Source organism: Rhopalosiphum maidis, chromosome 1, assembly GCF_003676215.2.
Source record: "Rhopalosiphum maidis isolate BTI-1 chromosome 1, ASM367621v3, whole genome shotgun sequence".
In the NCBI taxonomy this organism is placed as follows: domain Eukaryota; kingdom Metazoa; phylum Arthropoda; class Insecta; order Hemiptera; family Aphididae; genus Rhopalosiphum; species Rhopalosiphum maidis.
In genome coordinates, this window is record NC_040877.1 from 69,753,409 (window position 1) to 69,897,587 (window position 144,179).

The following is a 144,179-nucleotide window of genomic DNA, read 5'->3' on the forward strand; positions in this document are numbered from 1 at the left end:
TATAAAATTCTCATTATAGGGTTTCAGCCGATTAAATAATTGTACATAGAATATATAAATTGTGTACCCACGGAAATATTTGATAATTTCAGACTAAAATGGCATTTAATATGTTTTATCTTCTAGATAAATTCTTTTACAAGACCAAAATAATATACGAAATTTTAGTCTAATTATTTTTATATTCTAATTAAAATATAAAATTATTCTTTTTAATTAAATTGAATCACAGAAAATCACTAAAAATTACATTTTTAATTTTATTAAATTATGACACAAATTATTTGATTTGTATTCTCGCGTAAAAGAATAAAATTTTTATTATTCGGGATATAAATATCTAAGTAAAAAAAAAAATGATGTTCAAATGTTTTTTTTTTTTTTTTAAAGGAATATTTAATTCATATTAGATGTGTATTCTTTTAGTCCTTACGTACAAATTAATATAATAATTTTTTTGGCAGAAAATAATAAATATCTATTCAAATTATTAGGAGGGTGGCAGTTTATTGTTTTGATAGTGGACGAAAATGGCTATGGGAATATATTCAATACCACGCCTGTAATTATATTAAACAATATAGGTACGTCCCAAAAGTCCTGTATCAACCAAATATATTATGTCTACGAAGCTGTGACATAGCAATCAATCAATCTATTCACATGCGGTTACCACAACGGTAATCTGTAAGAAAATTCCAATTTAATGGTTTACATATTATCTCTATTTTGGACAATTGTTGTAAACTCATATTTAGATAAATCAATTTTTCGTGGAAATAATATTAGGTATTAGGGCCGTATTACGGAACTTTAAGGCACATTGACTACAGTCGTATTTTAACATCATACTACTATAACGCTAAGTATACATTGTACACACATTAACCGTGTACCGTACACGCGTCGACACTCGATACTGCATTATCCGCGTCCATTAGGTAATTGTGCGCGCCGGTCGGAAGGAAGACCTTTACGCGAAATTATATGAACATCGGCCGGAACATACTACGCGTATTTATACCTATGTTATAAGTAAATCGTATAATCGCTGATCGACCGATTTTCCGCACGCCCCGGTAATGACGTCGTTTGAGCGGATATAAAAACGCATTTCTAACATACACATGCTTTTTTTTTGTCTTCCACTTTTAGGTGGCGTCCAATCGGCTAGCTCGATAAAGCGCTTCATCCACCAACCTATTAAGTGTATTATTATTATAATCATCATCACCATTACTATGCTGTTGTACGAGTTTAAATCCATTTAACATCGAACGCTGACCGTATACTATATTATTATTATTACGATCCCGCGGTGATCTGACTTAGTTTTGAACACGTGTATTATTATAATTAATTGATTTTATTTTCGATCTGATAAAATGTCCCGACCATTATAATGTTTTGATATCGGCAAAAAAATTTAATATTTTGTACCCGACGCTCGTACAAGGACATATTGTATCCCACGAAATGATCTTACTACACACTTCATTTAAGCTACTGAATATAATGTTCGTGAATATAATAAAATAATGTTCACTGTATACATATAATATAGGCAATCAAAAGAAAAAAAAGATTTTAAGCATTGGGTAGATACTATTTTTAACATTCCAAACAAAACATGGTTTGCTCAGGTGTTTTCATATATTTTTTTAAATAATATGATTTAACTAAGCACATAATATGCAGTGGCATGAAGACCAAAATTATATCAAAAGAAAATAAGTCGTATTTTATAAAAGTACAAAATACCGGGTACCTGTATATTTCATTACAGTCAGATATCAAAGGTACGTATCAAATATATAACTGAATGGATCTAAAGTTTTGGCACTCGACAAACTAAATGTGCAATTAATAAAGTTAACGTTTGATGATGAAAGCGTTTTAGAAATTAATAGATTAAAGCTATTCGTGCTACAATTTTAACACCACTTTATTTCTACGAAATGTAAACCGAAATGAAGATACATTTTATAAAATCGACTGTCAATAAAATCATTTTGAGCATTTTATTTAATAAATAAAAAAAATCAGATTTCTACGAAGAACGTAAAATTTATTGTATTCGGTATATAATATATTATATGTTATTGGATGTACGACAAAAAAAAATATTCTGCTAAAATAGAAATAGGTAAATCTACAACGTAATTCATACTTAAGGTGAAATAAATATATTGGTATATTATTTATTTATTATATTATACCACTTTTTACCTTGTATTGTACGTGTATCATACCGTAAAACCGTATTACACAATGGATTATAAACATTTTATACAGTACCTATTTATTACATATTATGACTAATCAAAATTAATAATTTTAAAAATAACACAAGTTAGGTACATAAACATGTCTTACACAGTTATACTAATTGAAAATTAATAAAACTTAAAAATGATTAAAATACAAAATAACCCATTTAAATAAAAATAAAAGTATCTATATGCACGACGATTAATAGTGACCGAGAAAGGAACTAAGTAAGACAAAATCTATGATTTTTATTTGAATGTAGAAGCCAAAATACCTATTATGTGCACAAAATTGAAATTACTTAAATTCTTTGTTCAATTTTACTTCTAGTTTTTGATAACTTTTATCGACATCATTAATTATTCAAATATTTGAAATTAAAAATATATTATAAACGATTTCATATAATAAAATTCCCGATCAACTAAATCTTAGATAATATAGTGACTACTATACACAAATAATAAATTTTCAAACATGCGTAAGTATAAATATTTATTTGATACAGTTGATTCTTATTATACCGAATATTAATATTTCGAATTTTTCGTTAAATTTTAGTCCCCGTAGAATTAGAATTGCAATAAAAACTCACCATCTCAAATTTTTCAATTACTCCAACTTTTTCCTTTTTCTTTTCAGATCAACAAAAGTTTACATTATTTTCCATAAGTAGAATACTTTTATAATTTTTAGGATAATTACACTATATATTATACAGTTATTTTCGTTTTTACCGCGGAGCAATTATCTATTTGACAACAGAGGTGGTAATATATATAAGTCGATAAGGATATTTTTTCTTAAGCCATTTACGGTATATATTGATTATTAATTTTCTTTCAGCCAACCATTCTTTAAACGGAAACTTAGTGTTTCTTTTATTTAATGTTTGGCATCGACTCGGTGCGATGTGGTACATTACTTGAAAACTGTAATGATGTCGAAAAACTCGAAAAATCGTTGAACGCTTTACACGGCATACGATTTCGCAAAAGTAACTTTTTAAATTATTTATAAAACCTTATTTACAACATAATATATCCCGTACGCGACATTTAAATGTCACATGTTTACAACACACGTGCGACCGACTAACGATCACAGTAATACATATTGTACGTTAGGGCAGAAACGTTATTCAAAAATAAATTTACATATATTGTGTTGGCAATAATCTCATATTAATTTACGGTAGCATAAAAATATATACATAAAAAAAAATTCAGCTACCGATATAAAAAATATTGTGTAAAAAAATCGCAATCGTTGGTGTCTATATTAAGATAGTGTATACCTATATGTATTCTATACATTTAGACTTTCGAATAATCTACACCGACACTATGTCAAAGTCCAAATTATAACTAGTCTGTATAATACGTATACATGCGAGTTATTATAAAATGATTCAACAGTTTACCTACATAGTTGAATTACGTGATCCGAGGACGACGACAACCGCGGATGCGATAATAATAATATTCCAGATTTTGTCATTCGTGACGAGCAACTTGTTTAATATAATATTTATACACGGGCACAATATTACTATAGATTCTCGTTACCGTGTAATATATAGCTAATATTATTATATAGAATATGTGACACAATAAACCAGTACGGGTTCGACTGACTGGATTCATCAATTTGTACACAAATAACGTGGTGGGGAGGATGGTACGCATGTCTGCAGACTTGTATATATAGTCCACCGACCGTATCCAATAATCATCATTCAACGGGATCACTTCCAATAATCAACACTAAACATGAAATTCGTAAGTACAACGCTTAAAATTCGTGATGGCGATTAACTAATAATATTATTCTCTAATCATTTTGAATGTGATTTTAAACGTATGCGACTTGTGGTGTTTACAGGCAACAGCTCTAGTCACATTGGCGGTCGTAGCCCTCGTCCGGGCCGACGCGTCCACTAACGAAAAGAAATCGGCGAAACACGAAAAGAGAAGTTTAGGAGAATTCGGATTAGGACTTTCCGGTCTCGGCTACAGCTCTGGCCTCAGCTACGGATCTGGTTTGGGCTACAGCTCCGGTTTGAAATACGGTTCCGGGCTGGGCTATAGCTCCGGTCTTGGCTACGGCTCTGGTCTCAGCTACGGATCTGGTTTGGGCTACAGCTCCGGTTTGAAATACGGTTCCGGGCTGGGCTATAGCTCCGGTCTTGGCTACGGCTCTGGTCTCAGCTACGGATCTGGTTTGGGCTACGGTTCCGGTCTAGGCTACGGTTCCGGTCTGGGCTACGGTTCCAGTCTAGGATACTCCGCTGCCGCTGCCGCTCCATTACCAACAACCGGCCCCATTGTACCAATCTCCAAGGAAGTGCACATCATCAACAAACACGCACAACCGGTGTCCGCCCCATACCCAGTGCCAGTAACCCATGACGTACCCGTCCCCGTACCACATGCAGTGCCCTACCCGGTTGACAAACCATACCCAGTACATGTGCCAGCCCCATATCCAGTCCCAGTCGAAAGGCCCGTTCCATACGCAGTCGACAGGCCCGTTCCTCACCCAGTGCCATCGCCTTACCCAGTCCCAGTAGTTCGTGACGTTCCAGTTCCAGTGTCCAAGCCGTACGCAGTTCCAGTAGTCAAACAAATTCCCGTACCAGTAGCTTCTCCAGTCATCGTGCCCGCCGTCCACCACGCAGCACCATTAGTCGCTTCCAGCTATAGCACCGGACTTGCATCTTCCGCAATTGGTTACGGTTCCGGTTATGGAATCGGTCACGTCAGCCCATCAATCGGTTACGGACTCGGATCTTCTGCCATCAGTTACGGTGCATCTTCATACGGTGCAGGTAGCCTGTACAGTGGTTCTTTGGGACACAGTAGCCTAGGTTTATCATCGTACGGACATGGTGCCCATGGTTTCGATTACAAGAAATAAAACACTCGAATGATTCGCCTATCCTGCAGAAATACACTGCACTGACGACGGATATGCTTAGATTTATATTTTACCGTGTATATTGTGTATACACATATTTGTATGTTCTTAGATAATTATTTGAAATTTTGTTTTTATATTTTCAATATTGTTAATAACCGATAGTTATTGACTGACATTAAACACATAATAAATGTTTTTAATATATTATATTATCGTATATGTGTTCATATTTTCAAAAAAAAAAAAAATTCTTATCATAATACGCTTTAGTCTAAAGTCTTTGGAATAATCTAATATATATATATATAATCACTTAGTTCCAGAAGAATATATGCAGAAATTATGTATATCACAGTATTTACACAACTTTAACTCGTAAAATTTAATTGATTGTGTATCAACAATTATATTCGAGATTTATTTCCGATAATATTTTGTTAACCATATAAAAAAATAATATTGTATTAACTATAGCAATAAATTAAGAAAACATTGCGAAAAAATCAAACTTAAATATTTTAAAACTAAACAATAAAAATTCAATAAAATCAATAATTTAAATATAACATCATCGGAAGAAATTAAAAAAAAACTATCAAAATTATCCAACCCTATGTTTAAAATAATCTGATAGTATTTTGCAAGTCTTATAGCAACCTTGTATACTATTTTAAAATACGCGGCTTAACTTATAAATTATTATAAAAATTATATTATTAATTATATTTGCATGTTTTGCCATATTATATCGTATACATTTTTACTATAATTTCAAATATACTCGTATTCTACAATATCTCAACTAAAAATTAGATAAAACACAAGACATTATCGCAGGCACACAGACTTGTAATTAAAATATAAATATTATAAATGTACGTTATTATCAAAATTATTAATCTAAAGACGTTTTAAAATTATAGATACCATATGGAACTTTATTTTAAATGTGAAAATACGTATGTTACAAGTGCGTGCTATGCATTATATATTTTATATTTCATATAAATTATTTTACAGATTTATATTGTTTTAAGCGGTTTAACATACGAAAGTATTCTTAACAATATGAATTACTAAAATAACACTGAAAATAATAGCAATTAACATAAACCGTATAATTTACGAGTACGTGCAATAGATATTCTTACAGAAATAAATCAGATTATGTTATATAGTTAATTATATGTAAACAATATATATAATTATTTTTATTATAATTTACCAGATATAATAAGCACTGTTTATAACTTTAATAAGTCACTGAACTCTCCTTTACATTACAGATTATGTGAGTGCATTTCGTGTCACACACGCGTCATTATAGTGAGCTTTAAAATTATTATAATGTCTTATTTCTTCGTACAGTTTTTTTTCTAGTTCGATTTCCTGAAATAAAAAATCAATAAGCATTATTCATAAGATTTAATCTGTATTTTTTTTCAAAACAATAATACGATTCGTACTACTATTTAATAGAGCGGTAATTATTATTACCTATTATAATTGTATAACGAAAATATTCAATAATAATAATTATTATTATTATTATTATTATTTAGGTAATTGTCAGCAACCATGAGCCAAGCATCTTAAATAACAATTATTATTTTAATATAATTAAAATTACGAGGTTACAATATGTACAATTAAGTATTATATTATATTGTTATAACGTTAAATATTCTTATAAATGAAATTAACGATTAAAATAGCGTGTAGGAAATCTTTTCTTCTACGTATCACATATACGTTTGGCATTCAGTTTGTTTAACGATATGGTGTATAAATATTGCAACGGAAGTAGCTTCTTCATTGACATAAATAGGTAGAAACTTAGAATGACGAAATTCCCTCTAATTTAAAGTGTAATACTAAGTACTAAGCATAAGTTATCTGAATAGAAAATGACATAGAAAATGTCAAGTCCAAAATTGTTAAAAAAAAACGCCATCATCCCTTATTGTGGTTATCTATCGAAGTATAAGTCGAACATGAAAAGTATAATATTGCAAAAGGTAAAAAAATAAATAAAATAACACAAAACTCTAAGATTAGGAAAGTTAATGATATTTTTTAACTGACTTTTAGTTGATATAAAAATATTAAAATTTTTATTGTTAGTAGCTTACTTTTTTTAACTCACTCAGTAATATAATTTATATAATCAGACGATAAACTTATTGACTTGATTTAAGTATTATTATTATTTTTTTTTTTTAATATTAAATAGCTAACAGATTGTTTAAAATAAATTATGTTTACAAAATGTATTATTTTTACTAAAAAATTCTAGCTAGTTGAAACAAGTAAATTTAAGAATCACATATTTGATTTCATATTCTATATTATGAATGGAAAAAAATAATTGTATTATATTAATTATTGTTTAATTATTTATAAATAAATATAACTTTGAATTTATTGGAAGTGACTCATTATTGGTTAAGTAAATATTAGAAAAAAACATTTTTGTTAAAAAAGTTTAATAAAAAATAAATAGAAAATAAATAGAAAAAAGTTAAGCTGCTGCTTACCTTAACCATAACTTTTAAATTATTGAGTCACAAACAACCAATTTATCGCACAAAAATATTGTAACATTTAAGAATTACCGACTTGCCCACGTGCAGTTCAGTGACACGGCTTTTGATCATTGTGATCAACGCGATTAAGTACGCGTGCCGGACGGCCATGGCATCGGCTGACTGCGATATGGCGGGTGACAACTCCACGCCGTCGGCGTTACCGGTGGTCGCGACGATATAGTTTTCATTCCAGACCTCTCCGACTTTCAACGAATAATAGTGATAAATGTGCGCCACGGTGGCTTTATCCTGGAGACCGGACACCAGACCGCAAGCCCGAATCGTGCTTTCCTCGATATCGTTGTCGGGCTCGTCCCAGGACCTTTCGTGCAGCCGAGCATTTGCCAACCCGGCGAACTCGACTAGCTGCACAAGCAAATAAATCTTCGGCTGGGCACACAGGAACATGGACTCCACCGTCGGACTGCAAAGGCTGGCTATGTTTGTCGCTGTGGTCGCGTCCCGTTGCTCCTCGAATATAAATTCGTCATCTGGAACAACAGTCGTGATAATGTTATTGGTATTTTAGTTTATCTATCGATTTTTAATGTGTTTTTTGTATTAAGTGTAATAACTGTATTAAGTGTGAGAGTAGAAGATAATCAATAATAATAAAACAAGTTGAGAAACAAGAATACCAGGTGAAATAATGTTTTAATGGTTGTAGAGACAGGTTCGCAGTTATACATAGTTTGTTTTGTAGTGTCGTGACCAAACTCTGCAAATTTTTCGGTATATCATGGTTACCTAGTGAATGATATCACACTTGCATTCGGAATACGATAACAGGCGTACGACATGACAGACGAAATCACGACAGTAGTAAACCCGACTTAATAAACGCCGATACGGTTTTCCGATGACAACAAAATATCGAAGTACTTATAAAAAGTCATCGGTGTTAGAGGTCGAAAGTGATTAGTGATATTATTAATGTGATTGTTTTATGTACTGATGAAAGTAAAAATAAAATTGAATTTATTAGTATCGTTTCCTAACATAGTTTTCGTGTAAGAATGAACATTATTATACAGTCTACATGATCATATTATGTATACTTAGCCTCGACCTATGAAGTTAAACCGGACTAATTCTCGTCTCCAAATCTCGCACACCAATTCCAAATAACCTTTTCCTGTCTTGGTGGATTTCCACTTCTTAATACGACATTTGGCTGATTTGAATACGACTAAATCCACGAGTGTCGACAGCATTACTAGCTGCATGGGATATTTTGAAATCTAAAAATCAAGCGAGTACTGTACATTATTTTTCTTTGTGCACATTGAGTATAATGTGATTTTATCGCCTTCATATAAATTAAAATTAAAACATTTTTTTCTGCGTATAACATACATATATTATTAATTAAACTGTTTATATATTTCTATTTAATTTTTATTTATTTTCAATATTAAAAAAAAAACCGTCCATCTTGTTAAATAAATAATAATATTATAAATATCTGCCTGACAAATTGTAGAAAGATCAACAGTTACCTACCCTCCACCCCACTTTAAACACGACGTTTTAATTCTGATATGTAAATTTAATATATTATATGATACAGACACCAATTCATAACGATGCAGATGAGTAAGTACTCACGGTTAAGGCGTTCAATATGTGTTCTATTCCTCTAGCTTTGATAAACAGTTCAACTTGGTCATTGTAACAAATTATAGCGTTTTTAATAAAATGCAACAAATCCAACAAAATACTGAAAATACCGTTTTATGCCATGCGTGACTCAGTCGGTTTATAATATTACATACATGCGAAAAACCAAATATTAAATATTAAATAAATACAATGATAATCATACTTTTGATTAATGTTTCTGACAGAATTTTCGTCAAAGTACATTTTGAGCATACTCGATACCATATTAAAAACCATCGGTTGAGCTTCGGGATTTTGCTGATTCTCTCGGAAAAACACGTTCAATGTATTTAATCCGTACTGGCAAACGTCTTGAAAATTAAAACTTTGGGTTTTCAACGTATCCAATATTACAGCTGCAAGAATAAAACAACATGCGTGACTTAATTTCTCCATATTTATATATGCACAAAACCACTACGATTACAATTGATCAATAAGTCAGCTTTGAGAGCCTTAAACTTCCTAAGGATATCGTAATCGTCATTTGAAACGATTCCTATGCAAATTATAGCATTGACCATCGTGCAGGAAAAATTGTTTTGATACTTCAATGACTTAATCAAAGCTAATAATCTGAATGTAATGAAAATAATATTTTTATTATAATATTTCCATGGCCAAGTGTTATTCTTACAACAGTAAACACTCATAAATATTACAAAAAATATTAGAAACATTTATTAAAAATAAACTATATTTTCATTATTATATGTTAATATTAATTTTTAAGTTTTTAAGAAAAATGTTTTCCTTTTGGAATATAATATACTATAGTTTATTTCAGATTTATATTTATTTTTAGAAATGTATAAGGACTTCAAATATTAAAAATGATAATTATTGTTAAATAAATTAATATTAATTATAATGTGTTAATAAGATCACCGAGTAATATTATAATATGTTCGTAATGTTATACTAATAAAAAAAAAAACCAAAAAAATACTTAACTCATTGCAGCATTTAGTTTTTATCAAACTATCGACAGAGTTCAATAATAAATATGGTAAATTTAACAACGACCGATTTAAAATGGTATGCAAATTATCGCCATAAATATTTTTCGAATACTTAAAATCCACGAGCGTTATAAATTGTTTTATCAAAAACGTGTTGAGTTGTTGAAACTAAAATATGGATTCCAAATCAAGAAATAAAATACATAACCGTACGATTATTATAAAATATAAATAATTACAATATTCCTAAGTTATATAATAATTATAAGTCACCTTGATTTTTGAAGATAAATTTATAAACATTTTATTTATAATATCTAACATGATACTTTTGAATATAAAATTTTCACGGACTGGGTAAAATTCGACATCTTCTAACCAATGTGAAATGTGTATGATTTCCGGCCAAACGCATAACATGACTATGTCTTTAAAAAATTAAAACCAAATTTATTTTACGCTGTTCAATTATTATAACTCAATACTTAGGTATTAGTTTCATTTAATATAGTATGCACGAGTACCCGTAACAATATCGAGGGAATATTCATTTTCATCGATAGAACAATTATCTACAATCTCGCCGAGTATGTAGCAAAAATCATTTCTGAATTTCATACTATTCTCGTCGTTTCTCTCAGTTTCGATTTTTATATTGCAAAGTACGGTTCTGTATGGAATACAAACGATCTATAAGCTATGAACAATATCATCGTGGCCATCAAGTAGTCGAATAAAAAAAAAAAAAAAACCCACTCCAGTGTGTTGCGAGTAACTAGTGCCGGTTGAATACAAGTACTACTTGTACTCGATTGCAAGCTCCAGACAGAAAACATCCGGTTCAACAGCATAATCACAAATTCACATACATTAAAACGTTCGAATGACACCAATGGCATCCAAAGAAAATTTGGTTTTAAAGTATTGATCAGTATCCGTACACCGTCGGATTGTATCATGTGTAGCGCTAGATGAAGAAAACCATATAATTTAATAATGTTAAGCTAAATAAAATGTTCTAATAAACGATATGAACCTTTGAATTAAGATAAATTTAAAAATTAATCTTTAATGAAGTGATTTTGTTTACAATGCTTATTTTTTTTTAAAGAGATTATCAGTGCACTGTTTGCAGAAAAACTATCTGACCCCCGCGCAACATAAACAAAACGTATTCACGCAAAATATTTGTTTTTTTGTGTATTTCAGTAATCAGCTTTTATTAATATCTAAAGTTACAGAGAATAATATTTTTTAGTATATGAAATATCGATTTGTATCAATATTGTCTTAAAACATTTTAATGTTTGTTTACATTTAAGAAATCGTGTTTTTATTTTTAAAGTCAAATAATAATAATATATAAAACCGATATGTCAAACCCATAAAAATGTTATCGTCTGTAGTTTTTTTATATAGAAAAGTCATAAATAAAACGATTTTATATGAGTGCGTTTATTGTATGGATGGGTCTGAGAACAAAAACAAATATTACGCTAAAATAATCTTAATAATATTGAAAAACCTTGAAATGATATAATCATTATTAATTTGTAAAAATAACCAAATTTTAGAAATTAATACAAAAGTATAATTGAATTACTTAATTTTTAAAATTGTATTCAAGGATTTTCATACCTAAATTGTGCTTACTGAATTTATTTAAAATATTTATTATAATAATTGTAAAATATTTATAAACCAACGATATGAATATATTCACACTATTATATAGACTACGTTATAAATTAAGGCAATTTACTAAATTAAAAAAATTACTAATAAAAATATAAATCTTATGAAATATAAATTATCCTGTAATGATATCGAGAGTACTCTTGAAACGCGATTTTTGGAAAATACCGTGTATTTTTGTCTTTATCTAATACCAGCAAATTATTTATCGTCCCAAGAAAAAGTACGACCCCATTTGTTATAAATTATAATATTTTTTTTTTCTATAAAAAATCACCGCATTTCAATAATATTCAAAATAAATAGCTTATAATATGTATATACAGTTGTCTCGGAAAAATTATTAGTTTTTCAATCGATGACTATAATATTGTATCGCTATTTACCAGATTGATCGGACAAAGTCGCGATGTTATATGAAAGTTTCAATAAATCGTCAAGAAATGTTTGGCTCGTGACATTTCCGATGAGTTCCATCAATGTTTTCGGTAAATCACTCATTCCTACGGCTTCGTGACAGCAATGCAAACCGACAGAGTTTTCCGGCACAATTTGGCGCCTGAGTACAGACGATTGGATTACGCCGAACAAAAGAATATTGAGTTCGTCATGCGCGTGGACCAGCCAAATACATTTGGCTTCAGTTTAATACCCAACAGAATCATAATTTTTATTATTTTTTTTTTATTAAATTTATTTATTTCATATTAGGTATACGTAGAATTTAAAAGTATATGCACGGGCGCCCATCGGGCTTAAAGTTAACCAATGCTAATATATTTGACATTCCCCGTGCATATAATTCATCTATAGTAATTTAATTAGACATACGGATTTAAATACAAAAATAAATAAATATAAATAACTAAAAAATTAATTGAAAATTAAATTTTATTTACTTATTAATATTAACTTTTAATTAATAAATAACTTATTTATTAATCAATAAAAATTGTGATAATAAATTACTATAATACAATATTATGATAACATAAATGTATTATAGATAAAAAATTGTTGGAATTGTGATTTTTTTTATAAATATGTAGATTTTAAAAGCAAGTCAGTCAATATGAATATAGAAAAAAAATGAAATACAAATTTAAAATGCATACTAAGAATGATTATTTATTTGATATGTGGGTGCTCTAATCGTCTACCCCTACCCTTGTGTGCACCTATGAATATAATTCATACACATTTACGTCACCGTATATCGGATTTTTAATTTTAATTTAGGTCGATAATATTTTTATATCGACTTCAAAAACAAAAAAAAAAAAAAAATTATATAGTAATATTATATTTTATCACCCATTACGTTGTAGAACCGTATTAATATCGGTAAGTTATTCGAACATTCCATCACAAAGTTCAGAGTTGGTGGCATCAAGCACAATGTCAACATCCCTTCGAGATAATGCGTATATTTCGGTTCGGTCGAAAAGTTTTCAGCCAAATACTGGATTATGTCGTTCGCATAAAATAAATGGTCGAGCGACTACATATATAATATATACACACAAAATAAAATTATACCCATAACGCTATATTATTATTATATATTAGGGCTTAATTCTTAAAAAAATATTATTACAACTAACAAACTTTAATATTAAATACGCGCACGCGTCCGTGCGTGTGCGTGTGTGTATGTGTGTGGTTACGATACCTATACTGGTCTTAATTTCTAAAAAAAAAAAAACTTCGTACAGTAATATAACTAGGTAGTTAGACACATAATATTTTTATTCTAGATACGGTATACGGTCGTTAGTCAGGTATTAAAACTTTCTATGAATTAATCGTCTCGCGGATAATGCCGCACCGCATTGGTCGTCTTATGCAACATTAACACACGAAAACAATCGGTCTGCAACTGTAAACTAACAATAATATTATTACTATTGGTATTCTTTCGCTTTACCCGCCGTCGATCATTGCTCGCAGGTTGAAAACTCGCAACATCGGCTTTTCGTTGATTAGGGTTATGTACGTATACACTGTAGGTTGGAGGACTTAACGTAATTTATCGTTCCTATAATAACTTGTAATTTTATTGCCTTATATACTACCATATCTGACAGCCGTAATAACTTATTGCGACTAGGATTTGATCGAGTATAAACCATAAAAATGCATTTTTATTATATAGTAGATAAACATTGATATTTATACAAATAATTATTAAAACTCAATTTTAAATATAATATTTTGAGAAGTTTTATGTACATATACAGTTCGATTCCAAAGCAAAGGTATTACATGTCATTAGAAAGTATATCATTTAAAACTACTGTGAATAAGTAAATATTTAAGTAGAACTAAATAAAAATCAATTGATCGCAGACACATGGCTCAAATTGTGTATAATTTATTTAAATCGGACAGGATTTTAAAATTTAATTTCCTGGTTAAACTAGTTAATAAAATATTTTTTTTAATGTATGTGGTCCCTTACATAAAAAAACCGTGATTGAGTCAAATATTTATATCATTAGTTATTCCTTTTAAAAGTGTTAAAGTTGTGTATTCGTTTCACGGCAAATGTTTTATATTTTATTTTATTGATTTGAAAATATGATTGTTAATTATGCACTATATAGTTACGATGACAAATTCCAATAGCGTATTTGTGTACAGTATATAAATATGTACAACTCTATGACAATATTAAACTAACAGAAACACGACTTACTAAACTGCAGTGGGTGGATAATTGTATTATCTGTTCGATGTACTTGCACAGCCTTTCGCAATCGTGGTAAGCGTTTTTCACGCACTGTAAACATTTTGGAAACAAATAATCGAGGTTAAAGATATTTACTATCGGGAAAGGGTCAACACAGATATCCATTTTATTGAGTTTTATTTATATTTTAATGCAACAAAATCGTTGTTATTGTAAAAGAATATTGAAAAGAAATAATAATTATTTACATAGAAACAAATATAATAAACATGCGTTACTAAATATTTATGATAATATTTGCTCGAATTAGACATACTATACATTTAAAAAAAAATGTATAATACAAGACAATGATTTTAAAGAACAGCACTCATTATTTCAAAATCAATTAACATTTTTGGAAATATTTTTTTTTTATACAATTTTCAGTCAGAATAAAACAACATTTTTTATTTAGTTAAAAGTTATTTATTTTTTATTTTTTAGAATGATTGCATATATTTTTAATTTAATATTCTGAAGCAGAATGTTTGTCAGAATATTTCGATGTATAAAAATTGAAAATCGAACGTGTAGTTAATAGATTTTATTGATTTTAATGTATAGAAATACTCTAAAAAATATTGTGCTTCAAAATATAAAATTAAAAATGTATGTTCAAAAAAGTTAAATATAGTGAAATAATGAGTGTTGTTTGATAAAATAATCACCCAATATATTATTATTTGTTTTTTCTAGTATATTATATTATTATGATTTCTTGCTTTATTCTATAAAGTAGATAGTATACTTTCACTATTTTAATAACAAAGCGTTACATTAATTGTTGTAGGTACTGTTGTTGATTTTAATCTAAAATATTTATTGAGTAATTTTAATAATGATTATTATTTTAAGACACTGTACACAGATAACAGGAAGGTCGGGAGATCTTTCTACTATTTCATATTTATACTAATATAGTATTGATTTATTGTGCATCTAATGATATTTAACTAATAGATAACTATAATAATAGTATACATAAAAAAAAAAAAAATAGAAAACGAATGATTAACGGAAGAGTCTGTTTTATTTAGCAATGTCAATACATATGATTTATCAATTACACATATTGTTTGGATTATGGCATTTTTGAGTTTGTGATGGATAAACTACATTAATTAACAGATCTGAAACAAAAATAATTTATACAGTTAATTAATTTTCATTGTTTTTATAATACAATTATTCATTATAATTAAATATTTCACAGCTATAAATTAAAACATTATACAATTTGTTTTACTAACTTTTATATGATTTAATAAATAAAATATAATAGTTAAAATCATTTATAATGACTAATGACTAATGAGTAATGGATATTATACATATAAATTCGTTTTTAGTATTTTATTCATTTATATATATTTCAGTATAACTACTGTTTGGGGATTAGATAATTAATCTAAGACTACTCATATCGATTATTTTTAATATTTATCACTATTTTTTATTTTATTATTTTAAAACAAAACAGCATAATATAAATATTATATGTCACTAATCATACTCCCAAATGGCCTTCTTGCTGATAATGTATTAATAAGTATTAATAAAGAAAATATTATATACATAATATACGTATATCAAATTCGATGTTCATTCAATTTTGGATTTATTAATTAAAGGATTATTAATTTAATTAGAATACTAATGCTAAATTATTCAATAGACGACGAGTTATACTAAGTCGTTTACACATTTCTTTTATTAAAAGTGTTTAAAAAATGTATATATATTTCAGTTTAAGGCTCCTCATAAGCTGGTATTTTTTTATGTCAAAACATCTATCCGACTATAATTAATATTATAATGATTTAAGCTTGAAAGTAGACTTACGTTATTAAAAAAACTTTTACTTTGTAGTGACTATAGTTTATAGCTTACAGACTAAAAGAACCGTATTTTTATTTTAAAACTGACTTATATTTGATAACACTTATTAAAAAAACATAATTATAAGTGAGAACATTTCTTTAAAACATTTGATAAAATAGGTCTATTATTAATTATTTTTATCGAAGTAATTTTAATCTTATCTTGATAATGGAACTCATCTATAATAGGCGTAAGAAGTGGGTAGTAGCTATTGATTTTTATGTTTTATTATACATGCTTCAATAGGAAAAATATTCGATGATATTGTTTGTCATATTAACTTATATTTTCTATCTCTGATTATTGAATCGGTATTTAAGACTTAACGTTATTACGTGGATATATAGTTAATATATCATTTATGTGTATTAATAATAGAATCAGTAAAATAAATATATAGATCACTACCTCAATTATTAAAAACAAAATTTATCATAGATAGGTAGCTCATATAATTAAGTAAGTACTCACCATCGATTGGCTGGTGGCTGGGGCGGCCTTGGCGACGATTTTGACGGCCTTGGCAGATTGGACTTGTCCAACGACAACGATGTTCATGGATACTTTTTCAGCGCCCATTTTGGATTTTGGTTGGTTTTCGTGAAGAAAAATAGAGTGAAGACTGAAAGTAAAAAATAAAAATTAATAGTCATTCGGACGATTCGGCTGAAACCATTATTATTCATAAATCACATTATACTCACCAAAGAATAGATTTGCACAAAAAATGCGTTATGCCGAAATCGAAATCTCGAACGCCTTTTTATACGCTAATCTCGCGAGGATTGATAGAAGTGGGACAGACGTGGCGTGATTATAGTATTATGAGTCGGACGTGGCGTGATTTAGATATTATATTATTATGGACTGATATTTTATACCTTATACCTTACACAAATAAAATTATTTATAAAATACATTTTAAAAGAATACAAACCAATTAGTAAAATAAAATTACACAATTCAAGAAAATAATTTCGTCAAAAAAATGTTCTTTCATTTTACTTATTTCATATAATAATTAATTTTTAATATACGTTCAAAACACAATATTATTAATATTGCATCAAAAGTAATAAATTACGAATAATAAAAAACGTAGCAAATAATGTTAAATGCATAATATTATACAACTTAATAATAATTAATAAGCAATAATTGTCATGAACCATTCAAATAATTTTTTTTTATAATTGTTTAAGTGAAATACCTATATTATAAAATTATGTATTTTAGATTTTAATAATAAGTTTATTTTTTGGTACTATATTCATTCATAATATGTCTGACATAACTAATTGAATGTTATTTAATTATCAAACATTTAAGTATTTTGAAATTTTGAAATTTTGAAGTTTGCATTATTTATAGTATAAGTTATTATTACTTCGAGTTTTTTTTTTTTTTGAAATAACATAATTTTTTTTCTTAGTAATTCACAATTTTTGTAAACATTTGTATTTTTGGTGAATTATCGTTTCAATAGCAATAGTCAAATTTTTTTTATTTTTAACTCAGAAATATAATTTACAACGAATACGAATACAGTAAATATATATATATATATACATTTATAAGTAGATATATTGTTATTTAACACTGACCAATAACCAATATTCCTTTTCCATATTTTTAGATTATTACTTAGAGCTTACTTTGAAAATTTTTAATATTATAGATTTCTAATGCGTTGTATAAATCAATTTTGTAATTTAGATTTAATAAAACTATGTACACTATTAATATAATGTATTGTCTATAACTTCTATAATTTTTCTTTTTTTACCTATGCATTTAGACATAATATAGTACTTTGATAACAATAAAAATATAATAATATACAATTAGGGTTCTAAATTTGAAATATTGAAAAATATTTTTTCCTTCTTTTAAACGTGTTTGGTTATAAACATACAATACTTGTATCTGCACAAATAATTATTATACTGGGTGCTTATTTTAAGTTTTGACAATAATATTTATCTTATTATCATAATAATAAACATATAAATAAATACAAATAAACTTGTAAATAATAGTGTATTTGTGCTATAAAATAGACAGCTATTGAATTATTTTTAAGATCCTTTTCTGTTTTTAGTTTGCAAGTTTGTCTGTTTTACATCTCATTGACTCAATATTTCTTATACCACAGAGCAGTTCAGTTAAAACAACTGCCAACAAAATGTATTTATTTACGATACTTGTTAAGTATTTATATGATATGTTATGTATTAAATTTAAAATGTATTGAATTAATTATAATAAACAATAATTATATAATTTAAATTTCTTAAACCAAAGAGAAAAATTGATTGTAAAAAAAAAATTATACACAAAATGTATTTTAAATATTTTTAAAACTAAAAGAATAACATATAATATGGGATCTCGTATTACATTTTCAACCATTTTTACCTAGAATATAAGTAGCATAAATTCAGACTGAGAATTTTGAAATTGTAATTTAATTTAGTTTTAAATAAATTTAAATAACATTGGAATTTGGAATGTTTGAAGTTTTTAAGATTAATATTTTTTTAATTAAAAAATGAAAACTAAAATTTTATGATGAGTATTATATGTTATTTTACACATATATATTTATAAAATATCGTCAACATATAAACCCAGATACACATAAAATATTTATCACACTTAACCTTATTCTAAAATTGTTTAGGTAAAATTTAAATGGGGTTTTTTTTTGAGCCGTTTTATATTATCACATTTGCCTTAATTTTAAGAAAATACATAAAACGGTCAGAGTAAAATAAATATACAATGTCTTCTTTTCTCCTTAAAAATTCTACAATAAACATTCTGAAAACAGATTCGAATTCACCATTCAACTATTTTACACACCTATCTCCGAATTTGTTCCAAATGCTCTTAAGACATGTTTAAAAATTATTTAGTGAATTGTAATATATATATATATATATACGAATATATATATAATTATAATAGTATAATAGCTTAAGTAAAAATTAAGAAGGTAGCAATTTGCTTAGTACCCTTTAAATCCATGCTGTTTTTTTTTTGTTTATTAATTAATATTTTATTTTAATAATTGTATACTTATGAATTAAGTCATTTTTAAATGTGTGAAATATTGAATGAAGGGTCGTGGGAATAAGATTTTTTTATCGTGATCATACGATTAACTGGAAAAATAGCGAGTTTCTGTAGCTCTTAGTCTCTAGTATTTCATGTGATTCTATATTAAACAAATGACGTATAATTTAATCACATGCGAAACTGTATGTCAGATAGCTGCGCGTGTCAACTCTAGCGCGCATATATATTATATACATTTCATAATTCGCATAATGCCGAGTACCTACGTCTTTCACAGACACTATTCTCGCAGAAGACACGCGCATTTGTCTCAATAGACAGTAAACATCATTTGTTTGAAAATTACCATTTCCGACTCATTATTATAACGTCGAACTTATCCGACACGTGTGTGACAATATATATGTTATATAAAAGGTATCTCTCATATGGATACCGATCAAATTATTCTATATAATATAAGCTCTAAATCAATGTCAGTACACTGATGTGATTTCGATATTGTATAGAAATACAAAGTAAACGCTACTTTTTGGAAATCTCATAATAAAATCGTCCATCTCCTATTCCGATATGTTTCTGTAATCGTATTTTGTTTTATCGACGTTTTAACGACCAAAGTCTAACAAATATACGTTAATTATTAATGATAAACAACACAATATTATATTTATCATTCATTTCATCGGACCACTTTTTGACTGAAAACAAAAACCTCATTTAATTTGTATTTAATTGTCAAGATTCTCAGTAGATAAACATAAATATTGATAAGTGAAAAAATGTTTGTCTTTAAAATTCATTGTTTTTTTTTTTTTTTTGATTAAAAAAAAAATATCCTATTAACTAGCTAAAAACATACTTTTTTGAATTGCAGCTAGTTACAGAAATATGTCATACTTAAGTAGTATGAATTTGGAGCATCTGGCTCCATTTTTACAGGGAGATTATATACACTGTAAGGAGGACATTCCGGCGTAAACTTTTTTTATCTCCCTGTAAAAATGGAGCCAGCAGTCCCAAATTCATACTACTTACTTAATTTTACTTTATAAGAATATTATTATATTTACTACCTACTATCACTCAATAGGGGTCTATATAATAAATTAGTAAAATGAAACAAAATAGTTCCAATTATGATGTGAACTCAATAATATACATTACACATAATAATAATTACGCATAATACGAGTATTATAAATTATAATTGAGTGTTTACAAGGGTAGAATAAAGCCATATACCAAGTATCTGCAGTGTTAATGTGAGTAAGACGCCATATTTAGTTAAAATATTGTTTATTCCATGATATAAAAACATCATTAATTATAATATTTGTTTGATATTTATGGTTCATTTAATTGCCCATCACAAAATATGTTTTGATGAGATAAATCAACAATCGATTATTGGTTATTTGTATTTTATAATAAACATTGAATTGCCTGTAAAATTTATTTAGCATGTTTGTTGAACTAAAAAAAAATTATTGTTTTTTTTTTTTTTACTTTGTCTAAATAAAACAGAAACTAATATGAACATCAATCGAACCTTATATGTAAAAATGGCTTCTATACCTTTTGTTGTTTTGAAAATTTACTAGTACCTACTAATAACAAATACACAATCATAATTTCTATATTATACATAGATAATATAATAATATAGGTATAAGTAGAAATATAAATAAATGCTGGGAAACTCGGCTAACTCAACGATTCGCTCGCCAAACCCTACGCTCTCGCAGACCCAGAGGATTGTCCCCATTGAATCTTAAAATTTGAATGAAAAAATTATTGTATGAAGTGTTAAATTAATGAAAGTTACTATAGATATTGTAATTATGACAACTTCTTCTTTTTATTATTTTTTTTTTTTATATGTGGAAGATATAAAATATATGCATAACTTTTTTGTATAATAGATAATTATATTATACTATGGAAAAATTATACCGTACAAAACGTAAATACAGTATAATATTATTACTATACGGAAAGCGTATATAATAATATGATCGTATTTATATAAATATAATAATAAATAAATAATGCTGATTAGTTATTAAGTTAAGTTAAAAATTAAAATTAAATATTAGCTTTATTTTCTCTGGAGTAATTTTTATAAATAAAATATGATTCATTTTGAACAAAACTATTTGGAGCAAAATCACACCATGTTTTATCAGGTGATAATTTTAATCTTAATAAATATATATTATATTATATACTCGTATTGGACAATTTAATATATTTATTATATAAGATACCAAATACATTTAAAATACATAATATTACAAAATCCATTGAAATAATTAAATAATATTTGTTTATAATTATAATAGCTAAATATTATCAAATGTTAAACATGGATAATGGTTCAAAGATGAATTTCGGAGCACTGTTTGCGCCAAAATGCACCTCCGGTAGTCAGCTGTATTCACAATAACTACACACTATCATTATGATTGTACGTTATCGTCTTATCGTTATTAGTACCAATATTAAGATTATCAATACGTTATATGAAGAATATATTATACAATATATCATTGTTACTCTTAGATCATATACATTTGTGTATAATAATTATTTATAATTGTATTACTAGTTTGTATACAGATTGTATTCAATCTGTTAGTTACTGTATACCATAGTTATCACATTATTATGATAATAAACTATAAAAGACCTTTTTAGTAATAGTTTTCAATTACGTTACATATTTCATCTTAAAATTAAATATAATGAGGTAACAAAAAATAACAGTGTAAATAACGGAAATGATTGATTTATTTTGTAATGTTAATTACAATTGGTTAAATAAAAGTATTGTTTGGGCTATGGCATTTTTGGATTTGCGATGGATGAATTACATGTTGAATTAACAGTTCTGAAACAAAATAAATAAGCATAGTGTAAAATATACGAATAGATACAAACACTTATAATTAAAAAGTGTAAATATAATTATAGATTATAAGTTTATATCATATCAATTATATAAATGAAAAATCAATACCCAAATAAAACAATGTGAAAATTAGAAGTAGAAACAATAATATTATACAAATTAAAAAAACCTTAAATTTTCATATTTCTTAATTTGCATTGATCGTTTACAATAATAACTATTGTAATATTATTCTATGCAAATAAAAATGTATTACTATTAACGATATTTTGTGATTTTATAGTTGATTTTAATTAATTTTAGGACGCAGACATTCATCAAATTTACGAGTTTAAACAATTTTTAATTTTCATATGGACAACTATGGAACCATTCAAAAGTTGAATGAATATTATAAATTGACCTATACGTAGAACGGGTACTCACCATCAATTGGCTGGTGGCTGGGGCGGCCTTGGCGACGATTTTGACGGCCTTGGCAGATTGGACTTGTCCAACGACAACGATGTTCATGGATACTTTTTCAGCGCCCATTTTGGATTTTGGTTGGTTTTCGTGAAGAAAAATAGAGTGAAGACTATAATAGAAATAAAAATAAAACAAACGAATAAGTTGAAAAACGTATATTATGTATATGAATAATGATTATTGTTAGGTATGTATTACTGTTTTGTACTCACCAAAGAATATATTTGCACAAAAAATGTGTTATGCCGAAATAGAGAAGCAGAACGACTATTTATACCTCTGATAAGCGTTGGGCGGCATGGCGTGATCGTACAACGGTGTACGTCCGTTGGTCATAGCCAGAGTGGTGCCATTTACTCGCGCGACGTTATATTGTTATTGTTATTGTGTTTACGCCGTTGTTGATATTAATATTTTAATACTCAAATACGTTCAAATAACGATACGCTTGCGCCATATAATATTATTATAACTCAACACGACCAATGTATACATCATAATATTCAATTACCTACAATAACCTAATACGGCGATTTGTCGATTTGTTTAGGAAGTTGATAAATAATAATTTATTTTGAGCATATTTAGGTCACAGTCCATACGATAATGCCTTTTCGAAACAGTTGACAATAATATTAATAATATTATGTATATATTCGGTTATTACATGACAGTATTTATTGGGCATTTTAAACGAAATTGTTTACGCACGTTGCGGTATAGAACTAATAAAAAATAACAAAAATGCCAACCGCAAGAATTAGAAAGTGTATTAGCCATTAGGTAACTATAGGTATATAATAATGAGTTCTTAGCTGTGATTAAAGGCGTTGCATTAATACGCAATACTACGTTCAATATGGTATATTTTTACCGAGTAAAAATTAAATAATATTCTCAAAACGCAGCTTTAGCAACTCCGTTTGGACATGACAATAGATGTTCCAGACAAAAGCAATGATAGATGAAGGATTAAGATTGAAGTTGGCCAACATAACTAATCAACCACATTTATTTTTTGTTAACATAAAATTTGTCGTTATTTTGAAAATATATATTTATTATCTAATAGGTACCTAATATAATGATATATTATAATGCATAAAAAATAAAAATGTAGCCCCCACAGTCAAAATTTAAAACGTCTCGATTAGCATCAGATACAACGCAACGGTTAATTTAATATAACGAAGGATAATAGAAGTACAACAGTAAACGATAATATTATAATTTTCATTATCTTAAGTCATGTTTCCGTTTCTGAATTTTTACTATTATTATTAAATATTTCAGCGTTAGAGTTCGTTTCAAAAAAGGATTCAACTGAAAGGTTAGGTAGTGCATAATACAAATTCGTTTTCTATCGATATATTTTAATATTTTAAAATTGTGTGATTGAACAGCAGAAAATTATTATTATAGATAAATAATCAATATACATGAACATCTGTTATTATTAAATGATCATTCTGAATATATTCTATAATTGTATTATTATATTATTTGTTTTCTAATAATAAATATTTACATTATTTAAATACCTAAACCGTGTTCGTGTGTAAATTTAATCAATGACATTATTTAAACAAAATTAAATAAAAAAACTTTATTCTTCAAACAATACAAGTGTTCAAAAAAAAAAATTGTAAATTAATAATTAATTCACAAAAAAAAACTTAAAGATAGTTGATCAAAATTTACCGATAGAAAATAATATTATAATTTATAAAATGTAGAATGTAAACTGTTTTATTTTAGATAATTATTCATATTTTACAAGTACAACGTAAATTATTAATATTATTATTTGAAAATTACACTTTGCATTCAAGTTACGGTTTTGGGTACACTATATTAATCAGGTACCTACTCAATATGTAGCACGATTTAAAATAGTACTATCTTACATCGTGATATGTAGTGAAATTATGTGAATTAACAAAAACAATGAGTTTTAAAATTGGGTAAATAGTTGATCACATATTACCAAATTTAGGTAAGTTAAAGTTATCAACATTAAAGACGTTTATTTATAAGCAAATAACTAAAAAAATTAAATTTTTTTGTGACTAACACAAAAATTTAAATTTAACATAGAAAAAAATACAAACTAAATTGTATTTAAAAATATTGAACCTAGGTTTCTATGCTGAGCCATACCTATTTTTCTTTTTTGAATCATCATTTCTATAATCCTAGTTATATAGGTATATATAGCGTCATTTCCTCATTAACACGAGAAAGCGCTAATTCCAATAAGCGTTCTCGACCCATTCTTGAACTCAATCACGTTTTCTATCTATAACAGGGTTAAATAAACAAGAGTGATGTGTAGGTTGGACCCTCTCCCTAATTTCCAATATTCTTATGACATTTTATAAAATAATTTGTTTTATAAAAAGCTTATAGTATTATTGTTTATGTTAACACAATTATGTAGTTATTTTAGTAAAATATCTATTTCACTTCTCGTAAACCATAAAGTGTGCAATATAATAGATATTGACTATTTCAAGAAAAAGTACTTATTATGTATTTTTGTTAAAATGCACAATCTAGATGAATATTTCACTATTTGGACATCCGAAATCCACTTCATGCAAATACTGAATCCATAAAGTGGATGTTACATTTTATATACATATATGTACTCATATACATGTACCTATACTAATTTAATATAGTTCAACTTACTACAACATACAATATCATATCTACAACTTTACACTAATGAATATAGGTAGTACCTATAATATATTTTATAGACAATAAGTCTAATTTTCGATCTTAAACTACCACCACCTGACTATATAGTTATAGTATAATATTATAACTAATTATAAAATAATACAAATTACTAATAACAAAATTAACTTTACTATTTAATCGTTTCAGTAACCATTTCGTAATAATGTGTATTTAATGTGCATACATTTTATTGCAACCTATATTTAGACGTGACTATCGAATTTCAATTAAAATTAATTTTTATGTACTAGTGACTTATTTTTAAGACATTTTTTAATCCCCCTTTCAAATTGTATCCCGCTAGTTTCTGTATTAGATATAAATAATATATTTTTTAGTGTCAGACTTAAAATTATAATATTATAAGGATACAATAATACATAATAGTTTGTCGTATTATACACTCTTCATTATTCACAATACACGTAATTTAAACTTTTTCAATTTATCTCTTTCGTTTAAATTATACGTGTACAATTCATACAAACACGCGTGTTATCTTACCACAATGATAATATTAATATCACGCCACTATCCCCACCTCCATCGCGCATCTCGAATGTATGTATAAAAAGACGGACGTCTCCTCGATTTCGGCATAACACATTTTTTGTGCAAATCTATTCTTTGGTGAGTACAAAACAGTAATACATACCTAACAATAATCATTATTCATATACATAATATACGTTTTTCAACTTATTCGTTTGTTTTATTTTTATTTCTATTATAGTCTTCACTCTATTTTTCTTCACGAAAACCAACCAAAATCCAAAATGGGCGCTGAAAAAGTATCCATGAACATCGTTGTCGTTGGACAAGTCCAATCTGCCAAGGCCGTCAAAATTGTCGCCAAAGCCGCCCCAGCCACCAACCAATTGGTAAGTATCTATACCTAAGCATACTCATTTTTAAACGTATAATATAATATTTTATACATTTTCGGTGGTTAGATAATTATTATAAAGGTATTATTATTTGATTCATTCTAAATTTTTTCAATATAATATACAATTATTAAGTTTTTTACCATTCAATTTTTTTTTTGCTATCTAGTTTGTTTAAATTTAAACAAATTTTTTATCCAACATCTATCAATTATTTTATACAACTATTCCAGTATAATATATCTGTATAGATAAATACAATATTTAAGTTTATTATCTAATTTTCGATATTATTATACCCTCCTAATAATATCTGAAAATGTATTTTTAATGAACAAATTAATAATCAGTTAAATTAGTATGAACCAAGAAATTATAAAATATATTTTTTTCTCTCAGTTTTGCGTACAAAAAAAATATTTGATTAGTCGACAATAACCAATTACCAAAATAAGCAATTATTTTTAATTGAGATATTGTAAGAACCTGTAAAAGATTATAAAGATGTTTAAGCGTGATAGTAATAATAAAGTATATGCGGTAGAAATCTTGAAATTTATTTCCTAATTAATGTTTACTTTTTATTACAAGTTAAAAATTAATATTTATTACATTACTTTTGTTTATTTTTTTCAGAACTGTTAATTTGTCATGTAGTTCACATGAACTACTTCACAAACTCAAAAATGCCATAGCCCAAATATTACAATAATATGTAATTATACTAACATGTTTGTAAATTAATATATGCATTACAAAATAAATCAGTCTTTTCCGCTATTTGACTTTTTTTCTTTGTGCTTATTATGATATTTTATAATACCCCTCTTTTCATAAAATAAAATCTTTAGGTAGTACGTTATAGTTTATAATATGCATTATTAGGTACATATTTTTGTTTTAAATCGTATGTAAAGTAATATTACGTGTGGTAATTAATATAATATAATATTAACTTTACAGATTATAAAATAATGTCTAATCAAAATAACATAATATTATCAAATCATAATATTGATTACGGACGTAAACTTTTATCGTGAGTTTATAAGAAGTATTATAAACTATAACATGCTTATCAGAGTGTATAATTTCATAAAATATTTTTATTTAGTCTAATAAATAGGTGCTACGTAAATTATCAAATAATATTTGACATTTTTAAAATGAGTAAAATGCGTATTTTTGCTTGTTTGTCGAAAATCTGCATACAATTTTAATTTACAGTGTCAATACTTAAAATGTGTTTTGAATAGTAAGAAAAATTATATAGTATAAATAATAATAATACTATTCATTATTGTTGCAAATCAGTTACAGATATATCTATATATTTATAAAATATTAGTAGAGATATAACATTTCCTCGAAAATCTATAACTGTGCTTCAGAAGAGAGTATCTAATTAGAATAAATAAAATAATTAGTTTAACTACAAAATGATAGCTTATACCCATATTATAAATATATAATAATAGATAATATAAAAATAATTTTAATAAAATCTACGTAAAAAGAATTATTGTAGCAAAACCTAAATAATATATTTTTAAAACATTTTTAAACTTTTGAAATTATTGGTATTCATTTTTTTTTTAATGCAAAATTGAATGAACTAATATTTAAGGATTTGTTACAATGTTGCCCAAATACTGTATTAATTGTAAGGATGACAATAATAGTATAAAAATTATGGCAAGTATTGTAGTTGTAAATGGAATATCAAAAAATATTTTCATATTATATAATACTAAACAAATATTTTTCACATATAATAATTTAAAATTTAATATCACTATAGTTCATTGTATAAATCAACTTTAAGAAAGAAAATCGGTTTATTGAAATTTATTTGAATAGCGAGTTTAAAGTGATTTAAACTTCCAAGATTCCGATAGTGAATAGCTGTGCTTCTCCCCAAAGAGAAATCCTATAAGAAAGAATAGATTGAATTAGTACAATAAGTAAATTAGTTTTTATAATTGATAATTTAAAATATATTTAAAAGATTTAAAAATATAATTCATTTTTTTATTTTTTTATGATATTTACAATAGGTAGTTATTACTTCTTTTACAATTATTAGATCGTTTTAAATGTTTAATTCACATTACCGACTTTCTTTATTATAATAGTAGTGTTATCCTCTTACAATAAATGGATATACCCAACAGTGTTTATTTTATTATTATAATACCAACCGCAACATTCTTTTTGAATAAATATTAATAGTTTATTTGTAATTAATTAATGTTGTTTATTATAGTAAGAGCGTTTTTATTTAAATATATTATTGTTATTATTAAAATCATGGAAACGAAAATAATTTAAACCAATTATATTTTACTATAAGTAATACGTATATATGTATAAGATATCCGAGTCAACCTATTAACTAATTAATGATCTACGGGTCAATAAAATTATGTAAGTAATATTTATTACAGCTGATTTCTTTATTGTTATTTAGTTATGATATTATTTTTTTATAGATAATAACTGCCTCGGCAACTGAGGCCATTGTCTACAATAAATTTAATTTACATTTTTATATTAACTCGAGATAAGCTATCATTTTTTTTCTACTGAACGTTGAATGAACTTTACAATAATTTATTATTTCATATTTGACCTTGATTTCCAATTCAAATATTTTTTTTTCGATTGTTATAAACTTATAGTTACCAAAAATATCACTTTTCTATAAATAATAATAAACAGCAATAGGTACGTTATTTATTATTATCTCAGAATAACTATAATTATTATAACAAACGTAACTTTAACAAAGATTTATTTAAATATTTGAAATTTATTTTTATTAGGTTATTGTATTCTAAAACTATATATTTATTCTTAGTGTATTGAAATTAACTCTGGCAGTAATAACAATTATAGTGACGATTAAAAGGCATTAAAATAATATGTATTATTCAATGAAGTATATGGAATAGGCAATTTGAAATGATTTGTAAGTTTTTTTAAATCTTGATGGATGGTAAACGATAATACCCCTATGTACCTAAATTAATTTCGTTGGAGATGCAACTATGCAATACGTCAAATCTACAGTTACTAAAAAAAAAATATTAAAAACGTAAAAATGAATTGAATTGTTTTAATCTAAATGTTTGAAATAAGCAGGCTGTAGGCACAACCGTTTTAAAAGCCAAATTTAAATCAATACTAATTTCCTCGAACAATGTACCCTGTAAATATTTAACAACAAACAATATACATGCGATCGTAAATTATATACACGCACACCGATCGATTACTTTAATATAAATATACAAACATCTTTCCAATTCAAGTATAGCGAATTACTACGCAATATAATATTTTATACGGAAATGCATATATTGATATAATATTATAGATATATTACCTATACGGTACAGTGTGGACATCACAGGTACGCCCCCACATCACTATAATGTAATACCTGTGCAAAGGCTTTCGAAAAAATTATTGCCTAACGATTTCGATGGCTTTAAAGGTAGCTTTAAAAAAAAAACATCATTATCGTAAATCCATTTGACGGGGCACGAAATGGTATACCTCCACAGAATCGTGCCGGCGTCTGACCAACCATAATTTATTTATAACACACTGCTGCTGTAGCGATTGTTGCAGTGATCTTCGGAACATGTAATCGTGCTGCAGACCGAATACTACCCCGAATACAATATTATTATCGTCGACCCGTTTGAGTTTTTTCGGCCGTAAAATGAAAATCGATAAGCGCACTGACGATGTCGACGACGACGGCTGTTACAGGTACATGCGTCTGACACACACATTGGCAGTATGCTGTGGACTACCCATCACTCGCAGACGAACCGGCGGCGTCGGCGAACGCTGCGATAGAGACTCGGATGAAGTTGGAGGTATAAAATATGACGTACAGCCTAGCAGAAATTATTACCCAATCGGTTTTAGTATTTTTACGACATTTAAGAATATACAATCGCTGCACGACCGAGATCGACGAGCGGGGTCGCAATGCACGTCTTTACGGTTCCCGAATTATACGGTAGATAAGATTATCAGGGGTGGGCAAGATCTTTGAAAATGAGAATCGCTACACCAGATACTATGTATTGTATACTTGTCTTTGCAAGAGTAGGTAGCGAGTATTGTGAATTATTTGTAATACTATAGATCAGAAGTTTTCAACCGCTGTCCGCTAGCTTTTTAATGTTTTTTTTATAATAATTATAATTGATAAAAATATAATAAAACATTAATTAATTATTATAAATATATAATAAAGTACAATTGTTTAATATTTAATTTTTCTAAACAATTTAAATTAAAAAAAAGTTCTTCGTTAAAACAAAAATTGAAACTGAGGAATGTGTCATGAACATTTTTTAAAGAGTAGCGAGCCGTGTTTAATTAAATGTTAAAAATCACTTAGATAAATAAGATAAATAATACTCGGTAGTTGATACATTAAAATAAAATGAATGTTAACAATTCAATAAATTTTACTATATAATATTTACCTAATATATTCTATATATCATTTGAAATATGTAAAATAATATTGTATTGATAAGAAAAACTGGTTTATAATAATTTAAGTAGGTAGTAAGGCATTCGAACATTGAAACCTACAAATCGCTAATAAGTGGTAAGTAATAATAAATAATATTTTATTTTATTATTTTAACAAATATAATTTAATAATGTTATTATATAAATATAATAATAATAGTCAGTGATTTTTTTTTAATTTTAAAATATGTTCCAACAAAAATGTATAGGATAAACAACTATTTTGTATTTCAGATGTGTTGTAGGTATACCTACGGGTACTACACATTTTCGTTATACACTATAACGTAAAAATAAAAATTGAGACGCTATATTATAAGTCCTAATCTGGCGTATGTGTCCAATATCCATGTGTGTAAAAAGTAAGGGTCGGGTAATAAATATTTCTATACATTATATGTCCAGTAAAGCACAACGATTGACCAATTCACCGAGTACAGAAGTCGTGAAGGACATATTTAAGATATTAAAACTATTTACTTAAACAATATAATGAAGATAAAACTATGTCTAAACTAAATGTAAATACTTATACCATACTTATTGATATTAATAAAAAATATTTACCTTTAGAAAAAAAAAATTAATATTTTGAAGCATTTTCGAGAAACTTGGACTAAAAATATACCACAATACAAAATACTCGTTCTTCATGGCTGTATCGAAATACTAGAATACTAGATACTGCAAGATACAATATTATTTTTAAGATATATATATTTAAGTTATTTATATAAAAGATACTACCCAACTCGACAACCATGATAATGTTATAGATTTCCACGGTTTTCTTTTCTTTTTAAAAAAAAAAAATAATTTTTATATTTATATATATATATATATATATATTTCGGAATCAACACCACCGCTTACGCGCTAGTCGACTGTTCTCGCCACACTTGTAATGTAATATAGGATTGACGGTTTCCCAAGATTCTATTATGCTCGATAATTTTTACTTCCTCTGGTAAATATGTCCTAGGTTATAGTCACGATGGTAAATATATACTATAGGATATTTTGACATCCCCTGGGAGGTAAATATATCCTAGTATATATTTACCCGGCGGCTAAAAATATCACAGTATATTTATACCTCCCTGAAACGACATTTTTACCGGAGGGGTAAATATATCTCAGTATATTTTTATCGGATAAAAATATCTTAGAATACAATTATCCCCAGTAGATGTCAAAATATCCTAGTAAATATTGCTCTCCGTTTAACTATAAACTAGGATATATTACCAGGGGTTAATATCGCCTGAACACCGGCCGATCGATTGATTCAGGATAGATCCATATAGCTTGAAAAAATTATAATATTTTTTTATCTATATCATATATTTTTTTTTATTAAAGCTTTCTACAAAATACGACAGATATTATTTCACATTCCTTTACGTACAAACTTTGTATTATATATGTATACATATCGCTATATATTATACGCGTATAACGAAGATTATAAACTGTTCAAACGTCACAGAGTCATTATATTCAAAAAAAAAAGAAAAGAAAAATTAATACTAGTTGGAAAAAAAATGGTTAAAAACTTATAACCGCCCTGACCCAGCGCGTACTTGGCAAATGGCAATGTAAAAAAAAAAAGTTATATGTTAAATCTTCATCTAAACGACGACAGGTGTGCACGAATTACGACCCATGTCAGATAAATATACCATTTTAGATGAATTGCATCTCAGACGTAACTTGTGTAATTTTTTTCACGTGCAGGATGATTGTAAGAAGTTTTAGATAATTAATATTATTTGTTAGTATTTGATTATTTAAGTAAAACGTTTAATTAACTACGTATTTTCAAGTAAATTATTAACTATGACTCATAATAACATTATTATTTGTATTGACGTGCATCTTATTTCATATTAATTTACAATATAAAGTTAACAATAATTAAACTTGAAATTATTTTTTGCACATGAAAACTTTCTTAATAAAAAACTGGGATACGATTTATCAAAATAATTAAATTTAGCATAACGGTCATAAACAATTTACGAGCCTTACACTGAATGAAAATAACCCAAATTCAATTAAAAAAAACTACAATAAACACTTCGACAGGGATCAGAACGAAAACAATAAACTGTAACAGTATAGTGGTAGTATAATTTATGTAAAACACACGCAACGGGTAATAATAAATAAGGTACGTGAACTTCGTGAAGTTTGTAAATATATACATTGCGTTTAACACAATGACACATAAACCATTCGAAAACACGAACTACTTTTCGGAAATCGTTGGACACTTGTTGAAAACTGTCGGAGTCCTATTTTGCGTTTTTACTTTGAATATTTTCTTGTGCTTTGTGTCTACGGCTACCGATGGTATTAGCATATCGTTACAGCTAAGCCGGAATTCGGGTCATTACCAAAACTGTCCAATATCGGTGAAGCCCATAACGTGATGTTTATGTATAACTGATTAGTAATTTATTGTCGTCGTTTTTCGAGCCCGCAGGACACAAGTACGCGTTCGACTGGCGCATCGTGCCCTTGTGTCTGGCGTTCGCGGCGCTGGACGTGTCCATCATATACTACAACTACTTGGAAGCTTCCAGTTACGTGGGCGCGTCGTTCCGGAAGTGTTTCGAGGAGTCGTACTGCTTCGCCGTCATCGAGCTGGCCAACCGGAACCTGGGCCCGTTCTCTGCGTTGGTCTGCGCCATGTTCTACGGGCGCCGGCACAAAGCGGCCGCGCTCGCCGGCACAGAGCGCGTGCTGGCGTTCATCCGGGACACGGATCGGGACACGGGCCGGGACAAGGCCGTGCCGCTATCGCGGGCTGCCAAGTACTATTCGGCCGCCATGATGTTCGCGTACACTGTGTTCATATGGATGTACACGGCGGCCGTACCGGCGATCGTCATATTATTTTACAGCATAAACGCGGTGGGCCAGACAGCCATCTACAACCTGGCCACGTTCCAGTACCACGTGCTGGGCTGCGGTTACGCGCGCATCGATCACCTGCTGGAGGCGGACGCGGTGGGCCGCCGGGCACGCCGGTCGCTGGCCGCGCGCGTGGCCCGCCTTGCCCGGGTGGCCGACGACTTTGGCCGACAGGTGAGCCACCTCAATCGAGCGTACACGATGATCCTGTTTATCAAGTGGCCGTACAGCGTGGTCCGCATCACCATGGTCGTGTTCCGCATCATCGAATTGTCGGCCGCCGTGCAAGGCAACGGACCGTTCGCTCGCATAGCCGTCGTACTCATCGTCGAACACGTGGGCGAGATATTCTTGTTCCTGGTGCAACTGTCGTATTTCTGCTACACGGGCGCCCGTTTGTCCAGTCAGGCACGTGTGTATACGCCCGACGATGACAATAATATTATGCCTAACGTTATAGTTATAGTTTTGTTCTTTGTCATATTATGACCTCATGATTTTGGAGCTTTACAATGGAGGGAAACACTATCGGCCAGATCGTACCTTGTTTTATATGCGCGATAGTTTTGAGAAGATCGATACGTTTTTTAGATATCAATACCGTTTGAAATAGACGTGTATACGCGATAAACAGTCAACTGATTGCATGCGTTGGGCCGCGGTACAGTGTAATACAAAATATAAAATAACAACCAGCGTTAGTAGGTATCAGTTAATATTTTGGAAAAATACGTATATAAGTAATACACTCATAAAAAGTTTCATCATTTTTATTTTAATATTACGCCTTATTTATCATTTTTGATTATACACGGTACGACGTTGCGTGTCTTAAACCACGAATAAGAGAAATTTTTATCTGCTTAATATCTATAGACTATAATAATTAGTCCTCGCTTGACACGTGTCATAAATCATAATATAGTATTCATAATAATATTATTATCAATATACTATTAAGTTATATTAAAAATCATAAAGGAAATTGTATTTTGGTGCATGAAAGTAACCAGGGGTGTTCGCATAGGGTATACTAATACATTAGTTAATTTAATAGCAGTCATGTGGGGTTATTATGTTTAAAATAGTTTTTTTTATTATAATGTTCAAAAATGTATCGTACTAGTAAGCTTAGTATAATAATACTAATTATATAATTGTATTATGGTCTGCAGGCCAACAGGACTGCAGCGAGCTTACAAAAATTTAAACTCCATTATGAATCCCATCTGGACTTGGATGTTAAAAAAACGGTAAAATGTTTAAATTATTTTTTTTGTTTTTAATACAGAATACAGAGGTAATAATAATTGTAACTTTAGATCAACATTTTTTGGATTAAATTAAATGCTAGAAAAATAAATTCAACAGTTGGAGGATTTGTTTTTGTTAATATGGACCTAATGAAAGCCGTAAGCCTACGAAAATACTTCGAATTGAACGTTAATAATTACATATTAATAGTTAATAACTAGTTTAAATAGTCATATTTTAATATAATTACATTTATCTTATAGATATGTGGTGTCATTGCAACATATTTCTTAGTACTAATTCAATTCAAAAGTCAAAAAGGCAAATCCAAACCTTTGTACTACATTTGGAATTAAGTTTTAATAAAAACCGCTAAAAACAAAAACAATATCAACACCGAAATTTAAATCAAAAAATCAATACCTGTAGGTATTTAAAACTGAAGTTTATATGAAAAATGAATACAGGTATTCAAAATTGAAAAAAATGAAAACCAGTTATAGAAACCGAAATCGAAAAAAATATTTTTGGTTTCAAACCCAGCTCTATGTTAATTTTATGTATTACAATAATTATGTATGACAACTAAATAATATTAGTCTATATTTGTTAGTCATATATGGCGGCATGTTTAAATATATATTTATAAATATTTTTTACAAGAAAAACTAACATTTTCTGTTATACGTATGATATTAAACTTAGAATTTTTAAAATATGTATGTATATTTTACATAGAACTATAAAATAAACATGTACAATATTAATAATAATTTAATAAGTTTTCAGATGTATTTGAAAAATATAAGTTGGCCTAAAATAAAATATTAATGAACGTTAAGTGAGTCAATCATAAACATATTTTAATAATAAATTGCATTTTGTTACTATTACTGCTTCATTTATATTTTTTAACGGGATTCGTTATTTATTAATTGATTTATTTATTCTGTTTAGCTATATTGCTATAACAAACAAAAAAAATTCTTATAAAAATGTTTAGTGAATTCATTTTTTTCAATCCTTAATCCATGATAGTTTATCAAAATTTTACTTTTTTGTTAGTCTTATTTAATATTATATCACTTAAATTAATTTTCGATTCATAAAATGAAATGAAAAAATTATTAATTCCTACTGTAACTTTTTCATAGAGTCAAAATAATTTTTTAGGCTGTCTATAAATATGCATAATATCAATATTGTCAAACTACTTTCGATAATAAAATCAGTCGTAATAAAATATATTGAACAGAGACAATAACGAAACCCATAATAAACCAATCAATTAGGCGTATACCGATAGTTTGTCAAACTACATATTATTATAACACATTTATCGAATTTTTGTCCCTGCGCAAATAACGCATCTATCTACAATAATAGAGTATAGTAGATGTAGAGTGGAAGACAACAATGCAGTAGATACGTCACTGTATATATAAGTTATTTGACTTCACACTTGTAATAAGTATCCTTCATAGACATTGACTTAAAATTTATTACTCGAATACTCGAATGCAACAGCGGTCGTGAAATGCAATCCAATAGTGATTGTTACGGATAGCTGCGTTTGACCCACGTATTGGCCGATGTTGGGGTATGCCTATAACTCGAAGACGAACAGCCGACGTCAAACGTGACAGAGACTCTACTGATGTACACGATGGTAATGTGCATAGAGTTAATTGATTATATTAAAATATTAAATACTTGAATTAACTTGTGGAAAAAAATGTAGTAATCGTTCAGTTGTACTTGGCGCTCTTAAGCTTTAGCTAGTGTTAACCTTAGGTGTCAATAATATAATATTACCTAAATTAAAAATTAAAATTTTTCTCATACCAACCATAACCTAAGTATAAAAAATTAAAGATTTTTATTTTTATAGTTTTATCGAATACGTAGATACGTAAAAAATCAATTTATTATTGTTTATTTATTTTAGGATCACAATTTAAATGTTTGTAAAAAATCAAGCACATTGGTGCAAACGAGGTTGGCAATTATTATTTAATTAAACTTGAAATTTTTCATAAAGACGACGACGCACGAATAGAGACTAGTTTTTATCTGAACGGCCAAAACGAGACGATGGTACAATAATTATTTAGTTTTAGTTTTTTGATTACCACAGAATTTTTAAAATATTTTAATGCATATAAGTAGGTAATACACATTATTTTCAAACGCATAAACGTTGATGATTTTTTAGCGTACTAAACTATTTAAGCCATCGCTCTACTTGTTACACTTATTTCGCAACAGAATACGAAATGCATCGATGCTGTGCTGAGAAATCATTGAAATATAATTATGAAACGTATTTGCCATATTATGTTTGAGCCACGCAGGATACAGGCACTCGTTCGACACGCGCATAGTGCCGGTGTGGTTGGCGTATGTGGCACTGGACGCGTTCATCATATACTTCAATTACACGGAAGCATCCGGATACGAGGGGAAAACGTTCCGGAAGCGTTTCGAGGACTCGTACTGCTTCGCCGTCATCGAGCTGGCGTGCACCATGTTCTACGGGCGCCGGCACAAAGCGGCCGCGCTAACCGGCAGCGAGCGTACGCTGGCGTTCATCCGGGACGCGGCGCGCGGCGGTACGGTACGGCCGCCCGACTCCCAGCACTACTCGGCCGCCGTGATGGCCGCGTGCACGGCTCGCATATGGCTATACGTGGCATCTGCCGTACCCGCGGCCATCATACTGGCCAGACCTGGCCAGAGCCTGGCCACATTCCAGTATCACGTGCTGGGCCGCGGTTACGCGCGCGTTAACCGTCTGCTTGAAGCGGCCGCGGACGCGGTGAGCTACCGCAGCCACTTGTCACCAGATTTCCGGTCACTGGCCACTCTCGTGGACCGGCTGGCCGACACGTGCGACGATTTCGGTCGGCAGGTTGGCCACCTTAACCTGGCGTACACCCCGGGCCTGCTGCTCAGGTGGCCGTACAGTTTGGTCCGGCTAACGACGGCCGTGTTCCGCATCAGTGAGCTGTCGGTCGCCGCGCAAGATGGCCGGCCGTACGCCCACATGGCAACTGTGCTCATCGTGGAGCACGCGGGCGAGATACTTCTGTTCCTGGTGCAGCTGTCCAGTTTCTGTTACGCGGGCGCCTGTTTGTCTTACCAGGCACGTGCATAGCTTCCACGATATCGCCCAAACTATAACCTAATAGTATTATGTGATAAATAATTAATTATTAATATAATGTAACGAATAATTTTGAATTGCACTTGGGACAAAAAAGGGTGATTTAAAAATGTTTAAATTGAACTATAGTTCTAATCGTCACATAAAACCTATTTACTAAAAAATGTCAATCGACCGTTTAGAAAATAATGTGTATTTTTAATCTGTCGTTTACACTTTAATGATTACTGAAGTGTAATTACATTTCAATTTAATATAATAATATTTATTTAAGTCTATTTCTAAACTGATTACGTCATGTAATACATTTTAATAATGTTAAAATTTTAAAAAATATTCATATTTGATTGTTTTTCTCGGTTATTTTAAAAAGTTCTTATGGTTATAACCTCCCTCTTTTATATTATTGTAATAGGTATCGACTAGATCAAATTTTCAATCAGAGACCTTCCTTGAATTTGATGACCAGATATGCTACCTGAAAAAGAGTCTTTATATAGAGTTTAGACACAAAAAAAAATAAAATAAGCGTCATTTTAAAATTAATACATTCTTCGATCCATTCAGAATACAAAATAAAATTATAGTGATTAAAACACACACAAATTTTAAGATAGAATTGCAGCTTATTTAATATGTAATTATAATATAAAACAACTTTTTAGAGAGCTTTTGGTAGTATTAATTTATTACTGATAAGATAATTGGTATATCAACAATGAACAAGACATTTTTACTACGTTATATTATCATAAGATTATAACGATCCTAGGTATATATCCAATTTTTAAAATTGTATATTTAATTTATATTTCCAGTTTAAGACATTAATACTAAAATGTCCTCGTTTTGCCAAATTAACCCATTCTGTTCGACGTTCTCTTATATCTAAAAAAGTCAAAACTATATAATCTACTTTCCTAGTAAATTTATGTATAATAACACAGTATAGTAAAAAATATTATTTCAATTTATCAATATCATATTATTGTATTAGAATTTTATATAAAGTACTGGAAATTGTACAACACAATTTTTTAAAATTGATAACTAATTAGTAATTTATATTATCTAGGCCCAAAATACTACGGCAAACTTTCAAAAGTTAAAACTTTGTCGGGGACAAAGTCTTTATCTAAACTCGGATGTGAAAAAGAAGATAAATTTTATGATTTATTTGATGATGGATTATAGTAACTTTCCTGAGTAAACCATGTGATAATGATTTCAGGTCAATATTTTTTTGATACAGCTGAATGCTAGAAAAATAAACGCAACATTTGGAGGTTTCGTCATTATTAATATGAACTTAATGAAAGCAGTAAGTTGTACTATAACGTGGTCGGTGGTATTTTAACTATTTAGTGATGTATTTTTATTAAATGGGTAATAGTGTAAGCTTTTCACTGGTCAGGCTGAATTATTGTTTTATTGAGTGCCTTTAAATATTTAATAAATATTTGTATTAGGTAAATGTGTTCTTGAATGGTTATGTATTGATATCATATTTTATATCACTATACACAAAATTCACATTTTAAAATAAATTCAATTTCATTACATAAGATTTTCTTAAAATAAATATTTTAAAATTACTTTATAATAGATAACATTATAATATTAAAATTGAGTTGAAAATTATATTAATATCGTCGAAAATTAAAATATAAAAGTGTTAAAAACTCTTCTTTGTTGTTTGAGATGCAAAATAAAACAATATATTGAGGGTAAATATTTTATAGATATTCAAATAATTTAAAACGAAAATATGTTTAAATTAAAATATGTAATAACGCAAAAATAAAAGAAATATAAAATAAAATAAATAAAAATAAAAGTTGAGATAAATAACTCTAAAGTGACAAATACAGGAGACCCAAGCCTTGAATAAATATCGGATCTGTGGAACCTTCTTCCCTACACTTATAAGTGCTGGAGAATAAAATCACCTATCAGATATAAATATTAAAATTATTTAAAATTACGCTATTACCTTCCTTTTGATAGTCGGTGGGCTCTCGAGATCGTGATTCGAGAATATGATCAAATACACTGTAGTAATTAAATGTAGAAAAGCAGATTTACACAAATTAACGCAAATAAAATGATGCTCATGCACCTTACCTTATTCGCTGTTAAACTCGTTAACCTGTAGTTGTCTCAACAAAACTAGAATGGGTCAATCACACGGATCCAAATAAAAAACAACACTGAAATATTTCGTTAGAGTGAAAATGGTCCAGTTGTCGCTCTCAGTCAGTCTCGGGTGTGGTGGGTGTATATGGTGCTCGTGCACTCTTGAAGAGTATATTATTAAAGTGTTTGGTGTTCATGCACTCTTAAGAGATGTTACTAATTCTAGCGGTGCGCCTGCACTTATAAAAGAAATATTACTAGAATTACTGGTGCTCCTGCACTCAAGAGAGAGACGTTACCCAAAAGGGCAATGCGTCTGCACTGATAAGAGAAGACGACGTGGTCAAGCCTGCCAGTGTCGCAGGCGGCTCTATCAAAGGCCTCCACGTCCTTAGAGAAATCGGCTTTCTCCCCGACGACGGAGAGCCTCATTGGACCATCCCTTGTCTCTGGCGACAAACGAAATAGATCACACGCTTTGCACCATATTTTCGCAATAATGTGCGAGTTTTTACGTGACCAAACAATGTAAATCGTCTCTTTCATCAATGATCAATAGGGATTATTGGTTTTTATTGAAGGCTATCTGCGTGCAACAACTTTACGATTATTTATTTAATAAAATAATAAAATATACAATAAATTATGATGTGTGAGCATATCATTACAAATATTTGCATCCAGCTAGTTTTAATAGCATAATATATATCAAAATTATTACAAATCAGCTCCTATTCATTTTCAAGTAATAAAAATAAAAATTCAAATTCAACTAAACTGTCTAAACTGATACAACTATCAGATTTTCTAATTACTATTTTTCACTAAAACCTATTTTAAAACTTCACTTCATTTTTATAAATACAAAAATTGTATAAAATACAATTTTTTGTAACAATAATATTTTTTTAAGCACAATTAAATGATAGTTTATATGTGTGATATGCCGGTATTAATTAAATTTTTGAATAGTTAATTATCTAGATACAAATAACGAAGTAGTCGTCTTACAAGCGGACTGAATTGACTTAACGTCAGTAGAAGCTGTGAGTGACTCGATTATCCTCTTTAATTTTCTTCTAAATAATAGTTATAAACTTGAATACAATTAATATTATTTTTAAACTCTGAACATTAATCATGGAACTTAATAACAAATATAAATTTTTCTTTTTTATTAACACTGTGTACATACAATTTGTGTTTAACACTAATGTTTTATTTTTCAATATTTTAATAGGTAATTTAGATTATTCGATTTATAGAACACCTATACAGATTTGAATTGTAATCAATTCAAATTTTTAAATGTCAATATTTGTAAGCTAATATGAAATCATGTTTGTTTTAGATTTGTGATATCATCGTAACATATTTCCTTGCATTAATCCAATTCAAAATTCAAAAAGGAAAATCAAATTCTTCACAGTATTTTTGGAATTAAGTTATTTTTACCATAATATTTGTTAGTTTCAAGCACCTGTAAGATTGTTATGTTAATAAACTACTAAAAGATGACCTTAAATTCGTTATATTCTATTTAAAAATGAATATGTTTATTATAATATGTATTATTATTGCATAATATTTTGTTTTAATATTATTCAAGAATTTTTACACAAAATAAAATAATTTAGAAAGGAATTAAATTGATGATATTCCAATATCTATTTTTAGGAACAAATGGCCAATATTGGAATCATTATATAAATATTAAATTGCTTCGTTTTTCGATAATGAAGTTATCCTTAGTGAAAATCTTAACCTCGATCCAGGCTAAATGAATCTAATAAAAAATACTTCCGTATAATATTAATGTATACCTATTTAGTATTTATAATCATATATGAAATATAATTTATAGATAAATAATCAATTCGTAAAAAAAATACACAATATTTAAAAATATAATTCTTAGTTTATGTTAAATAATTAAAATTAGTATTTATAAATAAAAATAAAAATATTAATAATAGTTCTTAACGTATATATTATAATAGTAACATTTTAAAATAATATTAAATGTAAGACGATATTACCTTATTGCGCAATAAGCATCCCACCATTAATAATTTAAAGATAAAAAATAGTTAAGTGTTAACAATGTTTTATGTATATCGGATGATTTCATATATCGTTATCCAATTATCGAATATAATATAGCTATCATAATATTTTTGAATGTAATAGTTTTTCAATTCTCGTGTTATAATTATGAATAACTACAATTTTTGTATAATTATTTTTGAAATATATTACTATATAATTTGGTTTAGCTATCGATTTCTGAAAATTTTTGAATGTCACCTGTAGTGATCCAAGCTCTAAGGTATATGAACGTAACGTTATATACATAATAGATGTATTGTCTTTATATTCTAAAAAAAAATAATTTTCCTTCTAATCATATTATAATGCTAATAATACTAATTATTATATTTCTATGACTTAATACGTTCAAAGTTTTAGAAGAATTATACACAGTCCTACAATATTAATTATATATCATAGTATTAGGTAAATTGACCGACTCTTTATTAATAATATACTAGCCGGCAGCCCTAAATTATATAGCAAAAAACATTTGGAGCCCGTATCGATTATCATACCCATTACTATAATAACACATTTAACAAAATTATATTGACCATTCGTGTAGACTATATTATATCGAATCATAAGACACTTAAGGAATTATTTGACTTTGCTTGTATATAGTACCAACCTTCACTACTGTTTACTAATACACATCGGTGTCGGTATATTACACCATATTTATATGTATTCGAACAAGAAAAATGAAAAATAAAAGCGTTGACGATTGTTATGGGTACATGCGACTTACACATTTAATATCTATATGCTGGGGGCTTCCAATCACTCGGAAGAAAACTAACAATGGCTTCAAACAAGAGGGTGACACGGACGTACAAGGTAACGCTATGACTGTATACCATACTCATAATTAATAAAACAATTAATATTATACATATTATTTGTATAAATATTTTAATTAAATCAACTCCTAAATTGGATTTGAAATCTTCCTTATGCTATTTTCAATTTTATATAAAAGATAATATAATGTTATACATATATATATTACTATATTCAGCGTAATCTGTCAGAAATCAGAATAAATCTACAAATATCTAAAACGTATTATGTTTGATAAATGATGTTCTTGGACGTCCCCTAGCTGGTTTACGTGCAATCAATTCATAAACCTCGATTATCCTATAAATTAGTTCGATTTCGTGTCTATGTGTCCAATTATGCTTTATCGTCTCCCTCAGATTGAGTGAGATAGATAGTGATACCATCTAGCATATTTACATTGGAAATAAAAAAATTAAATAATAGATGCATTAACAAAGTAATGACTAAATTATCTTTAATACGATTATGTCGCGTTTAAATCGTTTAGATTTAATGCAAGGGTTTACACCTGTTGATAGATAGTATTTTTGCACGATTTACATACTAAAAATATTGATAGCATTTTAGTGTAATCTAGTAAATTTTTTTCCTAGTCTTTAGTGTCGTTGTACATCATATGAATACCAATATAATATATTATAACCTTCTACGCTTGATATAGCACGTACTCATATTTCGGTGAGCGTTATATTAAAATTTATACTAAATTTTAATCCTTTATACAATACTATACTTGTAGACCGTGCTATATTATACAATATACATATTATTAAACCAGTACTCATAAGAGACTACCCATAGGTATTATATGATTATTAAACTACCAGCGGAATTGCGGTCATGCCGTACCCAAAGTGATGTATACAGGGCGATAGACTCCCAGACTCCGGTCGGACCACGAACACTGCCAGGAAGAAACGTTAAAATAATAATCGCAATAAATAAAATTGTGAATGGTGTAAGGCCGAACCTGTCGCGTTTCACCCCAATGCGTGGCCTATTGCCAATCGTTAATAATGTGCGTGTATTATTCGATTATTGATTTCGTATAAATAAATAAAACAAACAATTTGTGATTTCAAAAAAAAATTCAAAAATCTTATTCGCTTCATATCATAAACAGGCCACCGGTATTCGTTTGACTTGCGCGTCACGCCCATCTGGCTGGCGTACGCAGCCCTGGACACATACGTGCTGTACTACAACTACGTGATTGCCTCCGGTTACATGGGCGAGTCGTTCAAAAAATGTTTCGAAGAGTCATACTGCTTTGCGGTCATCGAGCTGGTCAACAGGAACCTGGGCCCGTTCACGGCGCTGCTCTGCGCCATGTTCTACGGGCGCCGGTACAAGGTGGCCGCACTAGCCGGCACGGAGCGCGTGCTGGCCTTCATCCGGGAAACGGACCAGGACGCAGCCGCGCTGCTGTCGCCGGCCGCCAAGTACTACTCGGCCGCGGTGATCGTCGCGTACTGCGGGTGCCTATGGCTGTACACGGTCGTCCAGCCGGCCTTGGTGATGGCCATGTTCTGCGTCAACGCCCTGGGCCAGACAGCCCTGTACAACCTGGCCATGTTCCAATACTACGTGCTGGGTTGCGGTTACGCTCGCGTCAACCGGCTGCTCGAGGCGTCCGCGGCCCGTCCGCTGGCCGACCGCGTGGCCCGGTTGGCTGACACTTTCAACGAACTCGGCCGGCAGGTCGACAACGTGAACCGTGGGTACGCGCTGGGTCTGCTGTTTCGGTTGCCGTACAGCATCGTTCGAATCGTCATGCTCGTGTTCCGGATCATCGAGTACGCGGCGGTCGCTCGCGCCGACCGCGGACACCCGATGTCCCGCATAGCCATCACGCTGATAGTCGAGCACGTGTGCGAGATACTCATGTTCCTCCAGCAGCTCGTCATATTCTGCGTCACTGGAACCCGCTTGTCCGACGAGGTATGTTACGTGGGACTAGAGATGGGTTTTCGTGCGTATGCAATTATAAAATTGGAAAAGGTTTTCCAAACAACCATCGAGTGACGAGTACGAGGAAATGATTTTATAATTTTAAAACAAATTATGTAAAGTGTCGATTCGTATGTGAAAAATCTAAAATATTAATAAAAGTATTATACTTTTAAATCGTTCATAGTATTTTTGATGCATTTTTACGTTTTTTTCGTGCGAGGAAAAATACGGATATTGAGATTTGAGAGACTAAAACTAGGAACTTTAGATTACAACACGAAAATATATAATCTTCTACACTATTTTTGTTTAAATACGCCTATCATAAATTCATAAACATGGCGCATTATTCGTTTATTTCGCCAAATCATAATTTAATTTAAAAATGTTTATTGCACCACTAATCAATAAAAATATATACGTTGTGTGTATAGCGCACACGCATTATTATTAATTTACACTTACACACGTTAACAATATTAACATTGCCCGGATATACCTGCCACATAATTTGCCTAATTCGTACTCCTTAGAAAATTACCAAATGGAACCCCATTGTACTGCATATAATTTTGGCCATAAAACCATGTTAATGATCACATTCCAAAAAATTATAGGCTATAAGATATATAGCTTTAGTATTGTATTAGTAAAATATAATTTTATAATAACAATTTATTATACTAGACGCATAATAAATAATTTAGAATAACTTACAAATTTGTATAATATAATATTAAAAATGTATCACTATTTTTTAACAAATAGGCCAACAAAACTCTAGCAAGTTTACAAAAATTAAAACTCTATCATGGATTCCAGAAGGATTTGAACATAAAAAAAAATGTAACCATTCAAGAATATTTATTATATCGAAATTTTATATTTGAAACTCGTGTAATTTATGCGTTTTTAGATAAATATTTTTTGGATACAAGCGTGTGCGAGAAAAATAAATGCAACAATAGGAGGATTTGTTTTCATTAACATGGACTTAATGAAAGCCGTAAGTTGTATTTTAAAGATTTATGTTGTTTGATATAAACATAATATGCGTAAAATACTGTATTGGACAATGATAAAAACTAAAAGAACTAAAGTGTTCTAGTAGTTTGAAAGCTATCATAGTAGTCGAAACACTAGGAACTATAAATATTTCATGACTAACATAATTATCTCAAATAGTCAAATTTAAATCTCAGCAGTCAACAGAAATATTATATATGTATAATTATTGCTTATAGTAAATACTAAAAACAAACTATGGTTTTCATCAATTTTATAGAAATGTATATTATAATTTATTAATCTATTCAGATAATAATATAAAAATGATTCCTTAATCTAACATAATCCCGTGTATGGCTGTATTTAACAGATTGTATTTATTATTTTTGATGCATTTATACACACCAAATAAATTATCAATATAATATTAATTTAATTAGGTAGTAAATTATTTACCTACTGATAATTAACTTTTTATGATAAAGTTTGTTATTTCATATTTAAAAAAATATGAGAATTAAATTAGATATCATGTGTTTTTTAACTACCTATAGTCTATACTATATAAATTATTTAATAAAAATATTTACTAATATTAACAGTTGCGTTAAATTAAATTCTCCGTCAAAATATAGTCGAATAAATGTATAATCGTCTAATATAAATTATAAAAATAAATTATTGTGATCAAAAAATAAATAATTATTTAAAATTAAGTTTATAACCTTTAATGGGTAAAATGCTTTCATTAAATTACATCATATTATACATGGTATGGTTAACAAGTACAATTTTACTTAGTGAAAAAAGTAATAACATCATATTTTATCTACGTTTTAACTTTATTAATTATTTATAATATATTAATATCATTTATATTAATAATTGAAATTATAAATTATATTATGTAATATTATATTTTGATTTTAACGCTATTTATATGTGAAACAGATATTAGTTATTATTATGTATTAACAATACATTTTTTGTTTTAGATTTGTGGTATCATTGCAACATATTTTTTAGTACTTATACAGTTTAAAACTCAAAAAGGTATCTCCAAGCCTTTACATCTGTCCGATTAACTTAATTGTATTTCTTTTCATATGAATAAATGTATCTAACAACTAATAAAAAGTGTATTAATTATTTACCTTAGCTATGTTATATTTAATGATTTTTATTTACAAAAAAATAAAATATGTGTAGGTAAACTCATATTTTATGGAATTTGCTTTAAGAGTGAAATGTAATTATTGACATAGTTACCTATGCCTGTTGATACACTAAAACATGTAATAAAAAATATGAAATTGAAAAAAAATCTATACGACTAAAGATTTAATTAAATTTTTTACCTACATGTAGCTAAAATAAAAATATCAGGATGAATAAATTATATTTAGTTATAAAAAAACAAACTAATTTACAAAATAAACACTAATTTTATTTAAATATTAAAAATATAAATTATTATTATGTTGATTTTATGAACTAATTTTCAAGAACTTTCAAGAAGAAAAAATAATATTACTATATTCTTAAAATATTAGTAAAGCAAAACTATTAATTACAAAAACATTATATTTTATATACTTACAACACCATTTTAAGGACATTAAAATAATTAATTCATGTTCTTTTCAAATTTTTAGTACCTACTTATAAAACTATAATAATTTATATATTCTGTGTCAGTGGCGTTTAATTAGGAATTTTCTTTAAAGTGGACGGATTAAAATTTTTTCAACTTTAGACAATTGTGGACTGTATATCTCATTTTTAAAAAAAAAATGAAAAACCTTAGGCTATAAAAAATACAATTATAGCTGGATTACTGTTAAATTATAAATATTTAAAAATATTAGTAAAATAAGGCTCTGGAGGATCTATTGCTCTCATCACCCCTTAATTAAGTGCCTTGTGGTATATCAAATATAATAGTGTTCAAACATGATTTATAATAAATATCACTTTCAATTAATGAACAATTACAAATTCTAGTTGGTATATAGATAAATATGATATTCTGTTCAAAAAAACAAGCAATAGTTAATAAAAGATTTAAATTTTTTATCGAAAAAATGTGTCCGAAGAGAAATTGAATAAAGTATAATAATATATTAAAAAATACCATTTAAAAGTTTAAAACGGATATATAATATTAATCGAAATATTTGAAATCTTCGTTAAATTATTGTGATACTACTAAATCATATTATAGGTATAATAATAGGTATATATCAGTGATAATGACAATAGTGTTAGGAAAAAGAAACGGGCCCGCGAAATAAATTATTCTGAAATGTAATATATATTTTTCTGCGTGAGTCAATAAGCCACATTTTTTTATGTATTAAGATTGTTAATAAAATTTTTCTGTGAATACAAAAAATTCTTGTCTTTTTTTTTATATTTTCAAGGATATAATACAGAAATAACGTTACCTAATTAACAAAATAATGATCAATAATATCGTTAATATATAATATTTATATATACCTTAACAGAAGATAAATTTGTACATGAACATGCTACATGCTCATGGTCAATGCATCGACCTACATACGCTATAAATAGTAGATACTAAATACGTTTTGTATAATGTTTCAAGAAATAGTTGAAATAGGTATCGTATATACATTAAACGCGGTGAATTGTAAAAATGTAAATACAACATAAACGGATACTGCAAGAGTAGAGGATAGATAATATTATATAAACTACTAGATATAACGGTATAAGGTATAAAGATTATAAATATATGTAGGTATTTTGTGGAACATAAATGTCATTAGTCAGATCTTGCACTATATAATTGGATTTTACATAGTTATGTCTAAAAATATATACTTTTTGAAAACATTTAGGAGGAGGATTAACCATCAAATCCCTTGTAGGTATATCGTACACGTGCCTGTACTAGCTGATGCCACATTATTTTCTAAAATTGTCTTCAGCTATATTCTGTTCTAAACTTGTTATAACAAGTACTGTACTTGGTAATCACTTTTTACCGAGATGTGAATTTCAACAGTACTACGATTGTAATAAATTTATGTAGCGTACCATCACATAGTGTCTACGGACAACACGTAGACATGAGTCAAGAATATAATTTTATGTGTAAGTACTAAGTATAATACAACGTTTAAACTATACTTCATAAATCACTTAAAATATTTACTATTTGAGCTGTATTTTCCATGAACACTGTGAAAATAATTTAAAATTCACAATTATTATTATAAAAGTCTATGTAAATTAAAATGATCAATGTCAGCCATAAATAAAACTAATAGTTTGATTTCCACACGAAATAAATCATAATAAGTATTTTAGTATTGATAATCAAACGATATCAAAATAAGGTTATAATCGAACATAATCAAACATATTTTTAATATAGATAAATAAGTATTTTTTGAAATTCATCAACAAAAAATAGTTTTGATAAATACTTATATATAATACGCATTACGCATATTAGGTATAAGATCAAAGTCATGACGGTTTTGAGAATAACGAAAAATGGTCAAAAAGGGAGGCTAAAGCCCCTTATCCACTCTGGGCACGTAACAGTTTGTACCCTCTTTATAAAATATCTGGATACGCCTATTGGTTAGAACAACCAAAACCATAAAAATCAAAAATATAATTTGTGATATCCCAAAAAATGGTATTTCGCGTATACATATAATATAGTGTTTATGAGTAAATAACCTACTCGGCTGCAGTATTCAAAAATAACGATACCTAACATAACTTACTAATCAGTAATTATTCAATCATTGTACCTATATATATATATGAATAAATAAACATTATAAACTTATACGTTTATTGCAGTTCTGAATTATATTTGTAATCAGCGATTTGCATTTAAACAAAGAATGTGTATTATTCTTAAAATCTTTCAAGAGAGAAAAAACAAACTAAACTCATATGCCTATAATATCAGATGATAAAAAATTAAATGTGTATATTATATCATTATCTGCATAATCGATTATAACAACTTATAAAAATATAGTAGGAATGGAGTAAACTGAGCCCCACTGCCCCAGTTTAATGAGATTATAGATATAGGAACAAAAAGTTTAAATAAAATAAAGGGACTTTAAATCTTATCGCAGAAACTTTGATATGGCTAAAACAAATTCTAAAGTTTCTAGTACTTTTTAAAGACCCTTTTTGAATACACCCAAATATATCTCAAATATACAGTTTATAGTATTATTTGACCTAAAATATACTTTATTTGATTATTACTTAAAATTGTGAACATTTTTATGATTTATAATGTACGTATAGGTAGGTATATTGTCAAATGCATATATTATGTTCGTGACGTACTAAAAATATAACCATATACCAGAATTATTTTTTTATAATGTTTAAAAATCCAATAAATTGTTATTTAGACTATACATATGACAGCTGTAGCTCCACTTATAATGTATATTAGTGTATTAATATACTATAATGCGATTTGTCCAATATCTACTCGTTATATTGTGTAATATTAAGTTTAGTAAAATTTATTATTTATAATAAAACATTTTTGAACACAACTCTTTGTTATTATATGAAATTCCAATGATTAGTAATTGCTACGTCACCACTATAATACCTACTATCTATATTAATTTCAAATATGGGTTAATATTTTTTACAATCACAAGTATGATGTATTGTTATTTAGTAATAATAAAATTATAAGCATGGTATCCTTTTTTTATTATTATTAAAAAGCGTAATTACAATCTATACAATAATGTTCGTACAATAAGTAATTTTTAAAATATAGTTTAAAATAACGGTAAAATACAAAGTGGGAAGGAACTCAAAAGCACTACCTGTCAAATCAAATATAATAGACAATAGTAGTTCTCTAGGCCAAGACCGTTTTAATCTCCTATGCGGATTATCAGGAATTACACGGGAAGATAGTCGATTTATCAGTCGATTTTTATGGTAGATTAGCTTTAAATGGAATAAGAGGAAGTGAGATTTAGTCTATTAAGATAGTGTTGGGATTTTAAAGTCGTCATAAAGATTGTCATTTTTGATGTACCATGGATCAGAGACGATTTGACGAAGGCATATAAACTAATAAGCTTGCTGGATAGTTCTCAGATTTGAGGGTTTTGCGGAGCCCCATATCTGGATACAATAAACCCACACCGGCCACACTAATCTTATAAAAGCCTTATAAATTAACAATTTATTGTAGTTTATTACTATTTTTAAATTGTCAATGTATAATCAACTAATAAATTAAATCAACGAATGTTAATCTTACATTAGTGACTGTGCAAGTAGTACTTTCCAAATATTATAATACCATTTTGTTTATGATTAGTTTACAAAGGTTCTAATCATCAAAGTACTTATATACCTACAACTTACAAGGTTAAATTCTTATACTCGTTGAAAAAAATATTATTAAAACAAACTACACGCGAATGCACGATTAATATATTAATATAAAAATAATCGAATTAAATGAAATGTGCAAAACCTATATTATAATAAACAGATTTTATTTGAATGAATTTGATATCCGTTTTATTTTATTATTTTTTTGTCACAGTAGTCTCGTTGCAATGTAATAATACACTTAAAAAAATTGCTTTGTACATAATATAATAAAATACCTGACTACTTAATATCTTTACAGCACATTTAGTCGTGATGAATGACAAAACGTTTAGCCATAATTATATATTATAAACTACGAATATAAGAATAGCTTAGGTACAATATACACATATCTACTTATTCCGTATTCGACTTATTGTAGAAGCACTACAACAATATTATTGTAATATATAATTTAAAATATATCGTTTTTCCTTATATATGATTTTTTATTATTATTTTCATTAAGTCTTAATGTCGAAAATGAAAATTAATAACTACGACAGTTACAGATACTTAAGGGTGGCCCACGTGACCGCCATATGTTTTGGATTTCCATACACTCGCAGAAAAATAAAAGAAGGTTTCGATCTCGATGGAAACATTGGACATTTAGCCGGTATTCAATAACATTAATCATATTAATTATGTATTAATATTTTATTATGAATTAGTTATCTTCGGTACGATTATACATTAGTAACTGATGGACAGATATACTATAGCTATATAATAACGCTGCTAATTTTAGAATAGAATAAATAATGATAAAAAAAATAATAGGTAGGTATAGTTCGAGCTTAAAAAACTCTAGATCAGCTGAAACAAAGCACAATATTCAAACTATTTTATTCAATTGTATTAGTAGATACCTAATTTATTATGGGGAATTGACTATAATTTACTATTATATATTGTTTATATAATTATATGATATCCGTGTAGTTATAATTTGATATATTTTATACGATTAATTCAATGTATTAGCAAGAGCGATATCTATATAAGCTAACAGTTGACAACAAGCCAACCGATCAATAATAAAAATGTTTTACTGTAAAATGTATAGTTTTAGTTACCCGTCTAAGTACATTTTTCACAAAACTACACGCCTATTATACTATGCGGTTGTCGTGTGCAGGCGGATACCGGTATTCGTTCGACAAGCGGCTGATACCGGTGTGGACGCTGTACGCGTGTCTGAACGCATACGTGATGCATTACAACTACGTGGAGGGCGTGCGGTATGTGGCCGGCTCGTTCCGGAAGTGCTTCGAGGAGTCGTACTGTTTCGCGCTGATCGAGTTGCTCAACCGGAACGTAGGCCCATCGTCTAACGTAATGTGTTCCATGTTCTACGGGCGGTGGTACAAGATCGCCGGGCTGGCGGGCGCCGAGCGAACGCTCCGGTTCCTGGACGACACCCGGGACGCGCCGTTGGCCGACCACCGGGGCCTGTCCCGGGCGGTCTGGTACGCCGCGCCCGCGTCTCTAGCCGCGTACGCCTCGCTATCGCAGTTCTACATGCACATGGTGCCGCCGGCCGTGGTGACCGCGTACTGGTTCAACGGCATGGGCCAGATGGTCGTCTACGTGTTGGTGTTCGTGCAGTACTACGTGCTGGCCCGCGGGTTCGGCCGCGTCAACGACATGGTCGAGGCGCTGGACGTGGCCCGCGACCCGGCGTCCGCGGGCCGGTCGCTGACCCGGTTGGCCAGCGTCTACGACGAGCTGTGCACCCTGGCCGGCCACGTGAACAGGGCCTACGCGCCCGAGATGCTCTTGCAGTGGGCCTACAACATCGTCCGCGTCATCATGGTCATGTTCCGGCTGCTGGAGATAGTGTACTCGCTGGACGGCCCGATGGCCTCGGTCACGCCCTATCTGCTGGTCCAGCACTTCGGCGAGCTGTTCATATTCGTGGTGCACACGTCGTGGGTGTGCACGGTTGGCGACCACCTGTCCGGCGAGGTAAGTACCTGTATTATATATTACACTGGCAGACTGCCGTCCGGGTCCATTCGCGTATAATTTTGTTCACAGTTTTGGTGTTGCTAATTCTTGTTGTGTTACAGTGAACATTAAATCCCCTTTACCTGTTCTACAAATGTCTCTAATACAACGATGTGTTGTGTGTGTAAAAGAGTCACCAACATTTTAAAATAAATTGTATCGAAAAATTATTGTTCAATTAAAAGCTAAGACTATAATTATTCTGAACTGAATATAAAATATAACATTAAACGGGTTTACTTATATCTACCTATCATCAATTAATTATGAATTTATAACAAGATAAATAACAGCATAACTAATGTTTAAAAACATGCAAACTTAAATGTTTCTACTGTTTACAATTAAAATATACGAAAATAATGTTTAGGTGTTATATCCGTGGTTATCTATATAATTATAATCAGGGCTCGGGACTTAAAGCATTTGCTTATTTTTATGAATTGACTTAAAATGTAGCAGAGTGCTATGGAAGTGTATGTCATGTTAAAACACGTTCAATTTTAAAATTTGAAAGTGCTTTTTTTGCTTTTTTCGACGATTTTTTAAAAATATGCTTCTTCCCAGTTTTTTTTTTTTGATTATCTTTGCTTTTTTGACCAGTTTTTCTACTTTTCGTGTTTTTTTTTTCAGAAAATCGCTCGGAAAATCTATAAATAATAAGGCAAAATATCTCGAAAGTGAAGTTAAATTTTTTTATAATATAAAGATTTTGATTTTTTAGTTAGAAACTTTTCCTAGTTATTTTGTTTCAATATTTTTTGTAGTCTAATTACATTATTTTTAGCGCAGTTACAAGTTATGTCTAGTACCTACTTTATCATGTAAAAAGAATGTTTTTTTGCTCAAATTTAAGTTTGTAAATGCTTATTTGATTGAGTGTTTATAATGATGTTTTTAAGCGCTTATTTTAAAGATTTTAAGTGCTATAAGTCCCGAGCCCTGATTATAATACTCCATTTGCAACATTTCAATTAAATCACTGCATCTGACGTCTGCCAGTGTAGCTTTTTTAAAAGCAAAGTGTACATAACTAAATAAAAATGGGTCTTAATCAGTAGAACTAAGTCTTCAATGTTTAATTTATCTATATTAATTTTATGAATATTGTGTTAATAAAATTCTTAGAAAATGTAGAAATATATTCAACTGCATTATTGCATTAATAAATTACAGTAAGTAGGTAATAGCAATAGGTACATACAAGCTAGGTACAATAAAGTCGTATGTATTTCGAAATTATAATATACCTATTGTACCTATGAGTTTCCAGGTTTTCAAATACTTATCAATGTTCTCAAATTCACAAATTATAGTAAAATAATAATATATATATTTATATATATCTATACGTAAGACAAAAGAGTTAGATCTGTGAACTTTTTTTTCTTGGTTGTAGATATAATTTAAAGTCTAGTTGAATGTCGTTTTTCAACCAAAATACCACCTACAATACCTATGCATAAAAATTTGTCTAGAATAAACAATAGATTAAATTATATAATAATAATTATTACCTACTAACCAATTGGTTATAATAACTGTAGCGTTTATATCAATTTATCAGTTACCTACCTACTAATATACAGTAATTTATTAAATTTGTTCAATTAAATAGAGCACATCATAAACGTAGAAACAATCTACCGATGTATAATATAATATTAGTATTAATAGCTATACAATACTAGGTAAGTCAGTCAAATTTCACCAGTAAGGTACTAGAAAAGAAATCGTATTTTCATTGTTGATTTACTATTATAGTATAATTAATAGTTAAGTAATATTATCATATTATATTGGCTACATAAGAATAATTGCGTCCCGGTTTTTCTATACGAATACGACTATACTAATTGTGTCCCGATCAGTTGCGAATTTAAGGGAGGGGCCTAAGGTCCTCGTTTCCCTCACCATTAGCATAAGTTAAATACACATTTAAAATTATTGTATATTTGTATATATAACAAATCTATGATTACTGAAAAAATTTAAGATTTGCGTTTTGGACTATCCCCCCCAAAAAAAAAAATTAAATCCTGGATCCAACACTGGTCCCGATTATTTGCGTCCTTGAATTCAGAATTGAATTTATAAAAAATAATATTAATGACGTAAAAAATAACAAGTTTTGATTATATCAACACTATCATACAAATTTCTATCAATCCATAAATAATATAATAACCTAATCTTACTTATAATTTTTTAATTAGTTTAACGTAATAATTAACGATAAAAAAACAATATTTTTAACCTACCTTTAGCAATATAATCATGTAATGTTTCTATTGACAGTCCTGTTTGAACTCAAATCATACATATTTTTAATCAGTTAAATATAACTTACTAACTTTTTTTAAATTAGTCCAAAATATATTCTTCATTACTTTAACACTAACACGACTGAGATTTGGAGCGAAATCATTTTTTAGTATGTTTTTTAATATCTTCATATTTTTTTTTATTAGCCATTAGTTCAAAACTATTACTGCTCGACAATTTATGTACATAAGCAAGATAAGAAGATACAAATAATATACATGTACTAAATATGTAGAATGCATTAGCATAATAATATAGAGAGTATATAAAGTTATATGTTCATATTAAAATATTATAATTTTCTAAAAGCATAATTGTTACCTATTAAAATTATTCAATAAACTCAAACACCTATGATTCGCCAAAAATTTCACTAAATGTGTTTTCAGGTTTCAGCAAAACTAAAATTATAAATTTGAATTGATAATTTGAAGAATAAATTATAATTTATAATTTAACAATTTAAAACTGAATATCAAAAAAGTGAAATAATTGTTATTATTTGTTTTTTAGTCTAAAAGAATATTTGCAAGTCTAGAAAAATTAAAGCTTCGCAATAGATATAACAATAACATGGAAATTAGAAAAGCGGTTAGTTTTTTTTATCTACTTTATTCTGTGCCTATATAGGTACCTACTAATTACCCGTTTATAAAACAGTTTTAAAACTATACATTTTTATTTATTTAGGTAAAAATTTTTTATGTCCGAGCAAATGCTAGAAATGTGTATGCGTCAATTGGAGATTTTATTATATTCAATATGAGTCTCATAAGATGTGTAAGTTAAATGAATATTAATAAATTACATATTAAACGTAATTGTCATCAATAACTCAGCATAAGTTACATTTGCATGTATTTAATAAAAATATTTATATTTTTTTATAGGTCTGTTCTGTTTTAGCTACATATGTATTAGTATTAATACAATTTAGAGATCAAAAAGGAAATTCAAAGCCTTTATATTACAATTGGAATTAATACAATACAATAAAATAATACCTATGTAATGTCTAATTTTTCTATTTGTCTAACATCAATAACTCAATAGTGATATTGAATTACATATTATGTTAGTTACTCTACAATTGGAAAATTAAATAGCATTACATTTTTTTTTATAAATAACATTTTCTTAAAATGTTTGTCTACAGTTATGAGAATATCATACTTATAGGAAGTTTTCATAATTATGCTAATTAAAACTTCAATATCCAATATTACATTATATCTTGAGTTATTTAAATTTTTTAAAAAGATGCCACACTCCAAAATAACGTCTTCATCTTATAATTTACATACATACATCATAACAAATTGTATTAGATAAGTTCTAACTATTACTTATAACTTATAAGATATAAAATAGAAAAATGTATAGCATTCATTATTATACTTTTATTTGTAATAACTTCTGAAATAATTAACAGAATACATATTGAAGAATATTGTTATTTATTATAAAATTTAATTTACCATTCACCATAGCCTTTGATATCATTTATATTACTACCAAAGAATAACACATCCCCGTGATTAGCAATAAACATAGATTTTTCATTTACATATTTTGCCAATTGTTGACGTTTAGCTATAATCTCAAGAGTTTTGGATTTCTGTTCTTCAAAATCTTTAATAAAATTTTCAGCATCTGGATTCAAAGTTATTGGATGAAGAGTCGTTTCTTTTTTTGAAGATTTTATTTCAGTAGAACCAACTGTGGTTGAGCATTGATGTGCAACACTATCAGCAAACTTTTTCATTTTTTTTTGGAACAAAGGATTTGGTGAATCTTTACAAAATTTAGTACCAGCAGAACTGTTCTCTATTAAGAGATCAACTAAATTTTGATATTTATGCGTCAAAACCAATTCCGAGTCTTGTTTATCAACATCATTTTTTACTAATATTTTGTTGTCATCTTCTTTTAATATTTCATCTAAATTCTCATTGATAGTTAATTTATTTTTCTTGGTTTTTTTTTTTGACACTTCAATGTCATCATTTTTTTCACTGATGAGTTCTTTCTCTTTCTTTTTCTTTTTTTTTAACCGAATTTCATCTGCATTCAGAGGTACAAGCTCAGTATCTTTAAGCTGTTTGGCTCTGCGTTTATTTTTTTTTGGTAGCATGGTATTTACTTCTTGTTCTTCAGTTTGAGTTTCCACTTTGTCTTTGATAGAAATTGCTTCTTCCATAGTATTATTATCTTCATTACTTGATGATGTATCATGTTTATCTATTTGTAATTTTTTACGTTCTTTTTTGGATTCAAAATATTCTTTCATATTTAAACCATTTAAACTTTCATCATCATCTTTAACACCTTTTCCTAATATGCATGCCAATTCTTCTTTTTTATATTGTGTTAAATCTTTTCCCTTGGTAAATTTGTGGTAACTGAAAACATAATCAATAAATTAATAATATATTTCATGCAAAAATATCAATATGCATATAAAACTTATTTTTAATTAGAATAAATAAATACAAACTCCCCTATAAACAAAAATGTTTATAATGGGAAAGAAAAGTTTGAGTTCATTACAGTCAAAGTTTTTACACATAGTAGTAAAGTTTTATAAGTATACATTATAAAATGAAATAAAAAAAGCATTCCTTAAGAATCAATTATATAATTACAGTTTACAATAAGTAAATCTTTGAAAAGTTTAGTATTTTTAGAAATAGCTTAAATAAATATTAATATTTAAATTTAAAAAAAATCATGATTTCATGAATATTAATTTTAAGTAATCTACATATTTAAATAGCAACCAATATACAACATTCTTTAAAATATTTGGCGGATATATTAATGTTTTCTTTAGAATGTATGTTATGTGAATGTGGATGAGTTACCTTGGCAATATTATGTCTGAATTTAAATAAGCTAAGTTAAGTATTACTAAAATATAACTTATATTTGAGCACATTAAGTTCAAAATATGCAGGACAATTTAAGATACCAGTACAACAACCAGACAAGTTCAGATTTTTCAAAAACTTACTATTAATATAAAAATATTCAGAAAAAAATTCTGTATCAAATGGCGCAACAATCAGATAAGTCTGATCATAATTATAAGAAATATTGTAATTAAACTATTTTTAATTTTTTGTTTCAATACTTACTGAACTCTTGATCTTGAATTTAATGAATTTTCAACAAGTGATTTTTTAGAAGTAGTATCATTATTTAATTCTGATAGTGCTTGGTATTGGTCAAACTTTTCTGTTAACTGTGATAATAAGCGTGAATAATCTTCACCTGCTTTGAACCAATCGTCTGCATTATTTGCTATAAATCCTAGTCCTATAAAAATACAGTCATCAGTAAAAATATTTTACATATACATATAACTGAAAAAATAGAAAATTATATTCTCTAATACACTAAATTTTTAAATTTAGTGAAATATTTTTGAAATTTGCTAGTATAATATAATAAATTAATTAATATTAAGTATACCCTATGTTTACCATATTTTTAAAAAAACAGAAATACCTATTACTACTACTTTTTACGTATTATACTATATTATAGACTGGTAATTTCAATCAAGTAATGAAATAATTTATTATTTAGTAGAATATGTTAAATTAGGACTTAATTAAAATTATTGTTTAGAAAACATACAATCTGTACCTTCATGCACAATAGGCATAATATTATTATGTAGTGACATACACAAAACATTTTTTTTTTTAAGGGAAAGGATTCGTACAATTAAAACTTGAACGATATACACTAGTACACTTAAAAAAAAGGTCATTAGTGTACATAAAAAATATTTTTTTATTTTTCATAATGGTAAACACAATCTAGAATTTTTGGTGAATTAAGAGTATGTGATGATAGAAGAAAATTTATTCATGCATTATTTGAGTGAAGTCATTCATTAATGACACTGACCTGGAATTTATGCGGTTATGTATTTTCTATTTTTTTGTTATCTTGTAACAAGCCAAGACACCAGTTATTTTTTAGGTGACTTTTGGAGTTACCAGACATAATTTAGGTGGAGAGGTTCTATATAAGCGAGTACTTTAATGAATTACCTGTAGGGTGCACTTTGTGTTCAACTCTTATGTTTTCTGATATTCCTTGCTTATTTTTTCCAAGACCAGATCCTTTAGACCAACCAAATTTTTCAAGCATCCGCTGTCCAAACTTTGAATCATCTGATTAAAAAAACACAAATCGAATTATGTAGGTAATAAAAATGCGGGGGTTCATAAAATCTTAGAATAAAAGCAACGGGAAAATGTAATATCAAATAAGGTTTGTAATAATCGCATTTAAAAAGAAAAGCGTTTAACAACAGTTACCATTTGTCCAGTGATTTGGGGCCGACAAATTAATACTTTGTATAGCGTTCTTTCGTCGTTTTCTGGGTTCTGCTAAAGACATGACTAACGAAAGAAAACTATTATATAATTATATTTATTTTTTCTAAGAAACCAGGGTGTATTACCCAAATTTCTGTTATGCACAATACCCCACGAACTATGTCCTAACTCCTAAGATATGACAAACATCAATTCATGAATCAAATTCACAAATTACGAAGTGCATTGAGCACGACCGCACGGCACACGAGAATACGAGATATCGATAATCATGATAAAGAATATTTAATCTGTTATCTGTTATATTTATTCTTTATCTCGATGCAGCATGTAAAGCACTACAACTATCTAAATTATCTTTGGTTATTGCTGATCTATTGGCGATACTGCGAACATGATGTATCCATTCACAGTGTTGCCAATACGGCGTCATCGCGATATCGCCTCGTCGCCGTGTTTCGTCGCCGTCTTCCCGACCGCTCTCTTTCGTTTGGAATTATTGTTTAGCTCGTCCGCGTTTCGACGTTCCGGATTCGGAAAATTTTCAATTTGATCAGCAAGGAAAACACAAGTAAGAAATTTTTTATAAATATGTCTCAGTAAACAATATAGATGTCGGCTCCGCCGGTCTGCCAAATTTTCTATCGAATCGGTAACTACGAAAAAAGTTCTACTATAATTACACATGGCTAACCTCAAAACTTGACTTGTAATATAAATCTGTTGAATCCGAACTTACCAATTTTTCGTAACTTACTTATTATTGCTTTAGTTAAAATCTTGTACTTTGTTAATTACGAATAAGTTTCACCAATTTTTGAACTGTCTCTAGGAGGTAACTTGTTTGATTTTTCACTACTAATTAGTACCCATCCCCTAGATTTAAGATATTAGTTGATTTAATAATCTTGTTTACGGTTAATTATCCATGTCCAGCTGAGTGATTGAACTTATATTCTATTATGATTTCTGCTCCAGAAGTTATTTTTTTGATCAACTTTTAGTCTAAACACTAATCGAGTGTTTAGTATCTTCTCTGAGATAAATATATGATCTTTGACAATCGTTTTATTTATAAAAGCGTTTATTTAATTTTTGTCGTCCTAATTTACCCATACTTTCATTAACAAGATAATTTTGTTACTTTGACAGTTTGTCACTTAGTTTTAACTTTCTAGATTGTTTTTAATTTTAGAATCATCATGGCTGACGAAGACTGGGGAGATGTTGGCGTATCAAATGTAGATTCAGCCCCCGTACAAATTGCAGCTGATTTACCAGAAGTGAAGTTATTCGGCAGATGGAGTTGTGATGATGTTGAAGTTTCTGATATGTCTTTACAAGTATAATAAAATTTAATTTAACTACCTATCTACTTCAATTTAATGTATTGTAATTTGTTATTATTAGTATAGATATGATTCACATTAAAGTTATTATTAAGTAGACATTAGTAATTGGAACATTTAAATTTTATAGGATTACATTGCCGTCAAAGAAAAGTATGCCAAATATGTTCCTCACTCTGCTGGTCGTTATGCTGCTAAACGTTTCCGTAAGGCTCAATGCCCTATCGTTGAACGTTTAACTAATTCTTTAATGATGCACGGACGTAACAATGGAAAGAAACTGATGGCTGTCCGCATTGTTAAACACGCTTTTGAAATCATCTATCTGTTATCTGGTGAAAATCCGTTACAAGTTCTTGTTAAAGCCATCATTAACAGTGGACCAAGAGAAGATTCCACACGTATTGGTAGAGCTGGTACAGTCAGGCGTCAAGCTGTTGACGTTTCCCCATTGAGACGTGTTAACCAAGCCATTTGGTTGTTGTGCACGGGATCCCGAGAAGCTGCATTTAGAAATATCAAGACGATTGCTGAATGTTTAGCTGACGAATTGATCAATGCTGCTAAGGTTAGTTATAAATTACTTTATTGAATTTGATTGTTTGAACAATTGGTTAATTATTTTTGTTTTTACAGGGATCTTCGAATTCTTATGCTATCAAGAAAAAAGATGAACTCGAGCGTGTGGCCAAGTCTAATCGTTAATTTCCATCTATTATTTCATTTATTTTAAATATACATTGTATATTTGAACTAAAACAAAATAAGTTTTTAATTTTTTTATTAAAAAATGTTGTTTATTATACATTTCCTTAAATCCTTAAACATTACTCTAAACAATTGTATCAGATATCTTAGGTTAGGTTAGGATGTTGTGATGCATTTTTTGTGGTTGTAAGTATTTTGTTACTTAAAAAAAAATTAGTAATTTCTTAGTACAGTCTTAAAATTAGATTTTGAATATTCTTAAATACATTACCAAATCTTGGCTGAATTATGAACTCTATACATACTAAACCATTATTTGCATTGCAAATACATTACTACAAAATTTAGATACTACAAATGAGTAGATATTGTGTCTTATACTCCTAATAATAAATAATTTATATAAAACTATTAGTTAGAAGAGTTACATTCTTAAGATTTAGTATTGATGTAGTAATACTTAAATAACAGAACATTGTCTTATTTCGAATAAAATGTTGAATAATTAGGGTGCACAATTTGCATGGGCACAACTATACTTTTCCAAAAGTTATAGAGGGATTAGGTATTGTAAATTAGAGTTTTGGATAGAGCATTTAGGTGCATCTCATTTCATCTACTTTTTATTTTATTTATTTTTTCACAAAGTTAATAAAATGTTCACATATTGAGATTATTAATTTTAATTTAGATTTCATTAATTAATTGTGTCAAACATTAAATCACTTTCAATAAGATTGTTAAAATTTGGTTGTCACCTTATTATAAAAGACCTCAATAATTTTATTATAAAATACTTAATTTTAATATCTACTTCATTTTATAATTCAGCACTTCAATTTTCAATTAACTATAATGTAATTCTGTCATCTAAATTAATAAAATATCTCTTAACTTGTTTTCGTGGATTATGGTAGAAATAGATTACAACATTTTGAACAATGTTACTAAATATGTATAGTATGACGTGTAACAATGTCATATCAACTATACATTTAATATATTAAATTAAAACTATATAATGGTAGTATTCAGAGCACTAGCTAATATTGTTTTGATGAAACCATGCTTTTAATGTCTAATAAGGTAAAAAAGGAGTTCGTTATAAATAAAATGTTTCATATTTTCACAAATGACAGTATATTTTTCAACTTTGAAAAAATAACAATCTTGAACACATAAAAAATATAAATATATATATTTATAATAATATATAACTATGTATAATTTTGTTCTAGACTAAAATAAAATCAGAACAATTTCTTAAGTAGTAACAAATGGTAACGCTTTGTTAAATATTTTAAGTTATAACAAATTGAAAACACTGAAGACAATTATACTGTTGTGTCTTCTGTCACCTTTTGATTTCGAGGCTGATCTGTTGTAGGAATATCAGTAGATTTTGTTTGAATTTGTTTTTCGTGAAATTCCTGAATGATAAAATAAACAAATGTTTAATTACAAATAGTGAATTTTGTTGGATTAAAAAATTTAGCAATGGTGAGATAATACAAAGAAATCGTTAGAGAAAAGACAAATATACATATTACTTAATATTTACTAAAAAGTAAATAATGAGTAATGACAATCAAAAAGTATAATTTAACAATAAAATATTTGATTTATTCAAAAATTAAATAATTAGTAGATGATGATTGCATCATATTTAATTAAATGATCACCTGAAAACAAGGAACCAAACAAAGGTTTATATTGCATTCAGGGCAGTGATATTTAGTTTTACGTCTCAAGAACCTTCCACGGGTGTCTATTGTATTCCAACAGAAACTGCATCCAAGTGCTGGTCCAGAACGCAACAATGGACAATGGTCAGATCGAGTTGATCCATTATAAGATTCATTTGTGTTTACCTATAATGCAGTTTAATATTGTCCAATAACTGTCATAGCATTCATACAATTATGCTAATACATATTACAAATAACATTAATACACAATTTATAGATTACCTGGGAAACACTAGTGGGAAGTTCGTCATTGTAGAAGGCTCTAGCTGTTGAACTGGGTTCAGAAGGCTGAGAAATTTGTTTGACTATGGTTGGTTTAGGAACAGCTAGTGTGTTGGTTGATGATGGATTTGGTTCCGAACATTGCCTCTCGAGCACCCGGATAACAGGTTCAGATTCATCACTTGTTTCGTTTTTAACCATTGATGTATCTGTACTCATGTCACTATCATTGATTTTTATATGGGGTTGACGTACTAGAGTCCTAATTCGTTTATTAACTGGAAAATTAAAATATCCATTTTTAATATTTGCTGTCAGCACTTAAAATTTAATTTATTATTATTATCATTGTTTATTAAATGCAAGGTAAATAAACACAACAAAAATACAAAATACAATAGTTATATTTCGATATACATTACATTTAAAAATAGTTTTGTTATACAAATCAAATTAAACCTAATAATATATTATAATCGTAATTTCTATACAAATAAATAATATAAGATTAACACCAGATTGCACAATCATCTGTTTCAAAGAGGTTTATTAACGAGTCATTAAATACTTAACAATCCCTTAAACGTAAAAAAAAATGAACTGTGATGGATGTGTCATTAAATATTAATGAATCGTTAAATTATTAATATTATAAACTATTTGTGCAAACCAGCATAAGTGAAATTATTAACTAAAATAAAAGGAAACAAAATAAAAATATGATTTGTTAATAAATAAATCCATAGTTTAAGTATGGTTGTCTGTTGAAAATATTGAAGGTGCAGGTGAAGAATAATAGCATGGGTTAATCACTGTCAGAGGCTGAGAATACATTTGTGAAACATAAGCAGGATGATCAACTGCCGAAGTTTGAGATGTTGAAGGTTCATATAGTGGCGCTTGATACACTTGTTCGGATGATTGACCATTGATTGATGATGCTGGCGAGGGTACTGGAATAGACGAGGAAGACTGACCTTTTCGATGAACAGGATAACCTTTTTTTTTGTACTCGAGCCATAACGTACGGTTATTTATCCCATACTCTTGTGCTGCACGACAAAATCCCATACGGCCCACACGTACAGCTTCAAGAGCTTCTTTAAAACGATCACTCTCCCGTATACCAGGTTCTCGTTTTTTGCGTACTTTATTTTCTGGTTTGGATACTGCTTGGCTTTGGGTATGGCGTAGACACTGTGAGGCGGGCAATCAGAGAGCTGCTCCAAAAACGACCAACCTGTTAGCAAATGTTGTAATTTGTAATAAAAATTTCTGGTAAATAAGATATTTAAAATGGAAAGAAAAGAAGACACAAAAATTAAATTTTCAAGAAGAAATACATTTAAAGACATATTAAATTATGCAATTAAGCAACTCTTTAAAGTGAGCATTTACAGGTTGAACGTTTTTGAAACTATTCACTCATCTAAATAGTTACTCATATTTTGGATTCACTTAGCAAAAGTAATCATTATCCTACAAAACTGTATAATAAATGAAAAAGAACATGCTTTTTTATGTACATTAATTTTAAAGATATAAATAATGCTTTCATTAAAATGTTGAACTAAATACAAAACAGAATCAAAACTTACAAAAATAAATTGCGTATTAAACTTAAACTAATCAATAAACAGTAAATAAGTACTAAACTACAAAAGTATTGTTATGTATTATGATTAACCATACCTTCAGGTTTGTGATGAACAATTGTTGTATGGTTATCTGTAGATGATTGTTTGCTTACACTAATAGGTTTTGATGTTTCTTGTCCTTGTGATGTAGGTTGAGATCTCTATAAAAAAAAAATATATATATGAATATATGTTTGTAAATTTCATTAATTTATGTATTAATAAATTCGTACAGTTGACATATTATCTTGTTCGGTCACTGAAATATCTTCAATAGAGCTATTGTGTTCAGATTTATCACTGGATGTTTTCATGAGATGCATTTTTTTTCGTTTTGCTGAAGGTGACAATAAACTATATTCAGTTTCTGCATGCCGAGTTGTAGCAAAGGGAAACATAGTTTTCTCAGTCAACCCTTTTATTTGTAAGCTTTCCGCTGCCTTAAACATATTAATGATTAATATTTCAATTAATGTAATAGAATAGAACAAAATAAAATTTACTTTTAAAATAATTGGGAGTTGATCTTGAGAAATGTTAACTTCACCATAGTACATAAACTCTATTAATGTTTTCAAATGATTATATGACATATCTTTGATGATTATTATTGGATGTTGACAAGGTGTTTCATTGAAAAGCATCTACAACAATAAATACACATTTAATTTAAAGATACAATAAAATTATTTTTAAAACAAGTTCAGATACTGATAGCTTATGTTTGAAATGAAAGACAAAGTTTTATATAGGTAATATTTAGGATAAATTCAACAATTTTTATTTCACTAAACCAATTGATCCAAATTATGCAATTTTAATATCGAAAACTGTTTTAATCTATTTTTTAGATCCCACAAACAACTTTATTAATATTTTATTTATCCAAAAAAATAAATCACTGTTAAATATTTGTAAACTTTTATATTTTGATATTTAAGTATAAGTTCAACTTTGTTATAAGTTGTCAGAAGGATATAAAGAATATGAGAAGACTAGGATCTCAATCTGTTGTTTAGGAATCTTTATTATTTAATTAGACCGGTCAGTATGTTTTTAGGTGGTTTTAGCAGAAAGTCATAATTTTAAACCTCCTTAAAATTTTCATACTTATAATAGCAAAATACTTAGGATTTTTCTTTTTGTAGACAAAGTGCTCAAATTAAAAAAAGCATAACTTTTTACAATATTTATCAAGTGTCAATCTATTACCTTACATATATCTTTCTAATATTTACTTATATGAAACTTTTTTTTTTAAACATACTAAGAAACAGATTTTATTACAATAAAAATGTACCTATTTAAATAATTATTTTTTTATTTTTACAATTTTGATATAGGTACAAAATAAAAGAACTGACATTGATAGTCAAATAAAAACAAATTTAAAATATTAGAAAAAAATTAAATTAATTTTTTTAATAAGAATAGTATATATTAATACATGCAAGTATTTAAAACTGTAAAAAAAAATGAAAAAATAAATTAGTACTAATTTAATCAGATATAAAATATATAATTTCTGTTAATTTTAATATGGATTCCCTATTTACACTAAGTTAATATAAATAGTTTCTTTAATATTTTTACCAAAAACTCTATGTGCTTCCCCCAGATTCACCTAAGAGTAATTTTACTACAAAATTAGAAAAATGACAAGCAGTTACAATACAAGGTATTTTAGTATAACATATTGAACAAAGATAAAAAATGTCAATCGGCTATCTACAAGAGATTCCATAATTAATAATAAATACGTAACGACTAATAATATAGATAAATAAATATTTAGATAATCTTAATAAACTATCTAATAGTAATAAAAATTAGTTATCATTGAAAAAAAATAATATCAAGAAACAAATATGTTATGATATAGTATATTGAATATAAATTCAATAGAATTTCTTATCAGTTATGCTTTTTACTTCAAAAATTTATCTTTAAAAGATATGTTTTATTTGTTTTGTTTGTAGGTACTAGATAATAATATATTAACACATATCTTTAATTATCAAACTAAATATGATCAATAATAAAAATAATTCATAATACCTATAATTATTAAATCATATTTTAACTAGATAAATACCAAGACACTTTTATAAGCATATCTGCTAATGTAGCAGTTACTAATGCATAGTAATAATAGTGATATTATTGTATCAAAGATTAATTGCAGTATGAAAGCTTAAAAATATGCTTGACCGTTTATCTCACTGCAGTGCGTCATTAATTAATTAATCATTAGTAGAGATTCTTATATATTTTTGTTACTATCTATTTAGAATAATAATAAATTATGTTATTTACCAACGATTTAATTCAACTATTATAGTGATTGAACTGCACAGTAGTAAATACCAAACACTCGTATAATATAGTATTGGTTCGTTTGACCTGAAGAAGTACCAATAATGTATATATTATTAACAAACGCGTTCATTTAGCATAGAAGACGATACACGCGGGCCACCCAACACGACAGAAACGTCGGTCATCAATAACACATATTCACATTAAATCTAAAAACTGGTGATCGACAACAGAGCACCAGAAACGACAACAACCAGTCACTGGTTTAGATGTAATCATTAGTGAGAAGATGAAATAACTTAATAAAAATCACCCACTACCGATGGTTAAGAACTGAATTTGAGGGTTTTGGGTCTTACTTGAAAATAGCTGCTGCACGCAGATAACACGACTTTGTGCACTTGTATTTTCCGGCCCTCGGCAGCGATAGTGGCGTCCACGAACATCTCACTGTTCAACAGGCCCGTCATGACGTTCACCAGGTTTGGCTGGTGGTTGTTCCACCGTAAACAGAACCTCTGATCAGCCATTATTTGAACCTGCAGATCCGCCGGACGCCAAACGGATCGACCGCCAAACAAACAAAACAAACGCACGCGATAATCAACATGCAGTATGATATATGGTAGTCTATGTTAAACACTAGTGGGGGACTACTGTAGTCAGGTACAACGGGAATTTCATGTTTATGATCCTTGATATACATGAATAACATCTTAGCGTGTGGCAACGAAACGCCGAGTTTGCGAGCGACAACGAGCTGTATCATAGTATAATAATATATGCAATCTTTACTCGCACTCACCTTAGGGCTTTAGGAGCACTTGTGCGTCACAATTTCAAAAACGAAAACGTTTAAACGACCGCACCGGCCAATAGGTACGTGTAAATCGACTATCAAGTCTCAGGTAGTCGTCGTTTGGGTTCGGCGTGGTGAGGAAGACTCGGAACGGAGAAGACGACGTCGGAATCGGAGACGGACAGGCCGGTAAAGACACGGTGTAACAAGAGAGCAAGCAGCGCGCGCGCGAGAAACGAGAAACGAAAAAGGGAATTAAAAAACACCGCCGTTCGTAGCACCCGCGAGAAGGTAATTTCTCTTCTCCTGGCTCGTTTCAATGTTTTCAACTTTTTTTTTCTCTCTTTTCTCTCCTAAGCTAATAAATAACTTTTATTTATAAATAAACAATTCATTATTATGATAAAATCGCGACCCATGACGTCAATCGCCGCGCAAAATCGCGTTGGTCACACCGGGCCCGCGGCCCGTCGACCGCCGGACGCACTGCCGACCGATCGACCCACCCCGCCCCGCCGGTCCGTTCGTCGACGACCACCCGCCGAAAAGGGATCGCGTTACCGTGCCATAATAATGCGACGTACATAATATCATATTATTATTATAGTCATAATACAAATAATAATAATAAAAATATTATAAATAAATTACAATATACACCGCTGTACGGTATTGAGTATACACCGTGTTTAGTCGCGTTTACCCGTTTACCGGCTGTTAATATTATTATTATTATAATCATTATTTATTACTATTATTACTATATCCGAACGCTTTCAGGCTTCGATGCCATAATTTTGCCGTCCGTACACCGCACCGCGGCCATCGTAGTCGAGTTGTTTTGGTACGCATTACGCCATTACGAGTACACGGCTACGGTACAGTGACGCCAGTGAGTGCACTGCCATATTGTCATGACGCGTACTTACGATAAAATTGTTGTTGTCGTAATCGAACGAAAACGTTTTAATGTCATGATTTTATAGCTTGTACACATTGTTGTAATGTTGTATAACGCCAATAGATGAAACAGACTCGTCCTACGACGTGCACGCGAATTTTATTTCAATTCTCTTCATTTGATTTAATCTTTCTTTTTTTGATTTTATATTAACTTCATTTTCACCTCGCCACTCGTCCGAAGAGACGTTTTTTTTTTTTAATTTTAATTTTTTTCAAATTTTCTATTACGCGCCGCGGCTGCGCTCGTTCCAACTCAGTGGTAAGTATAATATTATTATTATCGGCTACCTACTAGTTCCATGTATTGTGTTTCTAAAATTCTACCTACGATTAATGTAGATCGTCGAACGTATTACGTAAATTAATTGCGCGCACACGTGTGATAAATTATGTCGACGCGACTTTGCTTGACTGTTTGCATTCGGTAAATATTAGTTCGTGTTATTTTGTTTAACGCTTCTGCGCATTTCTCGAATAAGCTCAAGGTCAATCAAAATAACTAACTAATAGATTTATTCATTTTTTTATTTTAACTTTTCCCACCTATGACGTACCTAATATTAATATATTATTACTTAACCATTAAGTCTATACACCAGTCTTACTACAGTTTTAATTATTTTTATTTTTTTTATTTTGTGGTGTTTCAGTTTATTTAGTATTTGTTGGTCTGATTTATCATTTCATATCGAGTAAAAGTTATTACGGAAACACATGCATGAATGTATTTCTTGCCGTTGTATACCCAGCATCACCGTCAACAGATACCCGCTACTTCTACTACTGCTACTACTAAGATTACAATACTACTACTGCTACTACAACACTTCTGCAGTCTGTGAGAAAGCGATCATTAAGAAATCCTAGTTAAATTTATTTGGACATACACATTTGCCAATTGAGCATTAGTCATTGCCATTTATTGCTCAGGATACACAACGCTTGTTAAGACGACTTAGATAATAAATTATATCAATTAAGAAAAATAAGGTAATTAACAACACTATAATATCATCTACATTCATAATATGATACAATGGTTTTAAGCTTCCTCCAATTATATACTTATCATTTATAATACAGCCTCTCTATTCTTTTTTGGTTATTTCTTAAAATGCTATTGCATTTATTTTAATTGAGAAATTAAATATTTAGTTTATTAAGAGATATGTTCTCAACTAAGAAAATGATGTTTGGTAAACATTACTTTTTTAGTTTGTATTAAAATTGATTCCTATAACTAATATTATTTCATTAATCAATTTATAATTTATCTGTATTCCATGCTAAATGTTTCAAAAACAACATTAGTACCTATCTAATAACTATAAATTATACGATTATTACTATAAAGATTATATGGTTATGTATTATTAACCAACAATAATTATTATTTTAAAATTAACAAAATTAATGTTTAATATGACTTAGATTTTTATCATGATCTAATTCTATTGAGCATTAAGATTATATTTGGTACACATCAATAACCAAATCTACTATTCTACAATCACTGTATAGAAACTAATATCAAAATATAGATAAAAATTATTATTAACTATTTACAAAAAAGTGATTACTCTACATATCCAGACTATTATCTCTACAACGTTTAAGCAATTAAAAATAAAGGTAAATCAAAAAAATTATTAGGTAGCTGATGCCTGATATAAATGTAAACAAAATGGGAAAACTATGTAATCTTAGTATAACGTGTCTTTAATTATTTAAAAAATTTATACATTTTGAAATGGCAAGTGTTCGCAGTAAAATAAACTACTTTGTATACCTCTATCATTATTTAGGGTTTGTATGAATTAAAAGTCAATTTTTATCCAACAAAACTAAATTATTTTATTTAGTATTTGAAATTAAAATTTTGTAGCAGTCTATAAAATTTTTATTTTAATGAAATAAATCTCATAAATTGTATAGGATTACATATTATTTAAATTTCTTCTAGAGTAGACATTTTATACATTTTATGGTTTATTTTTTAATTTTAAATAAGTGATTAGAAAATCTTAAGTTAAAATAAAAAAATATATTAATACATCTTTATTTTCTTAATTAAAAAAAAAAAAAAAATTATTCTGCATATTTAATTGAAGAATAATTCATTCATTACCACTATATGCTATTAAATTAGTTACATTTGTAACAAACATTCTTAAGATTTTTGTACATTTATTAAACATATTTTCTACATCTTTTGAGTACATGATTACTAGTTTTTAGCTCATGCTAATTCGATTCTTAGATGCTTAAATTATTGACATTGCAATAATATAAAATCAATGATAAAGAATAATATGTATCTATATTAGATTTTTTTTTTTGCATATATTCATATACTTAACCTACCTTTATTGATTTAACTCGACAATTTAATGCACCTAAATTATTACGACACACGCTTTGGAGTTGGCCAGCAGTACAGGCGTCGAGTTCTGGAGCAGTCCGAGTAATCAATAGAAGATTAAACCATCAGACACGCTTGCATTTAGTAGTTATAGTAGAAATTGGTGGCTTTTCCGTTTATACATTTTGAATTTAATTATGTCGATTATAAAGTACGTTTCTGTAAAGTGTGAACTTTGCTCTGAAGAATATTGACATGTATTTAATACTGACTCGTCCGCCCGATAAACTAAATACTTCGATAATGTGGTAACCGGCGTACAGTCTAAACTATGACACTCATCTCCACTGAGTTCTAGTAGGGTTTCTGTTAAGAATTAAAACAGCAGGCATCGCCATATGAAAGATGTACACAATATGTTTTAACCTACCCAACCTAATTTAAGTATTTAAATCTAATATGGTAATTGTTAAAAATTAACCATATTGTACAACACATTTCTCAAAAATTCTTCAATTTGTAGGTATTATTGTCTATTTATAGACAGATTATCAGGTACTATTTATCATTAAACATAATTTTTATTTTATTGATTTATATTTTTGGATAAGTTAGCTATAGGTACATGAAATGAATATAACACGAGTAGTTATCTAAATAAAATACTCAAATACTGAGTTAATTTTATATTAAATGTAGCTCTATTATAAATGCTATTTACTTGGTATATTATACTTTCATAATAATATAGGTACTGTCGTTAACGAAAAATCGAACAAGATATTTTCGTTATATGTAAAAATAAAAGTCCTGCTAATAAATTTAACTCTAAGGATAACTGTACCAAGGTTTATAGATACTAAGGTTAGTATCCATCAACCTTGCGACTGTACAATGTATTATAATAGCTATTATAATTACAGGTAATACCGTAATATTAATAATTTTGATATAACCAAGATTTATTTTATTAATTTGGGAGTTTTGTAAACATATTTTAAAAATAGATATTACAGTTTGAAATATTCTTTACCATAATATACTATCTGAGAATAACGTAAATTGTCTTTTTGGACGAACGATATTATTTAACTTCTATGTTTTCCTATTTATTAATAATAATATGTTTTTATGGGTATTTTATTTATTATTTATATTACTTTGATACTAGACAAGTGTATCAATTATATTATAATAATGTATGAAGATAGATGAGAAAAAACATGAATACGTGATACATTTTTTTTGTACAATATGATCTTAGATCATATACTATTTATACGTAGAGCGTGTGTATTATTTTTTGCCGATATTAGCGACGAATCGCCGATTTAGGTTTTCGATGTGCGCATATGTGTTGCAATTCTTCGCATAATTACCAGATAGATACAATAGGTATAACAAATTATCTGTGGGTAAATATGCAAGAAATGGCGTCCTAATTTTGGGACTCGTCACTGATATTGCCAACATTTTTTTTATTTTGATTACGTTGATTATAAATTATACCATACGCTTTGATCACATCCATAGTATATGATTTGAGATTATGTTATACTGATACTTGTAATATTCGATCAATGAACGACTAATATTAGTTATAATTATTTCAGTGGCTGTCTTATATAAAATACTACTTTAGTTAAGATTATTTATATGTTACCATTTTATAAGGTAATGCGCATATAATTATGAATTATGCTAAACTAGTGATGGCTAAAAAAAGCCGACTGTTGATGACAGCTGAAATCTAACTAGCTTTTTTATTGAGATCAGAGAGCTCATATTAAAATTTAATCAAAATGTCCATCATTTAGTGATTCTTTTTAGAATAGTATTAAATAATAAAATAGCTAGTTTAATGTATGTACAGTTAATCATCTTAACTTAAAGCTGCTCTCTGTTTTGGTCATATTGTATATTTTCTAAACTAATTTCGTGTTATTCATCGCCCTAATGATTCTTTAAATTAATCATTTGATTTTATAGATTTATCATTTATATTTAAGTACTTTCTATTAATTTTATTGACAATTAGTGGATTTGAAAATCAGGTTACTATGGTTAACTACATATTATACAGATACTCAACTCGACTATGCTATTTGGTATTAAGTATAATAAATAACATATACGAGTGCAACACAATTTGTTAAAATTAGGGAAGTATGCACCTATTGCGCATCTGTAATAAAAATAAATTTTTATTTAATCATTTAAAATTGCTAACAAATATTCAATATATTTGTTCTGGACTCAACACTACATCTCAATGGCAATATTTATCTTTACAGCTAAACCAAATAAATCCTCGATACAATTATTTAAATAAGCACCTATTTGAATACCAAACATTGTTAGTAATAGTGCTTGATCATTATACGATAATAATAATGTGATGTATCTTTTAAATCAATAAAAATAATATATTTCTTTCCGCTATAGAAATGATTCTTTCAATATTACTTATTTAACCCAAATATATATATAGTGAATTAAATAAATAAAATGTGCTATCTTATTCCACTTTTTATAGAATATTTATGCTTGCTTTTATCTTTCAAAAACGTATCCTCAAACAAAAAGAAAATAAAAAAAACATTTTAAAACCTCGCTCCTATCAGACATGAAAATCTTAAGTACACAGCATAATATTTATATTGATTGGATTATTGATTAAAATGAAATATAGAGTATATTTATTAATATACTTAATAATTTTAAACTTGAGGCAAAACTAAGTTAAGGACCAATTTATCCAATATATGAATTCTCTTGTCCTAAATATAATTTTTTTTCTTAGGCATTAGACTAACCCATTTTAGATAATTAAACTTGAATTAATTATTTTTATTGATAATAAAACCTTTGTACTCAAACGCGTAAATCTATTTTACGTAGTACTTGTGAATCGATATAAATTCTAAATTCTCTATTATAAACATATTAAAATGCGTATAATATAGTAATAATATAATGTATTTCTATTTTTTATAAAACACAATATTATACTCAAAAACACCTATTATATTAATCTACCTAATTAGAAATCGACCATGAATGTATACATTAAAACTAACTGATAATCAGTTCAACGAGCATGATATGATGCCATCTTTTGAAAATATGACTTTTATTGTATTGTATATATCTATCTATAAAAATAAAAATATGAAAATGGAAATCTTTGTCACACATATTCTCTAAAACTACTTCACCGATTATTTCGATTTTTTTTTTTTTAATGAAAGTACATCGCGGGTCAGGTTTTAAGCCTATTTCTGATTCTATTAATAAGATATCGAGTTATCATTTTTTTTTTTTTTTTAATAATTGGCAAATATGCACATAAAAGTATATTTCTTTTATTCCGTGTTACCAATCATCATTAGTTACTAAATGAATAGTTGATGTACTATAACAGTATAATACTCAAATTATTTTTGGTTCACGCTATTGAAACTTTATGAGCTGTTGGTTCAGAATGAAATGAAATCAAATTTGGGTCGTTCAACAAAAAAAAGAAAATACTTATAAAAAAAAGCTGCTATTTAAACCTAACCTTGGCAGACCCCACTCATTTTTCACAAAAACTTGTTATTTATCTATACTTTAAAATGGAACCTATAAATACTTAATAAAAAAAAAAAAAAAAACTTAAATAATATATTCAAATACCTGAGCTTATTAAAATTGTCTTAATTCTATCAAATAAAATTCATCAATAAGTTACAGGTGATCAACTTTTTTTATAATTAAGTACATTGGGTACCTAATTTTAAAATATATGATAGTAACACTTAATAATTAAAAAAATTAACATCGTCTAACAACTTAATCTTTTAAATATAAAAGAAAATCATATGTTTGTTCTAAGTTGTGTTCATTAGTTACGACGTTTTAACTTTAATAAAAATTAATTTAATTTCCTTTACCTTAAACTACATATACTTACCTCAAAATAATAAAGAATAAAAATAAGTGACTTAAAGACTAAATTATGGAGTTTTTGTGAAGAACAGTATATTAGAATAGTAAATAACTCGAAAACGATTTTTCGTTGTTATCGTTTTTTTTTCGGTGATCTTGTAACATTAAGTCGACTTATACAATTAATGATTAAATAACTTAACTATCTTAAACACAGTTATCACATTTGATGATGTCTAGAGAGATCGTTTTCTTACTAATAATTATGCACATTAAGCGTAAGTCGCGTGCTTTTCTACAGCCATCAGCCAAGTATAATATTAGTAATGTATACCTACGTGGTGTCTTGTTACACATGCAAAATGATGAACGTAAACTTTTTTTTTGAAACCGTGGTTTTTCATTATTTTGTCCAGATTATAAAATATATTTTTCAGTACGTTAAGTTTTTATACTGAATAAAATTGCACAATACTCTCCAGTCTCCACCGCTATCCATAATAATATAAGAACTGAATGGAAGATACACACGTCGTTAGTCGATTATACATAATATCACGGCGATACGTTTAAAAAAAACCAAATTACCTACGATTAATACGGGTACATTTTGGACCATGTACCTATGTTACCGTGTCTTGCTCGTGTAAACAATTTAACGCACACAATATTATAAAAGAGTCTTGCGTGAGACGCGCCATCAACGTATGCACGAGTATACTCGTCAAGTATTTACACTTGAAACATGACGGATTACATTCCGCATACGCAGATTATACCTTATCAAGAGACTCGTCGCTAATAATTGCTTCAAGTTCAAATTATCGGGGTATGAGCATCCATAGTCATGATCTAAAAGGTACCTGCACCCCTGCTCAGATATTAGGTACTTACCAGAAAGAAGTACCGTACCACCTTAGGCATTATTATAATTCACCACTTATGAATGATATACTGCTAGTTCCATCCCGTCCTCGTTAATATAAAATATATATTGTCTTCAATCAGGTATATATATTAACAAAGATATATAATAAAAACTTAAACTATAATATTAATTTTGAATTGTCAGTAGGTATACTCAAATTGTGTTTATACATGTCTAACTGCTCTTAAACTACTTGACAAACAAATAGATTCATTTCTAGTCTTTTCAAAATGAGATCAGTACGTGGCGTCGCGCAGATGGGACGGTCCACACCAAGTCGACCACCAGTTGATTTACCCGCCGTGTCTTTCGAAACGAAACCAAGCGCATAAATTGACCGCCTGTACTGATCTAATTTTTAATAGACAAGAATATTTGTTTGATAATTAAATTTTATCTTAATTAATATCTCAGTTTCTATTATGTAGACTATTTTTTTACACACTACCTACATACCGCACCAAATCTTTTCGGTCAAATTTAAATAGAATCTTTTTCAATGATACCCAAATTTATCCATATTTATTTACTTGTATAAAACTAAGAGATACGGTTCCTACCACGAAGAAAACAAGTATTACTTAAATAAAATACTTTTTATTTGTTTTGAATGTTATATCTGAATTTTTTCTTCTTTTTTATTTTATTAATTACAATAAATATTTATTTGTTGAAAATCATAAAAATGATTAAAATATTCTCACATAATCGCCTACGTATTATACGTCGAAAAGAGATTAATATTAATATTTGACTTTTATCCAATATGAACTCAATCAATATTCACCATATACGTTTTTGTTTCTTTGGACGAAATTGGTATTCCAAAATGATACTGAAACAGAACTGAGTGATACAAATCAATTCAACTTATTTCCTGTTAAGTCTCAATTTCGATAAATTGATACATATCTACCTAGTTATTGATCGCACTAAGATAAGGTTATTTTCAAGTAAAACACAGTCGGTGGTATTAATAATTACACATTAAATACTTATATATAAATATATATTACGGTATTTTAGTAAATAGTAATTTACCTTCTACATAATATATAGCAGAACGATATTTTGTATGTATTATAATTTAAATACGACCTAGACCTGTTTTTATACCGATATATAGTTGTATACAGGCAATTGTGCTACACCGCTCACTTGGACCAGCGAATTTTTCGCTGTTTTTTACAGGCTCAAGACTGGCAACGGTTCTGCACGTCTTATACACGCGAATTATTTATTTTCGAAAACTAGTTATTTTTTTTTTTTTGCAGCATTTTGTGATCTAGACATACCTATATGTATTATGATGTAATCCGTCGTGAAAGTAAGTATATTAAATATGTGATAGGGTAAAGAAATCTATATTTTCTTTTGTTATCACGTGCAATATACTCATCATCGTAATGATTAGTCTTAATGGAGTTAAATGTTCGAATGTCTAAACTGGGGTAACACCCCGAATTCATAGTTGAAAAGGGGAGTCATGGAAAATAATATGTTATTTTAACACGCAGAATACTCATATTATATATTAAAATACAATCAGCATCGATAATAATACATGCTTTATAGTATCGTCATAATGTTATTATGACGTATTTACTTAAACAACTATATTTTATTACAAAATTTAAAATAATGTAATATTAAGTCAATACCTATTACTTAAGTCTAAGATATTAAAACATTTTAATAGTTAACCGCAAGTTTTTTTCTTTATTAAAAGTATATTATTATAAATTTGACACTCGTGAGTAATTTCGATTGGGTACAAATTTTCTTTAATTGGATTTTTATTATATTTTGATTTTTAAGCGAATTTTGAGTAAGTAAAATATTAACAGTTAGGTAATATCATAATTCACTCAAAAACCAAAATATTGTAAAACTAACCAATAATTAAGAACGCAAATATATTTTTAACTTTAATTTTGGTGTGAAAGGTATGCCTAATGGGCTTAATATATCCCTGATACATCATCTTATAATATAATAATAAATTGGTGTAATATTTATTTAATTCAATTGTTATTTGCTTATAAGTATAAGTAGGTAATGTAAATCGATTTTCTTATTGGTAACAATTTATGAGAGACTATATTTATTCAAATAGTATTATTTTAATAAAGCAGCTACAATTGTTTCCTGATATATTTTTCTTTGGTATATATATAATTTCTTGAATTAATTATGTAAGTACTTTTCATGTTGATAAATGTTTCATATTGTACATTTATAAACTGATAAATATTAAAAATTAAGATGGGTCAAAAACCAGCATTACATTTTTAGTGCAATGATTTACAACTGTTAGTGGTTCTTGTCAATGCATTTGTAAAATAAACCCACATTTTAGAAAGTTAATGACTTAACGCAAACTTTTGGATATTTAATTTTCAAAAATATAATCAGTAAACAGTGGTAAAGCATTCTACTGGTATAATCCTAGCACTTAATAAATATATTTTTCAATTCCTAATCATGGACTCAAATGGTACATTTTTCGTTTATACCCGAGACTCAATTAGTATAATTTTTTCCCGTTCAGTTATAGGGACAAAAATAATGTATTTTCCAATAACGACTTAATTTATATTTTTAAATTAAAAACTATAAACCGTTGGAACTTGAATCTTTTTTTACTATTATTTTATTATTATTTTTGTACACATGATGACATTTTGAATGTATTTATAAGTACTAACTTTAAGCTATTTATATCATAAAATTATTTACACCGATGTTTTCACCATGATAAATATTTCATACGTTAGTATTTATTTTTATAATTTTCTGAATATACTCAATACACAAATGTGAAATCTGTAAAGCATTCTAATAAGATAATAATATGTTTGTTTTATTATTGATTTTTCAACTACCTATAGTATTAATTTCATATCTCCATTTAAAAAACAATTTGCTTTAAGGTAGATTTTATATTACACTTGAAATAATCTTAAGACTTGATTAGTATATTTTTCAAATCCCAATCGCGGACTTAATTAGTACCTATACACCTCTAAAAGTAATGAAAAACGAATTTATCTACGCATTGGCTACCAATCTTTGACTGAATTGATCTTTTTGTTTTATTGTATTTCAAAAATGAATAATCGTATACATTTTTCTAGTCATTAATAAAATTTTCAATATATTTTGGATTATTTTTAGGTTTTTTTTATGATATAATATTATTTTACAATTTTTTTCTAATAGAAAAATCTTGAAAATGTATTGTATAAGTCTTTCTTACTGACTACTGTAACTATAAAATAAGGTAATATCGATTTTTGTTAAGTCGGTATTTATTTATTTTATGTAAGTAATGTGTTGATTTTGTTTTGATTCAGTGTGATAAATTATCATTGTACAATAGGTTTTACTGTTTTATTAGGAATCTTGTATATTTTTTTATATAAGTTGGTAAGTACTTACTATTGGTTTTATCTGAATTTAACAAACTTTTCGCTCTGCGCGCTGGGCAATCGCTGCTCTCGTAGATATCTAAAGAAAATGTCCAATATAATACGTATTATCCATATTCAGATGTTGTATATCAATATCTATATTAATTTTACGTGTTAGTGTTATAAAGTATTTGTGTAAACGTTTTTTAAGTATTGAATACTTTTGCGTTTTTTCCATTTAAATAATAGTTGTATTCAATGAGGACGTAGTGATCATCACAAAAAAGAACCAACATGGCGGACTTTATAACTTAAATATGCATCTAAAATGCAATAAATATATATAATAAATCAATATTTACTATATTATAACAGTATGGTACTTTAATTACAAACTTACAGAATAATTACAAAACGTATATGAAAAATAATTTTTCGAGGTAGATATTTGAGTTAACTTATAATATAAAAAGTCTGGTGTCTCATTTATAATATATGTACTCAATGCTGGGTGATTCTTTTATCAAACAACATTCATTATTTCAATATCTATTAACGTTCTTGAAAATATTTTTTTTTACATTATTTCCATAATCGGAGTTAAAGACCAACATTTGACGGGATATATCCGTATACTACTCCACTTCGCATAACTTTAAATACTGATAAGTTATAACTCTTAAACTACTCATTTGATTTTTATGTATCGAAATACACTAAAAAATATTCTTCAGCATATAAAATTAAAAATGAATGTTTTCATTCTAAAAAGTAAAAATAAATGAATTGGTTTACGAATTATGATTTATGGCCGATGCATCAACTTTCTAGTTTTTTATCTTGACCGACGGCAGAAACACGCATGGTAGTCTATTCACCATTGTTTTACAATAAAATATAAAATTATTAGAGATTATTTTGTTATGTCAGTTTAAAATATATATAGACATGTTATAATCATTAAATAATCTAAGTATAGGTATATGTATTATTAATGTTGTGTTAGGTCAGATTACAGTGTACACAGGTGATAAAATAAATTACAATCTAACCGTTGTACTAAATGCTAAATTAAATACTAAATTTTTATCTACATATGATATTGAGGTAAATTACGATTATTATAAATAGGCACCTATGTATAGATTAAAATCGAGTCAGTTAAAGAAAAAAGTGAAAGGCGTTCAGAAAATTTCGTACTTCCTTTTTTGGCAGTATATAGCGACTTGATACAGTTATGCGTGCATTTACTAGTTAAGTTGAAAAATTGCCAAGTTCATACAGGCAAGATCTAATAAATATTTAGTTTATTTAAAACACTGCAGTAAATGTATAGCGACGTAGTATGGGTATAAAAAATATAATAGGTCATCACTGTATAGGTGTAACTAAAGGGGCTTCAGTTCCCCTAAAATTTCTCAAAAGCCCTATACTTTTCTTTATGAAAACATAAAGTTACGATTTATGTTTGAAAATATCATATTAAAGAAGTATACCGTTTATTGAACCGTTTAACGAACAGTTTTTGATGTAGAATATTATTAATTATTATATTTGGTATAATTATACTTTTTATATTTTATGGAATTCAGGTAAAATGAAGAATTTTTATTCATTATTAATCATTAATCCAATTACATTTTACAATTTACATTTAACTCTAATTTTTATAGATAATTAAAATAACTGTATGCCGTGGGGGCAATTATGTTCCCTCAAATACATTATTTTGCTATAAAACATTTTTAAATTATAAAATATTGATCTACATATTATGTAATAATGTTAATTAGTTTTTACTATGTACCTATATCATTATAAAATTAGAATATATTTTTTTCCCGACTCATAAGCTAATCTAGATTTTTAAAGTAATAAAATAATAATAATACAAGATTGATTAACCCTCAAGCCCAACGACAACCTTTAAAATGTTAGTTCTGCTTTTAAATTAATTTTATTTTGTCACTTTAGTGCTACGCGAATACTGTTTAAGTAGCATATATAGATTCTAAAAATTTTAAATACAATTTTTTTTTTTCGGCAACTGTTTAAGAAATATTTTTGTAATTTATTATCTAAATTTTATTAAGAATAAGAAATTAGTATTAAGTATATTTCAGATTTCTACATAATAAATTGACTTATGAAATATATATTTTAAACGTAGATAAAGAAGTCTGCTTTAGTGTCAGATTTAAAGGTTAATCGATATAAATATTTCTCCCTGACTGATAACATAGTACCGAAGAAACAAGTACAATTATACGTGTGCCACGCTCAAAATAAAGCATATCGTGCACCCTGAGGCACAATTAGTTATAGTAGTTATACCTCTATACGTGCCGATAATTATAGTCTAATAGAAGTCGAAAAATTATAAACAAATATTCACAATTTATTTCAAGTATCATCCTATTGAGTTTTAATCTACCTACTTAATATATTATGGAAATTTTATTTATCAAATTAACATGATTATGGTTTTTTTTTACTGGCCATAAACATATTAAATTATACTTAGTTTTATAAAAAAATTGTACGTTTTACTTAATGTTCGAGCTTGGATTCTTTTTTGAAAAAAACAAATAATTATTAAGTGCTTAAGCCCTGCCAATGTTTCGTTTTTTACGATACTTAAAATTTATTATTTTATTAATCAGCTGATGGTAATCAGATAGTCTAAATGTAAATAATAAATAATATTTCAAATGTATAGTAAACAATATATATTAGGTATCTATTTAAATACATGGTGATTAATTTTGTATTAATCGTAAGTTTACGGGCTTTGTTTCCAAGTTATTTGATAAATAACTGTATAGTTGCAACTAATTATATTTATTTTTTTTTTTTGGTATTTAATTGTTAAAAATAAATTTGTAATTATTTTGTATTAAATCTTTATAAATAAAATTAATTTCACGATGACTTAATTTTTGACGGAGCGTACATTGTGTTAGCTTCAAAATTCAGCGTGAGCGACATTTTGTCGAGTCACCATCTAAGTATTACAGGTATATATTTAGGTATCAAATGTATAGTTTTTTAATTTATTTTAAAAGTAAAAATAATAATTAATCTTATTGAATCAGGGAACAAAATGTTTTTTTCTAAATAATATTGATTACACAACGTATATCTGAGTATGAACTATTAAATTTACAAAATAAACGTGATATTAAAATGTACGAACTGCTGTATTGCAATTTTCAAGTTGTTTATAATATTTCGGTAATACCTACTTTAAATAATTTATAGAATCGCAATTCCAGTTTTTCATAATTTAATGTTCTAGGCATGTTAGATCCTGAAGTACATTTGTACTGTGTATTATATAGTAAATAAGAAAAAATTCATAGAACGTACGTTAAATAAAAATTCGTTATTATTTTTTCAGTTACCATCATGAGTGTAATAATTAGATTGCAAAATCTGCCTTGGGCGGCCAACGCCGCGGATATTAGACAGTACTTCCAAGGGTTATCGATACCCGAAGGTGGAGTTCATATCGTCGGCGGTGAAAAAGGCGACGTCTTCATCTCTTTCAGGTAAACTTGCGTAATAGTAAATTTAATACTTATCAATGAATCATCATTGGTGGTGAACGAGTCTCATCACAGCGTTAATATCTATTGCGTATTCTTATTGTCATTTTTACAATTCTGCAGTACTGACGAAGACGCTAGACAGGCTATGCTTTCGGATGGCGGATGCATCAAAGACGTGCAGATCAGACTTCTGTTGAGCTCGCGTAATGAGATGCAAAAAGTAATCGATACAGCCCGACAACAAACCTTGTATAACGCATACATGCAGCAAAATTTGATGCAACAGCCTCAGATCCCCATAGTCGGGTCATTGCAGCCACCGTTGACTGCTAAGGTATATATACAGAATAATTGTGTATATTTGCGTCCGAACAATGAAGTCAATTCCGTTGTATGACGATAAATCAATTTCTCCTTTTTAAAAGCAACAAATAATGTCAATTTTTTCTCGCATAGGTCTTACCGCAACCACAACAACAGGCGAGGCCCGACCGACTCGGTGCGCAGATGTTGCGCAGACAACCCTTAATGGACAACATGTCAGTACTTATGCCCCAAGACAAACAGCAACAAATGCAACAACAGCTTTTGTCTCCAAAATCATTAGAGAACAGAGATCGTGACGATAAGGGCAACAAACGCAGTGATCGATCTCGGTCGAAATCCCGAGAACGGCGGTCCAAGTCGTCACGTAGTGGTGGTGGTGGTGGTAGACGGGAAAGGTCGAGGTCTAGAGACCGGCGGCGCCGGGACCGGAGCCGAGGGAGAGACAGGTCTAGGGATAGGTATCGCGGTGATGGCAGAAGCTCGTCGAGCCGAGGAAGTGGAGGCAAATCGCAAAGGTCACGGTCACCTGTCGCCAACAAAGGGGTAGACGGTAAGTTGATCGGCGATCAACAGGCTCAAATCAATCCTTGGTCCTGTCAATATGACAACATGCAGCAACAGCAGGCAGCGATGGCTGGGGTAGAAAATCATCAGCCAGCCACGATGATGAACAACGCAATACCCGGCGGCATTGCCGGATTCCCGCAATTTAGGTCGCCACCCCAGCCACCCATCATTCCCGTCATACTTCCTCAGAATTCTTTTCATCAACCACAACAACAACAACAACAACAACAGCAACAACAACCGCCGCCGCTAATGAATCGATGGCCATCGAGTGGCGGAAACCGCTCACATCAGCAGCAGCAACAGCCATACGTTCCCGACAATGATTTTCGCGCTAACGTATATGGAGGTGGTGGTAGTGATGACGAGGACGATCGACAAACCGAATTCGACAACAACTTTCACGGAAGGTATAACGACAACTCTGCACCGGGTATGAGGAGAGGACCGCCTGGACAAGATTTCCGAGAGCAACGAGGTTTCGGCCCGAACCGGGGAGGTCCTAGATTTCACAAACCGCAACAGGCCGTGCCGCCCGTTGTGGGACAGCATAACCGCGGTGGCGGTGCAGGTCAGCGGTCGTTCGACGAGTTTGGTAACAGCAGTGGACCCAGATTCAACCATCAGCAGCATCAACAGCCACCAAGGTATGGTGGCCACAACATCCAAGAGGGCGGTGGGAGAGGAGGCAGACCATCCAGGTTCAGCTCGATCAACGAAAATGGTAAGCCTTATTCCAGGTTTAATCAAGCACCACAGCAGCAGCAGCAGTCGCGCCGAGACAACGACGAAGGGCGGCCCGTCGACTTCGACGATTCCAAAAGAATACCACCCCGGTACAACGACCGGTACAGGTACGACGTTCGGAACGCGCAAGTTCCTCACTCTGAAGGCTTGTGTGTGGAGGTAAACAACATGTCCAATCCGTTCTCGTACGGGGACATCCGAAAACTGTTCGAGGGCATACATATCGATGGGTCGGCGATCAAGATCCAAAAACACCGTCAGGGCGTAGCGTTCGTCCGGTTTGATAACAACCACAACAAGAACTTGGCCATGAAAGTCAACGGGACCGCGTACAAGGGTAACCACGTAGTAGTCAAACACCTGGACGACGAGGCGTACGAGCGGGATAACACGGATGACCGGCCGTATCCGTCTACGGCGGGGGCCCCGAACATAGTCGATCACGTGGACTTAGTGGACGACGACGACGACGAAGAAGGCGCAACTGATCAGCCAGCGGTATCGTCTGACAAAAAGAAATCGAACAGGTCTAAAACCGAAGACGAAGGAAGCGACGACGATGACGACGACGACAACAACGACCTGGTAGTGTGTGAAAAAAGCTCTAACAAGGACGCGTTGTCGACCGAAGACGGTGGCGACGAACAACGGAAAGACCCGCCGCCGACCAAATATCTGAAACTCAAACAGCTGCCGGTCACAGTGACCGAGGAAGACGTGATGAACGAGTTCGACGGCGGCAGCGACGTGCGCCGCGTGACCTTCTATCCGGATGGCGAGTTCATGGGCGCCGCGCTCGAGTTTATTAACACGGAAGCTGCCGAATCGGCGCTCAAGCGGTACGACTGCGTCTTGTTGGGCTCTACGCCTGTGCCCGTACTGCGATGCTCCTACAAAGAGTACACGCAGATCAAGCGCAAATCCGGCGGCGGCGGCAGACGTTTTTCGAACGACAACAGCGGTGGCGGCCGTCACCATCATCACGGTCACCACCATCACCACGGAAACAACAACCATCACCAACAGGCGCCGTCATCTTCTTCGCCCGTGCCGATGGCGCCGCCGCCCCCGAACGTGTCGGGCGGTGCGCCGGTCGTCCGGTCCAACTGCTTGTACGTGTACGGCCTGCCGACGACCGTCACCAATACGGACATCACTCAGTTCTTCTCCGACTCGTCCGTGTTGCCGGACAAGATACACATCATGCTCAGCAAGTTCGGCCGTCCCACCGGCGAGTCGTACTGCGAGTTCGGGTCCGCGCAACAGGCGAGCGCGGCCATGGTCAAGAACCAAACGTACATGGGGCCGAACCTCGTATGCGTCGAGCCCATCAACCGGTCGCTCATGATCCAGGCCATTACCAAACCGATGCAGCAGCACTGCAACAACCATCACCAGGACATGTCCTGGGGTGGCGGCGGAGGACCGCCGTCCAGGCAACAGCACCACCACCAGAGGCCCCAGCAGTACGGAGGTCACAACAACAGCGGACCGCCGTACGGCGGTGGCGGTGGTCGGCCGCAGCAGCAACAGTTCAACATGAACAACGGCGGAGGCCGCGGCGGCGGCGGTGGCGGTTATACGCCCAGGATACGCGGTCCCGGACCCGGGCCGAACGCCGGTCCCGAAGGGTTTGGACAGCCCGGGTGCGTGATCGCGCTGGACAACGTGCCGTACAGGGCCGATGTCCAGCAGATAGTGGATTTCTTCGAAGGATTCGAACTGAACAGTCAGAACGTGATCCGGCGGTTCAACGACTTCGGCAAGCCGACCGGCGAAGCGCGCGTCAACCTCAGGAACCCGCAGGAAGCGTCGCGGGCCGTCCGGGCGCTGCAGAACAAGTCGATCTTCAACAGGCCGGTGCGGCTGACGCTCTTGTAAATCTCCAAACAATCGACAGACCGACTATTGCTGTTTGTTGTTGTTGTTGTTGTTGTTGTTACGACAAAGTTGTCGGTCTACTAATAATATGCACTCGGGCGCTATAATGTTTTGAAATAATATGTATTCTATGTAATATTCGTGTCAACTGTTTTCCTGAAACTTTGGCTAGATGTATATTTTTTAAACGTCGAAATAAGAGATATACTGTATTGTATCGATTTTATTTTGATTTCGATTGCTCTGATTATACACGCGGTGTGCTAAACGTATTGTAACAACTATATTATTCTTCGAGCGCTCCACGATTTAATTTAAACCTGAATACCTGATGTATAATTTGTATCTATTTTAATATCGTTATAATATTTTCATTATGTATGTTTGTATAAATATAATGAAATAAATATGTACCAAATATCTACATTAAAAATTTTAAATGTATTTTTATTGCGACTATATATAAATATTGAGTATATAATAACTAATAAGAAATAATTTATAATAAAATATTGTAATATCATTTTTAAAGACTAACATAATCAATTTTGTATTTAGATTTTTGTTGATCAACCTATGTGGGTCAACTATGTTACAGTAAACATTTTCGTAATAGAAAGGTTATTTCAAACCTTGTCTCCAATCATTTTTATGGTTAAAATGGGCGGTGGTCGTTAGGGGTGACTATCTTTTGTGCCGTTAGGGCGAGTGAAATTATTTTTACCTATATGTGAAGTAAAAACCTGGTGACAGATACAACAGATGACATTATAGCTAATCATTATTAATCACTATTATCAAACATTTAAATAATTCATTGTTGAATGTGTATTATGAGTATTTTAATACTAAGCCAATAGATTACTTTAGAATGTGATGTTAATATATTATACGTAATTTTATTTGTAATTTTTTGACTGTAGATTACTAGCTACCTATATAATAATATTATTAATAGGTAACTAATATTTTTTTCTAAGTATGACTTATTATTAATTATTTATATTTTGTATGATTTTGTTTAATTAATTGTTGAGTGTATATTATAAGTATTTCATTCCGCCCAAACGGTTTACATCCGTTAAAATAATGTTAGTCTGACTCACTCTGTGGGCAAAAAAATATGAATCTTATCATACTATTATATTAGAGATAGATACACCAAGTAGAAATATGTAATTCGCTTGCGCATCCTGTACATGTTATAATTTTATTTGAAATCTGCCGTAGGTCAGAACACAAAAATCTAACAGACAACTAATCTCCCAAATGAGAATAGTCAGTCGGCCAATTTTTCAATTTCTGCGCCTACTATTGAGCGGTCCCCAAATTAAGTATAATAATATTACTATTAGAAATGTTAGCTGTATTATGTTCGTATAATCGTATGATGTTTTTGGGAAACGTTGGCTAGCAAGGTGGGAAAAATTAGGCCTCGCCACTGCCGATCCGGTCAGTCGCTATATATATGTGCGATTATATTCTTTTGAGACAGAGTATTATAGGAAAGTACCTGTCTGGACCCTAAACATAGTATTTTGGCTATTGTTTTATAAGTTAAAAAAAAATTGTAATCGTCCATTGTGTGTGCATGAAGTAATAATAAATTATTTTTTTATAATAATACTACTATACTATACCAACTACTTGTATATTTATAATTAAATGCGTTATCCACGACAATTATCATTCGTATTATAAATGATAATATTAAACATTAATGTATGTGATATTATTTGTATGGATATATTTTATACTATCAATTAATAAATACGTTATTTAAAAAATTTGATTTCATTATAATCGCAATGTATATTATATTATTTACTTGACAAATGTCCAGTAGTGCATTGACGCATTGTTGATGTGCTGTATTGTATGTACTACCTATGTCATCTGTATGACTGTATATTATATAATTATTTTATACATCTATAGACTATTGTCTATACTTAACACTGTGAATATAATTGTATATGTAATTATAGCAATAGATAACCATAATAGTAAATAATATTTATTTAACACCAAATTACAAATAAAGATATTATTAAATAATAAAATATTAAAACAATTAAGCTTTGGTTGTTTTTTTTTTTTTAATTTAAGCTTGTGCTAAGGCGATGGTTTATTTTTTATAAAAAATATGTTAAAGAGAAATGACGTTATCAATTTCTTCACATTCAAAAAAAATTAAAAGTAATTACCTTATAATATTATTATCTCTTATTTTTGTATGTCTAAAATATCATTTTTTCATGGCCTGACCTTTTATTTGTCGGCTACCTATTATGATTTATGCGTATTATGTTATCCTAAGCAGAAAATAAATAATAATACTGGCGCCAAGTACCTACCAATACTAATTCTATAATATGTATATTCTGAGTATATAATATATGCACACTATAAATAGTATAAACTATAAAGGCTTACTATCAACGAGCACCTCGCTAGTTACATCTTACACCACAACTCATAAACTATAAAGACAAACTAATTAAATTGTTATTGGTTTATTAGGTAGGCACCTACTCTAATATAGTACTATATATATAGTTAGGTATGGTTTAGAACGCATATGTAGAGTACACAATCCAGCGGTAAATTAGGAAAAAAACGGAATACTAGGAGGATACACATTCTGTTTACTTGCGCCCCACGACTCGCCTGCCACATTAAGAATATTTGGACCAAAGAGAAATTGTAGGAAAGCGATTACGAAATACAGTCGAGCAGACAACTTATTGATCTATCCAACGATACCAATATAATGGCCAATCACGAGCGTCAATGATTAATGTAGACTGGACGTGTTTGGAGTGCAGACGGCTAATTCGTACACGGACTGTTACGAAATGGAAACCTGCTAATAAAAGCCGATGGCGAGGAAGGCCAATATAACGCAACGGTGGGAAGTCCGAGTGAAAGAAAACCCTAAGTTATTGGGAGTACTTAATGGAGAAGAACTGCGAACACAACATAGTGAAATTGTAGAAGCGACAGTGGGCCTAAATGCCTAGAATAACCTAAATAGGTATATATTTACAAATTTATACTACGAAACATTTTATTTGTTAACTCAACATCATTACATTACATCTACGATATCATAATATATTATATTGGTTATTACATGTAATTAACAATAGATATTATTAATAATAGGTATCTACCAATAATTAGTCTAATTATAATTGATATTGGTAGTTGGTACTAATGTTTAGCGAAAGTTGAAGTTAATGTATTTAAACGAAAAACATTTAAGACGGCTCAATTCGTTTATTTGATTGTTTATAGATCCGATTATAACGTCATAAAATTATTCAAATCAAACATTTTTGTAATAAGGTCGTGTTTTGTCAGGTGTATCTTTGTTGTAATGTTCTGTTAAATGTATTCAAACAGTAATATTAAATGATTTATTATTGTAAAAAATAAAAACGTCTAGACCCTTGGAAGTTTGGACTCGATTTACAAATACCTATATAATATATTTATTAGGTAGGTATCTATTAAAATCATCAAGGTCCAGTTTACTCATCAACATTTTTACTTACCTACTACTGATTTAGTCACCTATCATATCTGTAACGTCAACAAGCACAGCGTGTTTTACCAAATCCAAAGACTGAAGAATCGTTTTGATTGAAAGGGTGTAATGCCGAATTGATTCTCGGATCAAATAAAGTGTATGAATTGGTTCCCGGAAAAATTACTTATCAATAAACAAGTATTACAAAATATGTACTAACGAACTAACCGATAATCTTTTATATTTTATATTTTCTATAGTTTCACAACGTCTGGGAAAGTTTATAAATATAAATAATATAATATATGTCTAGTAAATTGATTATGGTAGTTTTTCGTCTGTCTTGTGAGCTGTGACAACTAACCTAGTACACTACGTATATTTATTGTAATATAATAAGCATGTGCGTTAAAATGTATAGTACTAATGGAAGTGAAGTTCAGTGAGAAATATAAAAAACTCTTCGTGATTAATGATTTTAAATACGAATTCCAAAAAGAACTATCGGTAAATATCGAACGTTGGATTTATACAAAAATAAAATTAAAATCAATTTTAACCATACCTAGTGTTTGAAGTACCTATGAACTATTTCATATATCCATAATAATTAATAATTCTAGACAGTCATAAGTCTGTATAAAATGGGAAGAAAATCTGAAAATTGTTGCTGATTGAATACATCATAATAATCTGAAAAGTTAATTTAACAAGATTGTATTATCACGAAAACTTGCGGGAACCAATTCGTATGTTATCTGTAGACAATCCACGGGAACTAACTCGTAGTCGTTCGATTGAAACTATTTCAACAAAAATAAAAAAAGTTGGGTAACGCTCTACGCATTATGGCCAACTCGATGTTAGATGTCGAATTGGTCACTATTATGGTTTGTTAAATATGAATTCAGCGATAAATCATCGCATTGCATACGAAAATATGGTTATATACTTATACTTTAAACATTGATTGTAGGTACTATTTAAATTCTCTAATTTCAAGCCAGTTTTTTATTTAACATTTGTACATGTACATCTAGTATAATGATAACCGGTAGGCCGTAGGAGGTAAACAATAACATTTGTGTAAAGTTAACTTATTTTACCGTGTTAAATACAATCAATTTTTCTCGCTGCACTTTCAACTATTTCCAATCGATACTAATAAAAAGAAGTGGAGGGGTCGCTCCACTTGCCTGCATAATTTACATTCGATGTTACACTATCACTGTATGAAAGCTAAACGGACAACGGTAGACGACATTTTAAATTTAAACCACTGCAGATAAAAACCACGATCTAGCACTGCTAAATAATGTATTTACCAGCTTTATGCCTCTATACTCTATAGGCATGCAAAAGTGGGTATATTCTAGTTAAAAGTTAAATATTTTTTTAATTTACTAATTAAAGTACTGATCTATGGTAATATCACATTGGCGTTATCCACTTATTTTGGAAATTAATGTTTTACTTTAAGAGGACACTACACTCGCATATGTTGCCTCCGTCTTACTAATATGAAAATTGTTGTGCGTGCGATTAGACCACTCTGCAAGCTGTAGGTAATGATAGTGTAGCATCCTGTTATAGTTATACATATGTATTATATATTTATATTAATGGAATAAAGGACATATTGTAATCTGCTATTACACAATTGCACTAGTTTTTTAAATTTAAATTAAATATTAAAATTTCTAATTTGTAAAATTAAGAACAATATGTAACTTGCCTAATTAAATGTTGTGCGGGATCGTACAACACTAGATGACTAGAAAACCCATCCAGTGAAACCATTATTAAATTTACCCATACAGTACATCCAAGGATTATTAAAATAGCTAACTTAATATTTTTTTTCCTATATTTTTCTTAACTTAAATACAAATATTTGTTTAAATTTGTGTTTTATGGTTTTAATATTTACGGTCATCCTTTAAAAAAACTAATTTATTGTTTTATAGTTTATTTACAACCAATCTATTTCACTATTTGGTAGAAAACTCAAAGTAGTATAAACAAATAATATATACAATACTGATATATATTATTCGTGTATTAATTTATTTTGGTTCTCAATAAAAAAGAAAAAAATTTATTGTGACATAAAACATGACAAAAATAAACAATTAGCTATTTATGAATTGTGTTTGTATTTTTGACTAACTACTAGAAATCTTATTTACATGGATTATAGGTAAATAATTATTTCTAAAAAAAATTAGCATTATTAGCATTCTGAAGTTTGGCATTTTGTTTATTACTGGTTCTTAACATAAATAATATTTATTTTGTATTTAACCATAAAATATTATATACATATAATCTTAATGTTTAAAATTTAATAAGAACAATATTTGTAAAAATAACATTAATTAAAAATACCAGTTCACCAATGACGATTTTATCATATTTTTGAAAAACTTTTTTATGATATCTGAAATTTACATTTTTTATAAATACAGTGAGTTAAAAAAAATAAATAAAATTAATTCAACTTGAATCTTAAAACCATAAAAAAAACTTAGATTTTTTTAAAAAATTGGCAGAATAACATTTTAACTGTGCATAACCAGTTATATATGGACATAATTTGTAAATCAAACAATCATACAAATTGTATCATGATGATATATCTTCAATTCCCAAAGATTGTTTTAATAATTGAGCCATAGTTTTCTTATCAGGCTCTTCATCATCTATGAAAATAGCATAAAATAATTTTCCTATATAAATCAAATATATAATTCAATTATGAAATAAACTATACCATTTCCTCCTCCTGTTACTTGTTGTTCAAGATTTAATTTATCTTGTGCTACTTTAAACATTGATTCTTCAACGGAATCTTTGCTAATAAATTTGATCACTTTGACAGGCCTGAAAAAGATAAATATAATAGCTATTATTTATTATATCATTCAATAATGCGTTTAACACCAGGATAAGTAAATTGAATGACCAAAGCCTAAAGTAATGAATATTTTTGGAAGAAGATATACATTTATTTTGTTTTAAATTGTTAAAAATAATATTACATATTGAACTGTAAAATGTATATAAAAAATATATTACATAATTATATAACATAAATCATTATAGTCAGGCAATTATTTAATATTTTTACTGTGCTTCGTTAAATTAATTATACATTTTTATGATGCCAAACATCTTTCAACTTTCATGCTTATAATTTTTTCTAAAAATTAGATATTTATTAATGAGTGTTTAGTAAGAGTAAGAAAATATAAAGAAGTATGTAAACGCTGTAAACAGACATTGCTAGTTTTTTCCAAATTTAGGAAAAGTATTTCGTTTACCTTGTTTCAATTATCTCAATAGCGAGTTAAAATAGTTTAATATACTAGAATTGTTTGGTTGTAATGAACCAGAAAAATGTAATAGCATCATATTTAATATTTTAACTAACACAAAAGTTAAAATTATTATAAGTTAAGTATTTTACTTATAAAAAACAAGAAACTCAATGTTAGTCAGGTGGATAATGTTAACAGATTAAATACTTAGAAATTATGGAAATTATGTGGATTTTTACTAAGTAGACTATTTACTGTTAGCAAAAACTGTAAAATATTTAAATGGATATATTCACTATTTTGGAGTTGTATTACGACTCATAAATTTAATTAATAACTAAGCAATCAGACAAAATTTGATAACTAAACTTTGAGGAACAAGTAATACATGACAGTACTTAACAATATACAAATAGCTTATCAAGAGATAAAAAGAGAACAACCCAATACAATAAAAATAAAATCAATTGAATTTTAGGATAGCATATGTGTTTTACATTTTTGGAATCTCTATTCTAGAAGGAGCGGCCAAAAAAATTAATCTGAAATGGTACTAAATATTATAATTTTAAACTTTTTCAAAAACTCACTTAGTCTGTCCTACTCTGTGGCACCGATCTTCTGCTTGTTTATCATTATATGGATTGTAATCAATATCATGTATGATGACAGTGTCGGCAGCTGTCAAGTTAATTCCTAGTCCACCAGCTTTAGTCGACAATAAAAATGCAAATAAGCTTTCATCCATGTTATATAAGTCAATCATTAGCTGTCTATTTGTCAAACATACAAGGCATTAACATCAATAATTAATAGATATATCATATAAGTGTACTTTGAAGTTTTATTTCTCATTACCTTTCTTGAACTTGGGTAGAACCATCCAGCCTTAGGTAAGAATGGCCACAATGTGACATGTATATTTCTAATAAATCTAAAATTTGTAGGAACTGACTGAATATGAGTACACGGTGGCCCCTGTCTTTGAGATCGGGCAAAATTTGATTTAATAATTGGAATTTTCCCGAATCTAAAAACACTTGAATTGGAAGGTCATATCCTAATTTGTTCAGACACTATAAGAGAAATTAAAGAATAAATATTTAACAAAGATTAATCATAAAAATTAAATACCCTATGTTCGGTACACATTTTGTGTAAATCAAAATCAGACATAAATGATAAATCCTCTGCAATGTATTGTTCATTTTTTTGTTTATACGTTGGGTCTAAAGCCAATAACTTGGCCATTTTATATAATTTGTCATCCTGAAATTATAAATAAGATTGATCTTTCATAAATAGTGAAATAAATATCATAAAGCAACTTACAACTCACCTCAAAATGATATCTTAATAAAAGTGGATGATTTGTCAACTTTCTTAACATCATTAACCACATCATATGACTGTTATCTGTTACCTCTTTGCCTATAGATGCTTCTTTAATCTCATCAACCAACGTGTTGTAGCGAGTCTTTTGATGTTCAGTCATGACAACATTATTAATAACCAAAGTTTTTACAGGCAGAGATTTCAATACATCTGCTTTCAAACGTCTCAACATGAATGGTTCGATAATTCGTTTTGCTTGTTCAATACGATGCATTTCATATTTTGAACCAGTACCTTTCTATATTTAATTTATAAATGTATATCATGACATTAGATTTAAACTGTTTTTATAGCAAATACTTACAGTTCCTTTAGAAAATAAAAATTTTATATTATCTACTTTGCCTCGGAATAATGTTGGCATAAGAAATATTAACAATGACATTAACTCTAATAAATTATTTTGTAGTGGTGTACCAGTTAATAATATCTTATAGTTTCCCTACAAAAAATTAATAATTTTAAAGATAAATATTTAAAAAACATTTAAGCTAGTTGATGTCTTACATTGAAACTAGAGAAAACTTCAAAAGTTTGTGATGTCATATTCTTTAACTTATGTGCTTCATCGTATACAATGTAATGGAATTCTTTGGTTTTAAAAAACTTTTTTTCCTCTGGTGAATTCGCAGCACAACTATAACTATAAATATAAAGTAACATTAACTAACTATATGAATTCATATTTAAAAACTTAATAATTATTAAACATACGTAGTCAATACCACATCAACATCACCAAATCCATTTCTAATCCATTTTGTTCGTAAGTATCTTCTTTCATCCATTGATCCATGATATTTTTCAACAGCCATTGTAGGACACCACCTTTTAAATTCTTGGTACCAGTTGTCTAAAAATAGAGATAAATTCAAAATAAAATTATAATTATTAGAAATTTTAATTAATATATAAACAAAAATACCTAATGTTGAAGCAGGTACAACAATCAACTGGGGCATATCAGGATGTGTGCGACCAGACTCTTTGAGATAGGCTAAGAATGCAATTACTTGCACAGTCTTTCCTAAGCCCATTTCATCAGCTAACATCATATTGAGCTTTTGTGAATTCATCAACATGAGCCAGTTGAGTCCTATCATCTGATATCCAGCAAGCTGTAACCTATTCTTTGTGTTAGCCAAACAAATTAACTATAAAAAAAAAAATTATTATCATACTCTTTATTTAAACTGTCTGGTTGCGATTTTATAAGCATGTTAGTGGTAGTAATAGAATGTCCATTTTTCAATGCTAATATCTCACATTTCTTCATTAACTGAGCAACAATTTCTTGGCAAGAGACCATATGCATCACATTTTGTAAAGTCTGCTCACCAATTAAGCGAGAATTTTTCGCTTTACATGTCTATTTCAAGAAATTATTTATTATTATAATTAATTTGTAATGATTTGCAGCATTTTATGATTTATACTTACAGCATCATACCAAGTTGAAAATGGTCGAAGAGCAACAATAGCATCAAATTTTTTAATGGTCATTCCTTTCACTGCTCTCAATTCTATTTCAGTGGATGTGTTTAACAACTCCAAAGCTTTTTGTCGCATTTCCGAGGTACTATCTTTTACAAAATTCTTTTCACTAAAAACAAGAACAACACATATTATTGTTGTATAAATGTAAAGATTATATTTAAAAATAAACATACTCTGTATATTCATCATCAATTTCAGCATCAGAATCACTGTCACCATCAGAAGTTTTTATACGTTTTCTTTCTAAAAAATATAAAAGCCAAATAATTAACTGATTATAAATAATACATTTGCAAATGGCATATTACAACATGGATTTTATTAGAAAAAAACAAATAAATTATATTTTTGAATAAATGGTTAAATTAAGTAAACTAATAGAAAATTTAAAATTATTAATTAACAAAACATTCAACGTTTATGTTATAAAACATTTATTACTATCATTATTATATTATTATGTACATTATTAAATACAAATTATAATATGTAGGTATAGTTTATGTAACCAATAAAACTTGATCACTACATTCATACTTTGATAATATAGTTTTACTTGATCTTTTGTTGCAATCGTTTTTTATTAACCATGACAATAAAAGATAATTGATTCATAATAGAAAACATGATTTTTTTACTAAAAACTAAAGACTAAGCTATATATTAAATTAAATTATACATTAACTGTGGATTAACAAGTATTTGAATTTGGGACACACAATTATTAGATATACTATGTAGTAATAGGTATCAAAATTGTGTACCTTTTGCAATTAAATAATATTTATTATTTTTTTTTTATTAATAATATAAATAAATAGGTATCAGTATTTATTAATTTGTTTCATTAAACTTTTATTTTTGATAATAACTTTGATCAATCAGCTTAATAGTACGATTGGTAACTCTTAGTGTTAACTAAAACATGAAAAACCTAAATTTACCTAGTTAATAAGTTTTATTGGTGCCGTGCACTTTATTTCTGTAAGCCATACTATTTTTACTAGCATATAGGTCCAAATAATAATTAGTATACCAATTAAGTAGTCAGGTGTTCCTAGCACAACCACTCTATTGGGCAAAATATAGGGCCGAATAACAGCTCAGATAACAAAATACACACAATTTTATTCAATTTTAAATTTTAATATTTAATGTTTATAACCAAATTATAAACATCAATAAACAAAAATTTACAATAAATTACTGCATTACTGTATGCAAATCTTCTTCTCCCAAAAAATTATAAAAAAATATCATCATTATATTTTACATTTAATAAATAAAACGACTTAGATGTATCAAAAGCACTAAATTAGAGAATTATGTTAAAATTTACTTTTGGTTTGTGGTTGTAAACGTTTTCTAGCAGGCATTGCAACAGGTGGTGGTGAAGTAGCATTAGGTTTGATTTTATTCATGGATACTCTATTACTTGTACTTTGACCAAAATTATCAAAAGATTTGATTGAACCATTGATATTATTTGGTACATGATTACTGTCATCACTAGATACATCATGAGCTCCGGCAGTATCTTCATATTCAAGCTAAATTAAAAAAATTAATAATATAAAATGATAAGCTTATAAAAGAAAAATAGTGATGTTATAGTTACTTCTTCGATGAGATGAGATCCATCTCCATTCAAGAAAGCTCCAGTGTTATCTTTATCTTCTTCATCAGATGAAAGAATAATTGTTTGAAGCTTTCTCTGTCTGACGAATACTAAAACATTGAATATAAAATACAATTCTATCTAAACAATGAGAAACATAACATTAAAAAAAAAACTACTTAATCATCAGAACAATAAATAATACTAATTTCTTTCATTATAAACAATGTTCTTATTTGATAAAATATGAAATAATTAAATTGAATATCTATCAAATCATTTTTACAGACTATAATAAAAAAAAAAAAAAAAAAACCTATGATTAATGATATTATAAATAATTACCTGGGCTCTCTTCGATGACCAGTGATGATCCAGACGCGACAGCTTCATGACTGAAGCTGGGCTTCTTGGAGAATCTAAACGAACGCAAGTCACCAAGAGCATTTGGACTGGGGCTGTCACTATCCCTGTCTACTGGGGAGCTCATCTAAAAAAACGTCCAAGTACTGTAATTCGTCGGCAAAACATAGTAAATATCGGCAAGTACGATCGCAAGTGCGTTTCGACATACTTAACTATAGAAAATCGTTAAATAAATAATAGTCAACTAACCTTAAGTGTTCAGTAGTGTACGTCAATAACCGCAGACGACTAACAGTCTACCAGAAACCGAGATCTATCAGTTGTATTCGGACGTGTCGTTTGCGGGCAGTTCGAAATTCAAACTTCGATTAGATAGTGTCGTTGAGCAAATCACACGCAAACGGTCACAGATACAACGATGCACAACTGCAGCAGTACTGCACAAGAACAACGGCGAAAATAAAATAGAAACCCTAGTGAATAATAATAATAAAAAAACGACTTGATATCACTTATCACAGCTATGGAGGAATAAATTACGTGTCGTAGTTGTTATCGTCACGGTCAACCATGAATTGCGATAGTACTATTTGATGATAATATCGCTGCCGCCGAAATGTTCTAGACTTATATAGATCATTAATATTTGAATAGTTAAACCACCTATTAGAGAAACTACGTAAGTCAATAAAAGGAAATCCGAAGAAAACCGTAAAAACTGTTTTTACGCTATCCGTTATTGTATGACGGATAAATCAAGAAGTCTAATACTATAATAGTAAAATACACAAATTCAAAAAAAAAAACATGAGTTTTTTCCGAAAACGATGGTTTTAAAGCTAAAATTAAATTTATTTAACATTTAATTTAATATATAAGTGTAAAAAATAATAATCATAATACTAATTTTTAATTAAAAAAAAAAAAAAAAAACGATGACTAATTTGTATACTAACTTGAATAAATATCAAACATTAATTAAACACATTTAAAGTGTTGTGTTCTTGTATATTAAATTATTAAACAATCATATTTTTGACAATAAAATATTATCCCATAATCCAACTACTCATTTATACAGCTAATTACATCTAACAATAATTTAAAAATATATTTTGCATAAATTTTATTTTGACGTTGAAAAAAATAGAAATGATCAATTTGGGGCCCAAAAATTGTAAACTGTATTGGACCCATGAATTGGAAAATTTATGTAAATTAAATCAATAAAATAAATAGTTTAATTTCCATACAAAATAAATCATATCAGGCATTTTTATATTAACAAACGAACGAAATAAAAATAAGGTTAAATTATTGGTTGTAATCCAACATTTAATATAAGTAGGTATAAATGATTTTTTGAAATTGTTCAAATACAAACAATTTTTTACCGCAACAATCCTTCGCTTAGAATTAATTTTTTTGTACAACGATTAATGATATAATATAGTATTGAATTTATATTTAGTATATTACAGTGAGACATCTATTCAGTACTCCATGACAAGTGACAATATAGTACTTACCTACCTTTAGTATTCATTTATTTATTTAAACAGAATAATGGACCGTACTTAGCATGTTCTTTGCAGTTGTGCAGAGGCTCACAAAGACTTATCTAACAAATATTTTTCTTAATATAAATTTGATATTTACATAGATCTTGATAAAGAAAAATTAAAAACTATATTCTATATTTCTATGACTTATGTATTAAATTTTTTTAAGTCAAAAACTATACATTTTATGACAAATAAAACAATCTTAAACTCTATTAAAAACAATAAAAATTCTATTTTTAATAATATTACAGTTGGATTAATAGTAAATTATAAATATTGCAAAATATTAATAAAATAAGGCTCTGGAGAGAATCTATCCCCCCTCAACACCTCTTAATTTTGCTCTGGTTATGAAATGTAATCAAATGTCAAACTGTATGACGTATGTTATCATATTACGAGTACCTAAACCATATTAAGTTAATAATAATAATAATTTAAACTTCTGTACCAGATGTATAGACCAATCATAGAGCCGGAATCATTCATAGGTTTTATTTCATGTGCATTGTGCAGAATGGTAATATGCGATTATCGGAAATACACGTCTCAAATAAATAACAATAAATTGGTTAGTTGAAGATACATCACAATTACATTTATTTTTAGTACTGTTTATTTATTGTCAAGTTTGGTATTTTGTTTTTTTATTATAAAAAAAAATTGAATTCCTATACAAAGCGTTGAAAAGGCATTTTTTGATATTTTTTTAGAACATTTTAGATAATTTTTTGAGCATATAAATTCAGATTTTACTTGTGTATAAAAACTAAGTAGTATAATCACGATTATTATTACTATATTACGATATTATTGCTTAGTAGTAGGTTATTATTTTATTTTAGAGTTATTTATGTAGTGGATTATTTATGTTGTTGACTGCAGTAGTTGACCGCAATAATCGTTTGGCTTATTGATCGTCGACGGTCGGTATCGGATGTCGGGATGTATAATATTATGTACTATTTAGCCATGCACATTAGAGTTACTCTATGTTCATGTATATAGCATTGATTATATTATATTATTAGTATTTATAATTTTAAACAATGATTATAGTTATCAGGTTTGTCTTTATTAATAATTAATAATAATAATAATGATAATATTATTACAATTTTACAAAAAATAATGTTATGTTGAAATGTTTAATTGTTTAAAATATTCACTTGTTTTTTTTTCGTTCATTATGTTTGTATAAGAATTTAATAAAAACATTAAATATTATTTATTGTGTACAAATTAAAGATTCATTTTGTCGAAGTATAATTATAATCGTTATAAATAAGTAAAAACTATTGAAAAAAAAAGAAAGGAAAACATCCGTCTGTCGGTCACGTGAACAGTGTTCAATCGGAATTCGGAATTAAAATATTAAAATTAAATGAAATAAAAACGAAATAATTATATGTAATTAGCGCTATCTAATGACAAAATAAATTACATCACACGAGCATCCATTAACACAAATAAATTAAACCAGTAGAGGGCACTTCTGTTATGGTTTAAATACACTTAAAATAACTAAATCGAATATTATTATACTCGTACTTCGTAGTACACTAGTACATGATTTGAAATACAAATATTAAAACCTAATCTAAGTTAATAAGCCGTCATTACCATTGTTGCTTATTTACGAGTTAATAAGATTGCATGAAACGTAATAACCACTTAGGCATAGTATCGTCATGACTCGTGGTAAAAATATCAAATTGTTTTCAATACAAAAAACGATTTCACTGTGTAATAGAATTATTGTTTTATTTATGTAATTATAGCTAATATAATATAATTTTGAAAAATATTCAAATAATGCATTTTAAAATAATTATAACTTTTTTTAATTGCCAATAGGTAACGACAAAAACTATATTATAACACTACAGCACAGAAATTATAATATGTTGTCGTCAGAGGCGGATTTCCCATTAGGCACTACAGGCAGCTGCCTATAGTGCCTAATGGGAAACGTTTAGCAGTAATTTTAGAATATACTTTTCGTGAGTGTTTCGGATTGATGTAAAATGTATAAATACACATGTTATCAATTTACCTATATTGTATATTGTTCGTTAATGGTATTTGATTGTATGTTAAACCGTTATATTAATTACCTTTTATGTATTATGTTGATTAACCAAGATAATATGTAGCGGGACAATATTTTATGAACAAGTGAAAAAGTTGCACAATTTAAATTGTGTATTACAACTGTGTGTTAAAATAAAATGTGTTATAGCTTTTAATACAAGTGTACATAGTATAAATTTGTTTTAGTGAAAACGTGGTATTATCTTATTTGGTGGAAACGGAAACGGGTATACAATAATTATTAAAACAATAGATTTATGCAACGTCATAAATATATACTAAATGCCTAGGAGGTACTTATACCTATATAAACTATCTACACCTTGGCATATTACGCTTATATACCAAATTAAAGAAATATAACAATTATTAAACATTTAAATGTACATTTAGATCAATGGTTTTCATGCTGTATAATGTACTTATATAACGTTTAAAAGGTGTACACGTCTATATGCGATCACTGTTTTTTTTTTTAAATAGCGACAGTTCGCTAAACAAAATATGTTGTCGATTTTAAAGTTTTTTAATAAAATTATTTTATTTTTGTATTTCATTTTCATATTATGTTATTACTTAATACTTATTATCTATAGAAATTATTGTTAATTAAGAATCTATACTTATCTACATACTATTATAATTTTTCTTGGGTTGAGGACTTTTAGTTTTTTCTCTAGTTTTAGTTTGTCTAGAAAGGTCGCAGAACTCGCAAAATAATGTGAGTGATGTACTTTTTTTGTATAACACTGAATTAGAAGGTTATGTTTTAAAATAAATGTTTGTATGTTATTCATCATTGTTGCATACAAATTAGACAAATTAAGAGCCAATACCGTATTGGTATTTTATATAATGGTATAACATGAACTGTATAAGTATAATTTATTGGTATAATGAACATTTTTACTGTTTGTATTGATGAACCACAAAAGCACTTATATTAATTAGGTGATCTATAGCTAGATTTTGCTCTAAATTTGACATTGTGAGATTTCCTATCTTGTTTTTAATTCATTATTTTTTAATATTTGAATTGAAATGTACTTCTGATACAAAAATATTAAAAACTATAATCATGTATTGCCGGCTGGTAGTATTGATAATTATAATATGTATAATGGTGAAATACCTACATAATAATAATATTATTTATTTCTGTCGCACAGTTTATTGTTACAGTGTTATTATTACAAACAATACCTACGTCGAATAACTTATTATTCTGTTCTGAATGTATATTTTTATAACGTAAATTTATCGTATAATATATTAACGTACATTATACCTAACCTAACCTAAATACCTAATCATTAATAAATCAAAATAATATTACGCCCGTCGCCCGACGACGAAAACTGATCGCCGTCTGCTGCGGCCTGCCCAGCGATGCTGTCGAATTCAGCCAAATCACTTGATTCACTTGTAAATGGAGAGCCCCAAAAAGTATGCCGTGATTTCTTTGATTCGGTGTCAAAACAATATGGATCGGTTCCCAATATTGTATTTATGTCTGGTGCAGGTGATGCGTTGAAGATCCGATCATCGTCATCGGTATCGACGCAGTTAGTATCTACAGCGGATTCGACCAAACCGGACGGCGTGAAGGGTGACTTCACTCGTCTACCAAAGAAAGTAGAAACTATGGAGTTTGATGCCAAACATTCACATAACGTTTGATGAAACCGAAGCAACCGAAATTGAGTGCATTCCTATGAAAGTTTTTGTAGCCGACGTTGAAAATATAACAAAACCGGTCTATAATGTGCACGTTTATTCAGATCCAATAACTAACACTAGTCATGGAACTACCACTGAACGTAGACGCCGTTCGTGGTGGAAACGTACAAAAAAAATTCGTACGTCGAATGTTTTGTTGTGCGTAATATAGCCTATAGTTTAAAATATAATACAGTGTGGTTATTTTAACTTGTACGCAGTTATAAGTATACATATTATATATTTGAACCTACAAAAGTTCCTTATGGCTTATCGGGTTAGGTTAGGTAAAAATATTTTTATATTGTGTAAAATTAAAAAATTTAAAAAAAAACTTGACAAAAATTTGATTGAAGTTATTCAAAATGAAAAAAATGCCAACGGCACGTAGTGTTCCCAAGCGGTCACCCATCCAAGTACTAACTACGCCCGACGTTGCTTAACTTCAGTGATCGGATGAGAACTGGTGTATTCAACGTGGTATGGTCGTTGGCGACTCCAAAATAGAAAATAATAGTAATTAAATATCATAATCAAATGTTTAAATTGTTTGGTAGGTGATATAAGACTGAAAACTGAATTCAGTTAATTTTCAATATTTTTAAAAAATACTAAAAAGCAAACACTATACTTAACATAGATGTATAAATTGAGTGTTGATTTTACAGTAAAACATACTTACCTACTTATTTACTTATTATGTAGGTATAGTAATTTAATACTATCAGTATTGCCGGTATTGGTAAAATGTTTTGTCAAAGCACCTACGACCTACCTACTAATTAGTAGTTACGTTGAATTAGAACTTATAGTAGTTGAATATTCCGTAATCCGTATTAGGAATTTACCTGTCAATAATATCATACGACCGCGTGTACAAAATTAATCGATGGTAATTATAAATCAATTGTCATAATATAATCTATCGCACAAAAACTATAAATGTATAATATAGGTACCAGGTAGTGTATTTAACGTATTGCTAGTGTATCATTTGAACGTGTACGAAGATGCACAGTTTATTAGTTTATTTTATTTTATCAAAATATGTTTAAAAACCTGGGATTTAGAATGTTCGTAGATCAGGGCCGCGGCGGTCAAAACGAAATAGCTTTCTTTTTTTTTTAGATGGTAAATTTATTTCAGTCTATGGGCGGCAAAATCCTTAATCTGGTTGTCGTGCGGAGATTTGATTGAATTTTAGAAGGCTTAAATCTTTCTTTACAAAATAAGCCGTGCGAGCTTTGCCCCCACACCCCCTCACTAATATCAATATATACAGGGGACGCCGTTTATAAGACTTACAGATACAAGGTTCAGTTGCTTATTAGACTCAAAATCGTCTGGAACGATCAGGACGTATCCAAATAGGTACATTATAAAAAATTCGGTCATAAGACTCACCACTTCGCTTATAACACTCAAATTTCGTAAAAAAATAAACATTTTTGATTAAAATTTATAAATAAATTGGTTTTTAAAAATTACATATTTTTTGGGTTATATCTGGTTTCAATTCATGCTTTTTAATGTGTGTATTTACAACAAATTTTATCGAATTTACATTTTTTTGCAATTATTGTTATTGTAATATGAGTACGAGAAATATATTTTCGAAATATTATTACTCAAAACTAGCCACAATTACAAATATTTTTCATAAATAATAAATACATCACACATCTTTTATAATTTTTTATTAATATATAATAATTTTTATAATATGTATAATATGTATTATAATTTTAATTTTTTTTATCAGAATTTTTAAATTTATTAAATAATAGATATGTAATATGTAATATTATATGTATTAAAGTAAATTAAAATTAAAGCAAAATATATAGTAAAATAAAATTCATAAATATGTAATTCAATTTTTTTTCCACTTCGCCTATATGATTCATTCCGTCATTCGGTTATAAGACTCACTTTGTGCTGGTCTTAAAATGAGTCTTATAAGCGGCGTCCACTGTCTTACCTCCAATACGAGTTAACTACTAAATAACCAACTAATAATTACCAACTAAAAAGAAAATCTACTAAATACGCATCACTAACTACACATGTACTTTAAAATCATTTATTTATAAAATATTATAAATATTTTATTATTTTAGTATAATAAACCTAATTTGATTAGCAAATATATAAATAACGTTCTCAATACCTACTGATATTGATATCTTTTTCAATGTATATAATATTGAAGAGTTATTAAATTTTTTTATCCGTCCCGACTATAGTAGGTATATGTTTTAATAATTATTATATTGATCAAATTTCGGGAAAAAATATATTTTATAAAGTTCCAAGATTTTGGCAATTGCCAATTGTTGTAAAATAAGTCCAACGTCCGACCGTCCACATATGACTTTTAAAAATGTTCAATAATTTTTTTTTAAGTGGGGGGGCTAAGCCCCCCAAGCACCCCCAATCTCTGCTTATGCGTGCATATAAATTGTGTTTCTTATTCACGATAAGACTAAGTAATTTTTTTTTACGTGAAACTGTTTTTAATTTTTATACATAGTACATACAATTGATGTTTGCTTAGGTATAATATGAAAGAATCAAAATATTGCTTAATATTATGTTTCACGTGATTTAGGGGAAAACAGACACGTAGGTAATGGAATAGAGTCTATTCAATAAACTGTATACCGTTTATGCGATACACGTATAACCTCTAGATTCCCGACCACCAACACTGCAACGTTTTAGTACAATAGCGTCTCCGTGAGATTTAAGAACACACTATGCTCCCGCATGGTTAAAAGTGTAGTATCCGTCTTACAAACGTATAAGTATATAAAATTTTTGTTTTAATTTGCGATCAGTAGAACCAAATACCAATTTTGGGGACTATTCCAATGTGGATCTACCGGCTAAATATTTATGTATATATGCTACTTAAAATAGCAATGTAGGTACTTACTTGTATTATATAATATTGGTTGTTATATTCATACAGCAAAAACATTTTTTAAATCTGATAAAATAATCATCAAATATTTGAGTTTTGTAGGTTTTATATGGTGTTGTAGATAAAACGTACTTACTGTAAATCATTGTAAATTAATTTTGTGGATTCAAATACTGGAGCTTACACTCAAACAAAAGTCATTGTGAATATTAGTCTAGTCCAAAAATAATATAAAAATAAATGGTGCATCTCCACTATTATTAGACCACCAACTTAATGAAAACTCAAATATTTGATGATTTTTTTTATCAGAGGTAAAAAAATACTTTTGCAGTATGAATATAAAGATCAAAATTATACAGTACAAGTAAGTATACTTACATTACTATTTTAAGTAACATATATACATAAATATTTAGTCGGTAGACTACTCATTGGACCAGCCATTTATCGGTAGACCACACATTGGACCGGTCTCCAATTTTGTTTTGTTAGCTTTAATATCATAATAGTTTTGTAAAATTCAGAAAGCTCTTGAAACGAATAAAAATTAACAATAAAGCAAGTAAAAGTTTTTGGTGTACTTTTAAGTTCTAGTGGCATATCTAAAAGTCTGTGCGATAATTATAGTGGTACGATCAAAACTTACTGAAAAATATAATAGTAATTAATAATAAGTTCCTCGAAAACATTCCAAAGTTTACATTAAAATTTATAAACATTTTCAACCAGATAATAATAAAATAATCAATATTATTACGAGTAACAATGTGTTTATACTGAGTAGATCTGTATTTTATATACATGTTATCTTCATATATAATAATAATAATAATAATATTATATTCTTCTATTTGCCTGTTGTGAACGACTTGACCATTTTCAATAAAAGTTATATTAATAAATAATAGATTCCTCAAGACTCAAAAAGTGTTTGTAGTTTATCATTTTTAATTTTTAACTCTTATAGGTTTCTATAGAGTCGCTAACACATAAATTAAGTTTTGGTTACACGAAATTTTATTTATTTAAATGGATGCCATTGGTTACAGATTATATTACTAATAGCGTATAAACAATTTAAAAATATAAAATAAAAAAAAATCTAAAAGAATTATTCATGAAAACAATTACAATGATTACTTTTAATTCCCTAAATAAAAAAAGTTTTGTATTTATCAAAAAATATATAATATGTATAACATTATACAAGTAGGTAAATAAAGGGATTCGTCAGACAATGAAACATTTTTTTTTTACGTTGCCTTTAATAATTAAAATAATAATCCACCAAAAATAATTTTTAATATATTTTATTAAACCGGCTATTATGTAGGTACATAAATATAATATGCTAAAACCGAATTAAATATATTTATCTGTATAATATTGTTGAAATAGTGGGTAAACGGTATCTGGTATGTTGTATTTTTCAACACAACTCATTGTTATCCCTGTTAATTGGTTTTATGTTTACAATATTTGTAAAAAAAACTATATTTTTTGCAAAATTAAATTGTTATGAGTACACGTGCGTTTTATATATTGGTCTACTTCAAATGATATAAAAACATTTATTTTCAATATCATAAATATTGACTGGGACGAATAATGCGTGTTTTGTTTCAAAATAATCAACCAGTTAGACTAGCAAACTACATTATATAAATTAATATTCAAGTTTTATTTGACTTTCTTTACATTATTATCCTTACATGAATCGAAAAATGTACTCTTTCAATTATTACATTATAATGCCTAATAATATTTTAATTATCTTCTATTTATATTTATAGTTTATACTAATGTTTTACTAAGTGAGCGAATGCTAACTTTGCATGTTTTCATGCAAAGTGTTCTACCCTCATTATCTTCCGACAAAGTATTTAATTATTTTTTTAAAAAAAATATTTTTGATTTGAATTATGTTAATAAAAACTATTATATATATATATATATATTTATATTTTCTAATCATTAGAAAACTTCAAAACTGGTTATTGCCGTTATTGGTATATATTCTGTAAAAATAACGACTATGTAACAGTCACAAATAGTATATATTACCTTAACATCAAACCTTATAATGCAATTTAAATATCAGAAAATTGTTATTACTATATTTTATTATTTTTTAACAGTGGCGGTTTTGGGGGTGAGGCAAGTGAGGCGGCGCCTCGTCTAAAATTTTGTGGTAAATGTAAAATAATACTCAAAATGTGAACTTCTTGGTTCACTAATAGAACATATTTCGTTAATAATTTTTAACGTATTTATGACTGTTTGAGAAAAAATGCTTCTTCGTTTCACTTTAATTTGAATTATTATTTATTATTTTATTGTACCTATCATTCCGTGTATATTATCAAAAATATCGATAAGCCGATAAGAAATGCACGAAACAATTAGTACGTAAACGTCGTAAACGAACGACGGTATTTCTGCGTATTTCAAATGACGTCAGAGAGGCACCGTTTTACGTCGCCTCTGATTTTGTACTTGTGTACACAAATTACACACACAACGCGTATGTACGCGACTGGTTAATTAAGTAGAACTACGCATGCGCAATAATCATAGTGAGGCACGTTTTGTCATCGCCTCTGCGTACTGAAAATAGATTTACTATTATAGTCATTGTCAACCCGCAGCCACGGCTAATGGTACTGCGGCAGTAGCGGCACGTTCAACAAAAAAATAAACAATCAATTGTTATTGTTGTAATACATATGTGTATGTCACTATATATAATTAAAATTATATTATATTATAGCAATTTTTATATTTTTGAATTCCATTCTTACTATTTAATTTTTGTTATGATAGTGGGGGAGGGGGGGTTATACATAATTCGCCTCACTAAAAAAATACAACCAAAACCGCCACTGTTTTTTAAAGGATACATTAAAAACTGATGCGATTTTTCATGTTTAAAAATCTTTAACCGTATAAATCAATATATAATATGACTTAATATGACTCTAGTCGACTAGCTCTATTATAGGTACATCCATATGATTTTGTTTTTGTGTGACTATTAAATTCAAAGATCGCTGTTTCACCTAAATGCCATATAGTTGGAAAACTACTTCATATTTTTCATTTCATGGAAAACGTATGAATAATTAATATGTTTTTGAGTTTTTCACCATTAATTTGTAGTTTAGGTATCTTATTAAGTTTAGTTTGATACCTAATATTTTAAGTTTAAACCAAAAATATAATATAACGTCGTTTATAATGAAGTATTACAATAGGTATTAACTGTAAAGTAATAATGGGTAAAGTAACTTAATAATAATGATACTTAGAGTTACCAAAAACTAGTGAAAATCAGAAAATTGAAATATCTGTACTCAAACATTATAATATATTTAATATAATGTAATACTTAAATATTATCAAATAATAGTGTGCTAACTTTATTACAGTATTACAATAGTATATGTTTTGCCCTATAGTATATTTGATAATAGTAATTTAAATATTATTAATTTTGTTATGACTGACAGACATCAATCATTGGTCAAAGTCGGATTGGTCGTATCTGTCGATCTGGGAAGACGGTGGCACGTAGTAGATTACTCGGGTGGTGCTGACATGCTGCGGTGCATCCGGTGGTAAGTTGCTGCAAGCCGACAAATCGAACGGTACTATAGTGGGGCTGCAACCCTTAATCGAGTACGTGACGATTGTTTCCGGTATCAGGGACGCGTCGCTCCGAACTGCAGTCATCTTCGTCGACGAAACTTGGTCTTTTTTCTCGAGATTCCGTTTTAGTTCACTGATGAAACGCCACCACCAGCCTAAAGGACGACTACTACCTCCCGCCGTTGATTTCCGGTCGTCTCGAATTCCGTCGAACCAGTTATCGAGGAACGGCGTTCGCATCGTGGACCTGAAAACGATAAACGGATACATACCGATCGTATTATTGTTTGACGATCGTAACAGCGCGATTTCATTTAATTTTAATAACCATTTATATTCGCATATAAAGTAGTTCCATATGGTCTTAAAAAGTGTAACGCATAATAATAATTGTCGCCATAAATTTTGACATGGACTTAAAATTTATTTTGTCATGAGTTATGACTAAAAATATATCTTGGAATTATAACAGATTGTTAAGGAAATTTTATAAGCTTTAATTTTGTGTTAAAATAAAATTGTGGTTTTTTCGGTTATGGTGGCAGCATTTTCAATTTTCAAAAGTTTGTAATTTTAATTTGGCAGATAAAATATAAAATAAAAGTCTATTATAATTACTATTATTATTTTAATTTATAATAACGATTAATGAGAGTAATTAAACGTTATGGTAACGTTGCATAAAACATTATCTTGTACCTACGCATAAAAATAGTTGATAAAATCTTCAAGGTTCCGCAAATTTGAAGAATCGTTTTTTCCCAGTAACAAATTTCTAGGGATAATTTTCATAAGCAAACGTGATGTTAGATAGGATGTACATTTTTTGTTTTGGTAGATACTTGAATCGTTTCTAAATTTTAAAACTAAAAAGTTGTTTTGTTATCACATTATGTTTCTATTTAAAAAAGTTTGAAGTATAATAATAATATATAGATATAGCCATGTAGGCGATATAGCAAACAAAAAAGTTATTCTTCCAGGCTACCTATACGGGGTCACACGTATGACGTATGTGTGTTTTCTTTAAAATTTTTATCTCGTACGTAAAAGTCGAACGATGTCTGTATACTCAAACTTGAAAGTTTTCACATCAAAATATACAATATGTGTACATAATATATATACGAAGTATCAATGTATCATGTACTAGATGTATATATATATATATATATAATATAATCTATTTATAAGTACATCGAATACCAGCATTATATAGGTTGTGGTACTGTGGTAGTATCTATATTCTATCATAATATAATTATTTTAACATATTAATGCATTTTACCTGCACCCAAATATATTATATATATATATGCGTAATACTGTCAATGTTCACGTATTGACATGAATGTACCATATATAATATAGTTGTATGGTTATATAATACATGAACAATGAACATTATAATTTATTATGTAGTTTGATATAGGTATATTATTAATAATTATTATACATATAATATATTAGACACACACTATACCTATTTATATATATTATATATTATTATATGGGTAGTTAAATATCATTACATCGATCGTCGGCTAACTCGAGTTAAGTCGGGTTTACAGCTACGCTGTTTGTCGTGGTTTCCATCGTACACTGATTGACCGTTATAATTATAGTAGCATTCACTAACCATCATGATCTACCAGAAAATTTCCAAAGTTAAGCTGACCTCAGATTTTAAACACGGCACGATTGACGATATAGCTTTTAAATACACTCAGACTATTGTCATTTAAAAACAATTTACGGACGATAATAACTAATAAGCATGACCAAAAGATCATTTAATTTAACCTGTAAACTTACAGCTTATGGAAATACTTGTTATCCTTAATGGGATCTTGGCACACTGGAACGCCTTCTTCGACTACAGCACAAGAACTGGTAAAACCTTCTGTAGTCGATCCCACGCGGCTACTGTGTATTGATGGCGTTGCAGCTTTCCACCCACAGTTGATTTTTGCTACTATTAATAGTATTAGGCACATCAACACAGGCATTACAAGTCTAAAAACGAAGGAGTTTTTAAATTTAAAAAAAATGAAGTTAATTCATTATTATACCTAAATATAATATATTGATTGATGAGTAATTTATAATTTATTATTTATATTTTATTATTACTTGTAAGCAATAATATAATATAAGCACTATATACAGTTACTTTGTATTTGATAATAAACGAATACTGTAAATGTAGTATATATTATGGTTGTGTTCAGCAGTAAAACCATGATTAATTTTTTAACGCGAATTAGAATAATTTTATAAAAAGGAATATAATAATTATTGTGTTAGTATTATATACATATATCACAATAAACCTATTTTTTTTAGACAGTAGATAGTTCTCATAAATGTAATTTTACCTTTAGCTTTTCAGCCAATAAACACTTTAGTAAAAGTTTCGATTGTTTCAAGTGTGAATTTTATTAAGCTTGTTTACAATAAAACCAGTGGAAGAAGTAGAACCGTAGAAGTAGGTATTACCTTTGAACAAAGCAGGAGATCTGCACGTCTTAGACGATTCTTATGAGCTTTAAATAGTATTAGAACACAGTATAGTACTTACCTAAGTAATATCTTATTCCAGTTATTCCTACTATACCGTCTATACTGATGTACCTACTCCTTATTTCTCAATATTTTATATTAAACGTATATTATTATGAAATAAACTTGTATTTTAGTCAGTTCATGAATTACATTTTCGAACTAATTATTAATAACAAAAACACTTAATAGCTATGATAGCATAATAATAGTTAGGAATACTATTGGTATACATTATAATCTCCTCGTAGTAATTATTATATTATCAGGTACCTTTTAGTACCTAGGTTAGGTACTGGTGACAGTTGGAGACACTGTCTATTTTATATTTTAGTTAATTATTAATTATTATATGTGCCTATAATATATATTATTATGTTTTAGTAGTTTAGTACTGTTTGTTACGTTGATGATCATACACCTTGTGTAGTGTATTAGTATGTCAATAATTTAATAAAGTTGATATAAACATATTTTATAGATGTGTTAATTAATAATTAATATATTATATATGAAGTTATAATATAACACAGGTACTATATGTATATTTTATATTCATTAAAAATGCTCAACCAGCTAAAAATTATTGGCATGTATTTTAAATTCTAACTTTAATCATGACAATTTCTAATTTATATAAATATAGTAATATAATATTATAATATGCATAAATGTTAGTTATGAAAAAATAATTTGTAGTATTTATATATTTAAAATATATAGCTTAAACAAATGTAAATATTTCAGGTTATAATTTCATCAAATAGCCATTTAAAGTAATTGTTTTATCACATTTATGCTATTAAAATTAATTTATATTTTATCAAAGTAAAATAAATTAAGAGCCAAAATAATGTACAACTTATTTTCATTGACAGACAAGATATAATGTTATCTCGCTATAACTGAACACAAATTATATAATCACATAAGTTATTTTTATAAAAAAAGAAAAATTCTAAAGAATAGATTATTAAAGTATTCAAAAGATATAAAACTATAACATTATGTGAAGTCAATTTTGTGTGTCATTTATAATGCTTTAAACTTTAGAAGTTTTTTTATAAACAAAGAATTAAATATAATTTATGCGATTTTATAGTAGTTAGAAAGCTGAAAACCAAATCTAGTTGAATTCTCAAGTTTTATAATTCTGTAAGTAAATTATACCCAAATCATACCAAAAAATCTAAAAATGTTCTAAAGTTTTCATAGAATTTTTCACGAAACAATATAAAATGTTTAGTTCACATTTATTTTAAAGTTTCAACTATCATTAATTACAATAATAAAAATATACAATATACATACCAATAAATTATAACGAATACTGTAACTATAATGCTATATAATAACATAGTATGCATTAGAACATAAAGGTGATCATAGTGGAAAGTAGTATTGACTTTTCAATAATTTCATTATAAACTAAAATTGAATTACATTCTAATGTTTAAATTAAAATAAGATAAAAAAAATGTGTATATACTTGATAAAAATCGTCCAACAAAACAATGAGAAAATGTATAATATATCTTTATTTTGTATTTATTGATTATTAATTATTAAATATTAGTATGAATAATATAATCATTACAGATTAATCCTTTAAATTTATATTTTACACATTCCTACCTAATTTATTTAAATTAGGTATTTGATTAATTAAAGATACTATTATACTATTTATACTAAATACCTACATATCAAACTAATTTTACTTTGAGTGTTGAAGCAAGTTATTAAGAAGTTTTAGTCTATTAAAAAGGTGGAATTTACTTACTTCAACATTATGCAACTTAATCCAATTAAAGTTAAGAAATCTCAAAAAGGAGCATGTCTACCTACCCTGGTAGATGTTATGATAGGCACGACATAAAAGTAAAAACTGTAGTAAATAATATACGTAGGTACTTTACTAAACTGAAAAAATTTAAGATAAAAATAATTGTGTTTTAAATAATCACGACTTGGTTTTTAGATAATAATTATAAATTAAATTCCATTTCTTGGCATTGTTTATTCGATTAAAAAAATACATGTTCTTGTTTCATTCCTATAGTCATATTTTTGTCACGAACTTATGCTGTACAGTGTACACTATTAGTTTTGTAATTATTACTATACAGACATACACTTAAATTTACCAGGCACATTGAACATAATTGTTTGATTATAAATAATTGTCTTATTAATATATTATACCTATGATAATAATATGGCGAGAATAATTTGTATTTATATGTATATCATAAAAGGGAAATTTTATTCTTATAATTTAAAATTTAAAATCATTATTTATGTTTCTTTCAACAATATCTAGAAGTATAAATTTTAACAGTGATTAAAATTGACTTTTAACATTATATTTTATTACTTTGAAAATAGTTGTTATTATTATTAAAATTTTATAAAGTACCAAAAGTTATATAAAGCGGGCTTTATCTGTATGCCGTCGTATATCGTGTTATAAATTATAACATAAACTATATATTTATGGAAAAATAACATAACTGCAGTTTGAACTAACTATAATGTTATAGTCGTGTTTAAATGTATATGCGCGTATAAATATAACCTTAATAAAATTTTAATCCTAGAGATATGAAATAATAATATATAATAGGGACAGGACAAGGGATTGGGGAATAAATAATTATAGATATAAATGTGTGTGTATATACCTATAAAAAAAATAATGAACTAATACCTATTATAACACTATTTAACACCATTAGGCATATTATCGTGGGTTCAGTGTTAATAGCCGGAAATAATCAGCTGATAGATATTAAAAAATGAAAAAACATTTAATGATTTACCGTAGCGCGAACTGAACAAATCTGAAAGTAGGATTCCTGCATCAGGATTAATGCTGCCGCCGCCACGACCATCGCATTGAATGACGACGACATAAGTCTACACAGTTTAGCGACGGAGGGTAAAGTTAAAAACGTTTAATTTTTTTTTTCTCGAAAGTTAATAAATTATTTATGCGCGATTGCAGCCGTGGACTGATCAGTTCGGTAATGTATTTCAGAGCCTATATACGAACAGTAAAAACGTTTTTCTAGGACTGCATTTTCAATTCGAGTATGTATATATGTATATAGATCACGGTTAATAGCACTCGTCGACGTCGAGTAAAATAGCTGGTATAGGTGCTTATAATATATTATTATAATTATACATCAGGATTCAAGGCTGCAGTCGTCGGGTTCAGACGATTTGGGAGTGCGCGTGGTTTCCTAGCCCGCGGTGAGGCGTGTGACAAGAGGCGACAAGCTGCAGTATACGTACGACCGGACGTCCGTTCAGGCTGTGTGACTGGGTAACGTAGAAGGCGGGGAGGAGTAGGGGGTTCAATCTGTCGCTGTAAAACAAAACCATCCTGGCGGAATACATATATACATATAATATAGATACCTACGCACATTATAGTGTAGGTTTACGTGAAACTTGCGCGTGGGGGGTGATATCGCCGGCCCCTGCAGACTTGGTGCAGTAAAGGTGGCGGCGGCGGCGGATTGTCACGAGAACTTTGGGCGAGTATTATAGTAACAGGGTGCAGTGATGGTCAAACCGTTAGGGGGTGAAGAGCTAGTGGTACGTACACGTATATATTATATGCTTATATGTGTATACACGCGGTGCTCGCCGGTATATTAATAAACTCCGAACTGCCGCCTCTTCATCCCCTTCCGCGCGCCCACCGCGGTGTCCGACGTGTATATAAGAGCTTTTTAATTGATCGGACCGTCCACCGGCTCCGACCCTATATCTCGTCCGCGTCACGGACGAATTCACCCCACCGTATTATTTTGTGTACAACTAGGTTAGGTCTCTGTTTATAGCGTCTGGCCCTCGTTGTCTGTCGCTCTACCTCGAAACCGCGACTGTGTCGTTGTCACTCACTATCACATAATACGTATACATGTACTCGTACACAACGTGTTCGTTTTCTTGAAAACAACGTGACGAACTGTGTATAGCAGTATATGTCCGATGAGTATAAATTGTACAATAATAAGACATGAGTAGCGATATTATAATAGAAGATACACATCACGGTAGTTGTTAATAATATAATCTGTGATCACCGAAGTATCTACATCTATTAGAGTAGAATATTATGGTCAGTTACGTATTCAAATTTTTACCTTATGTGGCTGAATTTAGGCAAACTCTAAAAACAACGATATTCAACTTGGTTCGTTTATAATAAATTAAGGTAGGTAAACAGAGATTCTATAAATTTTCCTATACATAAATTTGTCTTTTAAGATATTGAGTACACTCAATAAAAAGCTGTTGAATAAAACCAAACTGGGTATAAAAAAATTAAATAACATTTAAAATTAACAATGAACGTAACAGTTTTGATCAAAGTATGAAAACTATTTAAAAATAACACAAAAAAATTACATTGGAATGAAAATATTTAAGTTCAACAAATAATAAATTAAATTATATTACAATGTTAACTAATATATAATAATAAATAACATCATGTATAATATTGTACTTTTGAGCTTATTAAATAATAATTAAAAGTTAATTACATGTTATTATTTTTAACTTATTGTTAAGTATACATCACATGTAGCGTAATTACATTTATATTTCATTCAAATATATCTTTTCATTCAAATGTTTTTTATATGCTCTCAAAAAATTGCAAATTGGTCACACGTGGTTTCCTCCTTTAGTATATACGCTCCTGATCGATATAGTAGTTCATATCGTTATATCGTTGAAATGTTATAGTCGTAGTTTGCACAATTCACACACACAGCAAGCATAGAGAGGCGTGGAGAATTACGGTCGATGTCTTTACTATGACCTGAAGTCTAATCGATCGTATGTTGTTTATGGATCACAAGCGTCAAGCACCGGTTTCGTTTTTATTCCCGATTCGGAGACCGTATCATTTATTTGACTAGGTACAAACACGCTCCTTTCATGACTCCTTTGGTCAGACTGTAAGTCATCCTCGTTACTTTCTGTTTCTAGTTACGAACAATCCCTAGGCTCTAGCCGTTGATAAATCTAGTGATTATGTATACACAACAGTTCAAAACCAGAAATACATATGTCGTCAATGTAATGCAAAAAAAAAATACGAAGGCTTGGCCGAGCACTGTGGGTATAATATTGTCTCCGAAAAATCAAAAAAGGCAGACAAATGTGTACGAACATTGATGGTTCATTGAGTTGTGAACACGACCGAAGACAACTTGGAGAGAATGGGTGTATGAGTATAATATATATAATATATATATATATATTCACGTTCACGGTTCACTAACCCTATACCCTCGCGAGTGTGTGTGTGTGTGTGCGCGCACGCGTGTGTCAAAACTCATGTCCACGACAAGTGAGGTTAAAAAGGGTTGACTCTCAACTGGCCGGCAAAACTTTTCTAATCTGTATTACCTATTGTAAACTTTTTGACCAGTTCAATCGCATGCATGTACAATTACAATACATAATTTGACCATAAATTAGAAAATTGTTTATAATATTGTATAGATATATAATTCATTCGAATATATATATATATTATTATTATGTCATAAAAAATGCGATTTTATATAATAAATAATAATATAGTTATGAATACATATTTTATTAACGTAATTTAATAGCAGAAGAAGATAATAAAATCATATTGTCGAGATTCGAGGTACAATTGTGTACATTATCGAATGACTACTTAATAATAGTTGTAGATTAATAATGTATATTGTTCAAATTAATAGTATTTTCGAAACAAAAGTTCTACTAGTTAAACTATGTAGCTAGTAAACATTTTACCGTAATAATATTTTAATATTTTAAATTAATAATATTTATGAAACCTGACATAAGATACCTATTATATTTACGTTTAATTGTTTTTATTTCAACAGTGTGCTACAAGCTACAATATTCTTATAAGACTCGTGTACCTCCTACTACACTCTACATACACTTTTTAAATTTAAATTAAATGAAAGGGTAAATGTGCTTATAAAAACATAGTACTCTTATCTCATTTGAATGACAATTATAATATGCTGCTCTATTAGGTGAAATTTATATTGAAAGTAGAAATGAACCACTGAAGTATCATTACAGAACAAAATATTGAGTGAATTATTCATGTCTATAGGTACCCGGAATAAAATAAACATAATATATGTTGTCTTATGCAGTTTATTATTAAATTGTGTCTTGCATCTAGAATACACCAGGTACCTATATAAATTTCTCCGAAACAATTTAAATTATTACGTTCCTAGCTTATAACTACCTATCTTACTTATAAATTTTATTACAACGATTAAATTTAGAAACTGTATTGGATAAAATAAATTAGAATCCTGGAAAATCGATGGTTATAACTAAGCGATAAATATTTGAAAAAAATAAAATATATACCTACCTATAACGTTTCATTATAAATTGGCGAATAAGTCTTACGCGAATATCCAAGAAGAATATTGTAATAATAATCAATTGTTTTGGATTTTAAAATAAACTGTTAAATCCAAAACCATTACCATTATCTGCTATTGAAATACCTAGTTAAATATTTCTCCCCGGACGGGTTTTGGATAAAACGAAGCGCAGCTATAATCCTAAACATTTTCAGCGATTCGTAATTTCGTTTCGAAGGGTATTCCCATGAGCAAGTTTTCAGCCGAATCACGCGATGCGTCTACCACGACCGAGGTATACCATTGTTGAGCCCAATGGATATTATTTACCTTTATCTATTCTGCCTAGAGGGCAATTCTGCGGAATGTAACGATATTTATGGGGTTTCCAGGCAAGAGTTTAATATAATACGCCCCTCTACCAAGTATTCTGACACAAATGACCTATGAGCTTGGATATTTTTCTGGATAAAATTATCTCATCGCCATTGTGTTGGTACCCGCGTACCATCGCTGAACTGTATAATATATTTTATACTTTTTTATAGCATGTAAAACTGACAGAATGACAGTCCAAAAGGTAGGTAGTTGTAACTCTAATTACGTATGGGAGTGTAGTGATCGCTGTGCAGGACACTGCGATATGCTCCACATTAATTATTTAACGACGTCGCATGTCCTTGTCAAGCTTGAAGTGGTATTGAGAAGGTAGGTGGTTGAAATAATGAACACTTGTAAATTCTTAGTAAGTAAGTTATACTTTATTGAAATAAACAATTACTTTAGCTACTGCTAATATCAAAATATTACTACTGGGAATGATTAAGTACTCGCGGCGATGTACTGTGACAAAGTCCACGACGAGCAATAATCGTACAATGGGTTAAGTAGTCAATATAGAGTCTTGACTACCTTCTAACTACACTTGGTGCTCTACTCGTATTTATATGGTCCTATCGGTGATGGCGAGCCCCCGCTAACCTATCCCATTATTGTATTAATATATTTTATTCTAATTTACACGACTCGGAAAAAATATGTTATCACCTTTTTGACCTAGGCTTAATTTTGTAGTCGAGTTTATGCACCGTGGTTAAATTATTAATATTACTCTATTTTACATATATTATAGATTCCCCCTATTACTATGATTAATAAATGCTATGTTAGAATTTCTATAGAAAAGTGTGTTTCGGGCTTACTACAGGAGGCTGCCATTAGAAGTTAGAAGTAACGGGTAATTCGTGTTATATAATATATTATTATATACCTATTATACCTATACATTTAAAGAAGGGCGTCAAAATAAACCTACGCTATAAAATCCAATTAATAGCAACAATGAAAGTAAATAAATAATTATCGAATTTTGAAGTAAATAAAAATTGACTATAATATTATACTTTCATTGTTGTATTTGTCTTAATTTTTTTTAGGATTTTCATAAACCCTTTCTAACCTTAGATGTGAACTCATTAAAACGAATTACGTGAACACAATTTTAAAATTAAAAAAAAAAAAAAAACAAAAATCGTTATTTCGAACTCACTGTGTGATATAGTTAATGATATATTACTATTGAATATATTATTTAAGATGAATAATAAGATTTAAATAATCAAAGTATACTAAAAATAAATAATATGTATTTATTGTATATTATATAATATATATGTTTTATTTATGCGATTTCTACTGAGCACTGAATAGTATATTATGTAAAAATGGTACAAATATTTTATATTTATTTATATACCTATATTATTTATGTTCACTATTGTTATTATTATTACTGTATATTTAAAATTGGAGAATTGTCCGTACAATCAATATATCAATAGAATAAATGAATGTTATCTATTAATGCTTAAAAAACCAAATTGTTTTCAAAAAATCAAATTCTAATCAACGATTAATTTACAATAATCATTATAATAAATTACAATAAAATAATTAGAAGAAAATGAGTTATAAATATTTCATCAATAATTGTACCTGCATAATAAGTAATAACTAAATAAAGTACCACAAATAACTAATAATAAAGTAATATATGATCTCTTAATATATTATCCTTATATTACGTCATATTTTCTAAATTGATTGCTGTTCACGTAGATATTTGAAGATCAATTTGATATTTTTGCGTAAACATATTATTTTACTCACCACTTGATTTAGTTTTACCTAGTTGTATAATATACCTAATACCTAATAATAAAGATATAAGTTTTCATAAATGTTACGTATTTTAGGTATTTGATATCATTATATTATATTAGAATAATTAGTATATACCTAATAACTCGCATTAAATTTGTTAACGTTTACTGTGGCTACACAATTAATAAGTCTAGATCCTAAACATTATAGTTTTAATTAAATCACATTTTTAACAAAAGATAATTATAATTTATCAGCGATATATTTATTTATCACTGATTTCATTTTTATTTTTATTTATATTTTATGACGTATAATACACTATAATAGTATAATATTATATTATGCAATTTTCATTATTAGCTGTAAGTAATTAATTTTTATATCAGTAATATAGTACTTAGTAGATTGAATTATTTTTCACCAAAAATAAACCACATACCTATCATGTTTTGTAGACATTTATTTATTACTAAAATATTATATCATATAATATTGCTTTAGCTATTTATATAATTCAATATTGTGCGTCACTTCGACCAGAATCTAAAATATACGATGATGTTACAATAATGCGTATAAAAAGTTAGTACAAAATTATGTATTAAAAATAGGATAAGGACAAAAATCAAAAAAACATTACAAATAAAAGATATTTGCTGAAAATTTAAATAAAACATCAGACTAATAACAGTAATAAAAATTCTCCGACCAATTTACATAATACATACATATCAAAAAACCTCTTTTGACAGATATAACTAATGGAATGTAATCAGATTATACGATGTGAAAATTGAATATTTAAATAATAAAATAACTATGATTAATATAGACAGATGGCAATTTGTTTACATTTATGTAAATTAAGTTCAAATGTTATAATATTATTATTATTATTATATATTTTAAATTAAATTATTTTTTGGGAGAAGTTTACCGCGTAGTTTACATGTACATTATATTTGTGTACGATTTCATTAAATTTTTGATACGACGTAGATTTCTTTATTTAGTAGTTATCTAATTGAAAAAAAAATTTTAAATAAAATTAAACCAATCATATTGTTTAGAAAGCAAAAAATATGATAAAACAAATATATATTTTTTTGTTTTACCAGCGTAATGTATGAATGTATGAATTGTGTAAATCATTATGGTATTATACTCGTAGTTGTATTGTTATATTAATTGTTTGTGATGATTAAAATTTAAAACTATGAACAGATAAAAGCTGGTGTAGTCTAAAAAGTCGTAGAACATTTTTTTCAATGTAATAGTAGTTACAAAATACTATATATATATATTGTTACTATCTGTATATTATGTAACGTAAAGTAAGTGGTCAATGTAAGAACGAGATTTCGCTCATATAGTCTATTTACGATTAGCTGTCAATAACTGTTAAGGCTTTAACATCTATACATAATAATACGATTCTGAGTTCGAGTGGTTTTGTCAATCCTGTAGTGATATAGGCGTAGGTATAGGGTTCGACAGGCACTTGTCAATCGTTATTTTATCAAGGGCGCCCAATTATATCTGACATATAGAAGTTGCGTTGCAATGATAAAAATGTGTATTTTTTTATTCTACTACAAAACTGTATAATTTAGTCAAAATATAACGTCGTTTCGATGGAATATACCGCGATAGTTCTATATTTTCTATACTTATATCTTCTATCTTCTATGCATATAAAAATTAGTGGTACATTTTGATAAATTTTATAACTCAAGATCCACCAAACCGATTTTGATAAAAATTTCAGGGCATATTAAGATTGATATGCAGATGGTTTCTGTGAAGTTTGTATGCTGTGCAATAAGAGTGGTTCCGGAGTTATGGCTTCTTAAGTGCGGACGAAGTGAACGCAAACCGCGTATGGCGTGCGTGCGTCGTGCCGGTGTCTCCTAAAGCCATGCGACCGACGTGACGATAAATAATCGAAATCGGTTTAGTGGATCTTGAGTTATAAATAAAATGTATTCAAAAGGTACACTTATTTATATATATATATATAGTGACATATACACATGTATTACAACAATAACAATTGATTGTTTATTTTTTTGTTGAAAGTGCTGCAGTGCCCGTAGCCGTGACTGCGGGATGACTATAATAGTAGATCTATTTTCAGTACGTAGAGGCGATAAAAAACGAGCCTCACGATGATTATTGCGCATGCGTAATTGTACTTAGTTAACCAGCGCGTGCATTCGCTAAGTTCCGTCTTAGAAGTATAGTTATCAAATTGTTCAAAAAGCAACTTTAATCTCCAAACTAATATAAATATATATATATATTTTGATGAATAATGTTTAATGATTTTTAAATCTAAAAAATGAAAATTAACCAAGTTATTCTACATTAAGTCTTGTAATTTGGATTTGCTTAACTTAATATAAAAAGGGGGAAAATTGTTACCGATCTGTCCGATCTGGTGTATTGTAGGTATCAAGTTAACTTCGTTATTAAGAGTAAGTTATTGTAAATTAGGTATGCGTTAAATTTAAATTCAATGGTAAATCGTTGTATACAAAATACGATTCAGAGTGAAGACAGACGGCCAATCCCTATTACGATTGATATAAGTACACTTTATAATATATTATTTGTATTTCCATTAAAGCAATTAATTTATATTTTACTAAAAAGGGTTGAATTGATTTGTGCCAAAATATTACATTATAAGATATAATAATATACGTTAAAAGTTTTGTGTACCAACGAATAATATTTTTATACTACAAAAAATAGCTGAAATCGTTATACTTCGTTTAAATACCTAATACAATTTAAAATGTCTATAAAATCAAACTAAGTTTGTAAATTTATAAGATTTTTTAATTACAGTATGAATAAACATTTAAATGGCTATAAGTTATATCATAGGTATTTATAGAAAATGTTAATATAATTATTTGGTGAAAATTTCAAGTATCTAAGGTTATTCGTTGTTTATAGTTATACCAAATAAATCATAATCGATTTTATTAAAATATCGGGTTTACATAGGAATTCCCAGTTTTCCTAAAAGAATGTTTGAAATTTTCACTCCTAACTCCCTTCCCCAAAACTTTCAATTATATTAAATTTGCTACAGTAAATCGCTTATATGGTAAAAATTGAAGAATTTGACTATTCTAAAAATAGAAGACAGATACTTAGACAAAACCAGCAAATAAATAAAATAGCACATTATAAAATCAATAATTCATTGCTTTACTCAGAATCTAAAAAAGATAATATAAATAATTTTAATGAAGAACTAAAAAGTTCTGCAAATAAAGCTTTTGGATTGTAATATATTTTTACTTAGAACTTTTTTGTTCTAAACTAAATGTCTTTTTCTTGGACAACAAAATTTGATTAAACAGAAGATGTGATATGATTTTATAATCAAAATATTATAGTGGTATTATTTTTTTTGGAATGTTTTATTTTTAATATTTATCAAAATAATAATTATTATAATAGTATCACTAACTACTTTAATAATAATTATTATTCTAAGCACCTATAACTCATACTTGAAATAATGAATCAAGCTTTTTAGAAAATATAATTGATACACTACATCAATAATGTTTAATATCAAACTGGTACGTATCGATATAGATGCTGCAGTTATGTCTTCCTTGAAAATGTTAATTGTGAGTTAAAATTGATTTTTTAGTATTGGGGCAACTTTTTAATGTTGACTCTCGATACATTTTTCCCATATAGCTAATCTTTAATAACAATTTCCAATAGATTAAATTATACCCACACAATTTCTTATGTATTGAATACTACACGAATAATAAGTTAGTGCTAAATTCAAAATATGTGTTTTAGAATGCTATATATCAGGGATGGACAACTTGCGGCTCGTGAGCCTCATGTGGCTCGCGTCTTATTAATAAAATTAAAATTTACTTATTATATTATTATTTACTATGATAATTATTTTTAATTTAAATTTTTTAGGTATACATAAGAAAAAAAAAATTAAAAAATTTCAAATTACATAAAACGTATTTATAAACATTTTAGCTTTTGGTATTATTGCATGTATTTATACATGTAACCTGCAACACCATTCACGTTGGCCACCCCTGCAGCCGGCTGCTTTATATATAATTAAGTGCAGCTGTGTAAGTTTCCTTAATATATGAAAGTGGTTGAACACACAAAGTCCCTCTCAATTACTGGTTTGAATAAAACTGTTGACGGGACTACAAACATTAAAAATCGTAAGAAAAATATTAATTAAGTAATTGTTCAAACTGTTTATGAGTTATATAGTTTATCGAAATTACTCAAACAATGTCTTGTCTTCGTTGTTGCAGTTATTTTTCCGTACACAAGTATAATATTAAACTATTTAGGTATTTACATCTTACATCGAGGAGGAGTGTTGTTTTAAGTTATTGTAGGTATGTGTGAAAAATGTACCTACGCGTAAAAATAGTTGTATAATAACGTTTGTGCTCACTCCGAAAAACAGACGCCATTTTATACGCTCGTGAGAGTTGTCGACGACATAAATATAATGCGTTGGGCGGGATTACGGTAAAACAGTACAGCTCGTTTTGGTTGGCCGACTACGGATGAGTGGTATGTTACGGTCTGACGGTGGCTAATATCATATATGATCTTAATATTTATGCATAATATAGATGATATGGTATTATTTTATGGTTGTACCTACTACTCACGTAGCATCACGTGTAGCCATTTTATTTTTTTTTCCGCTTCGAGTAATCGAAATTCGAAAATATCGAAAACTACGCGCACATAACATTACTAAATTATATACCTACCTATCTATGTTTATAATATGTATATATGTATATACAACACTGGCTATTATACGTTACTTTTATATATGGGAGTGGAGTGGTTAGAGGATATCCATATACGAAAAAACGGTTGTTTATGATACTTTAAAAAAAAAACAAAAAAATCATTATAATAATATAGTCTAAGAACAAAAAGTTTTATAGGTATAAAAAACAAACTTCCCAAATTCTATGACCTAATTATATGCTCATAATAATTGATAATTATATAATATTGTCATATATTAATAATAGTCACTTGATGATACACATGATTTCAACCATCACGGTTTACTGGTCACTAAAATTGTATGGCCTCCGGTTTAATAAGCGATAGTGAGATCGGTGACAAGATGTAAATATTTATAATATCATTGTAAATATAAACATTAATAAACGGGTGAATCGGGCGATTCTTTTATATTTTAAGAACGCTCATTATTTCAAAATCTATTACCGTTTTTATTTTTCTCACATAATTTCCAGTCGAAATAAAATAATATTTTTTAAAATGTTTTTTATCGTTATATTATTTATACTAGGTAGGTACATATATATATACATATATATATATATATATATATTTAATTCTTATAAATTAAAATGTCTGTAAAAAATGTATGCTAATAATTTTTAAACGAATTTAAGACATATTATTTTGGTTATTTTTGCATATTTATCCATTATGGCACTTCTGAAATTTCTTTGTTTATTGGTTTTCGTTGTTTTTTTTTTTAAAAAATGTCACAAAACCAAACCTGGTAGAATATTCGATTGTTATGGTTTTTTAATCTTTATTTTCCGCATGCAATTCGTGAATGCATCGATTCAGTAGTGTGTAAATCGGTAGTCAGGCTTATCGTACAATAAAATGCAATAATACCTACTCTAATAATAATTTAGATAGACGTTTTAACCTGATAAAAATTACATTTTTTATGTACATTTATTATAATGTAGGTATAATAATTATATACTATGTGCACACTGTTATATTATATGTTACACGTCATACTACATGTTATATTAGAGACTTCGGCGGTAACAGAAAGAGAATAGAAACGATTATTTTCCTAGTGTATCACAGCTGGCAGAAGTTGTTTCATTTAATGAAGTAATTATTTTTAAGCTTTCGTGGAGTTATTTCTATGCTAAAATTATTAAATTATTGAAATTATAACAGTGGCGGATCCAAGGGATGGGTAAAAGGGTAAATATACTAGAAAATAATTTCTGGATCCACCCCTGAATTATAATAACCGTTTGTTATTTTTTTTTACAAAACCATTTTATTTATAACAAGATTAGATGCAACGTTTTACATAACAATACAGTGACACTGTACACACCATCATAATATACATTCGTACAACTATATAAGTAATAATATTTATGATCATTGTAATTGATAAACTGCAACATCATTCTGCTACAATGACAACATGAATTCCAATCTTTCGTCGGGGTATAATCGATTCCGTCGTTTTAATATCAATAGGTAATAACCATGTTATTGATACTGTAACAAAAAAAAAAAAAAAAAAAAAAAATGAAAAAAGTATCAATTCCGTTATTGATTCCGCCCAATATTTGTTTATATTGATTTCGCCCGATATTTTTCTATATTTATTCTACCGACTGTTCATTAAACAATAACTATAATATATCATAATCGTATTATACAGTATTTTTTTTAATCAACAGTATAGATAGGTATAAGGTGCACCCAGTTTACCATAATTTTTTTTTATTTAAATAAAAACATTTTCAAAAATTTTCTTCCACAATGGAAAATATAACACAATTATTATACATATAAATATATAATATGACAAAAAAAAAGTAATTAGGTACAAAGTAAAATTTGCTAAAATAGTAAGATACTATAATTCAAATACCTAGTGATTAGTTTTTTTACAAAATATTTTTTCAATTTATTTATATAATGCCAAAAAAGAAAAAAAATAGTACAGTAAAAATAATAATTAATAATTAGCGGATAAATAACCAGTGAAATCAATATATTATAAAAAAAGTTCGGTGGAGCGATAGCCGGCGGAATCAATAGATTTATCACAGGTAAATTGGTCATTTCGGCGCTTATAATATACATTCAACAATAAATTACACAAAATCATGTGTGAATTGTCTTGTTTTCTATAATATAGTAGGTACATTTTGCCAGCACTACCACTTTCGAATTTTAGTATCAAACCTCGAAAATATTATGTCCTTTTTTTTGTAGAAAATTGTTCGAAAGTAGCAATGAAACACACTTAATAATAGTGATTAATATTGATTAGCAACGATATCATCCGTATCTGTCACCAGTTTTTACCTCGCATAAGTAAAAATAATTTTACACTCTCAAACAGTACAAATGATAGTTACCCAAACGGACTATTATTTTTTTGGTCAAAATTATTACCTTTGTCCAAACGACCACTGCCCATCTATAAACGCCATCGTCGCCTCCGTTTCCGCAGCAGGTAGATCGACCGGTATATCGATACATAAATCGTTCCTTTGATCAGGCGCCACCGCTCCGCGGTCTACGCCAGGCGGTAAATCCGCAACAGCCGGAACCATCGTTTTACCTCTTTTAACTACGTCCCCGTACGACGAACTCAAAGGAATACGATAAGTCGACGCCCAATTGTCGACCTGCAGCTCGGACGACTGTTCGCAGAGTTCCGACGACGGACGGTTGAAAGCATTACGATAATCGCTATTACCAGACGGCCGTACCCGAAACTCTGGACAGTGGACACTGGACGGGCCGTTACCAATTTGATCGAAATTAATTATCGTTTGCGAGTCCATCGCCCGTTCAGTATTATCGATCCTGCGGCGTCGAAATCCATCGCCGATATTTGGTTCGTAGATTAGCGTGTAGAAATCCACGTACCAATAAATAAGAGCCAACGTAAAGAGAGCCAGCGACAATCCTACGGCCAACTTTTCTAATGCAAGCCAGACTAGATCCTCTTGACCGACAAGCTCGTGAATGAAGTATGAATAGGGCATGATTATACCTATGTCCGGTGGTGCGATTGTAATATATTATTATTAATGAGACAGGAAAATTAATTTGACGAGATGTCAAAATTATTTACAATAATGGTAATACCAAATAACATACTATTTTAATACACACAGAAAAAACCTTGGTAACGCGCATACGTACATAATAATAATATTAAAAATGTCCACATATTAATAAATATTATAAATTAATAGCCCATATGACTACTTTGCATTAAAAAAAAATAAAAAAAAAAGGTAAAAGGATTTTACTAACAATTATTTGCAGCAATATAGCTATAAAACATAATTAAATATTATTTATAATAGAAACATAAAAATGTATTTACCTAAATTGTAATATATTTATGAATTATTATATGTTCAATATTTATAGTGCACATATTGGTTACAAGCGGTGCTTACTTATTTTTATATAAGATAAATTAATAATGAGAGTATATTCAATTGAAAATATTACCTATACCTAAGTAGTTACTTGCCTGTAGATGCGTAGTTCTATTATATAGTAGTGTTGTTCGTCAATATTGTATCTACTTATGAAAAAAGTTACATACACAAAATATACGCAATTATTATATTTTTAGAATAGTATACCTACCTATCATAAGTCTTATGTTTTTGAATCATTTCTGATATTAACTTAATTTATTATTTGTTTGGTGATTGTTATTAAATAAAATATGTACGATAAATTAAATGTAATTGTATTTAAATAAAATATAATGTCCTTAAATAAATTGCTGATTATTACTTTGCATGTTTTTAAAAAAAAGTTGCATATACTTACGCGCCTGATATAAATACGTATACTATCATATGCGATCAGCAAAAAGCATAATTTCTATCATAATTTTAAAATATTTTGCTATGTTTAAAGACTAATGTATACAGTGTCATGGTGTCTTTTTTCTAGTTCTGTTCATTACTAAAGTATCGTAAAATATTGTTGACGAAATATTTTAAAACAGTTTTAAAAATCGAATGATGTATTTTTTTTTTAGAAAAGGCTAAATGAAGCTAAGGGTATTAACCATACCAACAATCAATCGAAATGGTCTCATTAGAATTAATCAAGTATTGCCAGTAAAAAAGATACAATTAATATTGTGAGATTAATGTTTTTAAATTTTAATGTTTTTTTTTTGTATACATCTTTAACAATATTCGAGTACACAAAATGAATTAAACTGATATGAAAAATTACTTAATACATTTACGTGTTACCTTAGTTTTAATTTATTCTGTCGGATTGTTTATCCTTTATTCCCATCATAATTATAATCAAAAATTTAAATAGCAATCCTTCGATTTTTTTTACAAGAAAATTACCATTTATTAGGTGTTCTATTGTAAGGTATGAATCGAGATGAAACTATGATAATATCTGTGAAGAAAAAGTATTGACAGGAGTCAGGACACCTCCCCCATCTAAAGAAGCTCAAAATACGCCATTGTCATATAGTACTGGAGTCTGGGATACTGATGTCTTTTGGCAGTTTTAAAACGTAATTTTACTGTTTCACATCATGCGGATGGTGGTTCAAAGAAAATATATACACGACCGCGTTGCGTCTGGTAACGTATCATTATTATAATATCATCATTATTATTATGATACGAAAAGGTTAAAACTGTTGTTTTTTTTTTTTATTCCTTCGTTAAAATATGTTTTTCAATGAAGTTGGATAGGGAAAGCGGGGACGAAATCACGCGTGCAAAAATGAAATGGCAACGGAAATAAAAATAATTCCACTGCGACTTTATTAATATGCACAATAATAATAATAATAATAATAATATACTACTAGTATCTACATAATATTTTATTATGATCATTGATGTTATAATTTATAATATAATACTTAGGTTACTGGATGGCGGGTGCTGAAAAGCATTGACAGACGTCGATATTGATACTTTGTCCATTTGCATAAGTTAAATACCGATTAGTTTTCAGTGTAATTCAATGAAATACATATTTGTAAAACTATTTTCTATTTCTAAATAGAAAAGTAAATCAAATAATGAAATATTTATTGATGACGTTATTATAATGTACTATTATTAAAATCAATAAATTAAAAATTATTAATTCTTTTTTCTATTCCCGATAGATAATCAACCGGAACTACGAGTACCTATATTGTAATAAATCAATAAACGAGGAAGAGCTGTAAATGAACACTTGATGACGTAAGTATTTCGAAATCACATTTTGGGAAACGAGAAGATCAAACAAAATAACATAAATAGCAGACCAAACCGCGTTAATTAATTTACCATCTCATCAAGTACGATCGCTATAATTATAACAATATGATTATCTATATTATATATGCCTACACGACCAATCCGGATGGAGTAGATTATATAATATTATTCGTTCCGGTACAGTGCAGCGTCTTATTAATATAGGTACATATTTCACATTTTGATATTATTACATAATAATATAATATACATTACGACTATACACAGTGGTGTATATAGTGATAGGTACACACCAGTACAAAAATAATATAAACTAAATATGACTACTAAAGTATAAATGATAAATGTATTATTCAACCAATGTGTAATAATAATAATAATAATAAAACAGTGCGGTGACGTTTCGTTCATGTCTGTTTGAGCTCATAATATTATAGGGACAACATAATAACGTCAAACGTATGAACGTCTATTATAGACACATGCAGGATGATTCACAGAGTGAAAAGTTAAGAGCTTAAAAAATTTAAATTTTGAATTAGTACAGAAAAAATTGGGAGTGAGTATGCTCGATAGATCATCCTGTTTATGCGCTGGTTTTATTTTATTTAAAAACGACAAGCTGATATATGTGTGTGTGTGTGTGTGTGTGTGTGCGTGTGTGCGTGTGCGTGGGAGGAGGAGGTACGTCAAAACGTTTAATTATTAAAATGTTAAACTGTATTATATTATATTATGTCATAATTCACGATAGAAATAATTTCCACGGCTAAATTTGCAGTCGATTCCATTCTGATTTAATTTCACTTTTTTGATACAGAATTCAGACAGATATTTTAAACGATATGTCATATACTAACATATTAAATGTAATATGTAAAAGTGTATGGTATACATGCGATATTAATAGTTGCTAGAAATAAACTATATAATTCATGCGAATACTAGAATATCAATTGTATACGTATGTAATTCGTTAAATAACTATTATTTATCAAATTAAAAAAAAAATATATATATATTTATTTTCCCATGACTCACGTTTAATTTTAGTTTATGTTCTACGGTAGTTGTGTGTATTTATTACTGCGTACTATAATGTCTGGATGTCTGTGTATCATCCTTTGTCCGACATTCGTACATCACAATAACAACAATAACAGCAACAACACAAATGATAATGATTGGAAGCACTTTTTAGTGTCAAGACTCAAAACAAGCTCACAATAAAAAAAGAAAAATCACACTCATGTGTAAATGTCAAAAATAAATCCCGCGTTCTCGTCAAAGGCCGCGTATGCGGGTGCAGCAGAGTAGGTACAGCGGCGATGGAAAGTCTGTCAATTATTATTTCAGTATTATACCTACGCGTGGCGCACCTTATATTATTATTATACACGCCGAGAAAAATAACGAGATGACAGTCACCCGCTTCCTCGCACCCGCGACAGTCGGGTCGTCCCGCGAGTATATATACGACCAACGATCCTGCAGAGATCAAACGAGCACGTCACACTATATAATATAATATTATGTGTAATAATAAAAAACCTACCCTCCTCGTCCACACCTGCCCGCCCTACCTGCCTGTCTTTCGTCTTCCTCCTTTTATTTACCCTCAAGGGTTGTATTTTATAATATATACGCGTCGCGCGTTCGCCGGAAACAAAAGCTCCGGCGGCGCGCGCGTACTACTACATTACAATACTGCAGCCAGTCGATTACCGAAATTCATTTGTTGGATTCGTCGACTCGTCGTTTCCGATTCTGGTATCAAATTTCTATAATATAGACAATATAGTACAAGAAACGTGCACATCATTATAATATGTTGTAGGTACCTTGGAGAAGACAATCGTACAACTGTTTTCAGGTCGTCGGTAGAAATTAAACCAGTGCTACAATACCTACAAATAGAATATTATTTAAATGTGCTGCAGAGTGATTTACTACACAAGGATGATATTATGTCAGCAATACTTTGATCATTGATCTGTTGCTACATTACGAAATTATTATGATTTCTAAGAGCTAATTTTCATGAACCATAATATTATTATACGATAGTACAATATAAAATATCTTTATAATCCCGATGTGGTGTTTTTTAAATTTTATAAAAATTTTATTTTTATAAAGTTTATTATTCATTTTTATTTCATAAAAATGAAAATAATGCTTATAAAAATCAATTAATATTGCTAGTAAAAAATTCGATATTGGGAAAATGAAATTTGTCAAAGACAATGTGACAACGGTTAAATTATAATATATACATACATTATATAAGAAAGAAATTTTAGTTTCGAAAGCTAATCCGTGGACGATGAGATTTGAAATTCTAACTGTTGTGCATATGTCTTGTGCGAAACAATTGCCTCCAGAAATGGCGTTTGACCGTTTGCAGAAATTGCCTACACAGTTACATCGATATCGATCGCGAACGGTTTAAAATAATTGTTCTTGAAAATTATACTATCTAATACGGCTCTATATTATATTATTTTAGGATATCTTACGCTTAATACATAGATCGTCCAATAAATATAATATTATGAATTTATAACAATGTGTGCAATGTGCATGTAGGTAAATAATATCAAAAGTTTAGCTCATTTTTTGCATCAGATCACATAATACTTGAGACATATTATGTATATTTTGTCATATTATATGCAGGTCATTATTGTATGAAATCAAAACAGCGTAGTTAAAACTCCTTAGTAACTGTGCGGTCTGACATAAAATACCATACCCAAAGACGTTTCTTGTGCAGTGGAAGTGAATGAAACATTCAGGTAGTGTTAGCGCAAAACAAAAAATACTCATATTTGAGTAAAAATTATTTATTTTAACGTGCAGCACATAGAATATTCCTCATCGATTTTCCGAATGGTGCCGATTTTTGTCCGGTTTGTAATTAAAGGAACGCGCGTGGCTTTGACGTTTGGATTTCGGACAACAATATAATTTAATTATTAATATTTTCATTGATTTAAAATGTGCTGTATACTATACATCATTACTAACGGTGAATTTATTATTGTAGTCGTGTCGATTAACATTTGAAAAGAAAGTAATTAAATTTATTTTAGTATACTTTACGATCAATATAATAAGAATAGGTATGTAGTCACGACGGCAGGAAATTTCCTCATTGTAGTAATGATAGCACTCTAGTATATTCTATGTTGTACTGCACATTTTACACAAATGCAAGGTTAGGTATAATTATTAAAATGTAATGTCATCGAGCTCATAAATAAATATTAAAGTCATATTTTAAATTTTATACATATTATGATAAAACTATACTACGATAATAATATAATATGACATTATGATGAGTAGAATGATTTAAATTCTTCAAAATAAATATACATATTAGATATTAAATCATAATAAAATACAGAATAGAATACACAAACAATTTAAATACGATGTCATAACGATTATATACTAGACGTTTTACTTGGTGTATACGGTTGCTTAATGTTTTTTTTTTTTTATATTTAAAAAAAAAGTAATGCTTCATCCAATAATTGATAATAGTAAATAGATATAATAATGAATGATTTTTAATCAGTTTTAATGGAGTTGATATTTGATATTTATAAGAAACTGTTTGAATTTCTCATACACACGCGTTAAGTTCTTAACCGTGCAGTGGTTTGGAACGCTCGAAATTGTTTATTAGCTTATTAAATATTATTATGGTTCCCCAGAGACTCTCTCTACGCTCTTTTTTGTCACTATCTTGTAGATAAAATTGCACACGCACGGTTCTGCATACATTTGGTTTTTGGAATATAATTAAACTAATTGTATACTTATACATGATTTTCACAACATTATTATATTATTATATAATATATATCTACACATATAGTGCGTATTATGTAATATTGATAAATGTTTATAAGATATATATACTTAGGGATAGTATGTGGGATCAGAGAAAGTTTGGAAACGTATTTCAGTATTTACACGCATAGTTTTAAATTTTAATGTGTAGTTTTCCAAACTTTCTAGATACAATGGGTTGTTTGTGTATTTATGTGTATTATATTTGTGCACGAATGACGAACAGAGCGCATTTAACGACAGTCTTTATAAAATATAATATAAAACTCTTTTGTATTTATTTTAAGAATTTATCGAATAAGATGTTATTGTTATAAAAATATAACCACGTAGGTATAGACAATAATTCAAACATTTTCGTATTAAAAATTAATTGGAAATTATAGTTCTTAAATAATTGAATAATTCATAAAATTTTTTAACCAGATCACACTATAAAAAATACTACACAGTTAAACACCTACAATTATTCTAATTTGCATAATATATATTATAGGTAATTAAAAAAATTATTTGAAAAAATCAGTTTAAATATTTTTCGTAGTTTTGAATAACAACGCAATAGGACATTTTTAGGTATAATAGGAACACAATATTGTAAATGTATTAATAATCTATAGTTTTTTGTTATTGAGATTTTCAACTAATAAATCCACTGGATTTAATTAGTTATAAGATAAGGAACTATTATAATTTATAAAATTATTTTATTTGATTCTACTTAAGCAAATAATATTATTGTACGAATTATGCGCATATAGTTGTTTATTCAGACAGAAAAGTCGTATAAAATATTATCGACTAGAAAACAAAAATTCTGTCAAATTATTAATAACCAATTTTTTCCTCGCTCAAATCCCAAAATATATTAATGTATTTACCGAAAAACAATAGACGGGCAATTAAAATAATGTATAAACTACCTACCTACATAATATGATAGTTTCAAAAGTGAGTTGTTGAAATGGTACGTACCGTTATCTCACGGCTAATATAGATTTTAAAAGCGTATATATTGCTGCGAAACACTTTATTACATGATTTACTTCACGACTATTACTGTACAAAAGACATAGGCATCTAATTATCACTTAGGTCATGTAGGTATAATACTTTATTGGAGGCAATTATGGGATCTTATAAACTACAAATGGTTTTCGATTATAATGCACTTATTATTATATCATGTACGTTTTACCTATACGTTGCTAATTATCATCTTTTAGGTATACTCACTATTACCGGACATAGTAATAGTACACCACAGTCCAAACGGCGACTTCAATACAGTCTGTATACTGCTCTAAGTCAGATAAATGATAGTGAACATGTCATCGGTACTATTGCGATCCGTACTATCCCTGTTTACAGCGCACGCGGTCATCTGCACAGCTATTGCCAGTCGGAGTCATAATCGGGACGCGAGTTCTTTTGATTCGCTTCACTTGTACCCACGACCGGCGTACTTACCGATTATGCCTTACTACGAGGTCGATATTCCACAACAGGAAGGAAAATTTTTTGGCGTCATGGCAGCCACTCGATACGAAACCGTGAGTATACCGTTTAATGACTACAAATGGTGGGGTTGATTATGGCGATGTTTATGTTGGACGCACATATTTCATAGCGCTTGCAGTTCAAACAGTATTGGTATAGGCTGATGAAACAGCGAAATATTTTGTCCATCATTGAGCTGGTGCCTGGTAGTAAAACTGAAGTTTGAAATATTTACTGTTTCATTTTGATGATGTAAAATTGTTTGTATATTTTTATAGTATTTTTGGAGTTTGCACAAATAAATATCATAATAATATATTGTAACTTTTATTGAAAATACGTTTGTCGTTTATTTACAAACGTACTTATTAGATAAAATATAATTTTCAGAATTTAAATTTTTTTAAACGATTTTGTATTTGTTTCTGCCTTGGAAATACTATTATATAATATTACCGGTGACAGTTTATAGTTAATAATTATATTATATATTAAACATAATGTATTATAAATTATAATATACAGAGTTACGGAGTAATATAATTTATGGAAGACACTCATTATTTTAAAAACTATTAACGTTTTGAAATAATTTTAAAAATCAATATTTTATTGAAAAAAATATTTTTAATGACATGTTTTTAATTTACTTTTACATAAAATTGTTTTTTTAATATTTCGATACATAAAAATAGAATTTTCGACAAGTAGTTTGTGGTTTATAAATATTCAAAGTTTGGATAAGCGGAATGAAGTGATATAATAGAGATACTACATAAAATGTAAAACTTTAAAATTTAAATAATCATAACTAATAAACTACTTTATTTATTCATTATCGAAAAACCGACGTTAGGTCAGTGTTTAAAAAGGTATAATACAATTTTTTTTAAATGTTAATTTTTAATGAGTTAAAATTAAGTAAAAAAAAAACATTTAAAAAAATGTTAGTATTATTAGAAACAATGAGTATTACAATAATAGGATCATCCGATATTGTGTATGTATTATGTGTCTATGTACTATATAGTTCCAACCGCGTTTTAAAACAAATTTGAAAACGGCATATCGTTACTTTATTATGATTATTACATATATAATAACAATATACGGTTCCTGTCCGATTAGTCGCGGCGAGCGCGAGGGGTGCGAGATGATTTCACTTTCGTGTCCAAGGATCAAGGCCGATCCGGTGGTGACCCATCGAAAATCAATAATCAAAAACGTGATCCGATTCGGTCACGGATCTTTAAAGTGGCCGTTACATAACCGCTTAATTCGTTTGTTGACACAACGATGATAATAATAATAACAATAATAATGGGCATTTCAGATTACCGTCAGAGAAACCGTGCGTCCGGTGTGTTTGTACGTGGACGGGAACGTGCCGTCTTGCGATCACGTGATCCACAGCAATCACAATAACCGCCCACAGAAAGTTCCTGGACCAGCTAATTCTCGACGTCCACCGGCCGTCGATTACGAGACGTATTTCATTGAACCTAGCAAACCGAACGCAAAAATCGAGTGAGTCCCCGACGGAATAATATAATCAATATGACGATAAATTATATAATATAGGGTGTTCCTTAAAGAATATGTCTGGGTTTCAATTTGATATACAATTTAAAATAAAGTAAAATAATAAATATTATTACGCTTAAAAAGTTGAAGCAGGTACTAACCAAAATTGTAGATTATCATTTATCATTTATCAATACGATTTTATAAGACATTTTTTTCCACTTATCCTAAACAAATTACTGGCAGAGGTAGACTGCAAACTGTAGAGACTCACCTGGTTCAATTGACAACTGATAGATCAGGCTACGACCAAAAAAAAAAGTGAATTTTTGAAACTCGGCATCTTTATTGAAAACACTTTATTATGTATATTAATATGTATATAAACTATAAGGAGTAAGTGCATACTGCATAAATTAACGATTATTAATTTAAACATATCGTTTTGTATGTTCTCGTATAACTTTTGTCTGTGTTGTCGAAACGAAAAATATTAAATTGTATCATAATATAAAATAAGTCCCGGTTTTGTAGGACTACTTACAGCACGATTATATATCGGGCGTAGGCATATTATTATCGATTCGAGTTACGCAGTATTATATAGTTATAAGAATAATGAGCCGACAAAAAAGCGAAGACTATTTATGGAATTGCGGCTAGATGTGCACTGTATATCCGGTTTCTAAGTGGAATTCAGGACATCCGATCTCGTAATTTACCGAAATCGCTGCTCGTATGATATCAATAATGAGGCTATAATCGAGCTATATAATCTGTCATATAGGCACGCTTTCACTTGTTATTACATTAAAAATTCCGTACAAGGACATGTTCAAACGTGATTTCATCAGAATTGTGAGGACGTAAATTGTCCTAAAATTATGAATAAAAAAGGTGAACCTCATTTTTTGCGATATGTCAGTTTCTCTGTTCATTTACCAAGACTCCAAATTTCGACAGGGTTTCATACATTATTATAATCTTATGAATTCTAAAATGGTTATAATGAAAAATTATTATAGTATGTAATGGAAATAGTTAGGAAACGTTTTTTGTCTTTGAACTGTCCAAAGGGTATTAGTAGCTATAAGCCAGTTCAAGAAGTTTTTGAAAAAAATACCTTATAAGTAATTGTTTAGTCTTAAAAAAACCTACCACCTTTCAATGTATTTCGGACAAAAGAGTTAGATAATATTATAATTGCTAATAACTATATTGGCGAAAATAATGGAATAAATAATTATCACCACAGAAAGTCAACCCTCTTATCATGTTAGCTCTTTACCCGATATTGTTATATGAGTATGATATTATAACAGTAATTATAATATGAATCATGTATAATCATAGGTTTTTTCGGCAACAATAGTTTTTCGAGCTAGAAATCCTATTTTATCTGTACTGTGTCCGCACCTGTATTAAAATCGTTCAATGTTCACACCCAAGTTTCTGTCTCACGTCCAGCAACAAAGCTATAGTATTATGCACATATAAATCTACGCTAGTACACTATTGCAATTATTGTATATGCTGTGTTCACGTGTTTTTATAATACATTACATTATAATATATTATATGGTATCATATGTATTATTTACCAGAACGCATCGTACTGTTCTGCCAGTGTAGATCGTATACGTGACGTTAACTTTTAATCAAAAAGTTAAAAACGAATTAATGTGCGTATAACGATAAAACTACATTATTACTACACACACGCACATTTTATATAATATATGGACCGGGGGCACAGCTTGTGGGCGGACGTGATGTGCGCGAGTAAATTATTATCATTCACCATTTGTAGTATGTATGCGGCAGATGAAGGGATGATGCCCTTATTTCCAATATTATACGAGCGCGAAAACCCGATAACGTCCAAAGCTATAACAGCATTATCGTTATTTTAAAATAATATAACGTTCAGCGTAATCCGATACAGCTGGCCTTTGTCGATACGTCATTACTATTATTATAGATTATACTGTTGTCCATCAATCGCGTGAGTCACAGTCGACATTTTTCTTAAAACCAGAGTTCAACGATTTTAAGAAAAAAAGTATATACATTTGACCAATCACTGTTGTTCCATACACATCGATATGGAGTGTACGAAATATACGTAATAGCATTATAATTATTTACAAACGTTTTTGAATAACTGTTATACATTTTTGCGATTTACATACGATTTTACATATATAAGGGTCAAACGCGGCCACCGTAGGGTCACCCACCCTTTGATATACATCGTGTATAGTATGTTATATTATAATGTGTATATCATTTTAATTTTTATTACGATGAAAAATCGTTTGAAACGAACAAATAAAACAAGTTGAAATGCGTATATGATTGGTGGACGTACTATAATTTAATGTCTGTAGAAATAGTTATGAATATCTACCATTTGTATTGGGTGAGACCAATTTAGACGGAAATAGTTGTCGACTATTCGCATAAGTTATGCCATTATTGTATCATACGATTATTATATTGATTTAGTCGATTCAGAGCTAAGACTCTATTATTAAATAATACACGAGATATTAACATTTTCACAAAATTGTTCATTTCTTTTTCTTTTATTTTAGTTTTGGGTGTGTAGTAAGAATATTGTTTAGAATATATTTAATTGTTAGTTTAAGCTAGCCCAAAATCGATAAAAAAAACATATTCTATAGTTTACATTTACATATTTTTAGAGGACGAACACAATGATCTGAGAATTCAATTTCTTGTTTATCTACAGTAGGGATTGAATGATGTAGATCATGCACAACCAGTAAATAGATTTGTTAGGTAATTATTATGTGATCAGCCATTATTTTAATTTGTAGCGAATGGAAGCGAATTTATTATTAATAGTTATAAAAATTATTGCTACTACGTAACTACATTTTTACATACTATATTTTTCTTTGATTCGTGTTTACCAGTTTTCGCAAAGATAGATGTTTTTTTGAATTTTTCTATTAAAATTTTGAACGACAAAATTGTACTCATCTGTATCGAATGGTGAATCGAACATATTACTCGACACACTATGTATACGCCTCGTATATTTACGTAGAGAGTTCTTTTGATTTCGAGTTGATGGTGTATGGATATACGTCACATTACGGATAATACGGGGTTTTATTAAATTTTATAGAGAAGTTGTTATGTTGTCCGATCGACGATTGCCGTCTTTTACCTTAAGTTATTATTATTTCCATTCATTATTTTTATCTGCATGCATAATATTTCATTCCGTCGTCAACAGTATTTAACATTAATCAAATACGTATATAACCATAAAAATGTTACATAACATGTCTTCAATAAAATTTGGTTCTGAATCGATACATTTTTAAACATAAATATAATGCTCTGTAAGTATAGTTACACAAGTACACAACTACTCACTACACTACTCGTAAGTGCTCAAGTATGGTCTTGTTAATATATCGTACGTATATAAGCTACGTAGTGATATCGTTAGTATTGTTGGTATATCCTATACAAGACATTTAGGTACAGGTACACAGTGCCACTTTATAATACAATGAAACCTACTCTAACGGAAACCTCTAAATAGTGGAGAGAGTGATCGATAATATTTAGAGGTTTCACAGTAATATTGTATATTATATTTAATAAAATCGACGAAACCAACGTTTACAGGATAACCGAAATACCATACAGGGGCGCGTTCCTGTTGACGGACGCCACAGTCGAAGCGGACGGCCAACTTCAAGCAACCGAAGAAGATGCGACTGCGGTGGTCGGTCAAGAGACGCCGGGGTTGCAGCAAGCCATCCGGCCAGTCGTGGAGGACGTGCGGGAGCGGCGCGCCGCTACTGCAAGTGTGGTCCAACGGCAGCTTCTGCAGAACGCGTTCGGAGCGGCCAGCGCGGCCGTTGCGGCGGGCGTGGCCAACGTGGGCGGCGTGGTCGGCATGGCCGGTGCGGTGGCCAACGCGGCCGTTGGCCGGCAGCAGGTCACGGTGTACGTGACGCGCGTGGACCGCGTGGTCGACGATCGGCTCACGGCCACTCTGGTGCCTAA

The 144,179-nt window shown here is 29.0% G+C and overlaps 11 protein-coding genes, 1 long non-coding RNA gene, 1 other non-coding gene and 2 pseudogenes across 23 annotated transcripts; 7 read left to right on the plus strand and 8 right to left on the minus strand.

Moving 5' to 3' along the window:
- Positions 1-3,893: 3,893 nt before the first annotated feature.
- On the plus strand, positions 3,894-5,394 carry LOC113561126 (keratinocyte proline-rich protein-like). Of its 2 annotated transcripts, XM_026967359.1 has the most exons (3): positions 3,894-4,052; positions 4,156-4,312; positions 4,403-5,394. In XM_026967359.1, exons 1-3 carry the CDS (start codon positions 4,044-4,046, stop codon positions 5,188-5,190), a joined length of 954 nt encoding a protein of 317 aa, XP_026823160.1. In that variant the 5' UTR covers positions 3,894-4,043; the 3' UTR covers positions 5,191-5,394. The 2 variants fall into 2 exon arrangements, with proteins under 2 accessions (XP_026823160.1, XP_026823159.1); XM_026967358.1 differs by having other exon boundaries at positions 4,156-5,394.
- A 1,086-nt stretch (positions 5,395-6,480) lies between these two features.
- On the minus strand, positions 6,481-11,023 carry LOC113550558. Its single transcript, XM_026952520.1, has 9 exons — positions 10,930-11,023; positions 10,679-10,833; positions 10,398-10,573; positions 9,871-10,019; positions 9,607-9,799; positions 9,390-9,501; positions 8,851-9,022; positions 7,809-8,272; positions 6,481-6,582 (listed from the first exon to the last, which is right to left on the minus strand). The coding sequence occupies exons 1-9, from the start codon at positions 11,021-11,023 to the stop codon at positions 6,481-6,483; spliced, it is 1,617 nt and encodes a 538-aa protein (XP_026808321.1).
- Positions 11,024-15,842: 4,819 nt separating this feature from the next.
- LOC113549551 lies at positions 15,843-17,482 on the minus strand. Its single transcript, XR_003404933.1, has 3 exons — positions 17,420-17,482; positions 17,187-17,337; positions 15,843-15,964 (listed from the first exon to the last, which is right to left on the minus strand). It is a non-coding gene; the product is annotated as an uncharacterized LOC113549551 (long non-coding RNA).
- A 5,089-nt stretch (positions 17,483-22,571) lies between these two features.
- Positions 22,572-23,531, minus strand: LOC113549557 (annotated as a pseudogene).
- Positions 23,532-25,125: 1,594 nt separating this feature from the next.
- Positions 25,126-27,932, plus strand: LOC113550642 (annotated as a pseudogene).
- A 5,666-nt stretch (positions 27,933-33,598) lies between these two features.
- Positions 33,599-35,905, plus strand: LOC113550714. The gene is made up of 4 exons (XM_026952773.1): positions 33,599-33,731; positions 33,865-34,748; positions 35,471-35,548; positions 35,813-35,905. Exons 1-4 carry the CDS (start codon positions 33,599-33,601, stop codon positions 35,903-35,905), a joined length of 1,188 nt encoding a protein of 395 aa, XP_026808574.1.
- A 1,246-nt stretch (positions 35,906-37,151) lies between these two features.
- Positions 37,152-38,706, plus strand: LOC113550826. Its single transcript, XM_026952802.1, has 2 exons — positions 37,152-37,218; positions 37,904-38,706. The coding sequence occupies exons 1-2, from the start codon at positions 37,152-37,154 to the stop codon at positions 38,704-38,706; spliced, it is 870 nt and encodes a 289-aa protein (XP_026808603.1).
- Positions 38,707-43,649: 4,943 nt separating this feature from the next.
- Positions 43,650-47,837, plus strand: LOC113550919. Its single transcript, XM_026952914.1, has 5 exons — positions 43,650-43,785; positions 44,915-45,732; positions 46,513-46,590; positions 46,661-46,750; positions 47,748-47,837. Exons 1-5 carry the CDS (start codon positions 43,650-43,652, stop codon positions 47,835-47,837), a joined length of 1,212 nt encoding a protein of 403 aa, XP_026808715.1.
- A 10,055-nt stretch (positions 47,838-57,892) lies between these two features.
- Positions 57,893-61,153, minus strand: LOC113549826 (PIN2/TERF1-interacting telomerase inhibitor 1). Of its 2 annotated transcripts, XM_026951297.1 has the most exons (5): positions 60,995-61,153; positions 60,849-60,932; positions 60,579-60,701; positions 59,652-59,832; positions 57,893-58,916 (listed from the first exon to the last, which is right to left on the minus strand). In XM_026951297.1, the coding sequence occupies exons 2-5, from the start codon at positions 60,928-60,930 to the stop codon at positions 57,989-57,991; spliced, it is 1,314 nt and encodes a 437-aa protein (XP_026807098.1). In that variant the 5' UTR covers positions 60,931-60,932; positions 60,995-61,153; the 3' UTR covers positions 57,893-57,988. The 2 variants fall into 2 exon arrangements, with proteins under 2 accessions (XP_026807098.1, XP_026807097.1); XM_026951296.1 differs by having other exon boundaries at positions 60,849-61,135.
- A 130-nt stretch (positions 61,154-61,283) lies between these two features.
- Positions 61,284-63,009, plus strand: LOC113549827 (40S ribosomal protein S5). Of its 3 annotated transcripts, none has more exons than XM_026951298.1 (4): positions 61,284-61,440; positions 62,065-62,212; positions 62,349-62,786; positions 62,855-63,009. In XM_026951298.1, the coding sequence occupies exons 2-4, from the start codon at positions 62,072-62,074 to the stop codon at positions 62,921-62,923; spliced, it is 648 nt and encodes a 215-aa protein (XP_026807099.1). In that variant the 5' UTR covers positions 61,284-61,440; positions 62,065-62,071; the 3' UTR covers positions 62,924-63,009. The 3 variants fall into 3 exon arrangements, with proteins under 3 accessions (XP_026807099.1, XP_026807101.1, XP_026807102.1); XM_026951300.1 differs by having other exon boundaries at positions 61,314-61,440; positions 62,048-62,212; positions 62,855-62,982; XM_026951301.1 differs by lacking the exon at positions 61,284-61,440 and adding an exon at positions 61,567-61,704 and having other exon boundaries at positions 62,855-62,982.
- A 1,098-nt stretch (positions 63,010-64,107) lies between these two features.
- On the minus strand, positions 64,108-69,802 carry LOC113550214 (longitudinals lacking protein, isoforms H/M/V-like). Of its 2 annotated transcripts, XM_026951924.1 has the most exons (8): positions 69,658-69,802; positions 69,212-69,391; positions 67,037-67,177; positions 66,767-66,973; positions 66,589-66,694; positions 64,897-65,174; positions 64,609-64,797; positions 64,108-64,356 (listed from the first exon to the last, which is right to left on the minus strand). In XM_026951924.1, exons 2-8 carry the CDS (start codon positions 69,380-69,382, stop codon positions 64,261-64,263), a joined length of 1,188 nt encoding a protein of 395 aa, XP_026807725.1. In that variant the 5' UTR covers positions 69,383-69,391; positions 69,658-69,802; the 3' UTR covers positions 64,108-64,260. The 2 variants fall into 2 exon arrangements, with proteins under 2 accessions (XP_026807725.1, XP_026807726.1); XM_026951925.1 differs by lacking the exons at positions 69,212-69,391; positions 69,658-69,802 and adding an exon at positions 68,850-69,185.
- A 10-nt stretch (positions 69,803-69,812) lies between these two features.
- LOC113550213 lies at positions 69,813-88,722 on the plus strand. 3 transcript variants are annotated; one of them, XM_026951921.1, is made up of 5 exons: positions 69,813-69,942; positions 71,265-71,604; positions 84,648-84,798; positions 84,919-85,132; positions 85,255-88,722. In XM_026951921.1, the coding sequence occupies exons 3-5, from the start codon at positions 84,656-84,658 to the stop codon at positions 88,318-88,320; spliced, it is 3,423 nt and encodes a 1,140-aa protein (XP_026807722.1). In that variant the 5' UTR covers positions 69,813-69,942; positions 71,265-71,604; positions 84,648-84,655; the 3' UTR covers positions 88,321-88,722. The 3 variants fall into 3 exon arrangements, with proteins under 3 accessions (XP_026807722.1, XP_026807721.1, XP_026807724.1); XM_026951920.1 differs by lacking the exon at positions 69,813-69,942 and adding an exon at positions 70,311-70,873; XM_026951923.1 differs by lacking the exon at positions 69,813-69,942 and adding an exon at positions 70,961-71,038.
- A 5,758-nt stretch (positions 88,723-94,480) lies between these two features.
- LOC113548176 (SWI/SNF-related matrix-associated actin-dependent regulator of chromatin subfamily A containing DEAD/H box 1 homolog) lies at positions 94,481-100,509 on the minus strand. Its single transcript, XM_026948910.1, has 17 exons — positions 100,301-100,509; positions 100,031-100,175; positions 99,686-99,795; positions 99,407-99,617; positions 98,241-98,310; positions 98,011-98,173; positions 97,752-97,939; positions 97,496-97,695; positions 97,285-97,423; positions 97,078-97,213; positions 96,875-97,012; positions 96,515-96,808; positions 96,310-96,444; positions 96,034-96,251; positions 95,766-95,948; positions 94,629-94,738; positions 94,481-94,557 (listed from the first exon to the last, which is right to left on the minus strand). The coding sequence occupies exons 2-17, from the start codon at positions 100,173-100,175 to the stop codon at positions 94,481-94,483; spliced, it is 2,517 nt and encodes an 838-aa protein (XP_026804711.1). The 5' UTR covers positions 100,301-100,509.
- Positions 100,510-105,804: 5,295 nt separating this feature from the next.
- Positions 105,805-105,923, minus strand: LOC113550740. The gene has a single exon (XR_003405051.1). It is a non-coding gene; the product is annotated as a 5S ribosomal RNA (ribosomal RNA).
- A 5,850-nt stretch (positions 105,924-111,773) lies between these two features.
- LOC113549364 lies at positions 111,774-116,541 on the minus strand. Of its 4 annotated transcripts, XM_026950628.1 has the most exons (4): positions 114,588-114,710; positions 114,385-114,505; positions 113,822-114,022; positions 111,774-112,253 (listed from the first exon to the last, which is right to left on the minus strand). In XM_026950628.1, the coding sequence occupies exons 3-4, from the start codon at positions 114,013-114,015 to the stop codon at positions 111,875-111,877; spliced, it is 573 nt and encodes a 190-aa protein (XP_026806429.1). In that variant the 5' UTR covers positions 114,016-114,022; positions 114,385-114,505; positions 114,588-114,710; the 3' UTR covers positions 111,774-111,874. The 4 variants fall into 4 exon arrangements, with proteins under 4 accessions (XP_026806429.1, XP_026806428.1, XP_026806426.1 ...); XM_026950627.1 differs by lacking the exons at positions 114,385-114,505; positions 114,588-114,710 and adding an exon at positions 116,417-116,541; XM_026950625.1 differs by lacking the exons at positions 114,385-114,505; positions 114,588-114,710 and adding an exon at positions 116,352-116,479.
- Between the last annotated feature and the right edge of the window lie 27,638 nt (positions 116,542-144,179).

Coding starts and splice junctions, on each gene's coding strand:
- LOC113550558 (XM_026952520.1), bottom strand. CDS start 11,023: ATGAAATTCAGAAATGATTTTTGCTACATACTCGGCGAGATTGTAGAT. Junction 10,834..10,929: donor TTCCCTCGATATTGTTACGG/GTACTCGTGCAT, acceptor AATTTTTTAAAG/ACATAGTCATGTTATGCGTT. Junction 9,502..9,606: donor GTCAGAAACATTAATCAAAA/GTATGATTATCA, acceptor CGGTATTTTCAG/TATTTTGTTGGATTTGTTGC.
- LOC113550714 (XM_026952773.1), top strand. CDS start 33,599: ATGACACATAAACCATTCGAAAACACGAACTACTTTTCGGAAATCGTT. Junction 33,732..33,864: donor TGTGTCTACGGCTACCGATG/GTATTAGCATAT, acceptor TCGAGCCCGCAG/GACACAAGTACGCGTTCGAC. Junction 34,749..35,470: donor ACAATAATATTATGCCTAAC/GTTATAGTTATA, acceptor TATGGTCTGCAG/GCCAACAGGACTGCAGCGAG.
- LOC113550826 (XM_026952802.1), top strand. CDS start 37,152: ATGCCTATAACTCGAAGACGAACAGCCGACGTCAAACGTGACAGAGAC. Junction 37,219..37,903: donor CTCTACTGATGTACACGATG/GTAATGTGCATA, acceptor TGAGCCACGCAG/GATACAGGCACTCGTTCGAC.
- LOC113550919 (XM_026952914.1), top strand. CDS start 43,650: ATGAAAAATAAAAGCGTTGACGATTGTTATGGGTACATGCGACTTACA. Junction 45,733..46,512: donor GAACCCGCTTGTCCGACGAG/GTATGTTACGTG, acceptor TTTAACAAATAG/GCCAACAAAACTCTAGCAAG. Junction 46,591..46,660: donor ATTTGAACATAAAAAAAAAT/GTAACCATTCAA, acceptor ATGCGTTTTTAG/ATAAATATTTTTTGGATACA.
- LOC113549826 (XM_026951297.1), bottom strand. CDS start 60,930: ATGTCTTTAGCAGAACCCAGAAAACGACGAAAGAACGCTATACAAAGT. Junction 60,702..60,848: donor CCCAAATCACTGGACAAATG/GTAACTGTTGTT, acceptor TTTTTTAATCAG/ATGATTCAAAGTTTGGACAG. Junction 59,833..60,578: donor ACACAAAGTGCACCCTACAG/GTAATTCATTAA, acceptor GTATTTTTATAG/GACTAGGATTTATAGCAAAT.
- LOC113549827 (XM_026951298.1), top strand. CDS start 62,072: ATGGCTGACGAAGACTGGGGAGATGTTGGCGTATCAAATGTAGATTCA. Junction 62,213..62,348: donor TTTCTGATATGTCTTTACAA/GTATAATAAAAT, acceptor TAAATTTTATAG/GATTACATTGCCGTCAAAGA. Junction 62,787..62,854: donor AATTGATCAATGCTGCTAAG/GTTAGTTATAAA, acceptor TTGTTTTTACAG/GGATCTTCGAATTCTTATGC.
- LOC113550214 (XM_026951924.1), bottom strand. CDS start 69,382: ATGGCTGATCAGAGGTTCTGTTTACGGTGGAACAACCACCAGCCAAAC. Junction 67,178..69,211: donor CGTGCAGCAGCTATTTTCAA/GTAAGACCCAAA, acceptor TTATTGTTGTAG/ATGCTTTTCAATGAAACACC. Junction 64,798..64,896: donor TTCCCACTAGTGTTTCCCAG/GTAATCTATAAA, acceptor ACTGCATTATAG/GTAAACACAAATGAATCTTA.
- LOC113550213 (XM_026951921.1), top strand. CDS start 84,656: ATGAGTGTAATAATTAGATTGCAAAATCTGCCTTGGGCGGCCAACGCC. Junction 84,799..84,918: donor GACGTCTTCATCTCTTTCAG/GTAAACTTGCGT, acceptor ACAATTCTGCAG/TACTGACGAAGACGCTAGAC. Junction 85,133..85,254: donor AGCCACCGTTGACTGCTAAG/GTATATATACAG, acceptor TTTCTCGCATAG/GTCTTACCGCAACCACAACA.
- LOC113548176 (XM_026948910.1), bottom strand. CDS start 100,175: ATGAGCTCCCCAGTAGACAGGGATAGTGACAGCCCCAGTCCAAATGCT. Junction 97,424..97,495: donor TGTACCTGCTTCAACATTAG/GTATTTTTGTTT, acceptor CTCTATTTTTAG/ACAACTGGTACCAAGAATTT. Junction 94,558..94,628: donor AGTAACAGGAGGAGGAAATG/GTATAGTTTATT, acceptor CTATTTTCATAG/ATGATGAAGAGCCTGATAAG.
- LOC113549364 (XM_026950625.1), bottom strand. Junction 112,254..113,821: donor AACAAGTATTTCCATAAGCT/GTAAGTTTACAG, acceptor TATCGTTTTCAG/GTCCACGATGCGAACGCCGT.